Source organism: Mauremys reevesii, linkage group 8 (assembly GCF_016161935.1).
Source record: "Mauremys reevesii isolate NIE-2019 linkage group 8, ASM1616193v1, whole genome shotgun sequence".
Classification (NCBI taxonomy): Eukaryota; Metazoa; Chordata; order Testudines; family Geoemydidae; genus Mauremys; species Mauremys reevesii.
Genome location: NC_052630.1, coordinates 87,143,609 through 87,287,787, shown reverse-complemented (window position 1 = coordinate 87,287,787; position 144,179 = coordinate 87,143,609).

The window sequence follows — 144,179 nt, the reverse complement described above, 5'->3', positions numbered from 1 at the left end:
TGGGGGGAAAGCAGTGGATATGTTATTCCTTGACTTTAGCAAAGCTTTTGATATGGTCTCCCACAGTATTCTTGCCAGCAAGTTAAAGAAGTATGGGCTTGATGAATGGACTATTAGGTGGATAGAAAGCTGGCTAGATCATCGGGCTCAACAGGTAGTGATCAACGATTCCATGTCTAGTTGGCAGCCGGTATCAAACGGAGTGCCCCAAGGGTCGGTTCTGGGGCCGGTTTTGTTCAATATCTTCATTAATGATCTGGAGGATGGCGTGGACTGCTCTCTCAGCAAGTTTGCAGATGACACTAAACTGGGAGGAGTGGTTGATATGCTGGAAGGTAGGGATAGGATACAGAGGGACCTAGACAAATTAGAGGATTGGGCTAAAAGAAACCTGATGAGGTTCAACAAGGACAAGTGCAGAGTCTTGCACTTAGGACAGAAGAATCCCATTCACTGTTACAGACTAGGGACCGAATGGCTAGGAAGCAGTTCTGCAGAAAAGGACCTAGGGGTTACAGTGGACAAGAAGCTGGATATGAGTCAACAGTATGCCCTTGTTGCCAAGAAGATTAACGGCATTTGAGGCTGTATAAGTAGGGGCATTGCCAGCAGATCGAGGGACATGATCATTCCTCTCTATTGGTGAGGCCTCATCTGGAGTACTGTGTCCAGTTTTGGGTCCCACACTACAGAAAGGATGTGGAAAAATTGAAGAGAGTCCAGCGGAGTGCAACAAAAATTATTAGGGGGCTGGAGCACATGACTTATGAGGAAAGGCTGAGGGAACTGGGATTGTTTAGTCTGCAGAAGAGAAGAATGAGGAGGGATTTGATAGCTGCTTTCAACTACCTGAAAGGGGGTTCCAAAGAGGATGGATCTAGACTGTTCTCAGTGGTACCTGATGACAGAACAAAGAATAATGGTCTCAAGTTGAAGTGGGGGAGGTTTACGTTGGATATTAGGAAAAACTTTTCCACTAGGAGGGTAGTGAAGCACTGGAATAGGTTACCTAGGGAGGAGGTGGGAATCTCCTTCCCTAGAGGTTTTTAAGGTCAGGCTTGACAAAGCCCCAGCTTGGATGATTTAGTTGGGAATTGGTCCTGCTTTGAGCAGGGGATTGGACTAGATGACCTCCTGAGGTCCCTTCCAACCCTGAAATTCTATGATTCTATGATTTGGAGGTCACACCTGTACAGAAAACAGAGCAATAGTGTCCAGATCCTTTGTGATGATCTGAGAGGAGAATTTCCCCCTACATTTTGTAATATTTCTGGCACAGACAAAAGGGCAAGATGTTCCCTCCGGATGTGTAGCAAGAAAGAGCAGACTAGATTGAAAAGTTTAATAAATCTTTGATGGTCTTGGGTAGGTGGGGAAGTGGCTGGGTGGTGTTGGTGGCCTGTAATATAAAGAAGTCAGACTGGATGATCCGTTGGTCCCTTCTGGCCTTAAACGCTATGACTAAAATACTTGTGACAGAATAGATGACATGATGTGTGCATTCTCTGAACTGCAAAATGGAAACTGTACACAGATTTGCAATGTAAAATAGGCGTGGAAGACAATCAGGGTGGAGCCCTGAGGCTGGTCCATTGGACTAGGTTCTTTCATTTAAATGAATCAGAAAAAGGCCTGGAAAGCCTGATGGAATTAAGGAATTGAGGCTCATGTGGAACAAAATTATATAGATTGTATATGCAAATATCATTATAAATAGCACTGGACTGATATGACTCATGAACAAATATGAAAGTGGCTCTTGTCACATATTACATATATATGAAGTATGACTGCACTATGACAGAACATCAAATCCACTCAGAGGTATGGCCATGTTCTTGTAAGGAGCTGAAGCTCTCAATTTTCCCAGAGGTCAACTGGAGTTGAAGACAGTCAGTACCTGTAGTCTAATAAAAAGCAGAAAGAGATCCCCATCCTCCAGACATTATGTTTCAATTTTTTTATTTAAGTTTACAGTTTTATTTATTTCTCGAGTGCTGCTTCTAAGACAGGATCACAAATTCAAGTAGTTCAGCATCCAGGTATCCAGAACTAGCACACTACGTGGATTTTAGCACATCATTTGATTTTCTTGTATCGTGTTGGACTTAGCAACCTTTCCCGAAGTGATTTCTCCAAAGTGCTCAAATTGCTTCAAATAGGCACTAAAAGCATGCTACTTCTGCATAAAATGCCCTTTGGTTGAAGGAGAGAATTTAGAGATTACTCGCAGGCTTTCAGTGACAATACAGGTTACTTAACCTTTAAAAACTTAGTTTTGGCAGTTTGTTTATATGTGTAGAGCCTCAGATAGCAACGCAGAAGAAATTGCTCCGACAACGTATAGAAGACATGAATTATGATTCAGGAACAGATTCAGGATGCGATTGTAATCACAACACAAGCCTCGTGCCCTCTCTACATCTTGATATGCACGTACTTCAGAGGAAAACAAAAACCAGAACAAACAAACAAAAATCCCTGCTGCCCATGTATAGAGCACTGCAGCAGCAATGAACTGAGCTATCTAGTGCACAGGAATCATGACGAAACCATTTCAACACTTACTGTTGGAGGAAGGCTTTTGACACTGCTGTGAAATTTCTCAGCACTGCACCCACCCACAGTGACCAAGCAGTTTGGGCTAGAATAGTCAGCCATTGCTATTGATATCTGAAGCTAATCAGTGACAACCCGAGGGTGGGAATTTTAGTGTTCAAGGAAGACCTAACATCTGCATTTATTAAGAGATTAAACACCGTGCACCTGTACTACGATGCATAAGTAAAGGTTTGCAGGGAATTTTCTTATCAGAGTACAGACTTCTGAGACAGCCTTTGTTCTCCAGTCCTGATCGGGATATTGATGTTTAACTGTGGATTTCAAGGCAGCTTGAAGGGATGCATTAAAACAGTAGTGTTCAAACTAAGGCAGCTGCTTGTCTGCAGAGCCCCCCTATAGTTTAAGTGCATATCAAAGGCTGAACAGCTTGCTATGTTCGCGCAGCACAGAAATCTTCAGTTTACCAAGCATCATGACACTGATGCATAAAGCTCTGCTCACACGCTAGCAAAATAAAAATTTACTATTTAGGTTGTGCATTAAACAGCTCTCCGCTCCTCAGCGAAAGCCATTTTGAGTATGCTTCAGTTAAGGATGACACAAACCTTTGCCTTAAAGCTAAAAGAACTATAGTATTAACTAAAAGACAGAGCTTATAAAAAGGTATTGTTAGTATGAAGTCCATTACTATGTCCTTAGTAATAATAATATCCAGATAATGAATTGTGCTATTCTGCTAATGACTTGGGGGGGCTGGAATCATACTTTCCAAATGCTGTTCTTCAGAAGATCACACATCAGGCAATTAATATCCTCCCTTGAATAGTGAAGATGCTAACCCCACTGTGATTAAAGCAAATGAAAAATTTGCCATTTGATTATACTGAGAATAAAATGGGACATGCTGGGAATAGAATTCCTGCACTGTAAATTCTAATGACTAGCATCCAACTGGGAAAGTGAGGGAGAAACTCACATGCCCTAAAAAGGACCCAAGCTAAAGTCCATCGCAGTAAATGGAAAGTCTCCTGTCTGTTGCAATAGGCTTTGGATCAGATCCAAAATCAGTATTATTTAGTGTGTGTATTACAGTAATGGCTAAAGACCTCGGACAGTATCAGAGACGGATTGTGCTAGGCGCTGTACGAAGACAAGGTGAGAAAGTGTCCCTGTCCCAAAGAGCTTACACTGTAAGTAGACAAGACAGGCAAAGAGTGGGAGGGGAAACAGAGGCAAAGAGAGAACTGGCTTGCCTAAGGTCACACAATAGGTCAGAAACAGAGCTGGGAATAGAATACATCTCTGGAGTCCCAGTCCAGCACTCTACCCACTAGCCTACACTGCTTCTCAGGAGACCTTTGAAACCAGTTTAACTAATTTGGCACCAAATGAACATTTTCAAAGCAATCTGTGCTGATATTTAAAATAGTCAAAATGAATAACATAAGCCAACATTTTCAAACTTGGGCTCCTAAACTGGGTTCCTAACTCCATTTTGGGCACTTACATAGAATTGGCCTGATTTTCAGATGTGCTGAGTATGAGGCTGGTAAACCAAGTGCCAGCTCTGGCCAAGGCCATAAGTGTTAGCTAAGAACTGACAAACTCATACACCTCTACCCCTATATTACGCGGTCCTTGGGAGACAAAAAAATCTCACTGCGTTATAGGTGAGACCGCATTATACCAAACTTGCTTTGCCCCACCGTTCCTTGTTCCCTGACTGCCCCCTCCAGAGACCCCTGTCCCTAATCACCCCCAGAGCCTCACCCCCTACCCAACCCCCCTGTCCCCTGACTGCCCCGTCCCCTATCCACCCCTCCCTGCCCCCTGACAGACACTCACTGGCAGTGGCAGGAAGCAGAGCCATGCAACTCCAGCCCGCTCCACTTTGCCACCTCCCAGCCACGATGCTCCACTTCCCTCTGCAGGTGAGTGTGGGGTGGTTGGGGAAAGGACGCCCCCGTACTCACCTGCAGCGGAAAGCGGAGCGCTGCGGCTGGGAGCTGGTGGAGTGGAGCGGGCTGGGGCCGGGCTGCTCCGCTTCTGCCGCTGCTGGTGGGTGCAGGGGGATCCCTTCCCCCAAGCCCTGTCCCCCGAGCGACTCGGCCGGGACCAGGGTGAAGGAAGCAGAGTGGGCTGCTCCCGGCCCCCCACTAATCCCCTGGGCCACTCTGGGACTGCGCCGCCCCAAAAGTGCCCTCCCACAGCTCCTGCCTCCAGATCCTGGGGAGGGGGGAGCCCCCGGCCGTCCCTGAGACCCTCTGCCCCTTATCAAACCCCTCAGCCCCAGCCTGGCCTGGCACCCATAACATGCTGCTCAGAGCAGCGTGTCAGAGCTTTACCGCATTGTATGCGAACCCGCATTATATTGGGTCACGTTATATCGGGGTAGAGGTGTAGTTGGAAACCAAACCAGCTCACCTGTATGTTAGTTTTGTTCAGAAATAGGTATTAGTCTGATAAGAATATATTCACTGTTTAGACTATGAAATTCTTGTAAGCTGCTGCATGCATTCATCTCATTTGTGATGTCTGTATTCCATGCTACAAGTTAAAATATAGTTATATATATATATATATGTATATATATATATATATATATATATATATGTATATGTGTGTGTGTGTGTGTGTGTGTGTGTGTGAAGATGCCTGCTCTGAACTTGCGAACTCAGACTGGGAGAGTGGGTATCTTCCCTCCTGTCAATCCAGGAGGACTATCAAAAATTAAGTGGGTCATGGTAGGACAAAAGCTTTGTTAATTGCCCCATCAACCCATGAAGACGAATGTGCAGAAGGCCTTATCCCATTGGTCTGAATGCCAGAAGAGGGAAATAAAAATAGCTAACGAAGATTTTTCATCTCTTTGCTGTTTGGACTCTCACAAGAGCTGGAGCTAAGAAACAAAAAGCAGAGGCTCCTGGGCTTAAGCCCTAAAAAGCCATTCAGTGTTGACAGATTACTACCCCTCTCACCTTTTGAATCATACACTGAAACACATTTGTTTGTGTATCCTTGCTTCCCTTAACGTGTAACTAACTCTTATTTCTTTTGCCTAGTTAATAAATCTTTAGTTAGTTTGTTGCCACACTGGCTACAAGCATTGTCATTGGTGTGAGATCTAAGGTACAAATTGATCTGGGGTAAGTGACTGGTCTCTTGGGACTGGAAGCAACCTGAATATTTTGTGATTTTTGGTGTAAGTGACCATTTTTCACTAAGTTCATTGTACTTAGGTTCCATTCTCCTACTTGTGCTTTGAAAATCTCCCTTATTACTAAATACATAATCCATGCAGTAGGGTATCTTATCTTCAGCATGCTCTTGAGCCTCTTGGCTCACCTTCTCCCCAACCCCAATCACACACTCTGGGGTAGGCTGGTGGTTTCCTGAGGGCTGGAGGGGTGGGGTTCAAGCTGGCTGCATTCTGACAATCCCAGAACAATCCCTAGGGAAATGTGCCAGCTGGGGTAAAATGGAGGAGCCCTGAGGCTGCACTAATTTATGTTGGGGGTCTGTTCAGGCCCTGTCAGTCCCAGAATCAGGTAGGAAGAAGATGGTTTAGATTAAGACCATGATTTCTGATTTTTTTGGCAATGAGATTTTTTTTATAAAAACATTTTAGGTCATTACACTCACATTGCAATAGTTTGGTGTATGTTTACATTATCATAGTTTTCCTAAATTTTCTTTTTAAGTACCTTACAATATATGTGGCCTTTCCAATAAGTTAAGGCTATTTGAATTTTGGCCTGTGACATATTATATTTTCAGATGGGTTTGGCTGATAAAAGAATGGTATTAGTGTGTATGTTTAGGGGAGGTTTAAAGTCTTTAAAAAACACAGTATATGTGAAAAAATATGGCATTTATACTCCTATATAACATGCAAATACACAAATATTATAGAAAAGCTGTTAGTGGCCAAGATGATTGCAATGGTGGTGGGAGATGCCCAGTTTGAGGGAGGAAGTATTTCTCTGGTGTAATGATTGTTGTTGTTTTTTTTTAATGGCAGCTGTTTAAACCTGCTCAGAGATTTGGAATGTTGGAATAAATCCCAGGAGATTAATTAGTGGACAAGTGAGGCAGTCAAAGGTGCATGAGAAATAAATCGTATACAGATATCACCACCACATATGGATACTTTTGAGTAGGAGGGATTGTTTAGAAGTTCCTTGGATAGGATGGATATTTCTATACATATAGAAGTCTTCATACAGGGTCATTAGGAAGGTTAGTAAGAAGGCATGTAGTGTAGTGTTTTCAGTACACTAAGGACACCCAACTGTATGATTCTGTCTGATCTGACTTGGGTGATGCAGTTCAGCATTTAAGTCAGTATCTAGCCAAGATTGGAGCATGGATGAGAATGAGCTGTCTGAAACTCAGCCCAGACAACAAGGTGAGGGTGCTGATAGTGGGCTGGGTGAAGCAGCCAGAGGATATATTGGAGGTAACATCAGTCACTTTGACTGAAGGAGTACATCTGCCATTAGCGTTCATAACTTAGGGATGATTTTAGATTCCCAACTGCTGCATGATGATCACATTACAAGAGTAACCCAGTTGGCTGTACACCTTCTGCATCTGGCTAAGAGATTGTGACCTTTCCTTTCAGGTATTTATACTTTTGTCATCTCAAGAGTATACTACGGCAATGGGCTGTATGTGGGCTACACCTTAAAACCGTTTGGACACTGAAGCTAACGCATAACGCAGCAGTTCACTTACTGAGTGGGGCGTCTCACTGGGAGTATGTGAACCCCTTGTTCTGGGATCTGTCCTGGCTGCCTTACCATTGATTTCATTATATAATAGAGATTGGCAGGGCATTCTCCCCTTCCGTGATCCAAAATAGATCGGATCTGGTGACTTTTCAGACACACTGCAAAGGACATCTGCTTGATAGGGTCTGGGGATAGGCTGAAGGGAAGCTTCCCACAATGACAATGGAGATGGAAAAATGTTTCTGCGAGTGGCTGACTGGCTGAGTTCCAGTGGAAGTGATTACCTTAATGTTGCTCAGTTTTCATAGTATTAGTAATGATGTGTTAGAGTGCCTAGAGCCTTGGATAGGTGTCTTATTAATTACTGTAAATCTAAATAAATAAAAATAAATACATATCTCCATATTAGCTGTCATCACAGGAAGTTAGATTTCTGAAGGGAGTGGTTCCAGAATTAACATCACAGTATCACCCTGTAGTGAATGGCTGATATGGAGGTGCTATTTTTAGAACAGCTAGGAATACATTCTTTCAGATATAACAGCATGTTAGCTTCTACCAGATACAGAGGCCCTGCAAAAACAGGGATTATTTTGCTGGGGGATTACCCTTGAGCATCCAGGCAGATTGCATTGCTCCAGTTTGGAACACTTCTCACGTACATGCTAGGCACAGACAGTCTCAGCTTTGATTTTGGTTTCCCCAAGCCACCTTGTTCATGGTTTTTGCTGTACAAAGCCCAGAGCAGGGGTAGACCAGATGTGCGTTCCATTGTATCCAAACTACCAATGGGGTTAAATACAATTTTGATCTGTCACTGACACATACATACAACACCATTTAGCCTTCCTCTAAAATCTAATTCTTTGCTGTTTCTTTCAATGAAAAGAACAACATTATTTTCTTATCACAGTCAGTCTAATTTGAATAACTACTCTCAAAACCTTGTTTTCAGAATAACCAGCCTTATCCCAGAGTCTGGCTTCATGGGCTGGACTTCATTGCTCTCTTCATGTCTTGATGCTGTACAGCAATTGCTGTACTCTCTGGGGAATGGAGACAGAGTCAGACTCGCTATGCCTTCTTCTCCTTGCATTCCAGTTTTCAAGTAATGATTCTGGTAAACTGGAAACTAGTTTCCTACCACGCAATTCTGGCAGCTGAGATTAATTCTCCAAAGACGCCTCTTTGGAGGCAAGCAGATGGTACATATGCACGTATTTTATTTTTGATTGTACCAGTTCTGAATAATTTAAAGTTCCAAATCTCTATAATACTATTGTATTCCCATTTCCCAATACAATTTTTTCCTCTTTTGCTGCAGAAATTCCTTCCCTCTACTCTATTTTGACATTTGGCTGAAACTTCCTACATTTTGCACTAGCTTCATTGTCACATGCCTGCTGCTGTTCTTTGTTACAATTTTAGATAAGTGAGGCTTTAGAAAACTAAGATGCTTTTAGGAACTGTTCTGCCGGTGATTTCGCTCTTACCATTTGCAAAAGCATTTTGTGTACATAAACAGCACATTAGCCAAATGATGTTGTTATCACTGTTTGTGTGGGTCTGCACTTGGCACTTGCTTTAGAATTACCCAAATAGGTTTAAATTCCAGAGGTAGTGGGGTGTTGTTGTTGTTGTTGTTGTTTTTAGAGCTACACAAGGCACTTGATCACATGCATGAACTAAACTATGTTTTATGTCAGTTTGTTGGAGATTCAGTCCAAACTCTGGGCTTTATCTGCCATTCATTTTTGCTCAGGCCCTATTGACTACAATAGGAGTTGTGCATCAAGTGATGACAGGATATTGCCCTCTATTAAGAATGATTGCTAGCTATAATTGCCCAAGAAAGAACATAAGAAGCCAGGCTGAAAGTGGTCTCAAAGACATGCTGGATCTGTCATAGCTTAACAGTGGAATTTCATTAGGTCATAACAAAACACCAGGACTAGTACAGCTTGTTTAATTCATTTGTAGTGCTATTTCTCCCTTTAAGGAAGGATATCCCAGAGAGGAGTCTAGGTGGTTGATCCCTTCTGCCTCAGATAGGAAGAATCTCCACTTTCACATGCAGCAGAGTTATGCTAATCCTGGGATTTGCATTTTTAAAAATAGTACTTCCTTGTAATCATAGGCCATCAATTACAAACCTGGGTGCCTGAAGTTAGGCATTCTAAATCTATATTTATTATTCTCTGTCTTCTCTTTACAAGGCAAAATTTTTAAAAACATAGTTACCATGGTACATTTTTGTGACATTTCAAATGTATGAAGTGTACAATTCAGTTTATGTGAATTTTACAAGCCAATCTGTAAAGAAAATGTTGGTACCTTGATTTTTCATGCACAATGTAGTGTTGATGATTCAAACACAAAGCAAATTGAACTGATGAAAATGTGAGGGTGAATATAATGAATATGTAGTTATGATATTTTATGTAGTTATATGTAGTTTTGATCAGGTCTAGATAAACAGTAATGCAAAGGGGCTGTAGACTCAGTCTTCAACAGAGATAGGAGATGAAACACTTCTATGTTGCCAAGGCTGATTATATCACCAAATATCTGTCTAACCAACTATTACTAGGAATACATAGTACTGATGGTACAGCAGGATTTGGTCTAGAATGCATGGCAGCAGCTATAGGATTGGCAGCTGCAGTTCCCAGAAAAGTATCTGCTTTTTATTCATCATCCAAGCTGAGCATCTGGATGGATACAAAAGTGCAACTAAGGAAATGACATATTTATTGGCTCTTCATGCAGTGCTTTCAGGCATATGAAAATAATCTGGAAAATCCTAACTATTATTGTGTTACATTATAGTCTAATTCCATGCTCTGGACTCCCATTAAAATACATAGGAGTTTTGCGTAAACATTAGAATTGAGATAAAATGACATAAAGGGTTAAAAGCCTCCACCTATGGAGAAATCAATGATGAATGGTTACTGAGAGTAGCATTGGCTCTATGTCGGTGATGGTAGCAATAAGAAGATCCTGTGGTGCTTTGGTCTATGAAGGTTAGGTTGAGACAGAGCAGGGAAGAGCTGAGTCTGTACCGGGTGGATGGAGCCAGGGACCAGGCAGAAAAGCAATATTATGAGAAAGGTATTATAAGACTTCTTTCTCCTTAACCCAGAATCAGGAGTAGGTTCTTCTTAGGGTCATGTTCGTCCTGAGGCTCTGGACCATCAGGCTTGGTCCAGATTAACTCCCCTAAAACCAATATATCAAAATATTGGAGAAAGGAGTGTTGGATTTGGGAGCGGTGGTTCTGATATAATACAAAGGGACCTATAGGTCCAAATCCAGCAAAGCACTTAAGCACATGCCTGACCTTAAGCACATGTGGAGTCCCACTGAAGTTATCACAGGCATTTAATGGGCCTGAGAAGCTAGTTAAACTTTAATACTGAAGAATACCTGAAGACAATCAAAATATAGGTGAGTTAAAGTAGTGCAGCAGCAAACAAAGCCAATGCAATTTGGGGCTGCATATGCAAAGGCGTCACAGGTCTTTAAACCTCTCCTGCAATACTACATTTAATTCTGGACACATCAGTACTATACAGATATAGACAAATGAGAGCGAGCTCAGAGGAAAAACCAAAGAGACTGTAAAGCTGGAGTGACTGATTTATGGGGAGATAGTAAAAGAGCTAACCATGTATAGAATAGCTTCACCTACTGATAATGAAGGTGAAGGGGAGATGGAACAGTCATGATAACTGCATGGTTGTCCCTGCATGGTACTTTCCCCTCACATCAAGATTGACCTTGCCATCGGAGTCTGCAATTCATTTTTGGAGTCAGAGCATCAGAATAGACTTTTATAAATGGGCTGATTTGCCAATGTTTACTTCTTAAAATGTGTGCAAAGAAACCTGAAATGTCTGTATTGGCAAATAGTTCAGCAATAAAAAAGTTTTGCTTCATTCACTGAGGGTTATTTTAATTCAAAGTATTTACCCCCCTCACCCCAAAACTCCCAATAAATTGAAAATGTCATTATTTCTCCTCCCCCCAATTGTCACATAAGATTTTCTAGTTTATGCTCTTGTATTTAATTTCACTGGAGTCATTTTTGCTAGTGAAAATGGGTGGTAGACATTAGTTAAGACATAAAATGGTTTATGTCTAGGAAAAATGGTCTTCCAACATAGCAAAAGGTAAGGGGAAAGTAGTTCCGAATGACCATGGAATTAGCATGCTTTCCCACACTGTCGTAGGTCACTTGATAGTGTAATTTGTACAATTATTCTTCGATCCTGCAGAAATATCCCTGCCAACTGTGACACCACATTCTTAACATTGTAGAAAGAATTGATGCATTCTGCACCATGCCCCAGTCCCTTCCTGGAAATGGATTCATGTTGTGACATTTTCTGTTCTTGCTACAATCTTTGTCACCGAAATGAGGTATCCAGAATTGCATTGTCTCGTTTTCACATTGCTATGCTGTACTTTGTTGACCTTTTTAATATTCAGTATTTTGAACGGCTGACCATTCCACTCCTCCTCTTCCTAATAAAAAGAGAGAATAGCCTGTTGCAAAGGATGGGAATGACCAGCCAATTGAAATGAGGAATTCTGAAAAGGTCATAGCAGCACAGAAACTCTATCTATTGCACAAAATTTATTAGACATTAAAATTTGGATGCCTCCTTTTCGTTAGCAAGACTGTATCGACAGCAAAAAATAGAAATAGGCACAACATCAATCTAGTGTCATGCTAACAGCAGTGCTAGAAAAAATGTGGGATTGTATCATTTATCCCATTGTTATTTTGGTTTTTAGCTTGTGCTCCTCTTTGGATAGCATATTAGAGAAACAGAGGAAAGATTAATTTACATTTGATTCAGGAATCTATTTATGGCGCTACCTAGACTTCTTGAATGCTTGTGTTTATGAGAGTCTCCTTAGCTACACTAGCTCTCTAGACAAAAGAGGTAAAACTCATTCAGATAAGAGACATTACATTTTTCTCCTTCTTCAGCAATGTTGGAAACATTTTCATAAGGTAATCTCAACAAAGTGTCGGCATCAGCATTACCATTATCAATGGACATCTGGTATTCATTGTCACATACAGAAGCAGCACATTTAAAGTCCAGGTTAGCATATTCAGTGCAGCTAATGTGCTAGGAAGGAGAGGAAATGTAGATGGGAACTAATGTTCACTTTGAATCAAAACTTGATTTGAAGCTATTTTAGAGCCAAGTGCAGTTTAAATGCACAGGAAAGGCCTGAGCTAGCAAGACGTTCAGGTATAATAGTGTGAAATATGTAAATTACATAACTGAATGAAATAATCATGTCAAACGTGGCTATGCTCTCAATGCATATTAAATGGAACCTCATTTAAAGAGGCAGGTGCTGCTTAAGGCCCTATCCAGTAAAGTCCTTAGGCACATGTGTAACTTGAAGCTAGAGGCAGGTCACACTGAAGTCGTTTGGACTATGTACATGCTTAGCATTATAAAACTGAGATGTATACATTGAATAATCCTGTGTTTGAATTATTTATTCACCTTTAAATCTGTGTTTGTATACCATGTACCCCACTGTGGCTCCAACCATGACTTCTAGGCATTACTATAACACAGTGGTTTTCAATCTCTGGTCTGTGGACCCCTGGGGTTCTGCAAAATATTCTAAGATTTCCAAAAGAGTCTGTACCTACATTCGAAAGTTTGTAGGGGTCTGCAAATGAATAAAAGGTTGAAAATCACTTCTACAATAAAATTAACAAATAATAATACCAATATTTGTGTGTGTATGTATGGCTGTATATACACTGTCATTTTTATTATACATATAGTTTTTCATATATATCAGTTTCAGTTTGATCACCTGTCTTTCAATCTAGGTTGGCAGCTTGGCCAAAAATATTTTTTTTTATTTTGTGCAGAACCAATTTATAGGTGCCTTGGGCTTCGGAGACGATAGAGAGTTAAAAACTGAAGCCAAAATTGGCTTAATATCATCCATTCTTCAAAACTTTTAAACAGGAATAACAGATTTGGGTACTCTGCCATTCCAACTACCATTTAAGAAAGAGAAAGGGTTTTCCTACTTTCTGAAGTAAGCTTCCTTTTGTATTTGACCACATATGCCTTCTTGAGAAAATTAAATCTTAGACATAATGGGAAAATTGACACAAAGGAGTTTTACTAGGGTCTGGCCTAATGGGTGTAGGTTACATTACTGTAATCATTAAAGATGCCTCATTGTTCTATCATGATTTACCATCACAAGTATTAGTATGTGTTTTACTATACTTGCACTCATAGCTAGTTCCTCACAAGTATTTAATTTTCACCCATGCATCTGAAGAAGAGTTTTTTTTACCCACAAAAGCTTATGCCTAAATAAATCTGTTAGTCTTTAAGGTGCCACAGGACTACAAATATTTACAGAATTTATTCACTGTAATCAGTTTCAGCCCATTGAATCTATCGTTATTATTCACTATAATGATTATGAAACTGATTTTATTGGCTAAAGTCATATAAGGACTAAAAAAGGACACATTCCCCTCTGCAGCTTAAGTGTGTCTTGTAGCACTCTACCCATTCAAGGCCTTCTGTTGTCAAAAGCTACCAAATATAATCCATATCTAAGTTTTTACACTGCACTCTCCACCATGGCATCTGAGTGCCTTATAAGCTTTAGACTTTTTATATAGTTTCTTTTCCTCCCTCTCCAAATATTTTTTCTGGAAGAGAATGCGAGGTTTGTTAAGTGAACAAATAAAACTAGCACTAGTAAACCCACCTAATTCATTGGATTGATGTCCAAGCTATAGTCTAGTCCTGCTGTCCTGAGAGATGGTTTAGGTTTTCTTTTTTAAGTACAAACATTAAAACCTGTCTTAAATGATTACTCATAAAAATTAGTTCCTTCAAGAGAAGCGGCCTTAAATTAATGGAGATATCCTATCTCCTAGAACTGGAAGGGATCTTGACAGGTCATTGAGTCCAGTCCCCTGCCTTCACTAGCAGGATCAAGTACTGATTTTGCCCCAGATCTCTAGGTGGCCCCCTCAAGGATTGAACTCACAACCCTGGGTTTAGCAAGCCAATGATCAACCCACTAGCTATCCCTCCCCCCTTCTAATAAGGGTGGGATACAATTGTACACCCCACTTTTAAGGACATTTTGGGGTGGTTTCTTCTTCCAATATAGGCTAAGCTCTGTGTAAAACCTGTTCTGTAATAGATACTCTAGACATATCTGAGTATATCCCTTCTGCCTGTCTGAGTTGGCAGAAACAAGGGCCGGGGTCAGTATTTAGGGGTTCTGTTTCAATAACACAATGCAAAACCAGCTCGAGACCCCACCCAGTGACCTGGGACAATTACATACCACCCCCCGGGCACCTCTAAGAGGCAATACTTCCCCCTCTCGCAAGCACAGAGTCTGAGTGTAGCAAAATCCTTTTAATAAAAGTGGGAAACAATGTGGCATTATGTTGTCGAAACACCACAAACAGGATTCATAACACAAACCATGAGCAAAAGACCCACCCACCCCCACCCCACAAGTAAGTTTGGCAGTATCCTTTTCCCCTCAGGGTCTTAAGTCCAGCAACCCAAAAAAATCACCCGAAGTCCCAAAAGTCCAACACCCCAAAAGTCTCTTGAGTCCAGCAACTCAAAAATCACCCAAAAGTCTCTGTTCCTGGTCAGTGCAGCCCCAGAGTTCAAAAGTTTATCTGCAGAGTTTTACCTCCCAGCCAGGGGGAGGAGGGGCACAGCAGTGTTAAGGGGCACCTTACGTGGTCCGAGGCCGACTGCCTTGCCTCTCCATGGGGTTCTCCTATAGCCTTCACCATGAGCCACTCCACCAGCTGTCCCGCAAGCCACTCCAGTCGTCCCGCAAACTGCTCTACCAGCCACTCAACAACATAGCTTCAGGCCCCCCCACAGCACTCAGTGATTTCAGCTCTCAGTAAATTTAGCTTTTTAGTTATTTCAGCTTATAGTAGGGAAGCCTCAGTGCTGGTGCACCACTGGCCCAAAGTGAATTCATTTCAGCAGCCTGTAACTAGACTCCTAATGGAATTAAAATTAGCTCTGATATTCTACAATAGAGAGAGAAGGAACTGCAATTGGTATTTCAGGCCCTCAGTGGGGGACCCATACCATCAGGTACAAATACCTATCCCCAGCCTTTCTCAATTCACTGGGTTTTTGGAACCCATGCCCCTTGTCTAGCGAGTGCTACTTAGTTGATGGGGAGTCCCTCTGTCATAAAAGAGTTTCATTGTCCTTGATTCACATAATCAGGGTAACAACACTTTATTCTTCCTGCTCCAATAACAGAGAAACTGGGGATCCCACAGCAGCCAAAGTGACCATTTTGGACTGCTGTGGGCTCATGCTAGGTGGGGTGGATGTGCGTGCGTATGCAAACAAGACCAGCCCCTGAAATTCTTTTCCACAACTCGCCACAATTCACCACCAGATGTCAGGGTGGAGCTCATCCTGACTCTGCTTACATGAGAAAATGTAATATTACAAGTTTAAAAAATAAATTATGCTCAGTCCATCTCAACTGGTTCTTTGGGAATCAGAAATGGCTGGAACTCTGGTCTTTGCAAAGCAGTTCCTCTACTATCAACCAAGTGATCTAAGGCTTTTACATTTTTGCTCAGATGTATATGTTAAAAGTTTGTTTCAATTCCTTGTGTATTTTCATACTGAAAGTTATAGTCCAGTTACTCTGAGCACTAAGGTTTGAACGGACCTCAGTGAGGTCTATAAAACTGCTTAGTGCAATGTTTGTAGCCAAGTGATTTCACAATGAATAGCAGATGTTAGTCACATCTCTTAATGTACTTCTTAAAGAGATTTGTGTAAGACAATCAGGTACTTAATCCTCTCTATTAACATGTGCCCAAATACAGTTCTGCAAATGTATTTCTTCTGTGATTTTGAAATGCAAATATGAGTGTATAGATCTATGTTTTCAATTTAAGAGGCTGCTTTCTGAATGTTTTATTTAGCTTTCATTAACCAAAAATCAATAGGGGCGATGTTAGGGTTGTGCCAGTATGGAGGAAAAAATGGGGGGAAACCCTTGCAATCCTAAATATTACTCTGCAGAAACACACACACCAATAAAACCCACAGCAGGGTGAATTAAGGAATCACTGTCTGAACTGGTAATGGTACTTTGGGCCCCAGTCCTGCTAATCCTATTTGCATGAATTACTGAGAATAAGAATATTCAAGTGAGTAAAATGAGAAGGATTAGGCCCTTAATTTACAAAACACATAGATTCCAATGCTGTTATAAAACATTCTGTTCTATCCTGAAACATGAAGGATAGTTCAATCTTTGCAGACACAAAAGTCTCAAAACGTGCGTGGTATTTTCATACTTTCAAAACCTGCAGCACCCAGTTTCAAAATGCATATACAATACCTTGGAGAACACAGAGACAGGATATGGTATAGTTGTACTGTTCTTTAGAGAATTTATTGCTATATGATTTAGACTATTTTTGTAGATTCTGGAGTTGCCATTTATGTCAAATCATCTTGTGTGTGAAGGTTTTGGGGTCTCCTTATATCTGATACTAGGTAAATTTCTCTCTTTTAGTTTTATTAATATTTGTAAAATGAAAGAGGGAAAATAAAGCACTGAAAAAATTAGTGATAATTTTTGCAAAATGATCTCTGTGCTCACTGATGCTGTATGCGGTGGGTCCTTTTCTAGCTGGCAGGAAGAAAAGAGATTGTGGCCCCTTTAGGGCTCCTCCTGCAACTGGCAGCAGATGGGGAGGAAGGGGAAGTTTACCTGTATGAAGCAGGAGAAACAGGAAACAGCTGGACCAGATTGGGTGGGGCACTGTCCTTCTAGCGGACTAGAAGATGGGGGATATTTATACCCTGTGCTATCCCAGGGAAGCCATCTTTTGCCTGGATTGGGCTGGCAGCACTCATCCTCCCATCCTGCTGTGAGTATCATTCAAGGCTTCCCTTTTTCCCACGAGACTAGTAAGGAATTTTTCACTCCCTTAGATTGGCCAAGAGGGGATGGGTTTTTTTTGCCTTCCCCACAGTATATTTGGTGTGGCCCTCAGTGCTGTGCAGCATGGGAGTTAGGTTATTTTTGGAATTCCCTCCATACCTCTTTCCACTCAGCTTCCCAAGAACTACGTTTGACTCCAGATTTTATCCCTCGGGTTCCCTTATTTGGCATGTAACAAAACTACACAGAGTTGATCAGACTCAAGCGTAAGGTTTGGGTATAGGGAGTATTACACATCCAAAGTTACACAGAAAACCTCTTCCTTTATATACATTTACACATTGCATTGCATTTACTATACATTGCATCATGTTTTGGGACTGGCTTGGTTACTTTGTAGGAACCAATCCCTGTACAATACGCTCTGTCCATGCATAATCTGACCTTAACTTTATTTTACAACTAGGCTTGTTTACTAATACCAATCCAGATAATTACTGCTCTAAAATTTGGAAAGAACCAAGATGAACATCCAGGAACAGCAACACATATGTTATTTGGACTGCGTTGAAAGTGATGGTAGGCAATATAGGTGCCAAACATCCTATGCTTTTATTTAACCTGGGCCCATACTTAACACAACTACTGAAAAAGTGCTTCTTTGTATTTTAGATTAGAATAAAAATGAGTTTCAATAAGTGTGGATTAAGCCCTATTTGATTAACATACCATCTTTTCTAGTGTTGTCCACTATCTTCTTTTGTAATACTATCTATGAATAACTGCCTTTTCTTTCCCTGATAGAACTGGTCTGACCCAAAGAACAATTGGTTTAAAAATCAGTGGAGCATGTTAATCAAATTTAAATGCTTTTATGATGCAATAAGTGATGTGGAATGCATGCATGTGATTATTTATACAATTTTCCAAACCACATTTTTTCAGCTTTCTTTTTTTTGTTATTTAAATCACATCAGCCATTCCACTTAGACATCATTTACTATTTCTCCTTACTAAGGGAGAATAAATTGCCCTTTACATTTCCAAGTGATTAAACAAAGCGTTTCTTCCTTCAGTAGAGGTGATCTTAGAAGTTAGTTGTACCTGTACCTTTCAGTGCCTAATTTGAAGCTATGCCAGCTGGCGATAAACCCTGGCACAGTGACTGAAGGCTCTGTCTATTATGCATGATACATATTCTGTCCAGCATGTATAGCACAATGTCATTTAATGTGATGAGTTTTAAGACTACCTGAATCCTCAATAGCTGTACACTCATACCAAATGTCTATTTTTGCATGAATAATATGACATTTTACTACCCCAGTCATATTGACACATTGACAACCACTTTATCTATTTTCAGAATGCTCCTCTGGGAAAAGCTCTTCATTCAAAATCAGGAATAATATCCTTCCTATCAACAGGCAACTTGTGCCTACAGGCTCTCAAAAGTTTTATAAGTGCTCCTGGATTACATCACCTACTTACCAGACAATTTTCTAGACAACCACTGGTCCAGTGGTTAGGTTGATAACCTGGGACACAAGAGACTTGGCTTAAATTCATTATTCCACCATAGACTTCCTGCGGGACCTTGGGCTGGTCACTTAGTCTCTCAGTGCTTCAGGTCTGCATCTGTAAAATGTGACTCATAGCACTCCCCTACATCGCAGGGGTGTTGTGAGAATAATTACGTTCATAATCATAAGGTGCTCAGAAACTATGGGTCATAAAATGACTTAAAATAGACATTTGTGTGTGTTGGCAGTTATTTCTATGAGCAAAGGGACACTGGCGCAGCTAGAATGGTGCAAGTGGTGCAGTCATACTAGGGCCCGAGGTTATGAGGGCCCAATCAGACGGAGCAAGACTCCAGCACTTCACCTGGCTCATGAGGGTCTCAATGCCACTCACTCAAGTTTGTCCCAACTGCCTCTCTGTCATGATGGGGGCTTCAGCTGGACCAAATCTGAGTGGCACTATGACCCCCATGCACCAGGCCGCAATGCCACTCCTCACTCAAATCTGGTCTGCCTGCATCAGGGGTGAAAGTAAGCCGGTACCGGTAAAAAGTGGCCACTGGTACTCAGCTGACGGGGGCGGGGGTGCAAAAGGCGCAGCGACGTTAAAGCGCTGCCATGGCAAAGGACCCTGCTTAAAGTGCTGCCGTGGCAGCGTTTTAACATCATTTCCCCTTTTACGCCCCCCCCCCCCCGCCCTCCAGGCCAATGTGGGGGGGACAAAAGGAGCAGCTGCCCCGGGGCCAGCCATTTAAAAGGACCAGGGGCTCTGGCCACCACTACCACAGCAGCAGCCAGAGCCTCGGGACCTTTAAATCATCGCTGGAGCCCCAGCGTGGGGCTGACCCCCAGCCCCACCCGTTCCGCCTGAGACCCCTGTACTGGTAAGTGTTAAATGTTACTTTCACCCCCTGGCCTGCAGTGAGTGAGTGGGGGCAAGTGATGGGAACAAAGGGAGCCAGGGATGGGGGGAAGCCGTTATAGCCCAAGACAGGAAGATTGCTGAGCCAAGGGGTTGCTGGTGAGTGGCCAGGCAGGTCCTGGCTGATGGATAAGAGAGTTGGGGAGCCAGTTGTTGGTGGGATGTGGGGAGTGTTGGGGAGCTGCAGGATAAGGGGCTAGGGGTAAGATGTGGGAGCTGTGGGGCAAAATTTTAGATTTCAGGATCAGGAAGGGAGCCCCTAACCTATTCTTGCACCACGGCTCCCTAGGGCCCTGTTACACCACTTCAAAGATACAGTAGCTTGAAATGGTTAATTCACTTTATGTACTCATATCTCACATCATATAAGTCTGATTAGCATAAGAAAATGTAGCAGAAGTCACAATATGAAGAATAGTTTCTAAGAAACAGATTTTTGCTCCCCTTAGGAACTGAACAAAAACAACAACAAAATCAACCCCACATCTATTCTGCAATCACCAGCATATACATCTTATTGTGGGTAATAGCACTTGCAAGAACAGGTGATAAAATGTTATCTTTCATTTTCTCTGGCACAGCTAAATTCCTTTACAAGCTGTAAACTCAAGTCCCAACAACAGAGAGCATAGATTCCGCCCTCCCCTGCCCCCCGCCCTTTGAGACCATTTCCAATTATATGTTAAAATCTTCTTTGGACTCCTAATATTCTGTAATCCTGCCCATTTGCATTTGCCATGATGCTTTCCCTTTGGAAACAACAATCCCTTACCTATTCACCATTCTGTCAAATTTGTAGAAAAATTACCTTGCTGTCAATGGAATGTTCTGATAATCACCTTGAAAATGTCTATTTCCTAGCCATTTTTAAGTGTTCAATTGAGAGACGTCAGGAAGCTTTGTCAATAAAATGTCATAGCACAAAGAGATCTCAAAAAGGTCCTAATTATGTGCTATCGAGGCTTAAATTGTGCACACACTCTACCCCCTATTACAGGAAATTACCTCAAGTCTGATGTAAGCACTTCAGTAAATCAAGTGTAGTAATTCAAAGACCTGGAAATGACAGTGTTTGGCTGTGGCTTACAAAGCCCAGGCCAGTTAATAAAGATCTCTGCATTCTAATTGCCAATGACATAATACAGCTTCATAACCAAGTGCTCCAGATATATGACCTAACATAGCATATGCTAAAGTCACATTTTTATTTTATTGAGCTACTGTCGCAACTCAGCCATAGCAATTAATGGCTTGCAAAACAGCAATATTAATTTAGTACTGATAGTTATCACCAACCCATACTGTTTAAAGTTAAAATTAAATTAACACTGTAATAGATTGGAAAGAAAACTTAAAATGCTGTTGACAAGCCACACATTTTTTAATGCCAAACACAAATTATGGTCATGACCTCTTTCTCTTTTTATTAATTCAATACAATGCCTTAAATCAAATTAACCAATACTGATAAATGTTTCAGAAATTACTTCATGGCAAATAGTGATTGGGCTGAGGTGTAGATTACAGTCAGGAAGCCATGGGAGAGTTACATATCTCTGTCTTCATGTTTTTATGTCAATTTCATGTTCAGTTTTTTTAAATTCCCCTTAAAGCATTAATCATATATTTTGTTAATGCACCAGCCAAATTACCAGGGGAAAAAAGAGAAGAAAGTTAAACATTTACTACATTTCATAGAAATTACATCTGGAAAAGCCCCAATTGTTCATCTAATGTTGTGCTTTTCAACCTTTTGCACTCCAGGATCCCATGTTACAACAGGATAAAAGTTTCTGGACCTCCCTTTGCATCTAACCCTAAAGAAAGGAGTGCAGTTACATAGGTGCTGGAACTAGGGGTTCCAGTTACATAGGTGCTGCTGTGCTCCCTGGGTTGAAGTGGTTTCCATTATATTCAGGTTTACAGTTTGGTTCAATGGCTCTCAGCACCCGCACCATACAAATTGTTCCAGCACCCTTGTACAGTTCTGAGCCTCAGGTTGAGAACCCTGCTCTAATCTAGCTGAGGGAACAGAGAAAGGAACTAATGAAGGGACGGATGTTCCCTTCAGTATGTTCTTCAGTGCTTTATCTGCAACTTTATACCATGGGTGTGTTATCAGCAGTGAAGATTGAACCTGGAACCTCTGAATCTTAAAACATAATCTCTGCTACTGCTGAGCTACAAGACTCCATTCTGTTAGCCAAGAATGTAGGCAGTCTCTTAAACCGGGATCTGTGGCCCAGCCACCCGAGGTGGGGACAGAGTGCCACGCTATGTGGTTGTGGGTTTCATATGCTGTCTGCTTTTAAAATACCCAAGGAATAGGTCTTCCAGGATTTCAGTTGGAAAGCTATTCAGCTGCCAGTAATTTCATGTGGTCTAATTCTTTGAGGTGCATATTCAGAAAAAACATAGTCTTCCCTGTAGCCCAAAGAAATTTGTTAGTCTCTAAGGTGCCACAAGTACTCCTGTTCTTTTTATTGTCTTCCCTCTCATTGATTTCAGAGCTTGAGCACAACCTTGTACACTAGTGACAGCAGAAGGAAGCTAGCATCATAAATACTGGGCATATTGGGGTTTGATGTAATGAATTAACTTCATGTGTATTTTTATAAATCAACTTACCTTCTAGTCGCTGGCTAGCAAAAAGGATAAAGAACATATTAGTGCCAGCTAAGGGACATCTTTATCTCAAGTTATAGAGGCCTGTGTTTTGGGAGTTGAACTTTGCAAGTGTATATAATGTATCTAATCACTTTCAGTCATCTGCAGTACATGGATTTGTTACAAGGAGATTGGACGGATGAACACGATATTTCCAAATTATTTCCTCCCTTTTCCTCCTAGTTAGCTCTTCTCCATTGTGGTAAAGTGAAAATGGCTTCCACCAGCCTCAGTGAATTTTAGATCACTCACTTCCATGGGCCCCTCCATGCAAAGACTAACTCCAACGTTCTAATGACAGTATAGCTAAATTAGAGTTTTTCAAGGGGAAAATGAATAGAATCCTTGGTAAAGGGGTTCAAGAAAACTAAAGTCCCAGGTGCCAAATGCTCTCTAGAGTTCTTAGTAAACATGAAGTTTGTGTTTCAGAAATGAGTTTTCAGTCTGATACATAACAACCTTTACACGCAAAAGGCAAACACCCTGAAATAACTCATCCACTTCACATATAAAAATGTATCTACAGAAGTTAAAAGCAACTGGTTTGCATCTTGAGTAGCTGGAGTAAGTGCCCAAGGACTCTGTACCATGCAGCAATAAATAATTCACTGAAAAGAAGTATACATTTTGATTTGCAGTTGAGATTTATAGCATTTTCAGCAGCATTGTGAAAACATGCACCATCCATATCAATATATTTTTGCATACTACACAGATACTTGCTGCAGTGCCTCAAGAAGGGAACAAGGGAGGTAGAAATCCTTTTAATTGTTTAGAAGGTGGCTGAACAATGGGAAAGTTGCCTTTGCCTACAATCTCCCTTTCTAATTGCTTCCCACATCTAAGTAGACAGAACTGACATGTTTAAAAGCACATTCAGAAATAAGAGCTGCAATGATTGCTTTTGTAACATGGTGTTTCATGTTTCACATTTACTAAAGTATTATATAATAACACTACTTAATGTGCCACTGCTTGAACACTTTACATTTTAAGTGTTGTACAAATATTAACCAACTAATCCTGTGCATTCTAATTTCATTATGTACCATTCCAATGTGCATTAGTTATACAGGGTTAAGAACATTAGAAATCTTAGGAAACGAAATACTAACAATCTCATGAATGGCTGCCCTCCTTGGGCTGACTTGCCACAGACTGGAACATCTCAGGACCCAATGTCAGCAAAGTAGCAATAGCAGTTGTCAAGGCCTATCCAACTCCGCTATGATTTTGGTATGGGTTGGAGGGAGGATGGAAAGAGAACTGGTCTGACTGGTGAAGTGCAGCTTACCAAATAGTTTTCCAAATACTAGCAGGGAAAGGAGAGGGCTGAAGGCCAAAATAGAAAATATTGGAGCTTAGTGAGGGAGATTGCACACCAAAGCAGCGTGGGAGAGGGGAGAGGAAAGAGTCACTTTTCTGTAAATAATGTGGGTATAATTCCAAAAATTGGTCCTATATGGACCATGACAAGGCAAAGATAAAATGGTCTCCATCAGCTGTAATTACAATCACCATTTATTTCAACTGCTGCTCCTTTCCCCTGTTGCCACTCCTAACACAGGGGAGTTCTTCACTCCCAACTCTTCTCTAGCTGCTCACAGTTCTCAACTTACAGATGGCTTGCATGATAGCCAGTACTTATCAGGGGGAGGTTTTAAAGCTGTAGCTCCATGGCCCTTATATGACTTAGAAGTATTGTTTCAATTATTTTTAGGAAACAGATTATTAAGAAAAAATATTTTCCCTCAAACCATGCAAACTAAAGAGTGGTTATTTCTCTCACAAATTAAGACAAAACCACAGAATCTTTGCTTTTTCTGAGCAATAAAACAACAACGAGTCAATCCTTTCTCAGCTTTCCTGAGAGTTTTTCCAAGGCTACTGAGGTTAGTGAGTCAGAACCAGGTATCACTAAAATGTTTTGCTTCTCAAAACACTTACCCTTGAGAGAACACATGCAAATTGCCATCAACAAGCATTTTCATATTTTTACTTCTCCTTTACAATATAGTATCAAAGACTACTGAGGAAAAATAGCTTCTGGAGGCATATATGAGTAGTGAGCATTTCACCTGGGCCTCACATATTAGATATGTGGGTGAAGTAGCCCACCTTCATTCCAATCATAAACATGTATGTTTTCATCACCTCATAACTATCCTATCTGTAAAGTGTAGGAATATAGTGTGCTATCAAATTTCTCACATGCTATCACTGTTATTTGTATTGTTGTAGTGCCTAGTCAACAATCTGGGCTCCATTGTGCTGGACACTGTACACACATATCACAAAGAGAGAGACCCTCCCCAAAAGCTTACAATCTAAGTACAAACTGAGAGGAAATAGGTGGATACAACAGACAATATGGTAATAGTGTGACAATTACTATTACTGTAGTAAGCATCAGTCAGAAATGTAATACTACTCAGCAATTTAAAATGAACAACATTAATAACTGAATCAGAAACTGTAATTTTACTTGGGGGGCACATGGATTTTTTGAAGTCATCTTGGACTAATGTGGATTTTCCCCCCTACAGTGATCTATTATTTTTACAATTAGCTACTTTTCATTCTTGCATTTCAGGAAGCTGTTGTTTTCAGCAAACCGCCCCCCCTTCTTGCACTCCCCAAAGCAGGTAACTGGAAATTGAGATAATTAAAGGAGAAGGTTTTCAAACACGCACATTTTGTAACTGACACATGCTCAGCTCTTGATGTGTTCTATGCCTGTTCTCATTAAATTTTATACACAGCAAACCTGAACAAAAAGCTTGTGCAGTGTTAGGGAACAATGATTCCCTTTTGTCACTAAAGAGGAGATTTATGGAGAAAATCACTTGAATCTGACAGTCACTGACATCAGTTCTTAGTTCATGAAAACTGAGTGGGACCTGATGGATCCTTCTTCTTTCATCAGAAAGCTACCATTTTTCTTGTCTCTGCTAAGAGTGGGAAGAGAGGGTGAAGGTTTTTAAAAATCCTCTTTTACCTCAGTGATTTTTCTTTTGCATTTATAAAATGAATCATTTAAAAAAATCTGATTACATACTAAAAAGTATGTTCATTAAAATAATAGGCTTTTCTAAGCACCTTTCCTACTGGAAAGTCTGTCTTATGAGAGATGCAGATGTGATATATGAACATAAAGAGTCTGATTTTCAAAAGGTGACCTCCACTCGTGCCTTAGCATCTTTAGGCTTGCACAGTCCTGTGCACACGCTTTTTGTGCATTATCACCTGCACACAAAGGGGAGTAGCATCTATCACTTATGTATGCAGGTGCTAGTGTATTCACTGAGAAATCCATTCACTTAAATTTAATACCTGCCTGAAGCATGATCTTGACTCCTTCTATTCACAGCATGATCCTTTTCGAGCTGTCCATATAGGGAGTGCTTGTGGAATAGGGATCTGAGGAAATTCTTCCCTACCCCCAAGCCAGTGTAAAACATCACTCATTTTGCTAGCTGCATTATGGGTGTCTCTTCTCCTTCTGAAGCACTAGTTACAGGTCCCTGACAGAAGAAGGTAACCACCTTGCTAAAATTAAGGTGTGAGCCATATGGAAATGCCTTTCTTCAGGAACCTAGGTGCCAATAATGTTTTCAGCCAACTTTACTTTCTAATAATCCTTCCAATCCTGTCCTAATTAAATAAAGGTCAAATCCAGAGGTCAGGCTTGTACAGGTTGTGTGGAAAGACGGTTTAAAGCACTCTGTTTTAAGCATGATGATTCCTCCCCATTTATTTTTCCATCTGACTTCGAGATGGCTCAGTCAGAGTCGGGACAGAAAGATTTCTGTGTCAAAATTGAATTCTTACAACATCAGGTGGGTCTTCCTCTAAAACTGGGTTAATTTTTCTGACATTTATTTTTTTGTGGGTTTTAGTTTTTCCTCTCATGTTTGACAGGTTCTGCATGTGCCCATTCACATTTTTATTAAATAACATTATGCAGAAAAGACATGCCCCAAGGGAGTCAACATTGAGCTCAAGTGCCTTAATATTCAGAAGTCCCAACTCAAGATACCTCATATGGGCCTGATTTTCTTAGTGTGGGTTCTGAACACTACTTGAAAACTTTAAGATGTTTGAGCACCCAAAATCATTAACCACTTGGAACGGCAGGTTGTGAGTTTTAGCTTGAAAAGGTGTCCTACTCCAGAAATATGGACAAGAACGGGAGGAGGGAAAGATATACTGATTAGGCTTTGTGGTGCTCCCTGATTCTCCTTCCACATTTCCACAGACTCTTCTTCATACAATAAACCATTTTTCCTAACAAAGTTTCCAGCTGCCACGATTCATCAAAATCATGACAATCTCTGTCTGCACTTGTGTTGATATCAAATTCTTTAACTCTATAGGCTCATATTTTTGTAGGACAACCTTTTCAATCATAGCTGGTTTTTGAGGTTGAAGGTATGTTTGGGATATCATGGGGAAATCTCCTTGATCTCGACTTTGACAGCAACCCTTATGACTGACTAATTAAAGATTTTAGCCTATCGAGGGTATTAGTTTGTCCAGATCCACTGTCTTGATTGGCAGGCCCGTCAGGACAGTTGGCTTCAAACATTCAAAAGAATGCCAAAGGGAGTTGCAGAGATGAGGCAAGTTGGACACTTTTATATATTTCTATACAGTGTGCATTAGTGTATTTTGTAGCATGTACACACAAAATCATAAGGAAATAGGACTAAAAGAGAAGTGTGCTAACATTTACAGTTTTAGACTTTCATTGACTTAGTGTCACCCAAATTATTTAAATTTAATTTTATAGAGCTTATTTTTGACAGCAACTGTGCTTGAATTATAACATTCATTAAAAAGCCCCATCTGATCACATATTTGTGCTATCTTATGCTGTGGTACAGAAAGAAAATACATATATATGCCGCTCCATCTGAAAAGAGGATCTTATTTATTTATCTACCCATGTGTGAATGAATTTAACACTTGTGAAAGTGAAAGAGTGGTATCAACTGAATAAGCAAGAGTCAGACCTAGTTTGGGGAAAACCTAGTGAAGGCTTCCATGTATTGCAGGATTAATGCACCTGAACCCTGACCATATTATCCTACTGAAAGACCTCTGTTGAGGACAGACTGCCAATCATACAGAACTTCATGTTGGTTTTCAGTTGTATGCAGTGGAGTCTACGATAAGCCCTCATGCATTGTATTCTTTGGAAGATCATAAATATGAAAAATGCCTCAAATTCATCCCTACATCTCTGTTGCAGGCCCTATTTGCTCATAACTAATTAATAACAGCCTCTGTCCTATTTTCTTTCCACAAGGAGTTTTCAAAACCTGTTTTGCTTCATCTGTAGCCCTGAGAATGTGTGGTTAATTGGTATATTTCTTTAGTTTTACATGAGAAGCTTTTTCAATAATTTTGTAAAAATAGCTTAACTCAACGAGAAGAGAGAATGTATCATTTATTTTGTCACTTGATAGAATTAGTTGTTCTTAGCTTACTGTGGCAGTATAAAATGTGAGTGCAATATTTTCTAAAGTGTCCTTTTCCCCTGAGATTAGAAAATTTAATTTGAAATTCTGTATTCACAAGTGGTGCACTGGCTGAAGGCAAGCTGTAGAACAGATGACAAAGGTTATTACATTTTTGAAATTATATTTTAAGGACATTTAATAACTGTGAAGAAAAGACCTTTATGAAAATGGAAACTGGCAGATTAAACAGCGAGTTACACATAGTTATTTTAAAAACACACAGTTATGTTTTCTATCACCTCTTAAAGGGCAAGTTCCTGTTCCCACTGGGGTCAAGGACAATACTTCACTTAGGACCAGAGTTCAGCAAAAACTGCAGTTATACTCTGAAAAGTGACTCTAAAAGGGCTTCATGATGTTCCACACTTATTGTTTCTCAGTGGTTTCCAGATACATTTTTAAGTTCTAATTACCAGCCTTACAAAATCAGCTTGTGCTATGAAAGTCCAATGATGTTCTTCTGGCTCGTGCATCAACACCAACAAAAAGGTTTCTGTGTGCCAAAATCTGCCTTTGGTTGCACCTGTGTAACCCCATTGTCTTCAATGCATTGGTGTGAATGAGGGCAGAAATTGACTCTGCAGTGGGAGATGAGGACTTGATCCTGCACCATTCAAGCTAATGGGAGTTCTTCCATTGACTTGAATGGGAGCAGGTTCAAGAACTTAATTAACAATCTTGTGGATGTTACATGAGCCAAAACAGAATGCAGCTCACTCTCCTATAGATGCCTTGTATATATGGTGCTAAAACAAGTAAAAAGAAAGAAAAGCATATATTTGGTACACAAGTCAACAGGCATGACTGAATACACACCTTGAAAAGGTGACATTTTTACACTAACTTTTCTGAACCATCTCTTCCCACCATTTTAAGGTAAACAAACAAACACAGATTTTTAGTTTTTGCATATAGAAGTAATATAATCAAGAATAAATTGTTTGGTGTTTGCCATCTAGTTACTAATCTATAGTTCACATCACAAAACCCATCGTCAAAACTGACACTAATTGGCACCCTTGCCTGCTGTCTAAACAGTGAGACCAAGCTTTCAATTTAAAGATCGAGTACAATGAAGAAAGATGGTCTCCTTCTGGTCAGATCTGAGACCCATTAGCAGGGCATGATGGAAAAGCGTGCACTGCTGCTACCTATGGTTTACACTTGTTCTCTGGACAGAAAAAATTAATTGCTATTGTTGTCAATCTGTTACCATCATGGAGCACTAAATTCACTTTTAGGCAGGAAGAAAATATTATGGGTCCTATTTTGTAAGGGCCTGATCCAAAGTGCATTGCAGCCAAGGGGTATCTTTCCAATGCTTTGGTATTAAGAGGATCAGGCTCTAAATTCTTATTCATGTGCATAATCCTTGCCCAGTGAATTAGGGCTGCTCACTTTAGAAAGGGTTTCAGGACTAGGTCCCTTGTAACATTTCACTATTTGCTTAATATAAAGAGACATTATTAGAATTCCAGTGTGTTCCTCCTAACTTCTGCACTTAAACTCTCTTTTAATAAGACCTATCATGGTATCATCCCTGCATGAAAAGCTTCTATTGCTACAAAAATAAACTTGAAGGATAATATTATTTTTACATTTTGCATACTGCCATAATCAGACACTTGGGAAATTCAAAAAGGGATGCCAGAGGGTAGTTAATACTTTGCTCTTATGCATGATTAGTTAAAAGTCAGAAGCAAATACAGCATCTTTGCTTTCTTATATCTGTCGGTTGTTCATTGCTACAGTTATCACTTGCTGGCATCAAGAGAGTGATATTTTCCACTCCACTCTATTGATATTTTCAATGTATTGGGAGAAACTGTCAGGTTGGAGGCTGGAGGATCACAGCAAAATGAACAGAATTCCAATGAGGTAAAATGCATTCATATGTAGCTAGTTCGACAGAATCATGTCTAATATACAAAATTCAGTGATGATCATCTGGGTCAGATGTTGAATTTGATAAAGTAATATGGTGAAGGCATTTCAGGAACGTAAGCATTTGTTTACCAAATAAAATTTGGAAAACATAGCTCTTAGCAAATTTGACCAATTTGATGCCAATATCCAGAATATGGACTTGAACTGAAATATTGCTTGAGCCCTGGTTCACCAAGTTAGGCATGTGCTTAGCTTTAAGCGAGTAGGCCCATTGACTTCAGCACTTTCTTAAAGTTAGACTGCTATTTAAAATGCTAAGCTGAATCAAACCCCGAGTCTGAGCAGAAGAATCTGCCTGTCTGAAAGCTAAACACTGAGAAAATGGGGGGGGGGGGGGGGCGGGAGAAATAGCTCTGTAATTAAATGAAGTAAAACACCCAGGACAGGACACTAGACCTTTGACTTGTGCTATGTACTATTTCATTAATAGAGGTTTTCTGCTGCAAGGAAATGATTCTTTGGCTAATGTTTATGTCCTTTTAATAATATCCATGTTTTGTGTTATTTGATAAAAGTAGAAGAAATGAAATGCTGTCTTGATAAAATTTGTTTTTCCTCTCTTAAAATTTGAAATCCATCTCGGGAAACTTGCTTTCTCTGTAAAGAAAAGTCTGTGCTCATATTGGAAAGGGCAATGGAGAGCTTTTAAAATGGGGCATTAATTACAAACATCTACATATCCTGTATATTTTTCTTTGCTCTTAAATTAAAAATTCCCATCCTGAATTTGCATAAATTAAAGTTGTTCTTGGTCAGTTTTATGCTACATGTTAAGGTTAATTACAGATGCCACCTTTAACATTATCTAAGCCAAGGATGATTATCAGTAGATTCAGACAATTAATATTCCTCTTTCGTTTCATTATTTGTGGAAGTTAGAAGGAGAAACAAGGATATGGTGCCTTAAGTGGCACCATAAAACATTTTACATTCCTGTATATACTTTACTTACACAAAGGTCCAATAAAACCTTGTACAATAACTCCTGATAATGGAATAAGGTTCATACAGAAAGCTATTTTCTGTGATACTAGACACAAAGGCGCAGATGGTTGCACAAAGGAATTGGCCCACATTAGGGTATAAGGAGCCATGCTGCCCTCAGGTCAGAGAAGTACAGTGCTTCAGGAGATACTTCCTGGGTTCCCCAACACGGAGAGGAAGCGTCAACTGTTGCAGAGAGGCCAAAACCTCATCTATTTTCTCTCTCATTAGAGGTGATCTGCACCCTTAAGGGTACCCACTGAGAGCAGCCCATGTGCTGCCTGAAAGTGGTATTTATCCTTAGCTCCCCGTGTATCCCTCCCAACCCCTGCACACCAAAGGAAGAACAAGAGATTGAAGAGACAGGTGGTTCTGTTCCCAGTTCTATCAATAATAACCTGGTGTGTGACCTTGCACAAGTCACTTCTTCACCCCTCTCTCTCTCTCTTTTCTTTTCTACTCTTTGTCTGTAAGCTGTTCTGGGCAAGGCCGGTCTCCTATGATGTTTGTGCAATGCCTAGCACACTGGGGCCTCAGACTCAGTTCAGCCTCTTATGTAGTACAAGAATAAAGGGACGATTTGACCCCAAAGTAACCTTTAAAGGATTTGAAGACAGTTTCAAGGAAGCGATGTATGTCAGAATCCTAACCACAGGCTTGTACAGGGCAAAAACCTGAACAATTCAAAATTCTTCTAATTTCAAATGGTGTTTGTAGGGGAATTCCTTTACCATTCATAGGATCAGAAATGAACAAAGTTAGAATTACATTGCTAGCGATTTGCAGTATAGCTTCAGGGAGAGCTATTTTCCTGCACATATATATTTACAGACCTTAGCATTTTTTGGTAAACTAGTGGAAAGTATAGGTAGATGCTGCACCGGTTTCCTGAAGATCACATGAAAACACATTCACTGACTGTCCAAATACTCCACAAAATCAAAAACATTTGCTAGCAGTAGCTCAGGTAAGGCACAGTGAAATGATGAAGTGGCATCAGCAGCACTGAAGCAGCCACAATTGGGATGGCCCAGAATGATCACTCATGTGCTGAAACAGAAGCATATGTCAATAGAGACAGCTTGTCTGGTTATTCAGATGCTGATGCTGTAGTATGCTTCAATGGGACAGGCTTGTCAGACAGCCTATTTGTGAAGTTGTGGAGCCTGTCTTAATCATTTGTTAGGGGGAGGTGACGTGCTGCCAACAATTAGAAAAAAGTAAAAACTGATTACAACAAGCCAAATTTTCACTTTTCTGTTGAAAAAATCAACATGCCAACTCATATTCTTTTTGAAATGAAAAATCTTGCTGGAAAGCTACATTTTCCATTTTCAAAACAAATTGTGATAAAATGTGAGGCTCTAGGACCCTGCATGGATATGCAGAGCTACTCTGCATACTCACCATGAGAGCCAGATCAGGTTGATCTAAAGAGGAACAGTAAGAGAATAGACAATCCAATTAGATATGACCATACTAAGTGGTAAAGAGGCAGGGGAGCTGTAACAATTTTTATACTAGGGGTGCTGAGAGCCATTGAACCAAACAGTAAACCCTGTATATGATGGAAACTGCTTCAAGCCAGGGCATGCGGCAGCACCCCCAGCACACTAGTTCCAGCATCCATGGAAAGAGGTTTTCTTTGTGGAGGGACCTAACAGTTTTCCCCTCCACACAGGGAGAGAAGTTAGCCCAAGCTGTGAGAGCAGTGGATACTTTGGACAATAACCAGTGTTTATGCAGAATTCTGTGGTGTGGGACCCCACCAAGTTGCACAAACCACCCACCCCCTCACACACACATTTTCAATATGGTTGCCAAAAGTAGTCCTATTAAATTGAAAAATCCAGCCCCCACTGAAAAATTCTAGATCTGCTCTGCTAAGGGACAGGGCTTTATTAGGAATTGGTAGAAATCTAAAAACCCAGCTCAAGAGGCTCAGAAGCAACTTATTCTTTTTTTATAATTTTATTTTTCCCCAAGTAAATAGCACTTGTCCTCAGTTAGGACTATATCTACAGCTAGTTTCAACTGTAGCCCTGTTCAAAAAAATTGTGTTTATAATTTTTTTTACAGGAAAAGTGTATTTGGCTGAATGGAAACTTTCTAACAAAACAAAACAAAAATCACCATCAAGCAGAGATCAAGGATAGAAAATTTCCGCTCAAAAGGGACATGCTCTGAAAAATGAGGAGTGTGTGAAAACAACCTTCCCTAAAATAGGATTGACCCAGGCCCTCTATAATTATTTGTTTTTTGTCCCAATGGCTCTGAATCTAGCCCATGCCCATTTCCTCAGACATGAGAGACCTATTTCTACATTTAGAGTATTCAGTAACCTCCAGAGTTGCTCCCTACAGGGTTGCAGAATATCATGCTGAGTTTCACATGACCGGTATTACAACATCACTGCTTGCAACCCACTGCTTGTTTTCTTTACATTAGCAACTCAGGATTGTTCATGTCTGTTTTCCCCAGACAATAGTTGTTACTTGATTCCTTGACTGACTTTTTTTTTTTCTTTGCATCAGCCAAAAGATGGTTATTCCTGTGATGGGAAGTATTATCTTTCACTACAGGGTACTTTACGTTTTGGAGACTGTCCAAGTCTCAAAATGTAGATCCAATTATCATGTTGCTCATCTGGTTTTCTTGTACAAGAGTTTTTGGACCTGGGCCATTATAAAGATTGGGGCCATTTCCAAAATCCTTACCCAGGTCTGTATTCTGAATGACCCAAGTTCATGTGTATCCAATAATGGAACTTTGGCGTGGGTCCATCTCTAATTATTTTCTTTACAAACCAATAGTCTTTAAGGTTTAGCCAAGTTTATTGAATGTGATGGAGCTTCTTAATTTTTGTCAGATCTTACAACAAAACCAAGATGAACAACATGTACATTATGAGTGATATTTTGTTCAAGTGCTGGTTTTCAGTTAAATATATTGATGACATCATGAATTTACAGGAAGGAAGCAATACCTGACATGCCTTCCTGGCTATGATAGACTTAGAAATATCACAGAAATAGCCTCTTTCACAATATTTTCGTTTCCTGGCCCAGATGAAATGAGGAAATGCAGAGGCAGGAGACATGTTTAAGTACAGTTATCAAACATTTTAAAACATGAGAAAACCTAAAGTTTCTGGGTGACAGTTTGGGATGGTTTGTATTTTATCCCATTTGGTCCACTAAGCCCTGTATCCCATATTAGGCTAAATATAACTGAGTAGTATACAAGAAGTCTTGGACCTGTAGCTAAATTGTTCTCTGGTGTAACTCCATTGAAGTCAAGAGATACAAACTTGTCTCCTGATGTCCTCCCTGAACACCTGATTGACTCCCTTCATGATCACCTTATATCAAACTTATCTACTATTAAACAGCCAAATGGCATTAACATGGACAGTTGTATTGCAATTTCATTCAGATTCACCCTTTTCTGTAGTCTTAAAACAATGGATTATTGCTGTCCAAATGCCAATGATATTCAAACTTCAAAAGATGAGTTCAAACATCATATTTATATTTTCCACATTCTTGCACAGTCTTGCTTGATATAGAACTTGTCATACATATTTATATACATTTAACCAGTTACCCGCATATCCCTCCAGTTTTTAAAAGTTATTTATGGACCAAAGAGTCCACAATCTCAGGAAGCATCACACTTTTGATTTTAAATTCTCATTCAAGGCCTCACTCCAATTCCTCTTTCTAGTTTGTTATCTCCCTCAAATCCTAGCAAGAGACTTTACACTTAGGTTGCCTACCTTCTGTTTGACCCTCCATCTTATAGGACAACCATGGGTGCCCAAAGCTTTTCCTGTTGCTATACTATCTGGTCAGATAGTTGGGCAGAGCAGTTCCTGCCTGTATTTAAATTCCTACTGAAAACCATTTTTTTAAATGGATGGATGATGATTTAGGACTGGACTGTGATTCTAAGATGTAGCCCTGACAGTAGGAGGAAGAATAAAGCCATAGAACCCCAGATAAAATTCAGAGAAGTGTTGGAGTAAGTGAGCCACAAGGATGCAAAATTCTTCCCTGAGCTCCGTGCTGCACAGCAGCTTGAGCACAGCTTGCTCCCCTGCCCTCCGCATGCCAGTATGGGTGGTGCAGGGAGGGTGAGGCCATAGAACAGCTTTGGGTCAATGTGCCTCCTGGGGGGAAATGGAGGGAACTGGACACTGCTTCAGGACACACCTTTAAGATCATACATAAAGATGACTGCAATACAACCTCTACTCCCATGGAGAAGCCACCTCCACCAAACCCCACACAAGTTATGATGGCAGAAATCTGGATCCCTACTAACTAGCATAAGGCAACCAACCCGTTTTACACAGGCCAATGAACGGCCATGTTATATAACAATTGATTTATAGTCAAATCCAGCTTGGTTTCAAATCAGTGATCTCAAGGCATCTGTATCCTATCACTAGTCCTGCAGTGTCCTAGATTCCTCACTTACAATTAACTCTTTAATTACCTATGCTTCTTCCTGCATGTGCAACACTTTAAAACTCTTCTTTATAGAATCAACCCAGTTTCCTTGCCCATCTTCCTACTTAATATGCTATACCTGTGTGTTACACACCATATGCTTTGTTCATGTCACCAGCTATTAATTATCAATTACAAATTGGTTTCAGAACTCCAAGAAAGTCTTGCGTGCAAGAGAGTTGCAACACTCCAGTTGCTTGCTGGATTTGATATTTCTAAAACTATTTGCTGGCTCTTGTTGACAAATCTTAAAGAATGGGTCACCTTGTGTTGGTAATTAAATATCAGTGATTTCCATAAGTAAAGCATATCACCACTCCAGTATCCATGCTTAAATATTGAAATACATTTTGGAAATTAGTTTTGTTCATCCAAAGACTTTTTCCCTGAGAGTAAAAACTACAGTCTATTTTAAATCTGTACCAACTGTGGTGTATACAGGGAAAACTTGATTTATTCTCCACAGAGTCTGAAGAAACAGAAGACTGCATCATGCTGCTCTTATGAAGCCCCACTGGAAATCAGTGGGGACAGCTTGGGTTATAAGAGACACAGGAAGAGGCCCTTTATGAAAATTAAGGGCTAGACTCTTTCACCTTTACTCGTAATGAACATTACAAGACTCTTTGAACAGTCCCATTGATTTCACTGGGACTACTCATGGAGCAAGGCAGTGTCTGGCCCATAGAGTTTTGTGTGGCAATTTCTTGGAGACATGAAAGCTACAAACCCTGGAAGTTATGACTCTTTGAAATACTGAAAACAGCCACTGCAAGGAAGAATGTGCGGCAAATGTACAGTGTGAGACATTCTACTTTATAAGCATGTAAGACCCTCTTTTGTACTAGTTTAGGAACCATCTCTTTAAAAACCAATACAATTAATTTTGCATGATTCCTACTCAGCTATAAAATGTCTCTAAGATGAATCCATCTCCCCGGTGACAGTTAAAAGCCGCTGACTTAAAATGCAGGATAACAGAATCTGAAAATCTACTAGACATTTACAACACCAAATGACTTAATTGAAAAGAGCAATTAAAAAGTTTTTAAGTTGTGGCAGTCAAAAAGGGCAGTGCAGTTTTGCACTGCAATATGCTGAGGCATCATAGTGCAGAGGAATAACAGTCCCTCTTTATGTGTCTCATGTGCATACACACAAAGTTCTGAGATGAGCTACTGAACAGTCAGAGATGGAGCCCTTGGCTTACAGGGAAAAGTTAAGACAAATACCTATATGTGAAAAACTGTGATGGCTTAGTGTTTGGTGTAATGCACCTTTCCATTTCTAAGGATTCTGCCTGGCCTGTGAGCTGCCATTTTGTTCTTAGGGTTCCTGCAGCCTGTTATGCAGGAGACACACAGACTAAGTAAATGGGCTACCTGCAGGATGTGCCACAGGGGAGGAGAGGATCAACAAACTCCCCCACCCCCAACTGTGATAGCAAAGCTAGTCTGAGACTGTTGTGCCCCCAAGTACAGTGCTTAAGGTAGGTCAACAGATCTGTAGAAGTAAGGAAGCATGGCTCACACCCCCATTGCTGAAACCATCCCTCCCGGCACCCCATGCTACTACATACAAAGCAATAAAAAGCATAGTTTTGCAGCTCATTAGGGATATTGCTCCCTTTCCAGATTTCCCAAATCCTGCACCATTCTCACTTCACATTAGAACCACACCCAATTCACTCCCTATTGGGCCTCCCAGAGCTGTAGAAAGAGGAATTGGAGCAGGATTTCCCCCTTAAACTCTTGGACACATTTTGCATCAGTGCTAACCGCTGTTGCTGCTTGAAATATAGTATGTAGTAAGTCTATATTGTTTACATAATAGTGAAAGTTATGACATGCACAAGCAGAAAAGGATGCTACAAACCTCCTGCAGGGAGAATTTAAACATCTTTGTGATGCTTTATTGCATCTTTAAGGGCCTAGCACACACAAAAAGGACCTCTCTTAGTCAAAATTTACACTAAAGCTTTAAGGCATAGATTGCTAGAAGTAGGGTACAGCAAATATGAACCAGAGGCTCACTGCAGCCTAGTCCCAGAGAAGGAAAGAACAAAAACACACTTAGTTGCTTCTTAAAACAGCCCTCACCCCCCTTCTGACATCTACAACGACCCTCCTGCCAATTACATCTCTCTTATACTGTGCTGGAGGAAACTAGCTAATTACCCACAGCTGGCTTAGCTCTGCTATTCTGCAAATCCCTGCACTCAGGACAGGCACCTGTGGTCCTTGCTCTAGCAGAGAGAGGGTTAGCTGGTCCCTCGCCAAACTCTGGATGGGGTGTGTCCATTCAGTAACAGATGTGTATGACTAAAAGCTACAAACTATACTCCAACACATATACATTTCACTTGCAGTTTTCCAAACTGTATACATCCTTTTTTTGGCATCCTGTGTAACTATCAAGATATCATATGAGACATATTCATATTTATTTATTTATTTATTTTTGTATGGGGCTGACCTGTGAGCTTCAGGTATAAAAGCTACAATCCAATTGACCTGTTTAATGTGCTTATTGTATAAAACTAAACTGTACTTTAATACTGAAAACAGAAGTAATAGTAATTGAGCTATGATAAACCTATGAGAGCTATAAAGCTATGAGAATTCAGTGCATCACTTATTCAAACATGTAGTTACCCTGAGTATTATTCTGAGATTTTAGTTATTAATATTGTGTGAGCATTCTCCTCAGCTAGTCATGGATTTTGATATCTCTTTACCACATTAACTATAGTCTTGTGTGACCCTAGGCAACTGCACCTCTTTGAAGGGGTGTTTCAGTGGTAAAGTTCTGGGTTATTGCAATCTTATTGACATTTCCCTCCTGTTGTAGTACTCAGAAAGGTTCAGATATTATATTATTTCAGGAGAATGTATTGAACAGTAGAGCACTACATTAACATTGCAAATAAATGCATGTATTTGACTTCCACACCGAGTTTCAGATACTTTGTATTACTATATGCACTAGCTTTCATTTGTATGTTATTTCTTTCCCACTTTCTGTCTGAATTATTTCTATATCGGAGATATAATTTACATTCAGCACTACTCAGAACAATAAAGTGCACTATTGTGTTATACAAGGCTAATCTTTCCTTACACAAACCTAATTCCTACAAAGGACTTATGTAACACTATATTTGCTGATCTAATATGGTCTAGGAATGCAGACTGTTATATTTGCAGAAGTTCTTGAAAGGGATTAGCTATGGATGACAACGCCTAAAATACTGCAACTGGAAAGTGGTCCTAATGACACTATTATGATATGGATGCTATAGCTGAAGTGAGATAACACGACACATTTCTTTACTAGATGTTATTTTTCTCTTTCATTTTGAGGCTTTTTAAAATAAAACAATAATAATACATAGATGATCCTCCTCCTCCACTCATGTGGCTGCTTCAGGTATAATATGATAGAAAACATTTAAATAAAATAAAAACAGTTTAATTAAAACCAACTTCTTAACATTAAAATGCATAAGAGAGATCAAATCAATAGGAAAAAGAGAGGTAAATTAAATAAAATTGGAGGTGAGGGAGTTAATAAATATAAGACCAATAGCAGTCACAGTGAAAAACACCTTTGAGATGGACTGAGTTGGATGGCAGAAGTGAGTGAGAAGAGTGAGGAGAAGACTTATGGAGAAGGTAATTAATGAAGTCGGACCCTACACAAAGAAATTAAATGTGAAAAGGTATGGAACATTTGAGCCCCGCTTGTGGTCCGACCTGGGTTCTAAGGGTGCCAAACCTCTGTCAGATTCTCCTAACAGTATTCTCCAAAACATGCCATTGGGGGGTCAGGGTTTCCCCACTGTGGAACAGAGTTCTGCACCCAAATACTTTAGACCCCTTGGGATCACAGGAGACTCTGCACCTCTGGCAGCCTGCCCCCCTCACTATTCCCAGACAGCACAGCTCCAACAGAGATGTAGTGCCATGGCTTCTGCAGCAAGAAGCTGTCCTGTGGACACCCAGTGAGAGGGAAGCAGGTGTTTCTTTCCAAGGGTTAGTAACAGTGTCTCTCTCTTCTGGCTTTGCCACCTGCCCACCTACTCCCATTATGTGTATGCCCAGAGCTGTGGTGCGCCCTTTGGAAGTCCTGGTGAAGTGCAAGATGTAGCTGTGGAGGTGGCTAATCTTCCTTTCCATGCAGGGGCCACAATCACTCCAAGTGTTATAATTTACATAGCTCCATGGCTGCAAGTAGAAAGGCAAGATCCTTGCTTTTATAAGTTTAAAATCAAGGCTTAATCTTATTGACATAATTAGGCATGAGCCTAAACCAAAACACAAATCTGAATGTCCTTAAAGTGTGAGAAACTTCAGATCAGGATCTGGACTTTGAAACTCAGGCCCACCTCTAAATACACTGTAACAGAAATGAATTGCTCTTTCAGACTTGCTGTAGCAAGAATTTGTAAATATGTTGGATTCTGGACAAGTATATGTTTAAAACATGTTGTCTTTAAAATTAGTTGCACATACTCCATGCACCATTTTGTGCTACTGCATATATATTTTGAGATCATGTAACAAAGGCCCTTATTATAATGCATATGCAAGGCGAAAGTGTTAGGACTGCGGTTGGAATCTTAACTCTGAATTTTGTGACTTTTGTGTAATTAAAATCTCACCCTGAATCTTGAATTAATATAGCTTTTCCTACATATTTATAATATATTCTGAAACTGTGGTATCAGAATAACAAAGTGGTACAATCTTAAAGTCAAGCCATGGCTAGCCTACCCTTCAACATTAAAATGAATGAAACGGAAGTCAATTTTTCAGCTTTCAAAGAGTCCGTGGTAGGAAACAAATTAGGCTCCACTGTAACTTGACTCTTATCTGCTTTTCTCATTCTCGGCATGGCTGGAGGATTTAGTATGTTTCTTGCTATCACTGAATCCTCCACAGGAAAGAATCCTGTGTTGCGCTGCATACAGCCTGCATGGTACAGCACACGTTGGGAAGAATGAGCAGCTTTTAACCACAAAAAGGTCTTTCTCGCAAGCCAGGATAGCTCTGTCACTCCTTTCTTCTTGATGAGGATATGAGAAAGACGCAATGCTCTCCTTCTCTCATGCTAGTTAAAATATCTCAATGACTGCAGCATGTTCAGTGGTTGCCATTGAGAATTCAGTGTTTCCCAGTGCTTACAACATAGTGGCATTGTTGTTGACTGTATTATTTATTATTCTTTTTACAGAAGTGGCTAGAGGTTCCAGCTGAGATCGAGCATCACAAAACAGGTGAAAGAGTCCTTTTCCTGAAGAGTTTACAATGTAAATAGACTGAACAAAAGGGGGTGGGGAATGTGAAAGAAAGACAGTATTATTATACCTGCTGTATCGACAAGAAACAGTTGACTTGTCCAAGGTAACACAAGAAGTCTGTGATAGTACCTGGAACTGAACCTAAATCTCCAGCCAGGCCTTTAACAGCAAGGCCAACCTTCCTCAATCTTTGAGATAACATAATTATTTTCTATCTGAGGAAACAGCACTATGTGGGCTCCTCCTCCTCCTTCTTTTGTATGGTGATAGTGGAACAGTGAAAGTACCAGCGTGACTACAATTGGATCTTAAGGTCTCTTATCCAGTCCAAAGTAGAGGGGGTAGCCATGTGAGTGGCTGCAATAGCTCCATGATGAGCACAGATTGGGCACTCGTCTGTGATGTATCTGACAGTTTGCACCATGCCACAGTTGCAGTTCAGCGATTCCCTCACTTTTCATCTATGGCGTAAGTAGGAGCATCTTCCATGTCATGTGCGGATATGTTTTAGAGCTGTCCATATGCACCGTGGGGAAGAGAAGCCCAGTACTTTTACAATTAGACTTTTGTTTGGTATGTTGGCAGCCTCCCAGGCTTCAGACCATCTTCTGTGAACGTCCTTATCTTCCACAAGGAAGGCTGTGGCACAAGACCGACCAGCACAAGAAGGGTTTTATTGATTTTATTCGGTGGTGTGGAGGGTGTTCTAGGTCATAGGCCTGGTCCACACTAAAAAGGGGGTTCGAATTAGGGTACGCAAATTCAGCTACGGGAATAGTGTAGCTGAATTCGAAGTACCCTAATTCGAACTACTCACCTGTCCAGACGTGGCGGGGTCGAACTCCGCGGCTCCCCCGTCGACTCCACCACCGCCGTTTGCAGTGGTGGAGTACCGGAGTCGACCGCGGCGCTTCCGGAGTTCGAACTATCGCGTCTAGATCAGACGCGATAGTTCGAACTCCGTGAAGTCGAACTCACCGCGTCGACCCGCGCAGTGAATATGGACCTGCTCATAGTGTAGGAATAGTTTAGTATTTGCCACGAGCTGACTGTATGGTAATGTTGCTTTATGCTAATTTTTAATGCTGAAATATGGAACTGTAAAATTTTAATAAGCAAACTGAGACCTCAGTTTAAAAATCCAGTTTTCTTGTTTTATGTATTATTTGCTTTACACAGCAAGTACTATTCTTTTTCCCTTTCCTAGCAGTCTCTGCACCTTCTGCCTCACTTCCATACCTCTCCTGGGCACAAGGTAGTCTTAAATTATTAAAAATATATTATTTCCATTACTGACATAGTTAGAACAACACAACAGCAAGAAGAGGTTCCTGAAATTCCCCAATAGCCCCTAACCTAAAAGTAATCTGGAGAAACAAGATGCATTATTGTAAATTCCTTCCTTCTAGAAGTACCTACTAATCAGCAAGTAACTACTCTTGATTTTACTAAGGCCTAATATACATGCATTCAGTTTATTTAAACATCCTTCAGAAGCAATAAAAAGCTTTGAACGAATTTCAACAATAGATACATAGTAGGTAGCTCCCTGGGTGAACTCAGAAACTGATTTACACAATATGAAAACAAACACAATAGAAAACCTTTCAAATCGATGCCTTTGTGTTAACCCTAGATATAACGTTCACATGTGCTCTCCTTCAGAAATAGAAACAGATGGAAAAGTTATTGTTGAGGCCATCACCAGCAGTGCGTTTTAGTGATATGGAGAGAGAGAGCGAAATCGCCAAACATCTGAACTTCATTATATAACTGAGGAATAGGTAGTAAAGGAATAAAACAAATCTGAGAAATAAATTAGAGATGGGATGAGATAAATATAGAGGGACAACAGTATAGCTGCTATAGCAGCAGTGAATGTTTCTCTCCTGGCTTGGTATTGAGGGTGACCTTTGTGGTGACCCCGTACATCTCTCTTCTGCAGATGGAGGTGAATGTGCTCTGATAGAGGTTTGAAACAATTACAATGGGCTGGGGAAATATTGCAAAAGAGATGGAGGAAGAAGATCATGCCTGAAGGTACTTTTTGCAATATGGAAGAAGAAGGGAAATATATTTTAAAGTATGAAAAAGAAATCAATAGTGCAATCACATAACCAAATGTGGCTCATGCTTTGTAGTGGCCTTTTTAAACTTAGTCCAAATGACGCTGTTATTACTATTATTGGTATATGTTATTAACATCCATTTTCTGTTTAAGGAGACTGACAAATAAGGCGATTAATTTAGGTGTAAATGCACTGCCATTTTAGCTGGGATGCATATAGACAGATGTATGAGAGGGTAGTTGAGAAGGAAGAATCCTCCCCTACCATAGGCCTTAGAGCAACAGCACCTCATGGGAACTTTTTCAGCCCTATATGGAAAACTCGTATGGAATTTAATACACAACATTACCTATTCTAGATATGTTCTGACTCTCCTGTACAATTTAATAGAATAGATCCTGGCTATAAAATTCTGCAGGTTTGTTCACAAAGCCTACACATTTTCTGTGCAAATCTATAGGCCTCTACAGCAATTCTTTAGAACCTCATTCCATTTCTGTAATGCCATCCCTATTCTATTCTAAAGGTATTCATAAGGTAGGCCCCTCATAGGGCATGAAGGTCTATCCATTGGGGGGAGCATAAGAGGATTCACACAACAAAAGAGGATCCTTCCGCAACTCTCCCTTTGCCTGTTGATATCCAGCCCCACCCTCCCTCTATGCACTGCAGCACAGGATCACAGCAGAGCCCAAGGAGCGCCCACACCTGCAGAGGCAGGGGCAGGAACAATTTTCTTATCTTGTTATATTCTATCCAACATCACTGTTCTGGCTGAGGAGCCTATGGCCACAGAAGCTGCAGCAACGCCCATTTCTCAGTACAGATTCTTAAGCTGTGGCCATTGCTGGAATCTGGTCACCCATCTCTGAATTGTGGCCAAAAGTCCTGAGATTTTGAAGAAAGTCCAGAGAGCCTGAGCTACTACTTAAAAATATGCAACTCAGCCAGGAAGCTAGGTGTGGGTAAGGAGAAATAGAATCCTAGTTTGGAGGAGAGAGGGTTGTGCTGAAGCAAAATGCAAGGGAGACAAGCAATAAAGGGGAATGAAACTTAAGGAGGGAAAGAAGAGATAATATGGAAGTACAAAGAGGCAGAACCCTCCAGCGTTAGGGGAAAGAACTCTAAAATAACCAAAGTGAGAGATATAGAGATATATCTCTATATATATCACTTTGGTTATTTTAGATATATATATATATCACTTTGGTTATATATATATATATATAGTGTTTGTGTGTGTGAAGAGGAAGGTGAGCAGTTGTGACAGAAAATCAATTTGGCCAGATACAGATCCTCTCATCAGTCAGAGACAGGAAGTTCTACTTCTAAAATAGCCAACTTGGGCGGCAGAAGACGATACAGAAGCTTAACTCATCTGACCAAAAATAAGAAAACTTTAAAAACTGAAAATAAAAAAGGCCATAGGAAAAGGTGAGGGAAAACTGATTACAGATTAAAGAATCTGGACACTGAACTACCTAATATGCAGGTGCTGATGATGTTCTGTCATTAGTGCCCATGGTAGACTATGCATACTAAACTCTAGGAGTAAAATTAAAGGTCAGGTTAAAGATTCTTCAAAATCTGAGAAGTTGGATAAAGAAAATGTGAATAGTAGTTGTGCGCTCATTTAATAGTCTCTCTACTGCCTTAAAATGGCATCTGCCTAATGTATAGGGTGACCAGATGTCCCATTTTTAAAGGGACGGTCCTGTTTTTTGGGACTTTTTTCTTATATAGGTACCTATTACCCCTCACCCCCTGTCCCGTTTTTTCACAGTTGCTATCTGGTCACCCTACTAATGTAGAACCTAAGAACAACCTTTAATGCCCACACATAATATGGACATTGAACATGGATTTTATTTCATTTCATCATCACAAGCTACCACCTCAATCTTGTCAGTGCACTCTTTTTTCTTTCCTCTGTGTGTGTGTGCAGGTGTAGTTCAGTGAAATGGAAAATTTGGGACAAATTTAATCTCTAGTTAAAAATGAATGGGAGACTCTGGAGTCCACAAATGTCCATTAATTTCTTCATAAATGCTAATTACTTAACATTTTATTTGTCACATCAACAATGAGGATCCACTGATGGTGTGGAATTAACTCACAATAACAGTGTCATTAATGCATGTCAGCATTGTATTATAATCCGAGGCAATGTTTTCATTGTCTCTCTTTCCATTGTAATGGGGCGAGACCACTTTGTTTGTTTGTTTCTCACTGCTGTGGTGATATTTCTGCTCATTTGGGTTTATAAAGTCATTATATGATACTATTGTTCATAAAGCAATAACTGCTCCAGTGCCAGACAATCATTTTTGAGGGCTTACTTTTATTGCAACACTAGCATACTAGGTTTTTAGAGTAACAAGTGTGTGAAAGTTTAAGAGTTTAAGGGATGAGGGCTGTTGAAGTTTTAATTAATCAGTTATGTAGCACTATATGTGTGCTGGAAGGAAAAGTCCCTGTAGTGAACAGTTTACAATCCCAAGAGCCAGGTATCCTTCCTATAGAAGTTGATATCAAAAATCCAAATTCAGCAAAGAATCCTGTGGCACCTTATAGACTAACAGAGGTTTTGCAGCATGAGCTTTCATGGGTGAATGCCCACTTCGTCGGATGCAAGACTGGAAATTTCCAGGGGCAGGTAAATATAAGCAAGCAAGAAGCAAGCTAGAGATAACGAGGTTAGATCAATCAGGGAGGATGAGGCCCTGTTCTAGCAGTTGAGGTGTGAAAACCAAGGGAGGAGAAACTGGTTCTGTAGTTGGCAAGCCATTCACAGTCTTTGTTTAATCCTAAACTGATGGTGTCAAATTTGCAAATGAACTGAAGCTCAGCAGTTTCTCTTAGAAGTCTGGTCCTAAAGTTTTTTTTGCTGGAGGATGGCCACCTTAAGATCTGCTATTGTGTGGCCAGGGAGGTTGAAGTGTTCTCCTACAGGTTTTTGTATATTGCCATTCCTAATATCTGAATTGTGTCCATTTATCCTTTTCCTTAGAGACTGTCCAGTTTGGCCGATGTACATAGCAGAAGGGCATTGCTGGCATATGATGGCATATATTACATTGGTGGATGTGCAGGTGATGGTGTGGCTGATCTGGTTAGGTCCTGTGATGGTGTTGCTGGTGTAGAACATTTCCCATCCATGCAACAAACCTCGATGCCAACTCTGCCCACATATCTACACCAACAACACCATCACAGGACCTAACCAGATCAGCCACACCATCACCGGCACATCCACCAATGTAATATATGCCATCATATGCCAGCAATGCCCTTCTGCTATGTACATCGGCCAAACTGGACAGTCTCTAAGGAAAAGGATAAATGGACACAAATCAGATATTAGGAATGGCAATATACAAAAACCTGTAGGAGAACACTTCAACCTCCCTGGCCTCTCTGATACAAAAATCCAAATGACTTCTATGGGGCTTTGGATTTATGCTGATGTGTATGTGGGGCAGGGGGTTGTGTGCTTTTGATTGTTTGCTTGTTTTTTTTTGTTTTTTTGTTTTTATGAAATACCCAAAACATTTTGGATTTCAAAGGCTGAAAAAACAAAAACAAACTTTTGGGGGTAAAAGTAACATTTTGTCAGTTTTTGGTTTTTTCAGAGAAAAATTGATCCAATCAAACATTTCCCATGCATTTTTTGTTGCTGTTGTTGTTCTGGTCAAACCCTTTTGTTCATTAAAGACCAGCTTGATAGAAATATTTTGCCCAGGTCTACAAAACTCCAAAAGGTGCCAATGCAAGATCAGTCCCAGGAGCAGAACTGAGAGCAAATAGCTCCAGAGTGTTAATAAGCAATGAACTCTAATCAAAGAGCTGACTTTTCAGAAGCACATTTGAATGAGGAAAGATAAGTTAGGAGATTTTTAAAAAAAATGTATTTTTGGAAAAGAGGGGCAGGCCTATTACAAGCTGGTGCTGGATCAGAGTTCCTGCCCACTTCCAGCCTGGAATTCATCTATCGTAACAGTGTTTATGTTTTGATTATTTTTTATTAAACAAAGCACCCCAAAGAGTCTTCTGCGTGTCATTTTAGCAATAACACAGCACAAGGGTCCATTCTTCTCTCCTTCTTTTTCAGCTACTTTGTCCCACTCAGGTGGTGTGCAGTGCCGGAATTTGTTCCTAACTGGCCAGCCCCTCGCCCTCCCACCCACAGCAGCACAGGGGCGCTCTGAGCTGGTGTAAAGGGGCATAGCCAGATTCTACAGCAGCTGCATCCAGACCTGGCCTAAGGGGCAGGAGGGAGCATGTTGCAGGCAAGACATAGTGTGCCCGTGCTACACCAGTTCATGAGTGATGTACGTCTGGGCCATTATATCCAGGACTGGTGGGGGTAAGGGGAAGGAAGGAAAGCAACGCTGCTACCAACAAAGATAGAATTGGACGTCTCTAAGTTATGTGTCTCACTTTTTCCTGTCCATGCAGTGTTGTACTTCACCCACCTCATCTCTGTTTCCTGTTATACTCATTTTTAATAGAGCAGAAATAAAATAGAGGGTGAGGATTTCCATGCATCCCTATCCTTAAAGGAAATCAGTAGATCAAAATAATTCATGGGACCCATGATAAACCTACTAAATATGATCTCTATGAACTTTTTTTAAAAGATCAAAATTATATATGAAAATTAAATATAAAATGATCAATAATCACTGTACTAATAAATCATCTGTCCATAGCTGTCACTGATCTTTAACCAGCATGCGAGAGCAGAAGGAAATGTAATATAAAGTACTTTAAAATCAGAACAAGCTACCATAGATATTATTTATGTTCATGATCCTTTCATATTGTACTTCCAATTAACCTTTATTTACTGAGAAATTATGACATTCTAATTTGATTGGCAGCACTGGTACTGGCGCCAGTATCTGGAGTTCAGAAACTCTGCTGGAAAATCATGGTTTATTAATACATCATTAAGCACTTTAAATGGATTCCATTGGTGTATGTCTAAGGAAGGAGATAATTCAGCATTTGTTAGTTACTAACAGAATACAGAATTGGAATTTATAGTGCAAGCCTTAATGTTAAAAAATCCTAATGTGCCAGCAATTGAATTACAGTATCATTTTGTAGCCTGTATGTCATCTGCTTCTTTACCAGGAAGAACTATAAATGTTAATGATGATACTCTTTTATCCAAGCATAAGAATACTGTAATACAGTAATACAATCTAGACAAACCTGAATGCAGATAAAGCAGCAATTCGATTTATTTGTGATGTGTTTATGATGAGTGTTTAGTCCATTAAACCCCTTTAGCTGAATGACATCATTTACAATAGAAGCACGTAATTTGCATTATAGTCCTTTTAATGAGTGTACCGTCATTCCAAGGGTATGACAGTACACTCATTATGTTTTTTGAAATATAACAAACATTTCAAAAGTTTTATCTATATATCTATATCCACCCATAATTTAAGTAGCACAAGAATGGATCTATTCCACATGACATAAAATATGCTGATCGATTATCAATGCTCTAGAAAATGCAGAACAGCTTCCTGATCAGAGTCACTCTAAATCTTCCAAAACTTTGGGTAAAACCTGCGGAAAATTCTCCCCCACATCCATTGTCCCCTTTAATCTCTGGAATTCTGCACAAATAAAATTAGCATTTCATGCTTCATATGAAATAGGGTTCTGGCATTGGATATTGATTTGTGAAATGCTTGCTATAGGGAAATGTATAGAAGAAAATATATTTTTGCTGGACACATTTGAGACAGCTGAAATGAGTTTCATTGCTGGCAGTGTTATTCCATGTTGACAGCATTCTATAAAGAATGTGGTGGAGAATAGGAGCAGTACACCGAACAATGCTCCATCTGGGAATCTTACAGCCTACAAGCTCAACACAGTACAAATACAGAGTGGAGCAAGAGCCCAAAATGTCACTAACAAGTGTTTTTTAGTCTGAAAGAGGAAAAGCTGGACAGGGCGGTTGGGGATAGTGAAGAGGCAGAGAACTGAGGGGTTGAAATATGCAAAAGAAATGGTGAGTAGCAGGAGAGAGGGGGCATGGATGGAGGGGATGGAGATAGTGAACAGGGTCCAGCTGAAGCCTCTGAGTAGAAAAAGTGAATGACAGAAAGGGAAGGAAGTAATTTACAGAATGCTTGTAGGACACTCTTTTGGACAGCACCATCTTATTTTCTTTTTTTTAATATACATTATGCTTTTGCTACTGACTCTAAGGGAAGGGGTCTGCCTTTCAGAGGGTGTGTATGGTGGTTTTACTGAAAAGCAGGCCCCTCTAAAGCAGTGGTTCTCAAACGTATTTGATTAGGCCCCCTTCTTTGTGTCTGGAGTCATTTACACCCCCTACAACAAGTACATATGCTGCCCCCCAGCTCTGAAGGCGGCACCGTGCCAGCAGCAGCACAGAAGTAAGGGTGGCAATGTGAAAAGTGATATTTGACTTAGTGCCCCATTGCCACCTTTACTTTTGCATTAATGCTGCCACCCCACGCCCTACCACTTCCAGGTGAGGGACGTGGCGGGGGTGGAGAGCCAGGCTACCTCTTGGTGAGGGATGTGGGGGGAGCAGAGCCTTAGTCCAGGTAGTGGGGCTCTAGCTGTCCCCTTTATCCCCGCCTCCCCGGTGTGCATGGCCCTTCTGCACGAACCCCAGCCACCTGGGGCTGAGAGCCAGAGCTCTTCAAAAAAAAAAAAAAAAAGCACACAGCTCTTGTCACCCATGACACATTCCCACGCCTCCTGTGGGAGGCCCACCCCATAGTTTGAGAACCGCTGTTCTAAAGTGTCTCAGATTGGGCACACAAATATAGGTGGCATCCTGGATCACCACTCACTTTGAAATCTTGACCAAAGTATACTGTGTGAGAAGATGGCTTCCTCACTGTGTTGTGGTAGAAGCATAAAGTCTGACCAAGATCATACATAAAGAGAATACATGTGCAGTTTTTAATGAGGACTGGTGTCCTCATATGTCCACATGATTTTATTTTACTAAATGTTTACACTGAAATAAGTCTACCCCTTACTCAAGACCCTTTAGGAATCACATTTATTATACTGCATATCTTTGTGAAACATGACCTAATCATTATTCTCCTTCTTCTGGGAGCAAGAACAGGACCTTAACCAGCTTTATTATCCTGTTGTTTTAACAACCCTTCCCCCACCCCATCAAAGTTTACAGAAAATCAAAAGATCCTTTATTTTTCTTCTTGCAGAACAGACCTCACTGGTTGATCAGGAAAGTAGGTAAAATAAATTGAGGTGGGGGAGAAGTAGATGAATGTTAAATGGTGGGAAGGGCATCAGATATATGACAGAAGACAATAAACAAGTGATAAAGGAGGAAACACCCATTTAGGTTAACGTAATCCTTTCCTGACTTCAAAAATAGGGCCATGTGTATTTGTTTGCAAAGGCAAATTCCCAGAAATATTGTTGCTGTTATTCTTATCCTAAAACTGAGATAATAGGATGAGATATTTTACCTTAAGAGAGAAGGCGTGCCTGAAGACCTGCATAATACTATTAACAGATGTATTCAAGGGTGTTGGATGTAGGTGTAGAATACCGAGGAATAGAAGAGGCCAACAAGAAACTTGAAGGACAAAGTTTTTCAACTAAGAACAAATAATGGGAGAAATGGTAGGAAGGGGGAGAGAAGGAATATCTGTTTTGAAAGAAAATTAATCAGGTAGAGAAACAGTATATCTGCTATTCCTGTACAAATGAAGAGAGATAAATATTTGAAAGCCTATGAAGCAGGATTTTGATATAACTAAGAAACAGCTAAATGAAGGAAATGACTAAAATGTTATAAAATCAGGATACTGAAAGGCTAGACTTAACAGGACAGGAGGAGGCTAGGAGGATATACAGTGATGTCTGAAGGAAGAAATTATTTATGCAGCCTGAATACCACTGAAGAGATCGTTTGGATTAAGGAAAAAAATAGAATTGGTAAGGAAATAAATGATAAGAAACTGTAGTGAACCTCAGGGCAGGAAGAAAAGACAGATTCAGAAATATATTTACAGATAAGAGAAGCTTGTGAAAGTGCTGGAACATTAATCATGGAAAATTTTAATTGCCCTGAAGCTTCTTGGGGTAACAATAGTGGAATCACAGTGCAAGGTGGCATGCTCCTACAAGAATGAATCCTTGCATAATGTGTAGATCAAAGAACAATGGATTTAGGTCTTAGAAAGGAATTGGTAGTAGAATGATCTACTGGTTTTGTGATCAACTCATTATGGATGAATGTACAAGACTAGCAAAGATCACTTAGGGTGAAATCTCTTCAACCAAAGACAAGAACATAGCAGCTCTGTAGCTGTTCCACTGCGGTAGGGCTGGGAGGCCAGGTCATCATAATGGCAAGCAAACCTGGAGCCAGGCTCCACGTGGTTCTCTCCACACTAGTTTGGGTGACTCAGAGATTTGAAAAGTGTGTGAACAGCAAGTCTATGACCTGCCAGGAGCCAGGCTGTGATTTTCAAAGGAGTCTAATGCACTAAGGCCCCTTTGAAAATCCTAGTCCCACTAAGGAGTCACTAGCCAGTAGCTGCCATGTGTCATGACTGCTACTACAAGCACAGTCTGTCTGTGCAGGTATACACATGTTCCAGCTGTTCCAGCTGCTGGTTCTCTGCATAAAACCTATTTAGTTGGCATATCAGAAGGCTTCGTTCACAGATCAGTATTGCTTTATATGATTTACTCCCTACATTTTCTTCATCCATGTCTAATTATATTTATAATTGTTTTAATAATAAAAACATTTTCTAAGTTAATTAAAAAGCAATTTGGAGGCATTTTTTATTACGCAAATATATGTCTGTCTGTCTGCAGTGTGTGTATCTGTCTGTCCGTCATTTCCTAGCTCCTGTTTTCAGTGTCTCATTCAGCTTCCTGCTGTATCAGACAGTTCACAGAAGTAACAATGATTGCAACAATGTCCAGAATTCCAGAGAGTACAACACTGTCTTTCCCAGGTTCCCTGAGGTTGTCCCATTGATCCCCAAACAGCAGATAACTGTGCTTGGAGCATCATTACCAACAGAGCTAGTGGCTAGCTCCTGTCCTGAAAAACATAATTGCTGGTCTTTAGTTTCTGAAATAGTGGATTTTTTTTTATTTTTATTTTTTTTTACTGTCTCCTTCCACTATCTGCAGTGTGGCTGGCTGGGGATTATGCTGGCTCCCTGCCTCATTCTGCTGAACAGCACTAATTTTTATGGAATAGGATCTGCCTGAGTGCCTCATCTCTTGCTCATGTTCCAGCTCATTACAATAGGCGAGCCACATCCCCTCAAGCAAGGCCTCACCAACTAACTTTTGGATTTTCCAAAAATTGCCTCATTTAAGCTCAAATAGTATCACTCCATTGCCCTGTCATTATTGCCTGTGAAAGCTGGCTCTGGATGGTCTCTGGGTGATATTTCAGACCTGACTTGGCTCAGTCCGATGCAGAGATAATATGCTGCTGCAGATCCATCAAGTGAACCGAAAATCTAAAGGGGGTTTCTCTGGGTTCCTGAATTGTTCCGGTCAAATGCTGATATAAATCAGTAGGCATCCTCTTCTGCATAACACACCTCAAAATCTGCTGCAGGAGGCTGATGTTGAGCATATGTTTTGCCTCTAAGCAGCTACAGAGTTTCAGTTTTTTTACAGTTTCCACTATCTTAATCTCTGTCTCACTCTTTTGTAACCCAGGCATGATTTTGTGTTCAAGCCTATTGTAGCTCAGCCAGTCCTTTGATCTGATTCTCCAATTTTTCCAACAATTTTGAACTCTTTCGGGAATGCTGGGCACAGTCATGGCCGGGGTTGCAGAGCTCTAGCCATGAATGACTCTGACTTCATGTGTTAAAACCACTTTAATAGTATGCTGGGAGTGACATATAAAATCTATTGTATATGATAGGCTGAATTCTTTACTCAGTCCTTTTTACCAAAACAGCATCTCAGGCAGGAGATTCCATGGAACTCCATTTAGTTATGCTCTGATCCAGGAACGAATAGTCCAATGGGACAACTCGCATGTTTCAAATCTAGGCATTTACTTAAGTGTTTTCCTGGATTGGGGCTTAAACAAGGCCAGCCTTTGGGAAAATGTCACCCTGGGCAAACTTGCATTTTGGTGCCATAGCCCCTGCTGCCTCCTCAGGCTTCCCTATCCATCACCCCCGGCCTCTGCTGCTTCCCCCAACCTCCAACCATCTCCTCATTGCCCCTACCCCCTGCTGCCTCCCTGGCCCCCGCTGTCTCTCTATCCATCTCGCCAATCTCCTCTGGCCCCTGCTGTCTTCCTGGGCACCTCACCCATGTCCCCTGGCCGCCACTGACTCCCCATCCATCCCCTCGGTCCCCACTACCTCCCTGGGCTCCCCACCACCTCAGCCCCTGCTGCCTCTCCAGGCTCCCCATCCATCCTCCCATTCTCTCCAGGCCCTGTTGTTCCCCCCCTCCCCACCCCGCAACATTGCCCCGAGCTCCCTTCCATGGCTTCACAGCACAGGCCTGCCCCACTCCTTGTCTCTTGACCATGGTGCTCTGGGTGGTCATCCACATCACACACCCTTAAGGCCAGCCCTAGGTACTTATGCTCCTAAAGATGCGGAAAGGTACCTAGAGGTATTTTCCAAAATGTTTAAGCAGGTTAGACCCTTAACTCCCATTACATTTGGAGTTCCAATTATTTGGGTGAGAGTAACGTGCCTAACCTGCCTTTTTGACAAAACCCAGTAAGTTTCTATCTGCATCTTCAGGCACCTAAATATCTTTAAAAATCTGGCACTTGCGTAATATTTTCAAAAGCTCCTTAGAACAAAAAAAAGTTGCAAAAAGACAGAAGTGTATGTCAGGAGGTACAAATGACCTGTTGTCTTCTCTTCCACTTACTGGCATATCAAAGTCACATTATTCACAATCCTCTATTTGCCCATTTCAAATAATAACTTGAAATAGCTACTGATGAGCTACATGCACTTCTTAAACAACTGAGGACTGAATTTGAAAGCCAAGGAGACAGTAGTGCAGTAACCCCGGCAAAAGATATGGCTTTTAAGCTGGCATAGACTCCGGAGTCAGTGAATCGTTTGACAAGGGATGATATACATTGGCAAAGAGCACAGAATGGAAACTACAATATCAGAGAATGCAGACATAGATCAGAGTCATTCCTCTTATTCTATTGTACTTCTCTCCGTTCTCTACTGATTCAGTGTGTACAAGTGTACCAGATTAATGGGCTGGGATCTACATATATTCACAGTGCTGGGGGGAACCTCAGAGTACATAAAGAACTGAAGCAATAGAAACAATCACAGTGGCTTCTGCAGCAACAGCATGAAAAGAGAAGCATGTATGATTATATGATATAATAGACATATGGCAATCAGGAAAAGAAATGTGAAGAGCAGAGAGAGGCTTTAGATTTTTGAAATGGGCTGGTGTGCATATGACATGGGGATGGCATGTACCACCCCTTTTCTGAACATTTGTGGGAGAATGGGGGAGGAAAACAAGCTGTGTGCATTTGAGGCTAGCTGTAGTTGCTGTTTACGGTCACTAATATGTGACTGTGGTGCCGTGTTAGTTTGTGGATTAAAGGAAATGATACATGTATCATTATCCATGTTCTGGTTTAATTTTAATCTCCAGGAAATGTTGGTAACATAATTCTATATAGAAAGTGGTTATGAGTAATAATCCTCACCCCATGGGATTTTTCTCATCTCCTCAAGCAAATAAATAAATGGAAAAGCTTACAAAAACAATTTTAAAAGCTCCAAGACTAGTTAGAAAGAAACAATTCTGCCTTTGGGCAGAATCAGCAACTCAATCTTCCTGGTGGTGATAATAAGGGAGATTTGGAAGAGAGTGCAAGATTTCCTGCCCTGTGTGTAAGTGCAAGGGGAAGCGAGTGTGTGAAGAGCCTCTCAGGAAACATGCACCAATAATGGGCACAAGCAGTACAGTTCTTGCACACTCTTAAGAAGACCAGATCCTTTCCTCTTCTGGTGTAGCTACACTGGCGCTTGAGCATACACTGTCAAGAGTTATGCTGATTTATACTAGCTGAAGAGCTGTGTGATCATCTTGACATTACTACGGTAACCCACATACTTTATACTACATCATTTGATCTCCTTCCCCCTCCTCAAAGGAAAGGGGGAGCAGTGGGGAGAGGATATGGATATTAGTTGGACTACTCTGTGTTTCTGGTAGATTTACTGCCTAACATATTTTGTTTAAAAGTTATTCATAGTATTCCAACTACTTTTGCAATGTTTTATATTATTTACAGTAATTTTCTGTGTGTATTTAATGTTTGTTTACTAAATCTGTATGGTAGTCTCTCGTTGAAGTTGACTGGGAACAATGGAACCACTTATCAGGGTTTATATACAATAGCCCTGAAATTAACTCAGAAAAGGCCTGAAAAGACAGATCTCTGGCCTGTGCTTCAGCAGTGACATAAGCTGAGGTTCAGGAAGAAGGGAAATGTAACAGAGCTACTCATAATATTGCCTCAGCTTCCTCCTACCCCATTACACAATTGATGCCTGAATAGACAGGGATTTGGGAATTATGCAGAGTTCAAACTGTGGTTTCTCTTTCTGGGAGAATTCTTAGTCAGTCAAAGAGAGCAGAATTATATTATAGTCTCTATTTTTTTGTATATTGTGTTGATATTATTGTCCAGAATCATGGATACCTGCAGGCATTTGGGGCTGGATCCTACAGAACTATTCTTTTCAGTGATGTGTCTCATATTGATAGAACAGCTGAAGAAAGGCAGGATAAGTATGGCCAGGTGACTAACATACAGACGGTTGATGGAGGACAGATGGATATAGTCCATGAATTTGCAGATTATGTCTCTGTAACACACGTAGGCAGAGACTGTATACAGCAGAGATCAGTGCAAAAATGGCTTGTGATACCTATAAACAATGGGATTATACCACTTATAGCCACTTGTACTGTACACAGAGATTCCCAGCACAGAGAACATGAAGATCCTGAATGTTTTGATAAAAGGTCTGATAGTGACAGACAGGATGTGATTGACAGATAGTGGATTCATGCCTTTTATAGGTAACCATCTACTAAAAACATCTACTTCTGTTGTGACAATTCTCTTAAGATACAACACTGGTTGTTAGAGCAGGTGTTGAAATCTGCTAGTGAGACAAAGCCTGTTACATGTAAAATTTAAACTGAAATGTTTCTTGGTCAGTTTACCAAGACCCAGTGGATAGGTTGACTATCCTCTTGGCGAGCTCAAGACAGAGAACTTCTGGAAGACAGTGAAGTCTCTCACAAGGTCAAGAGAAGGAAATTTTGAGTTTGTTTACCCCAGCACTGAGGGTAGCTTGAGGATCTGATACCATGGAAGTGCTGTAGAATGTTTTAGGATTGCTAAAATGTTTTCTAAAGCACAGCCTGAGTCAAATGAGTGGAACACCTGGAATAAAGAGACCTATCGAGCTATCATGCCAATACAGGGTGTACAAATTAGCTCTCAGGAGGATAGTCCTGGAGAAGAATCAGCAACTCAACTATAGGATTTGTTGAGATTCTGCTTTGTGATGAGGACAGCATACCACAAGAGTTTTACTCTCCAAGCTCATGGCCTGGAAGACCACCAAATGCCCAGGTTCAATTCCCATCAACTGGAAATTTTTAAAGTAGCACGATAAGTATATATAACATTGTGATTCATTTTCTGGAGACCAAGTTAGGATAAGGAGGAGAAGAATTAATGATATCTGGCTATACTAGAGGGAATAGCCAAATCCTTTCCTATCAGATAGGAGTTTATACAGGAAGTTTCAGAGGAGAAAAGATTCAGGACAGCTAGTGATTCCAGTGTAAGTAAGTTAAGGACTCTTGAAGAACACAAGATCACCGGGAGGAAATATGTCTCACCACTAGTTCATGCTTATAACTGTACTAAGAATAATACAGCTTGAGAACTGCCATATTTTTAATGTTTAAAAGGCAACCTCTGCTACCAGTAGATCAGTGTTTTGGAATTCATCAGCAAGGGCGACATGTGGTATCACACCAGTGATCTCTGAAGGGCCTTAGACACAGACTACACTGTTCATATAATTTAACTGCTAAAGAAAGTGAGAAAAATCAATTGGCAAACAAGTGGTAATGGGATGACAAAGGATTTGTGTCTACTATAGAATCAGGAGGTAGAGTTTGGACATGTAATCTTAGCCCTAGAGGAAAGCATACGTTTGCAGATAGATGGAAGTCACTGTATATGTTGTTTTACCTATTTACAAGTTACAGGCTGAACTGGGAAAAGGTCCCATTCGGTGTCTTCACAGAGACATGCTATGCCCTGTGGATGAATTCCTGCTCCAGATTCATAGTGCCTTAGCATCCCACTACCCCATTACACCAGTACTAGTATTTCCAAGTTGGTGGAGGGAGGCAAATGATGCAGCAGAGATCATCCTCCTGCTTTCAGAGACCCCTCTCAGAGATACTTCCCTGCTAGAGTGGTGTGCTCTTAATAACAGAGGGCTGTATCTTTAAGGAACAGTGGAACTGTATTATGGGAGGGTCTTGTGGAGACAAAAAAATAATGTGCTACTGAAGTGCACTCGGAACACAAAGCAGTCCTGCTGGTGGCATTATGACAAGCTGAGCTTCCAGGCAAGGTGAAGCATTTCGCTTTTCTTAAAATGAAGCTAGAAAACGTTCCAATTACACACCTGCCCTTTTAAGAGAAGGATCAGAAAACAGAGGCATTGAAGATTTCCAAAGAGTGCACAGTTGCAGCAGTGTGCTGTCAGGAGTAACTATGTAATCTGTGGGGATCCCTGATTTATAAATCAGCTGCTGACACAGAAACAGCACACACAATTAAACACCTTTGAGCCTCACAGAAAGTGTGCTGATCAACACCATGTGCACTGTTTCTTTGGAAAGGGAAAGTTTAAGGCAATGTGCCTCCTACAAATGAAAAATAGCTATGATACAAAGGCAGCTCCTTCCTTTTAGCTATCTTCTCCTAACCTCCTTTCTCTGCAGAGAAGACTGAAAATATTATTAGCTTTAACACTGACAAATATGTTTCACTTTTACAATAAAAAAAGTTTTTTCTAACAATGCACCTTTTCTTCCTTTTGGCACGGAGAGTTCTGCATAGTCTTTCTTTGCTGGGTAATGAATTAAGGTATAAAATCTGGTTCCCTGGCTCCAAGCAATAACCAAGAAACTTCCCTCATATCTTTTTCCTCTTTGACTCCGACTCTTTTTAAAAAGCCACATCTCATATTAAGCACACATTTTGCTATAATACAGACTCCTCAAATGCACTGAGATTTTTCCTTTGTCTTTCAATTCTTCATCATTCATTAGTGATACACACAGATTTGTCTTTTGACTCTGGTACTCTTCTTTTATTCTTCATATGTAATGAGGCAAAAAGAATTTTGCAATAAAAGCTCATCAAAGCTGTCATTTATCTATGTTGGACTGTCTTTGTTATATATTAGTAATAAATGTCCTAAGTCTTCCTGTATCTGGATGCATTCCTCCTCATTATTTAGAATTGTTTTCTCCTGACATCCATTCCCATACTCTTTCCTTTCCTCCCTCTGCTGTTCTTTGTCTTTCAGAGCCAACTTTGAAGCTATTGAGTGACTGTAGTATGTTAGCCATGATATGGAATTTAGAATTTTGTCTAACTTTTCATTTGGAGTTTATCACAGTAGGTAAATTGCAATTTCCTTATCAAACATTATTCATGCAAATCAGCATGTTAGGATGAAGGGTGGAATAATTTATTTCATTCTAACTAGCCTTGTTTACAGAGTGGCTTATATTATAAATTCAGATCCTTGAATCAGAATCTAACCTCAGTTTTTGTAGGCAATATGCAGGTTATGAAGAATCTTCCAGAAGATAAATATTTTGCAGTACCCAAGAGTAGAAGGGCTCAGTGATTGATGCTGCAGAAATATAAATAGGTCGGTAGTGCAGTACTGGCTACCGGCATCTTTCTGTCTATCTGCCCCTGGTTTTCCTGCATGAATCTAGGAAAAAAGTCAAAGCAACTTATGTAAAACTGAACATTCTAGCAAGACTTTTCCTTAAGAGTGCAAGAGAACAGCAGATTTGCAAAGAAAATATTTTTTAATTTTTAAGTACTGGGCACTGAGGGTCCTTGATGAAAGAAGAACTGGAGAGTTGTATAGTTAAATCAAAGAACCAAACTTAACTGTCAAGATGTGACAGCTTGTGACATTATGAGTGTAATATAATATCTCACTGAAAGGTGACACAGGGCCAGAAAGAGTCAATTAACTCGCAAACTGATATGACCCATAGCTGAACATTAAAGACTTGTTAGGAAATGAATAGAGCTTTGAAATGCAAGCCTGCATTGTTAGAGATAGAAGGGTAGCTGTTTGCTCAGGTCTTGTGAGGTAAGCAAACAAGTCTTGTCTATTACTATGGCTTTGATCTTTGATTCAAAGATCAAAAAAGGAGTAGTAATATTTAAGAAGACACTTGAGCGAAATAGTATTATTGTCTATATGTCTCTTTGAAGGTTGTGGTAACCTGTATCTGAACTGTTTAATGGTTAAAACAACAGATCTCCGGGACAGGCAGATGGCCCCAAAGGACCTCTCTGGTGGAGTTAATGGTTAAATTACCCTATGCTAATTGCCAAGATGTTTGGGAGATGGAAAGTTAAGCCTATTGTTTTCTCAGAGCAAGAGGCTGCTGGAAATGTATAAAAACCCTGGGACACGATCCTTCTTGACCTCAGATCTGCTTTGGGTTTCAAGAAGGGGAAACGGTAAGCCATAAGAATTGAGATCCCCAGTCACTGACTGGAGTCACCCTGAATATGGACATTGGACTACAACCTATGGACTATTTCTAAAAGAACTTTTGGCAACTACAAACTTACCATCTCCACTATGTATCTGGACCTCAAGAAATTGAACTCAAGTCTGTATGTATGTTGATCTTTCAACCAGCTCTCTTTTCTTTTTAAATAAATTTTAGTTTAGTTAATAAGAATTGGCTATAAGTGTGTATATTGGGTAAGATCTAAGTTATCATTTGATCTGGGTCTGGGACTTGGTCCTTTGGCATCAGGAGAACCTTTTTTCTTTTACTGGGGTATTGGTTTTCACAACCATTCGTCCCCATAACGAGTGGCACTGGTGGTGATACTGGGAAACTGGAGTGTCTAAAAGAATTGCTTCAAGTATCAGAGGGGTAGCCGTGTTAGTCTGGTTCTGTAGAAGCAGCAAAGAATCCTGTGGCACCTTATAGACTAACAGACGTTTTGCAGCTTGTGTGAATTGCTTGTGTGACTTATGGTTAGCCAGTGGGGTGAAACAGAAATCCTCTCTGGCTGGTTGGCATTCCTTAATAACAAAAGGACACCCAGCTTTGGGCTGTGACTGCCCTGTTCTAAGCCCTGTTCTAAGCAATTTGTCCTGAATTGATACTCTCAGTTGTGTCCTACCAAAGGCAGCATCGTTACACAGCAAGTTAGTCTGTACAAAGCAGGGATATCTCGGAAGCCCTCCAACAATGAAATACTCATCACGTTTTGTGTTTGGCATCTGATACTAGAGAGAATAACATACGGGTACAGGCTTGATTCTCTTCTCAGTAACACCAGTTTTACATCTTTGTTCTCAATGAAGTTACTCCTGATTCACCTCAATGTAAATTGACTTGAAGAATCAGTCCGCAGCATGTGGGTGGGTGTGACTGAGAAGAGAGTGACACAAAGAGTCTTACTAACCTCCAGCTAGGTTCTTCCATTAATTTCATACCTCCCCAAGTTCTCACGGCTTTTCCTGCATTAATTATAATTATGACAAATTGTTATATTTACTTTACAATTAAAATAAATACTCAGCATTTATTTTTAGCACAGTAAAACGAGGAGCTGAACATTTTCATACAGTAATTGAAATAATAATATACAAAATCCATGGGCCAGATTCTCACGTGCACTGGGGCTGCTCTACATTGCACTGCCAGTGTAAAGCTAGGTTATATCTGAATAGCTGAGCAATAGAATATGGGGCCTTTGGAGATGCAGAGCCATCATAGTGACTCCTACACCAGCCCCTCTCCCTCTTAATGATGTCGAGGTAATAGCCAAGGAAAGGGGAAATAGGTAGGTCTTTCCTTGTGATCCCCAGCTGCAGTTAGAGCTGACATAATTTGGTGTACCTTTCAGGCTGCTTTAATCCACACCAAGGCATGGGCTCAATGCACACGCAGTACAGGATTTGAGGAACTCAGCTGTGGCTAAGAGCTAGTCTCCCCGTCTGCCAAGTTCTACTGTGCACTCCTAGGACACAGCTAAGGAATAGGGCCCACGCATCTAATGGTGGTGATGGGAAAATATAGAAAAAATAATCCCATTAGTGAGAACAAAGACACAAGGCTAGCTCTAAACCTGGTAATAGTTCCCGTTGAAACTAAAGGCCACATCTTGGCCCCCCCTCAAGGGCCATGGGATTGCCAAAATGCAGCAATAATGTGCTGTGGGGACTCAGGAGAGAATGGGAAGCAGAGGCCATGCAGAAACACTCAGTGGCTCTTGAGTTGTGGAGACAAGCCTTGAGGCAGCCTCTCTCTCTTTTTTTTTGTTTGTTTGTTTGTGAGCACATGTGAGGTACAAGTGAGCTACAGAAGTGAAGGACACAGCGCATAGGAACACGGACTGCCTAGCTCCACAGATCTGCTGCCATATTCATTGGGCTGAAGTAGTGGTCAGAGCCAGGTTGCACAGGGGTTACACATCCTGCCTTTGATTTGGAGGGAGGATTCTGAATCCCTCTATGACCACTCAGTTATCTCTCACAAATCCATTGTACTTGAGCTTTGCAAAGGGAGATAAGATTTAGCCCAAAATGCACAGCTAGCCAAATAAAGACAGACTGTGTATCCTTTGGAGAATGTAGCTATGTGGTTTTCTTCAATGCCCTGTGGGACTATTTCACTATAAAATAAATCTGACACTCAGGAATAATTTCCAGAAACTAAATCTAAAATTTTCCTTTCTTAACATAATCCCATTGCTTCTCGTTATTGCCTTTGATCCATTCTCAATAATTTCTCTCCATCTTTGGTGTTCACATTTCCAATATATGTTAGATACTTTATCAAACTATATATCTTTAGTTCTTGTAATGTAGCCTCAGAAATTAATCTCTCATCCTCCCTAATTATTTGTTGTGTTATTCTGTGAAATCCTTCAATTTATCAATATATTCTTATTTTCAGGTGACTAGATCTGTACACACTATTCTAAGCACATTCTAACCAGAGTTGTGTATTTTTTTCTTCAGATATCAGACAGCATCTGAATCTAATGGCAATTGGATATTTTTTGCCAATATTTCTAAACCAAGACCTTCTGAAATTTTTGTGATAAAACAGAAGAAAGAGACACTCCAGAATAGTCAATAGTTAGGGCACTCACTGGGGTGCAGGAGATCCAGATTCAAATTCCTGCACTACCTGGTTTGGAGAAGGGACTTGACCCCGGGTCTCCTACATCTCAGATGAATGCCCTAACCCCCAGACTATTGAGTTATTCTCACTTGCTGGCCCAATGACTATTTAATTTTTTATATAAAGGGGATCATTCTGACAGAACAACTTATACCAACAGAGCCCCATGGTGAGCACACTCACCTGGGATGCTGGAGTCCAAGGGTCAAGTCCCTACTTTGTCTGATTTGGAGGTGAGTGTTCTAACCACTGAGATACTGACTCTTCTGGGAGTTCTCTCTCACACACACCTGAGAAACCCTTCTGAGGAAAGGAGGCCTTGTTGAAATTTTCCTGACTTTTGTGACTGAATTCCAAAAGTCAGCTTTGCGTGTGGAAGTCCACGTTTTCTTTTTCAAACACATTCAGAGAGATTTTTGCAAGCAAACATCCATTTTTTAACACATCTGACTGCATGTTACAGAAAAGCTGTGATGCGGAATGATAAGGGTGATGAGGTGTGACCTCTACAGGGCAAGAAAGGTGAAGATACTAAGAATGCAAGTAGAATTGCAACATTTAAGAAAAAAATCATGAAGTCTTGTTTTCTTAGTATTAAGTTTAAATACTAATTATTTCCCACATTTCTTCAGAAGTATTTTTAATTCATTCTAGGTAAGTTAGGGCTAAGTGATGGGTAAACCCTAAATGAACCTCTTTGTTCTGGAAATCAGGTTAGATGTGCCTTTAGATCAGACTATTTCACTTCCAGACCAGTCAGGAACCATCAGAACCATAAAAAGAGCATTGTATAATGAATTATATTTTGGTACTTGTGCTTGTTTTTCTGGAGGAAACCGGGAAGTGCAGAGACAAATCACATTTTTTAAAAAATATTTTCAATTATTGTGACAATCTGTCTGCACAAGTTATGAAATCACTATGAGACTATGAACTCTATGTCCGTGCAACCGCCATTTGGAATGTGCTGGTTTTGTTGCCTTCTTTATTGTGTTTGCCTCCATGTTGGGCTGAAGTCCGAACGCATAGAGATACAGGGCGAGCAACAGAGGGTAGCTGACTTTAAGCCAACCCAGGTTTTGGAAATCTGTCCACTCTAGACTAAAGACTAGCTCCTACCTAGAAGAACTGGTTTAGCTGGAGTGAGCTTACCTTGGCAATGAGGTCTCCTGACAGGGGTTTTCACTGATATGGGGAAGCTGTCAAGGCTGTCACCTGAAATGGGGCGCTGAAGGTTTTAAAAGGGCAGAAGATGTTCTGCTGATGAGATGTGTTCTTCCAGTACATGAGGGAGAAGAAAACCAGCATGTGGCAGCCTAGAAGCCATGCACCGAAGCAGAAAGACTCTGGACAACCCAAGGGACTCTGACCCAAGCCCAAAGAATGCCCTGGAGTACTGAGGAACATAAACCAGAAGTTTCACGCCTTTGAGGTAGAGTTCTGGGACAAGGGTGTGTTTAAGTATGGGGGAGTCTGAAGGGTCACTGCCGTACCCAAAGGGGATAGGCAGCTGGACAGTGAGTTCCAGCTCTCAGGATGGGGTGTTAGACCTCAAATCTTGACCCTGAAAGTGTGCCTAGGGACCCCCAAGACTGGGGCAGTGGCTGGACTCCATTAAAACACCTGGAGATCCAGAGACACAGAGACTTGGATCCCTATCACAGCATTCCTAGTATGTGGCCATTAGGAGGCATTCATTAGAACCTGTAAAACCTATCCTTTTCAAAAACGCCTCAGAAAAGATTTTATTTTGATTTTGGGCTGATTCTGGACACATTGTGTCTCTGCCTGAAACTTTTCATCCTATTCCTACTGCAAAGTGCTGCCAGTTAGTAATGTTTTTCATCATTCAGTTTTCCACTATAATGGGTTTATACAAATGAATGAAATGGTTAATACATTTGAACCCCTTATGCATGTTATGCTGATTTAGCTGTTGGTTCATAGACTCAGACGTTCTTGATAAGACAAATATCTGTACTTGTTATGGGCATTTCTATATCTTCTACTACTAATGTCCATGAAAAAGCTTGTTCAATCAGTGCAAATGTACATTATTTACTATGAAGAGTTACAGAGTAAAGAGGAATTCTGCACACCCCCAAGATACAGGCAAGCCATCAACAATTAAATACAAATAAAGGAGCTTTTAGTGACTGGAATTTGGCCTTCAGTGGATCTCTGTACAGGAATAATGGTCTATGTGTGTGGTTCAGTTTGTAGGACTGGGACTAGGCTCCTGATTTTACAAGATGATACATGCAGGTGGACTCTTGCATCTGCATGAAGCCCTATTGGTGTCAGCGCCTCGGTGACACACTAGTATCTACAGAAGTATTGTTTCTCAAGTGTGCATTTTGTGTGGCTCGCATCTCTTAGGAATGGACCCAAAAAGATTAGGGCAAACAATAATCTTAAAACAAATAATAATAGAGATCTAAGCAATATGAGTTATAGGATGGATATTACATTCAACAGATTATTTCCAGTCATTTTTTAGATTTATATTTAATAAAAGGACAATGAAAATTATCATGCTATTGGAACCGATCCAGCAAAGCACTTGAGCATGCGGTTAACTTTAATTGGGTGACATTGACTTCAAAGTGATAACTCACATGCTTAATGTAAAAAGTACATGCTAAGTCCTTTGCTGAACTGGGTTGTTATGAGTAGTTGTAGGAAACACCAAATGTCTCAAGTTGGGCACCCTGAAACAGAGACGCCTGAAGAGTTTGGCCTTAAATTTATTACAGCAACATAAGTTGGCAGGAAACATAAACAGAGCAAATAATTAGCTGATTATAAGACAGTATGTTCTGCTTTAGCAGAACATTTTTAATTATTAAAATAATTAGTGAGATTAAATTAAAAACAAAACGTCTGCAAACTCAACCTAAACTTGTCCTTGAAGCTTTCAGATGTCTCAGTTGAGCACCTTTACTGTTGATGTTTGCATTAGCAGAATAGAATTTTAAAAAAATTCTTAACCCTTGTTCGGTTTATTTCTCAATTTACTGGGTTTTTTACTAAATTTCTTAATCTCCACCAGAAACATATCAAAATATCTCTTGAACATAAAAATCACATCAATCACCTTTCTTGATAACTTACTCCATTTGTTCATTATACTTTGCATAAAATTAGTTTTGCCTGAGCACCCTATTTCTCATTAGTTTCCTAATTTTTGGATGACTGTACTGCTGCAATAGTTTTTGAACCTTTTATCAATATGAGCAATTTATCTAGATCAACTTTAAAAATTCATATTCTCTATTGACTTGTTTGGAAGAATCTGTTTGACCTTAAAAATCATGTGGCCTCTATATAAATCCATGATATGCCCACATCTTGAATACTGTGTGCAGATATGGTCTCCCCATCTCAAAAAAGATATATTGAAATTGGAAAAGGTTCAGAAAAAGGTAACAAAATGACTAGAGGTATGGAATGGCTTCTGTATGAGGAGAGATTGATAAGACTAGGACATTTCAGCTTGGAAAAGAGACGGCTAAGGGGAGATATGATTGAGTTCTATAAAATCATGATTGGCGTAGAGAAAGTAGATAAGGAAGTGTTGTTTACTACTTCTCATAACACAAGAACTAGGGATCATCAAATGAAATTAATAGGCAGCAGATTTAAAACAAATAAAAGGAAGTATTTCTTCACACAAGGCACAGTCAATCTGTGGAATTCCTTGCCAGAGGATGTTGTGAAGTCCAAGACCATAACAGGGTTCAAAAAAGAACTAGATAAATTCCTGGAGGATAGGTCCATCAATGGCTATTAGCCAGGATGGTCAGAAATGGTGTCCCTAGCCTCTGCTTGCCAGAAGCTGGGAATGAGTGACAGGGGATGGATAACTTGATGATTACCTGTTCTGTTCATTCCCTCTGGGGCATCTGGCACTGGCCACTGTCAGGAGACAGGATACTGGGCTAGATGGACTTTTGATCTGACCCTGTAGGGCCATTCTTATGTGCTTATGTAAAAATGGGACATTGTATAAATAGTATTGTGCTCTGATTTCCAATTTTTTTTCTTATTGCTTTTGCAGGAGTCTACTATTATACCATACCAACAAACATCAGGTAAAGTTGTTTAGCTCTATTTAGTAAGCTGTTTGTCAAATGTGAGCAGATTGGCTTGTTGCAGTTTATCACGCATCAGACATAGGCCCTGATCCTGCAAAGTAATGAATGTTGGAATAGAGTTTCTCCCACACGCACCATATTGAAGGATCATAGCCTGAAGGCACAGAATTTCTCATTATCTAATCTCCTTTCCCATCTTTCATCGGTAGTTTCCTGTGCTAAAGAGAGATTCTTGCCTGCTTCCCTTGCTCCACCTTCTTTTTTCCATCCTCCCATCCCTTTACTGCCTCTTCTGTCTTTCTCAGCTTCTAACAGTACAGATTCTTGAACATATGCTAGTAAAAATAACCCAACTGAGATGGCAGAAATGTCCACTGAAAATAATGAGAATGATTTGTTTATGAAAAAATGCAAATCTCAGGCAATTTTTGAGTCAGAAAAATGGTAAGGCTTGCAGGTAAATGGAGAATGCTAACATACATATTAATTCAGTCTCTCTCTCTCTGACACACACACACACATTCCATCTCCACTGCACCTTCTTCTCTTGCCAGTTTTTGGCTGTGCTTATCCATGACTGACACTGAGAAGCTTGTCCGTTCCTTAATCGCCTCCAGACTAGATTAATGTAATGCCCTGTTTGCATGTTTGCCAAGCAGGCTGATAAGAAAGCTGCAAGTTTCTCAACACTCTGTTACTAGCATAGTGTATCATGCAAAAATAAATAAAACAAAAAAAATCTGATTGTATCTCACTAATTCTGAGACCCATCTTTGACAGACTGTAAAACAAAGAGCTGATATATTTGATATTAACCAATCAGTCATTTTGTTGACAAAATCTCTAATACATCTGTGATTTATTAAAAAATATTTCTCACCCAGATTTTAGGGGAGATCAGAACCCCCAAAGTACTAATGCATATAAAGGGGAAGGGCTTATTTGCAGAGTGCTCCTCTTTTTAGGGTCTGAAGTCCATTAAGTCATTAAAAAGACTCCAACCGATTCCAATAAGGTTTAGATCAAGCCCATGTTGAATAAATTACCTTCTTTATCTCTTGGTTTTTAGCCCTATTTGTTTACAACAACCTTTTTCTAAGTCACGCACCTTAGTTTTGTTTGCTCTTTATTGGATTTTGCAGGTTTGCTATGAATGGTTTTGAAATGGTTTATGAAAATATAGTTGATGAGTCAAATTCTCCCCTCACTGACATTGCATCAGTACTTAGCAATTCCATTGAAGTCAATGGGGGTTACTCTGGATTGTTGTCACTGTCAATACCAGATAGTCAGGACTGTTGCCACTTAGGGTACGTCTACACTACGGGACTATTCCGAATTTGCATAAACCGGTTCTGTAAAACAGATTGTATAAAATCGAGTGCGCGCGGCCACACTAAACACATTAAAACGGTGGTGTGCATCCACGGTCCAAGGCTAGCATCGATTTCTGGAGCGTTGCACTGTGGGTAGCTATTCCATAGCTATCCCATAGTTGCCGCAGCCTCCCCCGCCCCTTAGAATTTCCGGGTGGAGATCCCAGTGCCTGATGGGGCAAAAATCATTGTCGCGGGTGGTTCTGGGTAAATGTCGTCAGTCACTCCTTCCTCTGGGAAAGCAACGGCAGACAAGCATTTCGTGCCTTTTTCCCCTGGATTGCCCTGGCAGATGCCATAGCATGGCAATCATGGAGCCTGTTTTGCCTTTTGTGACTGTCACCGTATGTGTACTAGATGCCGCTGACAGAGGCGATTCAGCAGCGCTACACAGCAGCATGCTTTTGCTTTTGCATGACAGCAGAGATGGTTACCAGCCATACTGCACCATCTACCAATCCATAAATTGGTAAAAAGATGATCATGGCTACCAGTCGTTTTGCACCATTTGCTGCTGTCATAAGTGCCCCTGGCTGCTCTTAGCCAGGGGCAAAGTTAAAATTGGGAATGACTCCCAGAGTCAATCCCTCCTTTTTGGTATCTAAAAATAGAATCAGTCCTGCCTAGAATATGGGCAAGTGTACTAGAGAACCACTGTATCAGAGAGCACAGCTGCTCTGTGTCAGATCCTGCAGAAATTATGAGCTGTATGCTATTCACAGGGGGTGCTCCTGCAACAACCCCACCTGTTGATTCCGTTCTTCCCCCAGCCTTCCTGGGCTACTGTAGCATTGTCCCCCCACTTGTGTGATGAAGTAATAAAGAATGCAGGAATAAGTCACACTGACTTGTTAGTGAGAAATGAGTGGAAGGCAGCCTCCAGCTGCTATGATAGTCCAGACAGGACAGTAAGGAGTGTGGAGGAGAGGAGCCCAGCATCCCTCTGCTAGTCCAGGGGCAATTGAATCTTTTTTTTACACATGAAGGGTGGGGGCTGACAGAGCTCAGCCCCCTGTTGCTATGACGACGATGGTTATCAGCCATACTGCACCATCTACCAGGAAAAATTAGGAGCAGGCACCCTTGATCGACCTCACTGATGCTAGTCGGCATGGTTACCAGTCCTTTTGCACTGCCCCATGTGCCAATAGGCTGATGATGAGGACGGATACCAGTCGTTTTGCACCATCAGCCACCCATGGCAGGGGGGAGCAAGGATGTTGGTGTTGAGTGCTGCAGCATCAGGTCTATCTGCAGCATTCAGTAAAGATAGGGTGACATGTTAAAGAGTCAAGAGAGGATTGTTTTCCCTTTCACTTCTGGGGGTGGGTGGGGGGGTGCGTAAATTGCCGAGCTATGCCCTGACCTACCGCGGACACTGTGTTTGACCCTAGAAGCATTTGGAGCTCAGCCAAGAATGCAAATACTTTTCGGAGACTGCAGGAACTGTGGGATAGCTTGAGTCCTCCAGTCCATGAGCATCCATTTGATTCTTTGGCTTTCCGTTACGTTTGTCACGCAGCAGTGCGCTGAGCCCCTGCTATGCCGTCTGTCTGGAGATTTTTTTAAAATGATTTTGAATTTCATCTTCTGTAACGGAGCGCTGATAGAACAGATTTGCCTGCCCTTACAGCGATCACATCCGCATGGTCCATGCGGGAGCTCTTCCTTTATTTTGATTTTTAACTGCATTGTCACACGTGCTGATCTGAGCTCCACGCTAGGCAAACAGGAAATATTCAAAAGTTCACGGGGGTTTTCCTGTCTACCTGGCCACTGCATCCGAGTTCAGATTGCTGTCCAGAGCGGTCAGTGGTGCACTGTGGGATACCGCCTGGAGGCCAATACCGTCGATCTGCGGCCACACTAACCCTAATCCGATATGGTAATTCCGATACTAGCGCTACTCCTCTCGTTAGGGAGGAGTACAGAAACCGGTTTAAAGAGCCCTTTATACTGATATAAAGGGCCTCTCAGTGTGGACGGGTGTGGCGTTAAATCGGTTTTACGCTCCTAAAACCGGTTTAAACGCCTAGTGTAGACCAGGCCTTACTCTGGATAGCAGAAGAGTTTGGCTAAATGTCTTTCTTCACTATATCAAAACAATGACTTGCTAAAGTGAACTTACAGTAACCGCATAGACTCTGCTTTATTTTTCTGAGCTGCTATTTTCAAGGCAAATAGCAAATACAGCATAAACAATAGAGCAATTCATGTAAAGTTCCCAAAATCTGCATTCCCTAGTGTTTGCGTTGAGATGTAAATGAGAATTCTGTGGATTCATGTAAATGTTCAGAGTAGCCACACACACAGGCCTGGGTTCATGCAATCCTAGTGACTAATACATTGGGGGGAAATAGGAACACTTATGAAACAAAAAATAAATATGAATGGAATGCTGTGTCTTCCAGATCTTCACCCATCTGTTCTTCCTACTATTCTTCCTCCTCACTGTCATGGTGTCCTGTCATTCAATCCCTCCACCCCCTGCCTCTCTCTATTTTTTCTTGCTTTTTTATTCACTGTAGAAAAGGCTTATATTAAATCAATTCTCCTGTATTCTTTCCTGAAATGGCAGCCACTCAGCAAATAGCAAACAACATAGCGCATAGCTTGGCATATGTTCTCACAGTCAATGGAAAATAAATGCCATCTCATTTATTTGACGAGGTTTTCCTTCCTGTTTAAAGTTGCTCTGGTAGGTACTCAAGGAGGCTGCCTCTTTCTTAAATGTTTTGCTTTGAATTTAGTGCCTCTTTTATAGGCATAGCAAACTGAGAGAGGAACGCCCTGCTTTATCTTCATAAGAAGGAGAAGCTCAAAGTGTCTCTTCTACTGCTTTTTCTGCTGCATTTTTTTAGGCTCATTCATTAGCATACAGTTATGATTGAGGAATGTCATACAGACTTGGGGAAGCTATTAAGAACTGAAAAGGAGTCTAATTTTTTGGTTTTTAAATGTACTGCATTGGCTAGGAGATGTGGTTTATTTTAGCACTGTGTCAAAAGAAAATATTTTGATATCCTCAGTAGTTATTAAATTTGTGCTTGGATGACAAGTGAAAATACATTTAGGTCAAAACTTGACAAGTGGACACTTATATGGAGTGCCTCCCTGGGATGCCCAACTTGAGACCCACAAACCCTGATTTTCAGAGGTGCTCATTGCCAGGGCTCTCAGTGACTTCAGCTGGACTCAAAGACTAGGAGTAGATGGCCAAGGGAACGTTCCTGTAGTTATATCTTGCTATAATGAGCCAAGTTCCATCCTTGTTTACAATTCCTTCATTACCAAGCGCAGGCTGTAAGCCAGGGCTGAATTTGGCCAACTAATTACATAATGGGCCTGATTTTGTTCCCAGTGAAGTTGATCACAGGTCTGAGACCAACATGGTCTTTCCCCATTTTAAGTGACATTCGTACTTTGGTTCATTTCAAAGTGTCTCTGCACTTCAAATGACTCTTGAACAAAGAGTGAGTCATTTGTGCTGGTTTTGCTGGCTATACAAAAGCAGGCACACATTCTTCATTAACCAGTTTGGGAAGCTCCTTACGCAAAGATCTCTATGCCGGCTGGTTAAACTTAATCTTTATCATCCTCCCTCAAAGCATTTCACCTTAGCATGCAAGCATGGCTTCCTACTGCTAGGAAAGAAAGTTACAACATAAAAAGTGCACCTACTAATATGGAAAGATCAATAATTGAAAGATTTACGATCCCATTACAGAAACTATAAATCATACTCAAACATACACTTAATTGTCACACTCACCATAAACAATTCCCTGGTGCATTGCCTCATCAGGAGGTGACAAATGTATAAGTGATTCTGTTACACCTGATCAGTTCTCATGGACCTTGAGTGGTAGTGTTTCTGTTTAAGGGCCAGATCAAGGAGGATGCTGGGTACTCACTGAAATCAGGGAGGAGTCAAACATTTGTCATGATCAGACACTTGTTTTGTATTTGTATAAAAATATGTCTATAAAGTAAACGATTGTCTCCTCTCTTAAATTAATAATATAGGTGTGTGGAAACAAAATGATCCCAATAAGTATGTGATAGCTTGCAACCAGCAGTTAACAACTTGTATGAGTAGCCATTAATTAACGCATTGTTATTAATAAGAGTAAATATGTAGATAGCAGCACAATTTTGCATGGTGCTTTATAGTGATTTTAAAAAAATGGGGTCCCTGGCCCAAAAATCTTACAATCTATAACAAAAAAACACAACAAAATGAAGACAGATGAAAGAAAGGAATATGCAAAGGAGGGAGAAGAGTAAAAAGAAATGTAGATAAAGTGAATTTGATTAGATCGCAAGCTAATCTTGCCATGCTGACTTTTTTTTTTAATTGATAATGAGCTGTGATGTAGGAAGAGGAGCTGATAGCACACAGCTAGAGGTCAGTGACTCTGGGTATCATTGGATGTCTTTGGGTCTCTTGAATTATCTTTTATAGTGAGCAGATTTATCCCTTCATTTTCCTGATGTTTTTCTGACTTGTACTGACTCTGCATTGACCTGAGATGACAGCTTTTCCCTGGTCAGGACGCTGCAAAACTTCAAACATTAGGAACAGGTGACCTGGGGATACTGCAAAGGCTCTGGGCCTCTGTCTGAGGCCTGGAAGCTCCATGCGTTCCCTGAAATGTATGGTATTTCCCTGTGGAATCCTTGGGATTTATGTAGGTTAGGAGGGCCTGGCTGTTTGCCCACTCTTCGGATAGCCAGCCTTGCCCCCTGACTAGAACACAAACTGCACAGCCTCCTGCGGGGGTTTCTGCTAGGCAGCATGATCTGGGCCATCATTTTACTCCCTTGATAGATACTCTTGTCAGGTAATGACATACTGTAACTGTCTGCAGGGCAAATGGATCAACAAAATTGGAGCCAGTGGACTGGAATCCCATACTTTTTGGTATAGTGTCTTCCTGAACTTTCTGCAGATCTGAAACCAATGAATCACAATTCATTTTAGCTCTGTTTATTGAACAAGAACATAGCGCTTTTTGATGTATGCAATTAAACCTTTAATTTAATGACCACTACGTGGATTAAATATTACCAAAAGTGTAGTGCCACTTACTCCAGAGCATTATACAATAGCATAATCTGTGTGAATTCCTCACTGAAAATATATGCTCCTCAAAGTTATTATCTGTATTTGGCACTAAAAGAGCTAGTTATATTTAAATTGCAGAAGGTGGATGTCTGTAGTAAACTAATATTAAACATCTCTGGGCTGAGGCCCTACATACAGACTGGACTGACATTGTCTGAAATGAGACTTGTCTGCTGGTTAAAAGCATCAGCATAAATCTGGATACAGATTCCTGTTTTGTTGGTTTTTTTCCACTGTTTTGCATAGAGTGCACCTTCCCCCATGCTGATTGCCAGTTTTTCAAAGATAAACTTCTCCTACCTGTCAGAGATGCAAAGTCCATGACGGCACCTTAATAGATATGTTATGGTCTTTCCCATCACTAGCTAATTTCTAAAGAGATATGGTTGAAAGCATTTTTTTAAAAGGCCATATCTGCTAGCTGCAAACTTTTACATGTGTTTGAAAAAAAATACTATATATAAATTCAGTTCATAATAATGTTACATCAGGGCCAATCCAGCTCCCATCACTGCAACTTGTGGAGGTGCCTTGTCTGTAAGACTTGCCCCTTCTGCTGTGCCAGATAGAGAGATGATTTGGGTGATCATACAGTCTGAACAGCATGAAACTTCATGCTAGGGGGGCTCCCAGACCATCAGTGCACAAGAGATGAACGTTGTGTGAGATGGACAAGGAACAAGAGGTAAGGCCAGAGAATTGTAAAAGTCCTCCAGACTTTCTGCCTGGCAGAAAGGGTTGTATGTTGGGACCTTGGAAAGCTGTTTTAGCCACTTAACTGGGCACTTTCATGGTGGCTCTGCAGCCATACAATGGCTTATGGGAAAGAGTCTTTCCTCTGCCTTTACCTTTGTAAATCTAGCCCTGAGTACCGTCATTTGGCCCACTGTGTGTGTGTGTTTATATATGTACATATCTATACATTGTTATAGTGAGAGAGGGAGAGAGAGAGAGAGGGCCAGCCCTAGGCCAAATGGTGCCCCAGGCAAGGAGAATCTTTGGCGCCCCCCATTTGTTAATCTTTTGAATACCTTATTTTTATTGCATTTGTAGCCCATTTCACAATTTTGATGCACGATTTCGATGCATGATTCATCCCTGTCATATAAGACAAAACATTTACATGCTAGGATCTGTACAACAAAAACAGCACCCCGAGCCCAGCACCCCCCAAGACTGGAACCCCAGGTGATTGCTTGGGTAGCCTGCCACTAAATCCAGCCCTGTCAAAATCCTACATGGGTATTATACAGTGCATATTATTACCCTGTCATTCCTGTTATTGGCAAAGAGATATATTACTAATTATGGAAATCTGAAAACCCTTTATTCTGTTAAAAGGCTTAAACAACATGACAGCTATCTTTCCCTTAGAAAAGACCATGTATTCATTGAGGAGGCCAAAACAAGACCCATTTTTTTAAGATTTGTTTTATTACTTATATAAAAAGAATAGACAAAACTGTGGACAGTCCACTTAAAGTACTTAAAAAGCCTGGACATTATGTTTAAATGGCTATCTATATTGTCTGTATTCTTGTGTTATGGAGAAATGTGGTAATTGGGATGATGTAAAATATCTCTAAATACCTCTTGTCAGAAAAAAGCCACACTCTACACATCAGACAGCAAAGAGCAGATTTAACTATGTACCTCAACAAAATGAAGATTGCCTGTTTGACCTTTAATGGTTAATTATGAACCATTTATCCAATGCAAGTAAAGAAAAACTTATAAAAATTGATTATAATCATAAAGTGTGGACAGCATGGTTGGACTACATTTCAGGCGGGGACTAACCCTGTACCTTCATAAGCAGAACTGTCTCTCCAAGTATTACTTTCTAATTATTAAAGAAACAGACTTTTTTGAAAGGATATAATTTTCTTACATATTTAAGCTTATTCCTAAGAGCTATGTGCATCACAGGGAATATAGAATGAAGAGGCGGTTGCCAGTGGCGAAGTAAAAGAGCAAATTAAAAAAAAGAAGAGAAACAAATATTACCTTTAGGTCTAAAGCTGCCCGAAATTGCTGTTGGCGGGCCTGAAGACAAAGGTGCAACCTAACACTTAAATTCTCATCCATCCTTCCTCTTGAAGGAAAAGGCCCAGGTAGGGACCATCAAATTGTAGAGGTATATGCGTGGTTATGCAGGTGGTATCAGAGAGAGGGCTTTGGATTCTTCGACCATGGATGCTGTTCCAGGAAGAAGGATTGCTAAGAAGAGATGGGATCCACCTAGCAAGGAGAGGGAGGAGCATCTTTGCAGGCAGACTGGCTAACCTAGTGAGGAGGGCTTTAAACTAGGTTTGCCAGGGGATGGAGACCTAAGCCCTGAGGTAAGTGAGGAAGTGGTATATGAAGAGGAAACACAAGGAGGAGGGTGCAACAGGGGAGGTCTCCTGATTCATACTGAGAAAGTAGGGCAATTGGCTAGTTATCTTAGGTGCCTGTACACGAATGCAAGATGCCAGGGAAATAAGCAGGAAGAATTGGAAGTCCTGGCACAGTCAAGGAACTCTGATGTGATTGGAATAACAGAGATTTAATGGGATAACTCACATGACTAGAGCACTGTCATGAATGGGTATAAACTGTTCAGGAAGAACAGACGGGGGAGAAAAGGTGGAGGAGTTCCACTGTATGTAAGAGAGCAGTATGATTGCTCAGAGCTCCAGTATGAAACTGGAGAAAAGCCTATTGAGAGTTGGGTTAAGTTTAGAGGCGAAAGCAACAAGGGTGATGTCGTGGTGGGCATCTGCTACAAACCATCATATCACGAGGATTAGGTAGACGAGGCTTTTTTCGGACAGAATTTTTCCAGATCACAGGTCCTGGTTCTCACAGGGGACTTCAATCACCCTGACATCTGCTGGGAGAGCAATACAGCAGTGCACAGACAATCCAGGAAGTTTTTGGAGAGTGCTGGGGACAACTTCCTGGTGCAAGTGCTGGAGGAACCAACTAGGGGCCGTACTCCTCTTGACCTGCTGCTCACAAATAGGGAAGAATTGGTAGGGAAGGTAGAAGTGGGTGGCAACCTGAGCAGCAGTGACCATGAGATGGTTGAGTTCAGGATCCTGACAAAAGGAAGAAAGAAAAGCAGCAGAATACAGACCCTGGACTTCAGAAAAGCAGACTTTGACTCCCTCCCGGAACTGATGGGCAGGATCCCCTGGGAGACTAATATGAGGTGGAAAGGAGTCAAGGAGAGCTGGCTGTATTTTAAAGAAGCCTTATTGAGGGTGCAGGAACAAACCATACCAATGTGCAGAAAGAATCACAAATATGGCAGGCAATCAGCTTGGCTGAACAGAGAAATCTTTGGTGAGCTTAAACACAAAAAGGTAGCTTACAAGAAGTGGAAATTTTGACAGATGACTAGGGAGGAGTATAAAAATATTGCTCAAGCATGCAGGGGTGTAATCAGGAAGGCCAAAGCAGAATTGGAGTTGCAGCTAGCAAGGGATGTGAAGAGTAACAAGAAGGGTTTCTATGGGTATGTTAGCAACAAGAAGGTCAGGGAAAGTGTGGGACCCTCACTGAATGGGGGAGGCAACCTAGTGACGGATGATGTGGAAAAAGATGAAGTACTCAATGCTTTTTTTGCCTCGGTCTTCACAGACAAAGTCAGCTCCCAGACTGCTGCACTGGGCAGCACATTATGGGAAGGAGGTGAGCAGCCCTCAGTGGTGAAAGAACAGGTTAAGGACTATTTAGAAAAGCTAGACATGCACAAGTCCATGGGGCCAGATACAATGCATCTGAGGGTGTTGAGGGAGTTGGCTGATGTGATTGCAGAAGCATTGGCCATTATCTTTGAAAACTCGTGGTGATCAGGGGAGGTTACCCCGGGGTTGTTTCAACCGAAAGTTCTTGGAAAATTTTACTCTGTGCGAGGTGGTGTCAGGAAATAAATCAGGGGGGAGACAGTCACCCGACCGATAGATGGCTGGCACAAACAGGACAACACAAGAGTTCTTTCACTTAAAGCTAAACTTTACTTAGTCTCAAGCACTTACACGCATCCGCAACAGGTTAATAAAATACTCCCAACCCTTGATAATTACCAAAGCTGAGTGTGGCTCTCAAGTGACACTGCAGCAGACTTCTGGTGGCCAAATCTTCTGTCTGCTGGTGGGGACTGCAAGATGTATCCAGAGGGAGAGTCCAAAAAGAGTCCACAAATGAGTCCAACTATCTCAAGCTTTTTTCCCTTATTTATACATTAGTAATAGAATTACATGTCCCTTAAAGTAAACTTGTTAAGTAAGCAGGTTCAGTGGTCAAGCAAGAGGTTCCTTCTGATTATTGATTAACCAGGTGTGGGTTTTTCCATCGTTTGCAGCCTTGAGACCCCAATAGACATTCCTGGGGCACATCCTGCTGTTTTAAAATGCATTTATCAGCAACTTCAACACAATTCTTATCAGGAAGGATGTGGGGTCAAGCTGCCCTTTCTGAGGCACCCCAAAACTACCCCTGCCTCTCCTGCCTTAGTCAAGCTGAGACTGCTTAAGGGCCAATTTACAGCTTGCTGACTAGGCTGGTTTTAAAAATAAGCCATAGTGGTTTCAGGCACTTTACTGGTTTGCCAAAGTCTCCTCGTACATCGGACAATTGGAAAAAAGCAAATATAGTGCCCATATTTGAAAAAGGGAAGAAGAAGAATCCAAGGAACTACAGACCAGTCAGCCTTACCTCAGTCCCTGGAAAAATCATAGAGCGGGTCCTTAAGGAATACATTTTGAAGCACTTGGAGGAGAGGAAGTTGATCAGGAACAGTCCAGATGGACTCATGAAGGGCAAGCCATGCCTGACCAACCTGATTGCCTTCTTTCACGAGATAACTGGCTCTGTGGATATGGGGAAAGTGGTGGAGATGATATACCTTGACTTTAGCAAACCTTTGATATGGTCTCCCACAGTATTCTTGCGAGCAAGTTAAAGAAGTATGGACTGGATGAATGGACTAGAAGGTGGTTAGAAAGCAGGCTAGAACATTGGACTCAACGGGTAGTGATCAACAGCTTGATGTCTAGTTGGCACCCAGTATCAAGTGGAGTACCCCAGGGGTCGGTCCTGAAGCCAGTTTTGTTCAACAGTTTCATTAATGATCTGGATTATGGGATGGATTGCACCCTTAGCAAGTTCACGGATGACACTAAGCTGGGGAGAGAGGTAGATACGATAGAAGGTATGAATAGGGTCCAGAGTGACCTAGACAAATTGGAGGATTGGGCCAAAAGAAATCTGAAAAGGTTCAACAAGGACAAGTGCAGAATTCTGCACTTAAGATGGAAGAATCCCATGCACTGCTACAGGCTGAGGACCAACTGGCTAAGTGGCAGTTCTGCAGAAAAGGACCTGGAGATTACAGTGGATGAGAAGCTGGAGGAGAGTCAACAGTGTGCTCTTGTTGCCAAGAAGCCTAATGGCATATTGGGCTGCATTAGTAGGAACATTGCAAGCAGATTGAGGGAAGTGATTATTCCCCTCTTTTCGGCACTGGTGAGGCCACATCTGGAGTATTGTGTCCAGTTTTGGAGCCCCCACTACAGAAAGGATGTGGACAAATTGGAGAGAGTCCAGTGGAGGGCAACAAAATGATTAGGTGGCTGGGGCACATGATTTATGAGGAAAGCCTGAGGGAACTGGGCTTATTTAGTCTGCAAGAAGAGAAGAGCGATGGGGAATTTGATAGCAGCCTTCAATTACCTGAAAGGGGGTTCCAAAGAGGATGGAGCTCGGCTATTCTCAGTGGTGGCAGATGACAGAACAAGAAGCAGTGGTCTCAAGTTTCAGCGGGGGAGGTCTAAGTTGGATATTAGGAAAAACTTTTTCAATAGGAGGGTGGTGAAGCACTGGAATGGGTTACCTAGGGAAGTGGTGTAATCTCCATTCTTAGAGGTTTTTAAGGCCCAGCTTGACAAAGCCCTGGCTGGGATGATTTAGTTGGGGTTGGTCCTGCTTTGAGCAGGGGGTTGGATGACCTCCTGAGGTCTCTTCCAACTAGGGTGACCAGATCACCCAGGTCAAATATCGGGACGCGGGGGCGCGGGGCGGGGGCAGAGGGGGAAAAAATGGCGGCAGAGCAAAAAAAAAAAATCCCCCACCCCCGATTCCTCCTCCCTCCGCAAGTGCTGGAGGGAGGCCCGGGAGACTCAGGGGAGTGCGGGGCTGGGGTGAGTGTGAGTCCAGCCTGGCCCCGAGCAGGCAGGACTCAGGCGCGGTATCTGGAGGGAGAGTACGGGGTGGCCTGCGGGGCCAGGCAGCGGCTGTTCTCCCCACCTGGGCAGCAGGACTCGGGAGCAGCCGCTGCTGCAGCTCCCACTGCCGCGGGGGGAGGAAGCGGCCACTGGCCAAGCTCGGCAGCTGCGGCTCTGGCGCCCACGAACCCCCCGAGCCCGGGCCTGCTGCGGGGACCCAGAGCGCACGCTGCGCATACCCAGCCCCTGGCCACTCGCGTCTGGGCTGGCTGCCCAGCTGGTGCAATCCTGCGGGCGGCCTCGGAGTGGGGGCAGCAGGCCCCAGCCCCCCGCATCCCGCTCGGGTCCTGCAGGGGAACGAACGGGACTGGGCTGCCGATGCCTCCGCCACGGGATTGCACCAGCTGGGCAGCCAGCCCAGACGCGACTGGCCAGGGGCTGAGCGCAGTGTGCGCGCTGCCCCGCAGCAGGCCCAGGCTCGGGGGGTTCTGGCCCGGGCACCAAAGCCGCAGCCGCCGAGCGCCACGTGCTTGGCCACTTCCTCCCCCCGCAGCAGTGGGAGCTGCAGCAGCGGATGCTCCCGAGTCCTGCTGCCCAGGTGGGGAGAACAGCCGCCACCTAGCCCCACAGGCCGCCCCCCTGCTCTCCCTCTAGGTACCGCGCCCGAGTCCTGCCTGCTCGGGGCCAGGCCAGACTCACACTCACCCCGGCCCCGCACTCCCCTGAGTCTCCTGGGCATGGCATGCTTGGAAAGAGGCGGGGATTTGGGGAGGGAGCCAATGGGGCAGTGAGGGGGCGGGGACGGGGGCGAGGATTTGGGGAAGGATCCAATGGGGGAAGGAGGGGGCGGAGTCGGGGCAGGGGAGGGCGCGAGCCCTTCGGGCTCCGGAGCCTTTGCTTGTTTGTCCAGTGTCCCGACCTAACATTGGTCGGAACGCGGGACAAACAAGCAAATATCGGGACAGTCCCGATAAAATCGGGACGTCTGGTCACCCTACTTCCAACCCTAATCTTCTATGATTCTTCTATAATTTTGGTTTTTGCCAATCCTCATGCACATGAATCTGAAATTTACTTCTCATTAATCTTTTTTTTTGTCAGCACAACTCAACTGATCTAGTGTTTAGCAGTAAAAATGGAATGTGAACATAGCCAAAGCAAATTCTTTTTAGAAAAAAGAAATGACTAGTGATGAGATTTGTATTTTATTTTATTTGTTTGCATTCTGGGATGCCACTCAATGAAACATTCCCCCATCATTATGAATGGGTGCCATTACTTACATGCTTGCTTCTTGCAAATCTTAGGCATAAATCAACTTTCTATGTGTATATCTGGTTGTACCATATTCTCCTATTTTCATCTGTGGCATGACATAATAAATCTAAGGAGATAGATTTAATTCAACCTCTTTGTTTCTTCCAAGTTTTGCTTTTCTATAAATCTGTTAATACATATCTCTACTGGGAATAATGGTCTGCAGAGTCCAGAGTAGTGTGTGCCTCTGCCTACAAGTACTACCTTTTCTATATAGGAACATAAAAATCCTGTTTCAGTAGCTTAAATTCATGCTTTAGCTCCTCAGAAGATTTAAAATCCTTTTCTGCAACTAGAAGATGAACCAACACTGAATAAGAAAACTCTTTCAACCTGATTCTTTGTTACCAAGAACAACAAGGGATAAGCACATGCTTGTCCATTATCTCAGGCATGGTACAGTTGAGTGCCTCCAAATTCAGTGTGTTAACCTCCTCCGCATCGTTAGGCTACATGACACCCAAGGACTGTTATTCAGACATTCCTGGCAAAACTCAAGATTTTAACAGGTGAAGCATTTATGGAGAATGGCGCACCAAGCTTATTTTGATATGGATCAGAACTACTCCATATGTCCTCTTGACTGCACCAACTGACAGTAATGTAGGGTAATAATGAAGCTATAAATCTGGAAGTGCTAAGCCACATTCATTTGTTTTAATATTAATAGTTTTGAATTTAATCAGCATTCAGGGTTTTCTCCACAAGCAATGGCTGGGGAATCTATCAATTAAAAAACAAATGTTTTCTTAAAGACACTATAACTGGGAGATACTGGAATAAAACCAGAAAACTGGGCAGGATGAATGTTTATTTTGTTAAAATCTTTTTGTATAAGCCCATGAAAGGGTTAGGAAATAATTTTGCCAACTCTTTGGATTTCTGTTAAGCATCCTTTATACCATTCATAGAAGTGGAGTGGACTTTCTATCCATTAGCATTGAGAATACTGTTTTCTCAAGCCATATATTTGTAACCTTTGTATCTTAAAGGGTTGCAGATTAAGTGTGACCAGCATATGCTGGCGCAAGCTGTAGCTACTTCCTTGATTGCTCAGAGGGCACTGGGGGATTCACTCTGAAGTCCCTTTTCGTGTGGAAATCACTGCTAGGAAGGAGGCTGTGGGGAATCAGCTTCCTGCAGACTATTTATGATACTGTCTTATATCATTCCTTATATCAGGGGTTTCCAACCTGTGCTCTGCAGGCCCCTGGGGGTCCACAGACTATGTCTAAGATTTCCAAAGGGGTCCGCACCTCCATCTGAAATTTTTTTAGGGATCTGCAAATGAAAAAAGGTTGAAAACCACTGCCTTATATTAATTATTAGTATCATATTTCTGGCAACACTCAGCTCTGGTGTGCTAGGGACTTATTTCCAGTAGTAAGTACTCTTGGTGTGATGGGCACTTTCCAAACAGATAAGAAGGTCCTGAATCTGCCACAAGTAACTCAAACTCGCAATTACTAGTTTGTATCACAACTGCATGCAGAAGTCCCAGCTGAGATCAGGGCCCCATTGTGCTAGGCATTATATAAGCATATAGTAAAAGACAATACCCACCCTGAAAAGCATTTAGTGTAAATAGATATAATAGACAAATGGTATGAGAAACAGGTCCAGACGGATGATATGATTTGCTTAATATCATGCAGCGGCAAAGGTGGGAATGGAACCCAGAGTGCCTGAGTGCCATGCTAGTACTCTGTTCATTGGGCCACACTGCCCTCTTGAGTGTAGTGCTTGATAACATGACTAATAGAGAACACATCATTTACTCTAACATGAATTCCTGTGATTTTAAGTTGCTTCCATACACATGTTATATAGCCTATGAAATAATGAGATTTTACAATTTGAAATCAATATACCCATAGAGTCCTATAAAATATATTTCTGGTGTGTGTACCCTTTCCCCTCCCAGATAATCTAAGAGGTTGTATTGTAGGTATTCTGGTACTATCTTTTGTGATTAGCAATATCAGTGGATTGCTGAGAAGGGCTAAAATTATCTGAAATATACGTTCTTCATTTATAATTCATTTACTGTCAACCCTTAACATGTATCTGTATCCATATGTTTTTATTTCCTTTTTTAAAAATATCTTCATCCCAATGATCAGCCAGTCCATAATGAAAGCAATATTATCAATATTACAGTGGTCAACATGTAGCCATTTACCATGCAGAGGTTTCTTTCTGATACACCTTAGGCCCAGCCCTGCAATTGCCTGTATGCAGCCCACCCTCACACCCCAGTCCCCCAACTCCATAGGCTATAGTTATTCAGTATAGCAAACGCTGCAGTAACTCACATACTACTGTTATGCAATTGTGACTACATATTGACTGTTTAATGGCAACCACTGTAGGGCCTAGGTAAAATTCTCTATGCATATCTTCCATTTTTTCCACATTACAAAGGTGTTTTTAACATTAGATTCATGGGAAGCAGTTAGCCACAAACCATTAAGATTGCAATTAATGTCTTCCATGACAAAACAAAGATCATTCTTGAATGCTTCAAACTCTTTCCTTATTAAAGGTTTTGAATGTAGTCCTCCATCAGCTCTCATGTTGTGTTTTCTTTTTGTACTGTATATATCTGTCTATCTAGGAAATGTCTAATATTATGCTGTGACAGAGCGATTCTGGCGGGACCCAACTGAGAGTGCCAAATCAGGACCAACTGCTTAAACAGGGCAGTCACAGCCCTAGGCTGGGGTTTTTCCACCTCTAAGGCAAACCAAACCAGCCAGACAAAAAGGACTTTGGTCTCACCCCACTGGCTAACCACAAGTCACACAAGCAATTTCCTTAGACACTCCAGTCTCCCAGTATCACCACCAGTGCACTCGTCCTGGGGATAAATGGTTATGAAAACCAACACCCCAATAAAAGAAAAAGGTTCCCTCGATCCCAAAGGACCAAGCCCCAGACCCAGGTCAATATACACATCAGATCTTACCCACAAATCACGCTGTTGCCAATCCTTTAGAATATAAAATCTAAAGGTTTATTTACAAAGGGAAAAAGGTAGAGAAGAGAGGTAGAATTGGTTAAATGGAATCAATTACATACAGTAATGGCAAAGTTCTTAGTTCAGGCTTGCAGCAGTGATGGCATAAACTGCAGGTTCAAATTGAGTCTCTGGAAAACATCCCCCACTGGGATGGGTCCTTCAGTCCTTTGTGCAGAGCTTCAGTTTGTAGCAAAGTCCTCCAGAGGTCAGAAGCAGGATTGAAGACAAGATGGAGATGAGGCCTTAGCCTTATATAGACTTTTCCAGGTGTAAGAATCCCTTTGTCTTCACTGTGGAAATTTACAGCAAAAATATGGAGTCTGGAGTCACATGGGCCAGTCCCTGCATACTTTGCTGAGTCACAAGGCGTGTCTGCCTTCTCTCCACGGGTCAATTGTGTAGCTGATGGCTCTTTAATGGGCCATCAACCCAGCTATGCAGGGCTGACATCAGCTTGTCTGGGACACTTCCCAGAGGCAGAGCATAAAACAAAGTATAGACATTACAGAGCCAATACTTATAACTTCAACTACAAAATTATACACAGACATACAGACAGCATAATCATAACCAGCAACCCAGAACCTGGTCTTAGACACCTTATATGACCCCCTTTACTTAGGATTTGGTGCCACTACAGGACCTTGGTTGCAACCCATGTTCTATATGGTCCCCATTTATATCAATAACGTCACACCCCCAACGCAAAATTGATGCAGGAAGGGATGACAAAACATCGCTGACTGCATCCCAAGAGCCCCCTTTCCTTGGGTCTGTCTCACTACAGCTAGTGTTGGGCTAGAGGCCGTACCAGCGTATAACAGAAATGGTTTATCAAAGTCATGTTCAATAACATGAATGGATCTCTTTACAAACTTAAGGTATAACTTGGTTAGCTTTTGCAGCATGGTTCCTGTATGTTTCATGTGATCTTGCCAAGAGCTAAAGAAAATAGCTACTTTATCCATACCAGTTCTGGCCAATATTTTGAACCCAAATAACATTAAACCAATGTAGATATAGAGGTTGTTCATAGTACAGGAATCTTGGCATTTAGCCATGAAAGCAATATGGTAGTGTGCCTCAGTTTCCCCTTTCATACAGCACATCAGGTTTGGAATGTATTTTCCCCTGTGAAAAGTTCCAACACTGTTTACATGCATTAACTGTGAAACATCAGTATAGCAAGGCCCTTTAACATAAAGTGTGTTTTCATGTATTCCTTTCAACATGTTTAAGGGATTTTCCAAAAGATTAGGCACATTGTACATTGTTACAGTTCTTGGCCATAGCAACACATTAGTTACAAAAATTAGCATTAGCAATAACAACAAATTCATTGCAAGTGTCCATTTACAATCATGTTTGTCATGCCACACCCTTGGCTCAATACCATTGGAATTTGGGCATTTTAGGGTTAACCTGTGGGTTCACTTTGCAAAATTCAGTCTTCTCTTTCCTTCTTGTTCTTCCGGACTAAACCCTTAGTTCTCTTGCTTAACAGAGATCACGGGCTGATGGGTTGGGCCCTCTGTGCTAACAGCTATTAGCAAGTCTTTCTTCTCCTGCCAGCCAAGTAATTCGCATCAACACATACACTCGCTTTTAACTTCTTAGCTGCTATGGATTCCACGGCTGGACTTTGTCTTACAGAGATACCACACAAATCCAAAGAGTCTGAGGGTGAGAGCTGGCTTGCTCTCCCTGCCTCCTCAAGCATTTAGCCATACAACTGTTCTGCCCTGAAACACCAGTAACTGAATCTGTCCTCAGATCCTGAAGCACAGACTGCTCACTTACAGATTCAGCATGGAGACATTCCTGTCCCAACAGCATTGTCTCCCCACCAACAAGCTGGCCACACACAGCCAGGTGGTTATAGGGCTGCTCAACTTCCTTAACAGCTTCTACTCCACCTGAGACCTTTTCAAAGCTGCCCACACTGGATCTCTCAAAAGGAAAGTCAGTGGATCCATTCACAACAGAAAATTTCTGGCTGTTAGGAACTGAAACTTTCTTGATTAAATCACTTTTACACCCTTCAGTTGCAGTAAACTGCTTGCACAGGCTACCATGAGGATTCCTTTCCCTAGGAGCTTCTCTAAGCAGCAATTCACCCCTCTCAGAAATTCTGCCCTTCCTCTTCACCTAGGGCTTGCTCTAAAGGAACACTTCCCTGAGCAACCACAGATGCTACAGACTTTCTAGATAACAGGTCAGAAGTAGTCTCCTTCCCTTGGCCATGAACAAGTTCAGGAATCTTTTCCTTCTTGCTACAAGTTGTCAAACTGTCAGTCGGTAACATAATTAAATCACCTTTATGCTCTCCTTGTGCCCTGGCTGGGGTATCACCCTGATCAGACAGAGTTGCTGCACCCTTTTCCAACCACACATTAGCAACTGGCAAACTACAAGCACCAGAATTGTCTGTTCTCTGGGATTTTGCTATGACACTAACTGGATGCAACCTAGTCACAGTGCCATTCCCCCCAGCAGACACAAACTCAGGACCATTCCCTTCCTGGGCTTTAGCTGTATTTACAACCAACTTCGAGACAACTGAATCACCCTCAACCATTACAGGCTGACAGGCACCTTCTGTCTGCTCCACAGACACAGAAGAGCCGGAGACACATTCTCCTTTACCAGACACACAGCTTGGGATTTTACTTCCCTTGTCCCAGCACACAGGGCTGTTCACAGACAACTGCTTGGAGACTGGAGTAGCTTCCTTTATAGGCAAGTCAATACTCCTGACAGACACAGGCACATTCCCTCCACTGTCACATTTCTCCACACAGGAAACAGGTAAGGGATATGGACACTCATCTTCCACTATCCCTCCCTTCCCAAATTGCTGATTAGACAAAGCCATCAGCTCACAAGGCTGCCTAGTCTCCTGCAAACTTTCCCTACCAGGCACATTGCCTCTCCCAACAGATAAGCTGCTGCTCTTTCACTACACTGAGCTACTTTTAGCAAATCACAGTTACCCATTTCAGGTTTACTTCTACAAGCTGCACTAGCCACCAATCCATTACCCATTACAAATTTACCCTCTCCTTCCTCAGTTAGGGATTTAACCTGACCATCTACTTTAATCTGCTCCTGAGAAACATTTTCCTCACCAATGAGATCTTTCTGCTCTTGATCTAACTCCAGATTAACTTCTGAGACATCAGACAGACATTCAGAAACTTCATTCCCAGACAAACTGCTTTCTTGCACAGACAAACAGATATTTCTCCCCAGGTTAGAACTCCCATCTCCCCAGCCATAGCAAAACTGGTTAAACATAGAAAACTGCCCAGAGTAACCCCATATATCAACACAGTTATAAACTGGATTTTCAAGAGGATACAGTTTCTGCCGTTCTTCCCTTGCTTTTTTGACTTGGAGCTGGAGTCTAGCAGTTTCTTGTTGTATTTTGTGAGTCTCCTGCTGCACCTTGCGAGTCTCCTCCTCAGCAGCCAGCACCTCCAGACGTCCCTTACGAGCTTTTTCTTCTCTCTTAGCAGCCTCTCTCTTTCTCTCATCCGCCTCTCTCTTTCTCTCAGCAGCCTCTCTCTTTCTCTCAGCCGCCTCTTTCTCCAGCTGGGCCAAGACTTGCTTCTCTTCCATTCGAATTTTTGCCAGTTCTTGCTCATAATCAAACTGCAGGCTGTCTCTCAAGGCTTGCAGTTTCCTTGCTTTTTGTCTCATGGTCACTGATCTTTAACCAACCAAACTCTCAATCCCACATTTAAATTTTGGATAGCGTGGGGTTCTGACCCAAAGCTTAATTGACCTGGTTCTGTGGATCCTGCCGACTACGCCACTGTGACAGAGCGATTCTGGCGGGACCCAACTGAGAGTGCCAAATCAGGACCAACTGCTTAAACAGGGCAGTCACAGCCCTAGGCTGGGGTTTTTCCACCTCTAAGGCAAACCAAACCAGCCAGACAAAAAGGACTTTGGTCTCACCCCACTGGCTAACCACAAGTCACACAAGCAATTTCCTTAGACACTCCAGTCTCCCAGTATCACCACCAGTGCACTCGTCCTGGGGATAAATGGTTATGAAAACCAACACCCCAATAAAAGAAAAAGGTTCCCTCGATCCCAAAGGACCAAGCCCCAGACCCAGGTCAATATACACATCAGATCTTACCCACAAATCACGCTGTTGCCAATCCTTTAGAATATAAAATCTAAAGGTTTATTTACAAAGGGAAAAAGGTAGAGAAGAGAGGTAGAATTGGTTAAATGGAATCAATTACATACAGTAATGGCAAAGTTCTTAGTTCAGGCTTGCAGCAGTGATGGCATAAACTGCAGGTTCAAATTGAGTCTCTGGAAAACATCCCCCACTGGGATGGGTCCTTCAGTCCTTTGTGCAGAGCTTCAGTTTGTAGCAAAGTCCCTCCAGAGGTCAGAAGCAGGATTGAAGACAAGATGGAGATGAGGCCTTAGCCTTATATAGACTTTTCCAGGTGTAAGAATCCCTTTGTCTTCACTGTGGAAATTTACAGCAAAAATATGGAGTCTGGAGTCACATGGGCCAGTCCCTGCATACTTTGCTGAGTCACAAGGCGTGTCTGCCTTCTCTCCACGGGTCAATTGTGTAGCTGATGGCTCTTTAATGGGCCATCAACCCAGCTATGCAGGGCTGACATCAGCTTGTCTGGGACACTTCCCAGAGGCAGAGCATAAAACAAAGTATAGACATTACAGAGCCAATACTTATAACTTCAACTACAAAATTATACACAGACATACAGACAGCATAATCATAACCAGCAACCCAGAACCTGGTCTTAGACACCTTATATGACCCCCTTTACTTAGGATTTGGTGCCACTACAGGACCTTGGTTGCAACCCATGTTCTATATGGTCCCCATTTATATCAATAACGTCACATATGCCAACAGTTTTAATACAAAAGAGGTATTTAAAATTTGAATAGCTATAGTAAAAATGATATTAAACACAGTTAATCGTTATCAAACATGAACAAAAATTTCTCCTGGTATGAATAATTTTTTTTGCTGGTATGTCAGCTGAATGAATTAAAGTTTTGGTTGGTTAAACTCTCTGTTTAAGAAAACAGCAGCTCAAGTTTAATTATTTTTTTTCCCATGGATATGGGATCAAGCCATGAAGTTTCTGGATTTTGACTGTGTTTATACTTGCTCAGGAGGAGGCAGAAGAACTAGTCATAACATAAGCCATTATCTAAAAAAGAAGAAACATCTGTTGGAGTGTGGCGCGGTTCATTTATTTTTAAAAGGACTTTGCAGGCTCAGAAGCCATTTGTGAATTGACTGCAGAAGAACACAGACTCACCAGGCTAAAGAGGAGAGGAGATGTAAATGAAGAGCTACAATAATATGTAACCAGAATCCAGCTAAAGGACAAAATAGACTTTCTTACAGACAAGAAGGTTAGAGATGAATCATTCAATGTCTTCTTAATTAGCCCCTCAGCTCTGACCAAGCTACCTCTTCAGCAATGTTAAACTTTAAATATAAGAACAACAGAGAAATGACACAAACATACAGGAGTTTTTAAATCACATGGTCACACGGACAGTACATCGGATTCCTATGTTTATAATCAACTAAGCCAACTGTCTTTCTTTTCTTTACAACACATAGCTGTGGTTCACTGAGCCCGGGTGTTGAAATTAAAATCCATTTATTTGTCCAAAACAACAAAACAATATCATACAGTTTTGCAAATTTAACATGAAATTGATTAAACAGTGTAAGTAACGTAGTACTTGAGAATATTAGAAAAAATGTTAGAAAGAAAATTAAAGCATTACAGGATTATGATTTATCTGTTTGATTTAAAGTTTGCCATAATTCAATTAAAATTAACACTTTCACACTGATTAGTGATACTCTTATTCATCTTTTCATGCTTTTGTTTTTCTGTGGGGAACGGTGTAGTGTTTGTAATGGAGGTTAGGCTTTTTGATAGGAACCCTGACAAAGGTTTCATATTTGTGTGTGTTAGAAATGTAATTCCAATTTAAAAGGTTCCCTACATATGATATGTTTTAATGAGTGACTTTTCCTATCAAGCATTTGTCTTTGTGGCCTTGTAATGGGACAGTGAATGCTATTAGTATTCTCTCCCCTAGTTTATTTTATTTTTTTTCTGATATGAAGAATAGGAGTAATTTACTTCATTTTATAGATGATGAAGTGTTCTCCATTATTTTTTTATTATTGTTATGTATTGGTAGTTTGTTTTGTGTAAAATGCAATACAGGGCATTAACATTTTATGAGAGATACCAAAATATGGAATTACAACCTTGAGTGTTAGGGAGACTGAAACGTAGGGTTTGTTTGTTTTAAAGAACAAATTTGTTTATATCTGCATTTGTGTGTGCATATTTATGCATGTGTGCAAGTGATACTTGTGTAAATATTGTGCTCACACATATATTTCAGTCAATATGACTCAGGATCCAAAGAAGCAACGCTGATTTGCCCCTGCAGAGGCTCTGGCCACTCACGGACTTCCTCAGAGTTCTTTTCTCAAACTTCTGTTCTGTCCTTTATAGTTTCTTCCTCTTGGTCATCCTGCTGCTACATTTAAGTTACCGTACCACTTTAATGCCAAAGACAATAGATATCTTTCAACAATGTTTAAATGGCACATTTTCAGTTACAAATGATCTTCTCTATCTCTTTTCCAGCCTGAGACTTCCAGTTCCCTCCACTGTCCATAACGTTCTATTCCCACCTCTCATGTATCTTCACATCAACTTATCATCACTTCTAACATTGCCAGTGTATGGATGGCACTAGACCCAGCTGCGTTACCCAGGAAATACACTGATTCAACATACCTTCCAGACAACTTCTTCTAACAGGGCTTCTTCAAAGCCTCAGCCAAATTTTAGCATGGCCCTCTTCTAGAACAGGGCACAAACATTACCACCAACAACCCTACCCTAGAAAATGAATCTGTGGTTGGACATAATGGGGTGCCAATTACTTCCTTCCCCTCCACCTCGATCCATGGGAGTGAATCAAGCCCTAAGAATCTGCTATTGATTAAAGAATCCAGGGAATTTGGAGGTTCCACTGAACCTTTAAAAAAAGGGAGATAGGACCTAGGTTTGGCTTTCTTTCATTTTAAGAAAGATTTATAACTTCTAAACTTTCTTTGGTTATTAGGAATTTACCATGAAAATAAATAAAAGTGTGTAAGATGAACACACTTTTGGGAGCACCCAACTTGCACAGGTGGAATTTTGGATTTGTGCACACAATTCAGATGTTTCGTGCACAACCACTTCTGAAGGTTTGGGACATGTGCATGTGTTTGCCTAACACAGGCAATGTAGCTCAGTGGTGAAAGCACTGGCTTGGGTCTCAGCAACCTTGGGTTTTATTCCTGATCATAACCTTGGGTGAGTCATGTTACCTCTTTGTGCCACACCGTCCCCACCTGTAACTGGGAGACAATACTGAGAAAGTCCTTTACAAAGGTGTGAGCACTATGAATGAAAAGTGCTATAAGGGAGCTGGATATTATGAAATAAAAAGCTTGTCTTGTAAAATCAATAGAAACTATGGAAGCTGCCGTTGTGTTTTGACATATCAGTGATTATGTCTAGGTATCTTTTGTTCTTCTGTCCTGCGAGCTGGTAAATCAAAACCAAGCTGTCTTAGAAACATGCTACTCTAGCTATTACCCAGCAGTAAGCATTAATGTACCACTGGGAATTTATAGGAAAAATAGATTTAACAAGCGTTCAGGGCCAGCTGAGTCAGCCTGCTACCTGATATAAGTGCATATTAGCAGTGGAGGTTTTAGCGTTTATGACACTGTTGATACAATATAGTTCTTCAAAAAGGATACATTATTTCAGTCATCCCCAGATTCGTCTGAAGCTACACTTTTATACACATCTTTGTAGTAGGTACAGGTATAAGTACATTTGCATAGGTTAATCTTTAAAAATGACAGATGATCTGCATTTTCTGGTAGTAAACAATTTGCAACTTGTGTTTACTATATATAATGTCTTTTGCGGTGACATTTTTTCTGGTAATGCTAAACTGATGAGATCACTATTTAGATAGATTGCCGGTGGGATATCCAGACATGAGCAGCTCACCATTTCAGCTTATTTTCTCTTTATTTTCATGGATCTGTGCAGATGTAAAACATGAAACATTTCTCCGGTAGGTCCTATTTTCTCCAAGTGTGAGCTCTGGAGTGACAGAAATTCTGCTACTGTTGCAGGAAAGTGTAAGATTTAGGAATAACCTATAGCTGACAATTCTGCTGCAGCAGTTACTCTACAACAATATACACCCACTACAGAGGCTATCCTACAGTGCATAAAAAAATAAGCCAAATTCAGAGGTATTTCGTAAAATATATATCCCTTTACACTACCAAACCCCTTTCTTTAACTTGCACCTTCTTATCACTTCTGGTTATTCATCATATGAGGTTACACCAACTTGGGCTCTCACTGATCAGCAGAGTGTTGGAAGTAGCTCTAGCGAAGGCTAACAGAGTATAAGTGGATCTGTTTTAGGCAACACTTGTGAATTTGGCCCTATGAGTCTAAAGACATCACTAACCGAGTCCAAGGGAGCCTAAAAATATTTCTGTCTAACTGAGCTGGTATAACATAGGTGTAAAAGCAGTGATGAGCTGCCAAAATATTAACAACCGGTTCCCTCCTCCCCCCCGGGGGGGTCGTGCCCCATCCAACCCCTCATGTTCCTTGACACCCCTCCCGGGACCCCTGACCCATCCCCCCTTCCCTGTCCCCTGACTGCCCCTTGTCGCCCCACCCAACCCCTCCTCTCATTCTCGATGGCCCCCCAGGACCCCTACCCCATCCAACCACCCCTTCTCTCTGTCCCTGAGTGCCCCCACCACCTCATCCAACCCTGCTCTTTCCTGACTGCTCCCCGGGACCCTTACCCCCATTCATTCACCCTGTTCCCTGCCCTCTGACCGCCCTGACCCCTATCCACCCCCCCACAACCCACTCTCTCCCTGCCCCCTTACCACACTGCCTGGGGCCGGGACCGGGTCTACTCTGCCAGGACCACAACCGGCGCCGCGGGGCCCAACTCCCCAAGCTCGGCTGGACCAGAGCAGGCACCACTCAGCCGGAACCGCGGGGCCCGACTCTCCGGGCCGACACCGGGGCCGAGCCGCTCGGCCGGAGCCGCGGGGCCCGACTCCCCGGGCCGGCACCGGGGCCGAGCCACTCGGCCGGAGCTGCGGGGCCCGACTCCCCGGGCCGGCACCAGGGCCAAGCCACTCGGCCGGAGCCGCGGGGCCCGACTCCCCGGGCCGGCACCGGGGCCGAGCCACTCGGCCGGAGCCACAGGGCCCGACTGCCCGGGCTGGCACCGGAGCCGGTGCCGCGGGTCCCAAGCTGGGCCGGGTTGGAGCCTGTGGTGAGTTGACTGCTGCCGCTTCACTGTCGACTCCGCCTGCGCCTCTTGTGGCGGTGGAGTACAGGAGTCAACGGGAGAGCGCTCGGGGATTGATTTGTCGTGTCTAGACTAGACACAATAAATCGACCTCCGCTGGATTGATTGCTGCCTGCTGATCCGGCAGGTAGTGTACACATATACCCTTAGACTTCCTTATACTCATGCTCTTCTCTGAATGTGGCTCATAGTCTCCAGAATGTCCTTGTTATAGACACAGACACTAAATAAATGATGTTGTAGGATGTTGATATCTGGAACTGACCATCCCAGTGAACTTTCTGTCTCTGGACAGATTAAGTATCCTTGAACGGGAACAGGCCAAATACTAAATTCAAATCACTTACACTTAAAAATCAGTGGCTAGATAACATTTTGTGGGTTAGCATCTCTTTTTAATAATAGAAAAGCTAGTTTAACAGATATAAGTGGTGAATGTCTGACTGACTATCTAATCTACACATTTATACCATCCTGTTCAACACTGGTTCTGAGTGTCTAAGATGTGATGGACTATACCTTTATCATAATTGCCTGTACTCAATATACCCAAGCTAAATTATTTTGTTGGTGCCAAATGAATTAATTTTACTCAAACAATAATTTTCCAGCCACTACAAAAATCTCTTAATATTACATAGAAAAGAGTTTACTTCTGGTTAGCTTTTCATCGGAGGTGGTTCATAAGGCACCTCGTTGGAGCAGAGGTAGGGGAGGTAGGATTATGCTTTGACACAAATGACAGTGATTCTGTCTGTCACAACATTATTTCAACAGTTGACAGCACTTGTGATAAAATCATACCTCAGGAGTGAATGTCACCCTGCTTATAGTCCTTATTTATACTTAGCAATGGGCCTGAGCTAGGCTGTTCAGCTCCAAATTTCAACCCAAATACATACAAAGTTCATGGGAGTGAGGGTTGAACCAAGGGTCTAGTTCAGACCCATCCCTATTTACAATGCATGGAATCAGGCATGCAGTCTAGCTAACGTGTAGTGCACGTTATAGCTATATACAAGATAGGAAGAAACAGTTGCTATGGCGTTTCAAATTCCTAATCTGAAACTGCCATTCATAATCTATGGTGTATGTCCAATTGTAATAATGCATATAGACTCCCTGGGCCAAACCTGGAGTTCCTGACTCGGATCCTGAGGTCTTATGTTAATAAGCCAAATTCTGAGGCTTCTACTGACTCTAACAGGAGTTGCAGGTGCTTACAGTCTGCAGGAGCTGATCCAGATATCAACAGGACTTTGGCTGAGGAAATCTGAGCAAGGGTTTTAGGATTTGGTTCGCTATGGCAAGATACAGCATTTCAGTCATTGCTTCCTGTAGACTGTAACCAATATAGTTCATGCCTATTGGACTTGCTGTGATTCATTGAAAATACCCTCTGGATGCTAAGTTTATATGGTTTTAGCTTACAATTAACATGGAAAAAAAACAGACAAAGAAATGCACAGTAACCGTTCTGAACTCCCAGAGAGACCAATGTAGCAGTATGAGAACCTGTTGGAGCTCCACCACTTCGGGGGTATGTCCTCGTCTCCCAAAACTTTTTATGTGGGAAGGCCAGGAAATGGCAATTTATGGTTGTTCAAACAGACTCAATAAAAACAGATAAGGCTGTCAAGTGATTAAAAAAATTAATCGCAATTAATCGCGTAATTTAAAATATTTATCGTGATTAATTGTGCTGTTAAACAATAATAGAATATCATTTATTTAAAACTTTTTGATGTTTTCTACATTTTCAAATATATTGATTTCAATTACAATACAGAATACAAAAACAGTACAGTGCTCACTTTATATTACTTTTATTACAAATATTTGCACTGTAAAAAAAAAGAAATAGTAGTTTTCAATTCACCTAATACAAATAATGTTGTGCAATCTCTTTATCAGGAAAGTTGAACTTACAAATGTAGAATTATGTACAAAAAATAACTGCACTCAAAAATAAAACAGTGTAAAACTTTAGAACCTAGAAGTCCAGTCAGCCTACTTCAGCCAATCACTCAGACAAACAAGTTTGGTTACAATTTGCAGGAGATAATGCTGCCTGCTTCTTGTTTGCAATGTCACCTGAAAGTGAGAACAGGTGTTCCCATGGCACTGTTGTAGCCGGCATCGCAAGATATTTACGTGCCAAATGCGCTAAAGATTCACATGTCCCTTCATGCTTCAACCATCATTCCAGAGGATATGCGTCCATGCTGATGACGGGTTCTGCTTGATAACAATCCAAAGCAGTGTGGACCTACGCATGTTCATTTTCATCATCTGAGTCAGATGCCACCAGCAGAAGGTTCAGGTTCTGTAGTTTCCTCATTGGAGTGTTGCTCTTTTAAGACTTCTGTAAGCATGCTCCACACCTTGTCCCTCTCAGATTTTGGATGGCACTTCAGATTCTTAAACCTTGGGTCGAGTGCTGTACTTATTTTTTGAAATCTCACATTGGTACCCACTTCACATTTTGTCAAATCTGCTGTGAAAGTGTTCTTAAAACAAACATGTACTGGGTCATCATACGAGACTGCTATAACATGAAATATATGGCATAGTGCAGGTGAAACAGAACAGTTCTCCCCCAAAGAGTTCAGTCACAAATTTAATTAATTCATTTTGTTTAACAGGCATCATCAGCATGGAAGCATGTCCTCTGGAATGGTGGCCGAAGCATAAAGGGGCATACAAATGTTTAGCATATCTGGCACGTAACTACCTTGCAACGCCAGCTACAAAAGTGCCATACGAACACCTATTCTCACTTTCAGGGGATACTGTAAATAAGAAGCAGGCGGCAGTATCTCCCATAAATGTAAATGAACTTGTTTGTCTTAGTGATTGGCTGAACAAGAAGTAGGACTGGGTGAACATGTAGGCTTTAAAGTTTCATTTCGTTTTGTTTTTGAGTGCAGTTATGTAACAAAAAAATCTACATTTATAAGTTACACTTTCACAATAAAGATATTTCACTGCAGTACTTGTATGAGGTGAATTGAAAAATACTATTTCTTTTGTTTATCATATTTGCAGTACAAATATTTGTAATAAAAATAATAATATAAAGTGAGCACTGTACATGTTGTATTCTGTGTTATAATAGAAATAAATATATTTGAAAATGTAGAAAAAAATCCAAAATATTTAATAACTTTGAATTGGTAATCTATTGTTTAACAGTGCGATAAATCGTGATTAATTTTTTTAATCGCTATTAATTTTTTTGAGTTAATCGCATGAGTTAACTGCCATTAATCAACAGCCCTAAACACAGATAAACCAAACAAATAAATAACAAAGTATGTATCATATTATCTAAAGGGTTTGCCTCTGGCAATATATGTTTTTATAGATGGCTCCTTGTGGAGCTGAAATAGCTCTGGAATTATTGCAACAAGGAAGTCATAAACCATGACCTGAACAGGGAAACATAATAGCCTCTAACTTAAATGGAGGTTTATCTTCCACCCAGTGGAATTTAGGAGTCAGTGCATTACAGACTCAAATTCCAATCTTAGTGCACAGTCCTTCTGGCTATCCACAGAACACTGATGGAAAAACCGTTTCATACTTTTACATTTTAGGGTCTTTTAAAAGCAATTTTTAACTAATCTATCTTTATAAATTGAGGGAAGGAAAACCTTACTCAAAGCTATTGATTGATGCTCAAACCCTCTGCACAACAGGCACACTTTTCTTGCGTCACTTCCTGTTTCCTGCTGATATCCCATGAAGCTGCAGGTATACTTCAGACTTATCTGGGGCTCCTGCAAACCTACCTAACTGGTTCCTCCTCTTCTAGGCTCAGTGTGGGGCTTTGTTCCCCTACTTTCACTTTCCCAAATGTATAGGCCAGGTGCGTGGATAAATCCCATAGGAAAGAAGTTGTGAATCCCAAGATAGTATCTGTAGGGAGTAAAGAGAAATATGGGTGAAAGTTATAAAGAGGAAGGTTATCAATTGTTCTCCATATCCACCAAGGGCAGCGCAAGAAGTAATTGGCTTAATCTGTGGCAAGGCAGGCTTAGGTTCGATATTAGCAAAAGAACTTTCTAATTACAGGATTGTTAATTACCGAACCTAGTTATCTAGGGAGGTTGTAGAATCCCTATCACAAGAGGTTTGTAAGAACAGGATAGTCAAATACATGTCAGGGATGGAGTAAGTATATTTAGTCCTGCCTCAGGACAGGGGGTGGACTAGATGATCTCTTCAGGTCCATTCCAGCCCTAAATTTCTATGATTCTAAGTTTCTTATTAAACAAGAAGAGGAAGGAACTTGTGATGTATTCCAGTGAGAGATGCAATAAAGGGGGAGACTGTCCGATAATCCAGATGGCCCAAATTGTTACTACCTAGCTCTCAGTCAGCATGAAACTGCTCACACTCCACATACTGTGGCACTGGAGCATAAGAAGTAAACATCACGCTAGCATTGTCCTTGATGGGATGAGGCCCTCATAACTTAGAAGCCCCCTGCAGCCACAGGTTCAGCAACATTACCTCTACAAACCTAAGCTGTCAGCATTGCTCAGTTTAGATTTCCACCCAGGACTGGAAGTTGGGCTGTGGAGATTGCACTTTACCCAATTACTTCATTTTTGTTCCAGGGAATACTTGGAAATTCCAGCACTCAGGCAGAATGCTGAGCCTACTTATCTGACTGACTGGCAAATTAAACGGCAAAAACTAAAAGCCCTAAATAGGTTTTAAAATTTAACTTAAAACAAACTCTAATACAAAAGCTGTTTACAACTTCAATGCCCTTATTCTGAGCTTCCTTTTCCCTACAGAAATATTTTCTTTTGATATTTTAATTTCCTTTGGGCTGACTTTGAGGAAAAAAGTTAGGTTGAAACAGATGGTTGTCAGCAAACCAATGCCTGCAAAGCACAATTGAGAATTAGCGTACAAAAACTAAAACTTGGCACCATCTAGCTTCTCTTGATATAATTGTCAAAAGAAATCTGGCTAGCAATTTTTTTGGAATAATATTTTCAATATTTAAATCACTGAAACTTTAAACAAACAAAATAAAATTTGTTCAAGTTTACGGGATATGTACTGCAAACCTCTAAAGATAATGTTCTAAAGGGCATGGATGTGACCCACAAAAATGTTATTTCAACTCTCTTATTAGTAAGATCTGTGGAATAGTTAGGTCGGCTGCCTAAATAGCAGGATGGATCATCCTAATAACTAGAAACAACACAAGAATATTAAGTAAGTAACCTGTGTCTTCCAATTTTTAATGAAGTTTCTCCACCCACACACCACTCACTACTTTTGGTTTTATTCCAGCAACAGTGTAGTAGAACTGATCAAGCACGAAGATCACATATGCTATGTCTTCATTGCAAAAAAAGTTGTTCGTTTTTTTTTTTTATATCAAGATAGCTATCTTGAGTTAGCTAGCTCAGTGTAAGACCCTGTTGGACAGAAGGCACAGGTAATGTTTACCTCAATGCAGCTAGTGGAGGTCAGCCCTCCACCCCACACTTGAGGTTTATCTTAACTAACTACATTGAGGTAGAATCTACAGAGCCTTCTCTCCACCAGGGTCTTATACTGAGCTATCTAAAAACTCACCTTTGCAGTGAAGACATAACCCCAGTCCCAAATCCTTCAACCCTCCAATCTCTAGCAACCATGTATCTGTACCATCCCTAAATGCAACTGAACTGGAGTAGTCCACTAGGCAGCATGTAGAGTACACACAATGGCTCACAACCCCCAGTTTCCTACAGATATTGCTCCATATGTTCTACCACAGAGATGAGTTGAGGAGGACGAGGAGGAGGACAGCTTCTGGGTGGATATGAGGGTGTGACAGGGGATTCACTAGCCAGCAACCTGAAAGGGAGATGTGGCATTTATGAGCTATTGCAGATTTCGAGTGACTCCATTGCTAGTGCATTTCCTGGGAGAAAGTTTCTGTCCTCATCTCTAGAAACTATTTACCTGGTCTGTTCACAGGCGCCAGGATAAATATGTCAGATAGGAATGTGAAAAAAATCACATCCTTGACTAACAGCTATACTGGCAAAAGGTCTAGAGTAGATGCAGTTATAGCTGCAAAATTGTTTTTGCGGGTGGAGGCAGTATACCTTTTTTCATTTGGGGCTTTGGTATACAAGTTATGAATGAACTCGTAAGCTATATATTCACTATATCTTAGCTACACCAACAAATTCTTTGTAGGGTAGAGTAGAATTATCAAATAGTGAAAAGTTCAGGAAACTGAAGATGGTTAAATCATTTAGCTGTGGGTAGTAATGTATGATGGTAAAGATGAAGATAATGGAACCATAGCATGCAAATGAAAAAAAAAACATACAGCAAAACCTATATAGATGTGCTGGAATTCAGGAAGAAACACCACAACGAATGGTTGTCTGAGGATACATGTCACAAAATAGAAGAAAGGCGTAAAATTAAACTGAAACTAAATCAAGAAAGACCAAGAACACAGAAACAGCAACCTCAGGAGGAACATGCCATAAAGAACAAAGAGGTCAAAAAAAGAGAGCCAGAGAAGACAAACAAGATTCTGTAGACAAAACAGCAACAGATGCACAGATTTTGTAGCAAAAATGACATGAATACACTGTACATCATCACTAGACAGTTGTAAGGAAGAAGAATAAACACCAACTGATCGGTCCAAGATGATGAGGGAAATTTAACAACCAAGACATCAGAAAAATTAAATATATGGAGGCAATATCTTAGGGTATGTCTACACTACGGGATTATTCTGATTTTACAGAAACCGTTTTTTTAAAACAGATTGTATAAAGTCGAGTGCACGCGGCCACCCTAAGCACTTTAATTCGGCGGTGTGCATCCATGTACCGAGGCTAGGGTCGATTTCCAGAGCGTTGCACTCTGGGTAGCTATCCCATAGCTATCCCATAGTTCCCGCAGTCTCCCTCGCCCATTGGAATTCTGGGTTGAGATCCCAATGCATGATGGGGCAAAAACAGTGTCACAGGTGACTCTGGGTAAATGTCGTCACTCAATCATTCCTCCGTGAAAGCAATGGCAGACAATCATTTAGCGCCCCTTTTCCCTGGATTGCCCTGGCAGACGCCATAGCATGGCAACCATGGAGCCCATTTAGCCTTTTGTCACTGTCACCGTATGTGTACTGGATGCTGCTGACAGACGCGGTACTGCAGTGCTCCACAGCAGCATTCATTTGCCTTTGCAAGGTAGCAGAGACAGTTACCATCCCTATTGCACCATCTGCTGCTTTGGAAATTGGCGATGACGGTTACCAGTCCTTTTGTACCGTCTGCTGCTTTGGAAATTGGCGATGACGGTTACCAGTCCTTTTGTACCGTCTGCTGCTGTCATGGGTGCTCCTGGCTGGCCTCGCTGAGGTCGGCCGGGGGCGCATGGACAAAAATGGGAATGACTCCCCGGGTCATTCCCTTCTTTATGTTTTGTCTAAAAATAGAGTCAGTCCTACCTAGAATATGGGGCAAGTCTACAGAGAGCACAGCCGCTCCGGGTCAGAGCCCCAGATATCCCGCAGAAATGATGAGCTGCATGCCATTCTAGGGGGTGCCCCTGCAACAACCCCACCCGTTGCTTCCCTCCTCCCCCAACCCTCCTGGGCTACCATGGCAGTGTCCCCCCATTTGTGTGATGAAGTAATAAAGAATGCAGGAATAAGAAACACTGGCTTTTTAGTGAGATAAAATGAGGGGGAGGCAGCCTCCAGCTGCTATGATAGTCCAGGCAGTACAGAATCTTCATTAGATATGAAAGGGGTGAGGGGAGAGGCGCTCAGCCTCCAGCTGCTATGATGAGGACGGTTACCAAGCCTTTTGCACCGTCTGCCTCTCCAGGAGACAAAGCTTAAAGAAGGGAATGAGTGGAAGTCATTCCCATTTTTGCCCAGGCGCTCCTGGCCGACCTCACCGAGGCCAGCCAGGAGCACTCACGGGATGATGATGACAGTTTTCAAGCCTTTTGTACCATCTGCTATCAGGAAAGGAAGGGGAGGGGATGCTGCTGTTCAGCGCTGCAGTACCGCGTCTACCAGCAGCATGCAGTAGACATATGGTGACATTGAAAAAAGGCGAGAAACGATTTTTTTCCCTTTTCTTTCATGGGGGGGAGGGGGGTAAATTGACGACATATACCCTGAACCACCCGGGACAATGTTTTGACCCTTCAGGCATTGGGAGCTCAGCCAAGAATGCAAATGCTTTTTGGAGACTGTGGGATAGCTGGAGTCCTCAGTCCCTCCTCCCTCCCTCCATGAGTGTCCATTTGATTCTTTGGCTTTCCGTTACGCTTGTCACGCAGCACTGTGTTGAGTCCCTGCTATGGCCTCTGTCTATCATAGCCTGGAGATTTTTTCAAATGCTTGGCATTTCATCTTCTGGAACTGAGCTCTGATAGAACAGATTTGTCTCCCCATAAAGCGATCAGATCCAGTATCTCCCGTACAGTCCATGCTGATCAACGCTCCACGCTGGGCAAACAGGAAATGAAATTCAAAAGTTCGCGAGGCTTTTCCTGTCTACCTGGCCAGTGCATCCAAGTTCAGCTTGCTGTCCAGAGCGGTCACAATGGTGCACTGTGGGATAGTGCCCAGAGGCCAATACTGTCGAATTGCAGCCACACTAACCCTAATCCGACATGGCAATACCGATTTCAGCGCTACTCCTCTCATCGGGGAGGAGTACAGATATCGGTATTAGCAGCCCTTTATATCGAAATAAAGGGCTTCATTGTGTGGACGGGTGCAGGGTTAATTCAGTTTAACGCTGCTAAATTCGGTATAAATGCATAGTGTAGACCAGGTCTTAGTCAACTACTGAATGGCAAGCCAATGATTAACCTCCCAAACACAGAGGAAGAAGAAGATCTAGATGTTAAATTAGGACCTATTACTAGAGCAGAAGTAGAGAGGGCAGTAAATCAGTTAAAAAGTGTAAAAGCACCAGATCCAGACAACATCCCAGTGGAGGTCCTTACAGCAAACTTGAAGAACACGGTAGACATTTTGGTAGGCCTCTTACAAAAGATATGAGAAGAAGAAAAAACACCAAACTAAAGGGAAAATGCCAAAAAAGGGGACCTCATTTGGTGAAAAAACTGGATGGCCATTCAATTGCTGTCTATCCTAAGTGAAATACTGACATGCATTATCCTTGACAGACTAAAGAAGGCAGTAGTTTCGAGGCTCTGACAGGAACAGGCAGGGTTCAGACAGGAAAATTTATGCATAGAGCATATAGTAATCCTGTGCTTCATCGTTGAACTGTTGATTGAACTGCAGTCACCACTCTAAATAAATTTCATAGATTTCCAAAAAGCCTTTAATATAGTGGATAAAACAGTCATATGAAAGATGCTACACCACTATGGAACCCCCTGGAAATTTGTGACTATTATTCAGAGCTTCTATGAAAATACGATATGCCAAATAATACATAACTGTGAATTGACACAGCTATTTAAGGTAACTACCAGCATCAGACAAGGATGTCTTATGTCACCTATGACCTTCTTACTGATAATGGATTGGATAATGAGAGACCACAGAACAAGCAAGGAGTATACAATAGACTTCCACACTGAAGCTTGACTTTACAGATGACATCAACTTTCTGTCTCATACCCACTGAGATAGAACAAATGATCACACCAATGCACAGTTAGTAGGGCTGAAAATGAACACTGAGAAAACAAAAACCATGAGAATCAACATGCCATAAGAAATACCAATAACACTTCCCAGGATTGGTTTCAGAGTGGTAGCCGTGTTAGTCTGTGTCAGCAAAAACAATGAGAGTCTCTAAGGTGCCACGAGGACTTAACAAATTTATTTGGGCATAAGCTTTTGTGGGTTTTAGCTCACGAAAGCTTATGCCCAAATAAATTTGTTAGTCTCTTAAGGTGCCACAAGGACTCCTCATTGTTTTTACTTCCCAGGATTGGCATAGAAGAAATCTGACATTTCACATATCTTGGCACCATTGTTAAAACAAAACAAGTGTAACAGACGAAGACATTAAAACCAGAATAGCAAAAGCCAGACATGCCTGTAAAGCCAGTCTGGAGAAACAGAAACCTTGCCTCCAAACAAAGCTTTGATTATTTAACACCATTTTTAAAGTCAGTCTATTATGTGGCACTGAATTTTGAGACTTATCAAGACCTTATTATCTAAATTCCAAGTTTTTACAAAAAAGCTGCCTTAAATAAAACCTCAACATCAGATGGTCAGAAACAATCACAAATGAAGAGCTTTGGTGGAGGATGAAACAGAAACTCACAGCACAAGAAATTATGGAACAAAAATGAAGATGGCTAGGACACACATGGAGGAAAGAACTGAATAACATAAGACTAACACTGAACTGAAATCCTCAGGGCAAGAGGCAAGAAGGTAGACTAAGGACAACTTGGAAATGCACAACAGAAGTAGAATTAAAAACTATTAAAATGACTGAGGAAGAAGCTAAGACTGCAGCAAGAGACCTCCAAAGATGGAAGGCAGAGGTAAAGGCATTACGTTCCACATGGAATACAGAGGCTTAAGTCAAGTAATGTATGTTAGTCAATACCACATTTCTATGTTCCTGCATTCCCTTTCTGTGGGAGTGCAGTAATTTTCATTGAATAGCACTATAGTCAGGTCCCATTAATTTCCTTTTATATACATACACAAAAACATAAAATCAAAAGAAAATTAATATATATAGGATGTATTCTAAAGGGTTTTTTTGTCTTTTTTAACCTTTTAAAATATTAAATACTACTAGATATTTAGACACACTAATTTGTATTGATTCAGCCTATTCCTGCGCTACATTCCATTAAATACATTGATATAGTTAGTGTATCATGAAAGCAAATGTGAAATCAATTCTAATCCTAACTTTTTTATTTCCTGTACCTATGATGGTATGAGGTACAGAATGAAGATGCCATTCTTACAAACTCTTCTGGTCTGTGTCTGATAACATTTTATTTTTTCACAGGGTTGTTAAGTTAGGAACTGATACCATTCCCAGAGAAGTAGACGACAGACCATCTCAGGTCAGCAACAAATTCTTTATAGGGCTGTACAGTGATTAAAGAAATATTTGTGATTAATCATACTATTTATTTAAATATTTTGGATGTTTTCTACATTTTCAAATATACTGATTTCAATTACAACACAGAATACAAAGTGTACAGTGCTCACTTTATATTTATTTTTATTACAAATATTTCACTGTAAAAACAAAAGACATAGTATATTTCAATTAATCTAATACAAGTACTGTAGTGCAATCTCTTTATAATGAAAGTTGAATTTACAAATGTAGAATTATGTACAAAAAAAATGCCTTCAAAAATAAAATAATGTAAAACTTTAGAACCTACAAGTCCACTCAGTCCTACTTTAGGCAATCTATCAGACAAACAAGTTTGGTTACAATTTGCAGGAGATAATGCTGCCTACTTCTTGTTTACAATGTCACCTGAAAGTGAGAACAGGCATTCACATGGCAATGTTACAGCCAGCATTGCAAGATATTTATGTGCCAGATGTGCTAAAGATTTATATATCCTTTCATGCTTCGACCACCATTCCAGAAGACATTCATCCATCCTGATTATGGGTTCTTCTTGATAACGATCCAAAGCACAGTAGACCAACACATGCTAATTTTCATCATTTGAGTCAGATGCCAACAGCAGAAGGTTGATTTTCTTTTTTGATGGTTCAGGTTCTGTAGTTTCTGCATCAGAGTGTTGCTCTTTTAAGACATCTGAAAGCATTCTCCACACATCATCCCTATCCGATTTTGGGTAGCACTTCAGATTCTTAAACCTTGGGTCGAGTGCTGTATCTATCCTTAGAAATCTCACATTGGTACCTTCTTTGTTTTTTGTCAAATATGCTGTGAAAGTGTTCTTAAAATGAACAACATGAACTGAGTCATCATACGAGACTTCTATAACATGAAATATATGCCAGAATGCAGGTAAAACGGAACAGGAGACATACAATTCTCCCCCCAGGAGTTCAGTCACAAATTTAATTAATGCATTATTTTTAATGAGCATCAGCAGCATGGACACATGTCCTCTGGAACAGTGGCTGAAGCATGAAGGAGCATATGAATGTTTATCATATCTGGCACATAAATACATTGCAACGCCAGCTGCAAAAGTGGCATGCAAAAGCCTGTGGTCACTTTCAAGTGACATTGTAAATAAGAAGCAGGCAGCAGTATCTCCTGTAAATGTAAACAAACTTGTTTGTCTTAGCAATTGGCTGAACAAGAAGTAGCACTGAATGGACTTGTAGGTTCTAAAGTTTTACATTGTTTTGTTTTTAAGTGCAGTTACGTAACAAAAGAAAATCTCCATTTGTAAGTTACACTTTCATGATAATGAAATTGCACTGCATACTGTACTTATATGAGGTTAATTGAAAGATACTATTTCTTTTATCATTTTTACAGTGCAAATATTCATAATAAAAAATAATAATATAAAGTGAGCACTGTACACTTTGTATTCTGTGTTGTAATAGAAATCAATATATTTGAAAATGTAGGAAAACATCTAAAATATTTAATACATTTCAATTGGTATTCTATTGTTAACAGTGCGAATAATCACGATTAATTTTTTAATCACACTTAATTTTTTGGCATTAATCGCATGTGTTAACTGTGATTAATCGACAGCCCTAATTCTTTATTAAATAGTTCTTCAGCAGCTCAAACAATATTTAAAATGGCTGCTGAAATCCCATCATTTTTAACGTGAACTGTTCATTCTATGTAAATGAATCATCCATACTGAGTGAGTCCTTTGTAAGGAATAACTTAATTGATTAATTTAGCCTTTTTTATTCCTTAAGGAGTATGAGCATACTGTAAGTTCCTCAGATTTGTTAGAATGATGTGTCAAATGTTTTTTGTGAATTTTTGTAACCATCTCTATTGATTGTGAACTGTTCTGCTAATTTATTATATTTGATCCAAAAGCTATCTTCATTAACTGTGGTTGGTAAGGCAAGCCACGTGGTTTTGTTTCTGCTCTCACACTGTGTGGCTGCAGAGTACTTCTGGAATGTATGCTGACGCATGCAAATGTCATGTTTAGTTTTTGCAAATACTTCCATACATACCATTGACATTCACTTTCAGGGAGCAATAAAATTAAAGTCAGACCAGTGAAATTTGATGAGTGGAATATTTGCTGAAAATAAAGACAAATAATTGAGCAGGGCTATTCAGATCCAAATTTGAACAAATCTTCACAAAAATAGTTTCCACTATTTGACCAGCTCTAGCACTATGTCTATGTCATTTCTAATGCCTAATCACTTCTACTATATGAACCATGTCTATGCAAAGTCAGAGAGAATAACCTAACAGAGGTGAGTTTTCCCAGAGGCCTCATTTTCATTTACCCACTGGAGACAGAATTTTCATAACATAACTCACAGGTTATGGGAAGCAACTCTGGAGGCTAACTTTTCTTGACATTGTCAATAGCACACTAGTGCACTGTCACAGGTTCTCAAGCTTGACTACTTCTCGTTGAAAGGAACAGAATTAGTCCAATAACCCCAGTACTGGGACTTTGTAGGAAATAAAATAATAATAATCCTGAACCTCTGCATTGTATTACAGTGCTCTTTGACAGCAACAAAACTGAATTGGGCCAGAATAAATATCACCAAGCACTTCAGCTCTGTTTATTCTTAATAAGTGCCTGTCAATAAACAAGAAGCTTTTTGGCTGTACAAGTAGTCAGCATGTAAACATGTTTATGGTCACTCAGTAAGCACAGCAGACATGATCGTCTTGTCTGTATACTTCAAAGCATTCTGAAAATGAATGGTGAGTGTGCTGCACTCCACCAGCTTCCAATCCACAGTGCAGGAAGCTATGGTGGAGCCTTGAAGGAACAAAGGGAGATTAAGCAATATACACATAAGAACATAAGAACGGCCGTACTGGGTCAGACCAAAGGTCCATCTAGCCCAGTATCTGTCTACCGACAGTGGCCAATGCCAGGTGCCCCAGAGGGAGTGAACCTAACAGGCAATGATCAAGTGATCTCTCTCCTGCCATCCATCTCCATCCTATGACAAACAGAGGCTAAGGACACCATTCCTTACCCATCCTGGCTAATAGCCATTTATGGACTTAACCACCATGAATTTATCCAGTTCTCTTTTAAACGCTGTTATAGTCCTAGCCTTCACAACCTCCTCAGGTAAGGAGTTCCACAAGTTGACTGTGCGCTGCGTGAAGAACTTCCTTTTATTTGTTTTAAATCTGCTGCCTATTAATTTCATTCGGTGACCCCTAGTTCTTGTATTATGGGAATAAGTAAATAAGTTTTCCTTATCCACTTTCTCCACATCACTCATGATTTTATATACCACTCATGATTTTATACACCATCTTGTTTTGTGGACATATTTCTGCTGTACACAAAAAATTAGCTGGCGCACATCTGTTATGCAGGAAAAGAATGTGGGGAAAAGGGCTGACACACGAGCACAAAGGAAAGTAAGTAGCATATTAAGCAGTATGCCCCCTTCAGAACATGTTAAGCTAATGCATCAATTCCCACTTCACATCCTGCAATTCCCTCCTCTGAGGGGAGGACTAACACAGCATCTGGTCAGCCCCTGCATGAATGCAGCCCTGCTGTATTCACATGGCTGGCATGGCGCAAGAAGGCTGTGCAGGGGAATAACTGTACGAGTGAGCAGAATCCATGAGATGAGGGTTACAGATATCAGCACACTTCATCCTCTGCTTCATTCACTAACCTGGCCCCAGTTGCTCAGTTGAGGAAAACTGGATTCCATCGCTCTATGCGAGCCACTGAGTTTGTGAATCACCCTGCTCCCTTCCGCATACCTTGGTTAATGAAATGTATAACAAGCTGTCTCCTACATAATATTAAAGAAATGGGTGTGGCACATTATGCTGGCTTGCTGACATTTGAGTTTTTTCATGTAGTGAATTTTACCAGATGTCATTCCATTTAGGGTTCCTTGGGAATGATTATTCACATTCATTATTCAGTGAACATTATTCACATTCTGTTATAAGCTAGTATGGTATAAAGGCTGAGATTTTAGCTTTAGAATGGAAAGAACAAGGTTTGAAACAGAATAAGGGCTAATTTAGCACATTTCACACTCAAGGTAACCTAAGTACAAGGAACTACATATAAAGCAGTGAGCAAGATACAGTACAGGCAGAGTCACACCCCATATATACTCAACACACAGTAGCTTCTATATAGCCTGTGAGTCTGTTTAGTGAAGGAAGGGATGCCTGCCTTTGTGCTTTTTGAAAAAATACATCAGAGATTTGGATTACATCAGAGATTTGGATTAAAAATAAAATCTTATGCAATCTCTAACAGTTCAGTATACCTCAGGTTTGCACTGCATCGCACTGACAGTGCAGGGCATGAGAACAAACCCTATGCCCAAATTCTGTTGTCAGTTACACCAGCGGGTTTGCACCAAGGTGTCAGAGATCAGAATATGCCCCTTTGTGTGGACCTTGAATGCACAACTTGTGGTTCCCAAAGTAATAGTGCTACCAGTCAAGCAATACTAATACAGACTCAGGCAGCATTCCTTATATTAAATCTTTGATGTAAACTATGAAGTATTTAATTATATTGCTATGATACTTTTATAAATCATTTTATGCCTTAGAGGGAATTTTTTACAGATCATTTCCCTGGATTTGCGAAGAAGGGGATACGTTTTAGATCAGCAAGCTACACTGTGCTGTAATGATTTTTATAAATTATTATTTATTAAGGTGTTTTTATTTAAAATATAGAAATAAAATGTGTAGGTGATACAAATGCATGTAAAAGGACAGACAGTATCTATCAAATATTATTTTCCCCCAAGTAAGTGGCAAATTCAAATGTCAATATAACATTCAGGGCCTGATTCTCCTCTCACTCATATTACAGCAACTCTACCATAGTCAATGGTGTAGAATTGATGTGAGAGGATATTTGGGCCTTGTGCGTGTGTTTGGAGAAGGAAGAGGAGAATATCTCACAGCATGAAAAAGTAACGTAATCTTTCCTATTTGCTGATACAGGAATTCACGTCTGTCATCTTCTCAGCACAATTGGATCTTTCAGAGAAGCAATACTCTATACCAATAAAATATTCCCATTCTGTAAGTCTGTATACTGTGTCAGCCTTTCTATTTTGCTACTGAGGGTGTGCTTGACATATTCATGCATTCTATTATTTCAATAGGTTGTTTACTGGTTGATAATAAATTAAGCTCGCCAGAAGAAATTCAGATAGCCCCTTGAAAAATTCATGGAATTTGTCTTTGATACCTCCATTATCATTGGGTAAATAACTAGAAATACAGTACCTAATTGTTATCTATGTCAGTCTGTTTGACAGCTTTTCTAATTTGATACTCATGAGAAAACTAATACCTCATATTGTCCTGATTAATAGACAAAGAGCCATTCATCATCTTTTGACTGGTGGTTTATGATGAGGTCAAAGTAATCCATCAATATTCTTACTTTTCAATAGCAGCTACAACAGACATTCTGCATTCTTCAGTGAGATGATAAAACTTGCCAAGTAGTTTGAGTTGTGCTCTACATTGTGTCGGAAGGTGTTAAGTTTTCTGAGATTTTAATTGCTTTTTTGTGTGTGGTGACATTAAAGATATACTTAGATTTACAATCATATCCTGGACATGGGTCAGGGCTGTTTCTCTATTTCCAGTCATTCGTCAAATATACTGTAATATTTGAGATCATCAGAGATATTTTTTCCTAATATCTTTTAGTGCATTTCAATGTCAGCAGATGCCTCACTATGACTGACTAGCCCCATGCTGCAAAAGCTTAGCAAGACAGGTCTGACAGTCCCTGCAGAGTTCTAAGACCTGTGATATCTTCTACCATCACCATCTGTCGATCATTTACATTTTTGAAACTATGTAGCTAACTATGGGTTATAGTTTAGCTTTTGCTCTCAAATCTTACAGAAAGCATGCTCTTGTTTTAAATATGTTTTTCTCAAATTGCATTATAAATGTGCCACACTTAATTAAACATAACATAACTTTTAGGATAAACATTATCATTTCCATTAATAAATATGAAAAAAACAAGTTTTTTCAAGCAGAGAAAAAACATTTGTATTGCATTAGACAACAACATGTGAATAATATTAGGACTAATATTACAATCAAACTAGTAATGTATAATTTAATGACAGTAATGAAAACTCTTACACATACAGGCCAGAGCCTCATTTAGTGTAAATCAATGTATTATTATTATTACAGTAGCAGTTTTAGGCTCCAGCTGAGATTTGGGTCTCACTGGGCTAGGCACTGTATGAAAGTATAGTAAGAACACTCTCTTCTCTAAAGAGTTTACAATGTTTGTGTGTGTATAACTGATCAGACTATATTATATTACATTAGGTTATGATCACTTGCACCTAGGCAACCACCAAATTTTATTTCACCTGTATCTGTCAGAATGAAGCTGTGAGTTGATTGCAATACTTTCTGTGTTAGACAGTTATCATATATCATTTTTAGACACTCCAAGGAATGTTTTAGTAGTGGTGGCATGAGACCTCCAGCATATGTCCCCCAGAGTCAGAGCCCCCATAACTCAATTTCTCTTTCTATACAGTACAGATAGATGTTTAAGGAACTGCTCATCCTGTTCTCTTGTTTGATTTTGTCATCTATAACACTCTGACTATACCCCATCTTGTGATTTATTACTTAGTACATTGACCCTATGATGCTGGCGGACCGGCTGCCTACTCACGCAACTGAACAATGCATAGCTGGAAAACAGTCTGGTTCACCTGTGTGTTAGCATTGTTAAAACATATTAAGATGATAAGAATGTGTTTAAACCTGATGAAAGGCTTGTAGGATACTGCATGTATTGATCTCACCTATAACATCTATAGCCCACGGTATAAAGTTCAGCGAGTTTACATTGTAAACCTCTGTAATTGTGTAACTGACCAAACAGGAAAGAAGCATTAATTAGTGTGAAGTGTTGGTCCTGCACACAACAAAGCCCTTTGAAATCAAATGGGTCACTGTGAAAAACGAAAGGAGAAAGACTTTGTAATTGTTAATTGTTTCCATCCACACGCAGGAAGAAGGGACCTGCACATGAACTCATCCCAACAGCTTGAACTCTAGGGTAAGAGAACAGAAATGCCTGAAAAGAAGGAACTGTATCACTAGGCTGCTTAGAATGCAGAGAGGGCAATATTTCTACACATAAGCAAGGGATGCCCGAGCTGCTTAGGTTTGGTTAGCCCTAGGCTATGTAGAGCTTGCATATATAGACACTAGTACCACCTTTTTGGAACTGAAGATTGTAACTATTTGTGTGTGTATGTTTACCTGCTTCAACTTTGTAAATGACTCTCATTTATTTTTCTTAGTTAATTAATCTTTAGTTTGTTTATTATAGGATTACATAAGAATGGCCATACTGGGTCAAACCAATGGTCCATCTAGCCCAGTATCCTGTCTTCCAACAGTGGCCAGTGCCAGGTGCTTCAGCGGGAATGAATAGACCAGGTAATTATTAAGTGATCCATCCTCTGTTGGCCATTCCCAGCTTCTGGCAAACAGAGGCTACAGAAACTTCAGAGCATGGTTTTGCATCCCTGCTCCTCCAGGCTAATAGTCATTGATGGACCTTTCCTCCATGAACTTATCAAGTTCTTTTTTGAACTCTGTTATAGTCTTGGCTTTCACAACATCCTCTGGCAAAGAGTCCGTCAGGTTGACTGTGCGCTGTGTGAAGAAATATTTCCTTGTGTTTGTTTTCAACCTCCTGCCTATAAATTTCATTTGGTGCCCCCTAGTTCTTGTGTTATGAGAAGGAGTAAATAACACTTCCTTATTTACTTTCTCTACACCAGTCATGGTTTTATAGACCTCTATCATATCCCCCCTTAGTCATCTCTTTTCCAAGCTGAGAAGGCCCAGTCTTATCAGTCTCTCCTCATATGGAAGCTTTTCCATGCACCTAATCATTTTTGTTGCCCTTTTCTGAACCTTATCCAATTCCAGTATATCTTTTTTTGAGATGGGGCAACCAGATCTGCACCTGGTATTTAAGATGTGGGCATACCATGGATTTAAATAGAGGCAATATGATATTTTATGGCCTATTATCTATCCTTTTCTAATGATTCCCAACATTCTGTTAGCATTTTTGTCTGCTGCTGCACGAGTGGATGTTTTCAGAGAACTATCCTGAATTACTTCAAGATGTCTTTCTTGAGTGTAACAGCTAATTTAGACCCCATCATTTTATATGTATAGTTGGGATTATGTTTTCCATTGTGTGTTACTTTGCATTTATGAACACTGAATTTCATCTGCCATTTTGTTGCCCAGACACCCAGTTTTGTGAAATCCTTTGTAACTCTTTACAGTCTGCTTTGGACTTAACTTTCTTGACTAGTTTCGTATCATCTGCAAATTTTGCCACCTCAGTGTTTACCACCCTTTTTCCAGATCACTTATGAATATGCTGAATATGACCCCTGGGGGACACCACTATTTGCCTCTCTCCATTCTGAAAAATGACCATTCATTCCTACTCTTTGTTTCCTATTTTTTAACCAGTTACTGATCCATGAGAGGACCTTCCCTCTTAACGCATGGCAGCTTATTTTGATTAAGAGCTGGTGAGCGACTTTCTGAAAATCTAAGTACACTATGTCTACTGGATCACCCTTGTTCACATGCTTGTTGACTCCCTCAAAGAATTCCAGCAGATTGGTGAGGCATTATTTCCCTTTACAAAAATTATGTTGACTCATCCCCAACAAATCATGTTAATCTAAATCAGTCTAAGGGCATGGCTACACTTGCGAGTTAGAGCACATTAAAGCATCCCCATGCGCTCTAACTCATGACGCATCCACACTGGCAAGGCATGTAGAGTGCTCTGACTCCACGGCTAGAGTGCTTCTGGTAATCCACCTCGGCGAGTGGAATAACATTTGCTGCGCTCCTGCTGGAGCGCCAGAGCACCAGTGTGGACACCCTGGTCTGTTAATGCGCTCTGATTGGCCTCCAGAAGTGTCCCACAATGCCTGTTCTTGCCACTCTGGTCATCACTTTGAACTCTACGGCCCTCAAGTGACCAACTGTCAGACCCGCCCTTTAAATTCTCTGGGAATTTTGAAAATACCGTTCCTGTTTGCTCAGCCAGGTGTGGCGTGCACTCAGCGAATCTTTCCAGGTGACTATGCCTCTACACGCCAGGCAATCCCCAGTATAAAGCAATGGCGAGGTGCTGGTACTCATCAGTGTTTGAGGGGAGGAAGCTGTCCAGTCCCAGCTGCACCCCAGCTGTAGGAATTACGATACCTTTGGGCAGATATGAAGGGACATGATGGAAAGGGGCCATGACCGGGACGCACTGAAGTGCAGGGTTAAAGTGAAGAAGCTGCGGAATGCCTACCACAAAGCCTGTGAGGCAAACCGCCACTGTGGTTCTGCCCCCCCCCAACCTGCTGTTTCTATAAAGAGCTGGACATGATACTTGGGGGCGACCCCACCTCTATTCCGAGTACCACCATGGACACTTCAGAGCCCAGTGCAACGAGGAGGAGGAGGAAAGCGGGACTGAGGGTGCTGAGGAGGAAGACACTCCGGCATCCCTAGTATGCAGCCAGGAGCTGTTCTCAAGCCAGGAGGAAGGTAACCAGTTGCGGCGGTTGGTGCTTGGAGAAAGACAAACACCAGAGGAGGTGCCCCATAAGTGGCTTTTATTTTGGGAATGAAGTTATTCGGTGTGGGCTCTTGGGGCAAGGAGGGTTAGGGCTGCATGCATGCCTAGATGTGGAATAGGGCGTTGATGTGCTCTCTCACATCATGGTAATTGGCCTCAGTGATCTCTTCAAATGTCTCATCCAGAACTTGGGCAATGCGCTTGCACAGGTTTCTTAGGAGAGCCACTGTGGTCCTTGTCCCAGTCAGGCTAACATGTCCACATCACTGTTCTGTGAGGGGTGGGGGGACCTTTGCTGCACACAGAAAAGCTGCATATGGGCCAGGGTGGAAGCCGCATTCTAGTAGAAGACCCTCCCTTGCTTCCCAGGTCACCCTCAGCAGCGAGATATCTTCCAGGACAAACTCCTGTGAAAATGTGGGGACAGTGTTCAGTATAGGGGCCCCCTGCAGCTGTTGGCTCTCCCCAAGGCACAGAAACCCAAAGGACAGTACAGCCATGAAACAATCAGTCCCCCATGACTCTGTGCTTACTCACCATTTTTGGACTCCTGGCGGTTATGTGCGCTTGCTTTGAGATGGGCAAATTATGTTATTGTGTAGACTGTGCTTGCCCTTAAGTACAGGGGAATCATTGCTCTGTCTGATGTGAACAATGCTGCCTCTGTTAAATGTTGCATTTTGCCTTTACAGATGCAACCTTGAGATCTCAGCCGTTCATGTTATCACTGGCTGAAAGACTGCAAAGAGTTAGGAAGAGGCCACATAGAAGTAATGCAGCACTCACTTAACTAGAATCTAAAAGCACAGGAGTAGAAGGAGTGAAAGGAGGATCTGCCAGGAGAAGGAGGCGTGCTGGCACAAAAACACGGTGCTCCAGCAGCAAAGCACAGAGCGGCTGATAAGCATCATGGAGCGCCAAGTGGACTCTCTCCAGGCGCTCGTAGCCATGCAGGCGGAGCACTACCGCAACCTACCCCCATAGCCCTTGTCCCAAAACTCTGTCCCTTGTGCCCCCATGTCACCTCCAACACACTTTCCCCAACATGCGGGTTCTTATCGCCACCAGCTGCCTCCAACACGTGTAGCTTCACCACTCAGCCCTGAAAACTATGACCCTTACCCCCTGCACTCAACCCCTATCACCATGCAGTATAGCCATCCTGAAATGCAGCACTCATGTACTGTGTTTGCCCCTTAGCATCCTTCCCCCTTTATTTTCCCTAAAAAAGGAAGTCTGAAGAACAGCCCAACACATATCTTCCTCTCTCAGCATGGTTTTTTTCCATATTAAGGCACCAAATAGCTCTATACATTATAACTCAAAAAAAAAACCAATTAACTCACAGAAACCAAAATGCACACTTTCTATTTTCTTTTTTTAGAGAATAGGGAAAGGTTCACACTAACAGCTGTGTTCAGTATTCCAGCAAACAATTCAAAGGTTTATCTATGCTTGATGGTGTCCAGTTGTTGATTCTATTCTAGTCTCCCACCTCTGACATCTTTGATTGAAGATTTTCCTTATTTTGGTAGCAATTATTCTGCAGCAATATTTTAAAGAAAATGGAACTTTCCCCTCTCTGCCAAATTCTCAGTGTAATGGGACTGAACAGCAGGCAAGGGTATGGAAGCCTCCTCATTCCCTCATCACTTGAAAAGGCTTTTTGAACAGGAACCATTTATTTTTCCCTGCTCAGCATGAAGGCAATGTAGTTTGCATTTTGGGAAGCTGTTTTTAATTCTCCAGGATTCAGCCCCTCTCTCAGGCTCTGTTAATATTCCATTGGAACTGCTTTCCTCATCGGAATCCTACATACTCTTTTAGTAGATATGCATTGCCTTAAATTTTAATGTTTAAAATCTAGACCGCAATTTGTCCACGAAGGATCAAACTCTGATTCAATTTATTGGCTAGAAAGATCATGCACATTGGATCAGTGCCCAGTGGACCACCATCAAGATCAACCCCCATCTCCTAACACACTCTGGGGGCACAAAGGCGAGACCTGGTATCTTCACAGCTAAGCCATCTATTGCTTGAGCAATACATGTTCCATGTAACTTTCCATGGTTGTTAACTTATTGAAAATAGTTTATAGTTTAATTTCCAGTGGTGTCACAGAACCTTAGACTAACCCCAAGAAGCAAACTGGAAAAAGTGGGTAGGAAGAGGAAAAGCCAGCAATTGCCTCCTCCTATCCCAGCATGCCAGCCAGCATAGTTTCTAGGCCAGTAGAAAATTACTCCTCCCTTTACAGAACAAATAGGAAGCAGGGAGGTAAATTACTCCTGGAACTATTCCTCTGGAGCTTCATCTTTTGCACCATCTCTTGGTCAGGTCTGTGCTTAACACCACAATAGAGCCCTAAATGGCAAACATTCCTAACATCAATGAAGTCTAATACTATGGTGGAGACTCTACATACTCCAAAGTCAGAAAATTCAAAGCTATAGTTCCACTATCACTTTTAACTTGATCTTCTCTAGCCTATGCAGTAGTTTCTGTTGGTCTGTTTGGTGATACATTTACTGCCTTAGTATATGCATGTACTGTGGCCAAATTATGCGTATAGTAGTATGAAATATTAGCAACAATATCATACAAACTTCTCCTGCTTTCATGTTTTATTACAAATTAAAAACTTATTAAAAAAATCACTGAAGTTCACCAACCTTCCAAGCAAACCTAAGCCCAGTTATGGGTGAATGTGGCTGACATGTGGTTTTGTGTGCAAACTAAGTGAAATGAGAAATTTCATAGGTTTTGACGTGATCAGAAGTTAAACTTTCTTGTCCTGATTAATTTTTGCTTTGAGATTTTGTGTGTGTTCAATTCTGACTTTCAAAGCAACAGTCGGGGGTGCAAGCTGAGATGCATCAAAACCAAAACAAATCTTGTCACAAACTCCTGTGAAGTGAAACCAATGAGCTTTACAAGCTCTAGGGCTTTTATGTGTGTAAAATCTCAACCATAACGTGGCATTGATGTCTTTTTCTTTTTTTTTTTGCATTTACTTTTTTTGGTTTCTTGAAAGAGTGATTGTATATTGAAATAAATAAATGTTCTATATGCACGAAAAGTGTACAGACAATGGTAAAACTGAAGATAAAATGCCATAATGTTACCCATAATTTTCATGCATCCAAACAGTAGTCCAATGCATCCCCTCACATGGTAAATTCCACAACAGCGGTCCTGGGAGAAGAAAGCACTGCAAGGTACTTACCCACTTGTGTTGATCCCTCACCATAAGAGGGCTTTTCTGTGCATCCTCCCCATCAACTGGGTACATCCTTAGGAATCTGTGGGCAGTTAGGGCCTCCCACTAGGAGCCCTGTGTATCCCTATACCTCTGCATTGACTGTACTCTCCTTAACATAGCTCCATTGGAACATGGTATTAGGCTGCCCTCAGGAAGGAAGGCTCCCCAGAAAATGATACACACCTTGGGACTGTATCATCTTTTCTTCATCATTGTCACAGGTCTAAAGGGAGTGGGGGGCAATGTGCATCTCCCAAAGGCTCTCCTTGGACCTCTCCATGCCATAGCTTGCCCAATCTCTACCCTTTCCCCCAGTGCAGATATCTGGACTTTTGGAGGGTCCCCTTCAGATTATCCAAAGCAGTGGTTTTCAACCTATGGTCCGTGGATCCCTGGGTGTTTGCAGACTATGTCTAAGGGGCCCGCAAAAGAGAGTTTTTACCATAGAACAGCAGTTTTCAACCTGTGATCCATGGACCCCTGAGGGGCTGCAGACTATATCTAAGATTTCCAAAGGGGTCCACACCTCATTAGAAATTTTTTAGGGGTCTTCAAATGATAAAAGGTTGATAACGACTGGTCTAAAGCAGTGGTTCTCAAACTAGGGTCACCGCTTGTTCAGGGAAAGCCCCTGGTTTGTTTACCTGCCGCGTCCACAGGTTCGGCCAATCGCAGCTCCCACTGGCCGCGGTTCACCGTTCCAGGCCAATAGGGCTACAGGAAGCAGCGGCCAGTATGTCCCTCGGCCTACGCCGCTTCCAGCAGCTCCCATTGGCCTGAAGCGGCGAACCACAGCCACTGGGAGCTGCGATTGGCTGAACCTGCAGACGCGGCAGGTAAACAAACCGGCCTAGCCCACCAGGGGCTTTCCCTGAACAAGCGGCAGCCCTAGTTTGAGAACCACTGGTCTAAAGGATAAGTTAAGTCGTCAGAATTTGGTCAAACTTTCCCACTTCTAAAATAAAATTCTTTGTATGGATAGCAAATAAGGTTAATTTCAGGCCCATGGTAATTTTCATGGTAAGTTCACAATACCTGAGTATAGGAGCTTTGAATGAAGGATTCTCCTCCACACTAACTTCCATGTCACAAATGCAAAGCTATAAATAATCCTCTGCTTTAAGAGACAAACCACAGATCCTGCCACTTTATACAGTGGCTAGTTTAAAGGGTCAGACCCTTAGCGGGTGTAAGTCAGCTTTCAGTATTTGCCAACAATTATTGCACTTTGGTTTAAGATGCAGTAGACACCCTTCAAAAATGTACTTCTAATATTTTACCATTAAGTATGGTGAAATGCCTGAAAATAACAGTGATACCTAACTCACAAGGAAAATATAAAAAGGACTGTTTTTTTAAAGAGTGTTCAACCCTTCCACAGTATTTCCCTGTATTTAAAACAAGAAATGATTGTGCCATTTCATATGCCTTTGTGTGGTAGTCATTGGTAACTGTTCGCTTTTTAATGGCAACTAGTGGATCTAAGTATGTGAAGCAAGATGTTAAAAATATAAACGTGTGGCTGACATGCTGAAATCCTATTATCTCTCCCAACAGCTTTTATGGTTTTGTGCAGTCTGATAATCTCTTTTTTTATCTACCATATACATTTTAGCTGTGGTTGATGAAAAGGCAGCTGAAGTGGTATTTTAATTGAAAAGTTCTTGATTAACCACTGCAGTGGTAATGAAGGAAAATTTCACTGCTGTCTGAAAATTACATCTGACTGGTGGACTGTGTGTTTCTGTATTATATAAATCAACAGCAAATGAAGTGCTGATTTGTTAAAAGTTATCATTTCATTGTTAATTTAATCTAAAGTCAATCCCCTACTTTCCAAAAGATAGTTTTTACAAATGTAAAATGTATGTTACATATAAGACCCTGTTCTTTTCTTATACTGAACTGAAACGAAGATTGACTGAGCTACAATTAACAAATGACACATCGGTATAATGTTTAACCCTTATAAGAGGACAGAATAAGAGATACAAAAATACAAAGCTTGATTCTGCAATCCTTACTCTCACTGAGTAGCATTTATTCATGTGAGTAGTCCCATTATCTTGGCTGAAGTCACCGTCGCAAATCTCCCCTCCCTGCCCCAGAATTAGAAAGAGATTGCAAAGTCTCGTTATATATACGCTCAGTATAAATGTAATTTGTTGACGGGACAACTCCAAATCTTGGGTAGTTTTAAGTGACACATGCCATCTGACTGGCGTGTTTATGTGACTGCAGGTGTGAATGCAAAGGGTTCAGTGAGACTGGGGAGCAGTAAAAGCTAGACCTAAGTAAATTATGCCAAAATTGCTTGTGGGTATTTGTTCAAATGTGTAAATAATTTAACTCTGGCCATACTTGCATTCCTTTTGTTTTTGCTTCCCATGATCCAGTGGTCAAGTCTTGCTGTGAAAATATTCACACAAAGCATATTTCAAAGTTGCATGCCTAGGTAGTCACAGAAACTGGATTTTAAATTTTCATGCACGAGAATTTATGCTGGAAGTGTTTATAAGCCCATGCAGTAAGTGGTCAGAAACAATACCACGTGACTTTTCTAACTAACCACAAGTAAGCTGCATAGCTTGAATTTCAAATAGTGATGATCAATCTAATGAGTAAACTATTAAGATAAAATTTGATCAATACTTTCATAAATTCATAAATTATAAGGCCAGAGGGATCATTATGATTATCTAGTCTGGCCTCCTGCATAACACAAGCCAGAGAACCTCACCCAGAAATTCCTGTATAGGCCCTAGTCTGGCAACCTAACCCAAACAGGCAGATTCTTTGGGGCCCTCATGGTCTTCAGTCGGGCAAAATGATGCACCCACAGGATCAAGTTGCAGAATCCAGGACATAGTGAATAATTGGAGCAAACTGCAATCTGCTCACGGACATTCTGAGCAGCAAAAGGGGCTAATTTCACTGAATAAATCATTATGAATTATTCAGACAGCTGTAATAAAAATACAGAGCAAGACTCTGGATGCAGAGTCTTGGGAGAAACAGCTGTCTCAGGAACAAAATGTGTCTGGGATCCTGAGCACAAACTTTCTGCCAGAGTTATGAAAGTGGTGCTTTATGTGAGTTATAACCATGGTGCAATTCACGTTTGCCATCAAATATACCTGTCTCAAGTGAGCACGGTTGTCAATAAATTCTAGGAATAAATTCCAAATTCTAGAAATACAGGATACTGTGTCTCTTCCATGTTATTAATCTCCATCAAGGAAATAAATCCCACACTCCTGGAGTCTAGTTTAGAATTGTGACTGTTCAGATGCTAAGCCAGTAGACACATATTTCACACATATTAATAGTCAAAACAATTACAAAATAGGGGATTGTAAATGGATTCTAATGACATTATCCCTCCATGAACATCTGTGAAATAAAACACCACTGCAGACATATTTTCTTATAAACATATGCAAAATTTAGGAAAAAACGGAAAACTGAATTCTCATTAAGTTAAGATATGAAAATCCTCATTTTGGTGATATGGATTAGGGACACAAGGATGCCAATGTTTTTGCCCTATTAGGGAGTAAGTACAAAACCTTAAGAGATACTGGAAATAGCAGTGCACTGCTGCTTGCAAATTCAGCCCCTTTTTGGCATTTTTTCTTCATTCACACTTTATTTTGTGACCTGGCTTCCTCGCAGGAGAGACTACCACTCCCACCATCCTTTTAAGTAGTGGCTCTCAGCCTTTCAAAACTACTGTACCCTTTTCAGGAGTCTGATTTGTCTTTTGTACCCCCCAAGTTTCACCTCATGTAAAAACTACTTGCTTACAAAAATCAGACATAAAAATACAAAAGTGTCACAGTGCACTGTTACTGGAAAAATTACTTACTTTCTCATTTTTGCCATATAATTATAAAATAAATCAATTGGAATGTAAATATTGTACTTACATTTCAGTGTATAGTATATAGAGTAGTATAAACAAGTCATTGTCTGTATGAAATTTTAGTTTGTACTGACTTTGCTAGAGGTTTTTAGGTAGTCTGTTGTAAAACTAGACAAATATTGAGATGCGTTGATGTACCCCCTTGGAGACCTCTGCGTGCCCCCAGGGGTACACATACCCTTGGTTGAAAGCCACTGCTTTAAACCTTTGCCTTTCTTAGGGTACGTCTACACTACGGGATTTTTTTTATTTACATAAATTTAGTAAAAAAACAGATTGTAAAAAAAACGATTGCCACACCACACACACAAAACATGTGTGGTGTGGCGCACAGTCCGAGGCTAGCGTCGATTCGAAAGGGGCAGACTGTGTGGGTAGCTATCCATCCTATCCATAGTTCCGCCCCCGCCCCCCCCCCCCCTTGGCATTTGATCCCAGGATGATGTGGCCAAAAATCAAAAAAATTGGTGGTGGTGGTGGTTCTCCCCTCAGCCCCTCCCTCCTCTCCAACGGCAGAGCTTTTTTTTTTTGCTTTTTTGCTTGAGCAGACTGCAAGCATGCATAGCACCAGCAAGCATGACCCCTGCTCAGCTCAATACCGCATGTGTTAAACACCTCACAACACTCTTGTGCAGGCTATGCTGAACCCTTCCCAGGAAGAGGCGGGAGAGAGGCGGAGGATGCGCGATGGCGATGACAGTGAGTGAGACACAGAATTGACAAACCTCTCACTCAACCGCGCTGCCCCGGAGAGATGGAGATCCTGATGGGGGGGCAGATTCTTTTTGAATGCCGATTTTTTTGGGGACTGGAAACACTGACTGTGTGGGGGGGTGCATTGTGTGACAGTGTGGGACGATTCATGCGGCTGCGAAACTTTCTTTAAACTGCATGCAACTTTGTCTTTTTGCCCCCTTGCCCCCCCCCTGCCCTGCTGAAGAGAAGAGCAGCCTCAGAGTAGAGAAGAGAGTAGTAGAGCGAGGCGCTAGCCCCCTGCGGCAGACAGCTAGCCAGCAGTCAGTCAGGAATCAAATCAATTTGAAATGGAAAATGGGGGCTGCTGTGATGGCTGGCTGCTGCAAGCAAGCTGCTGCTAAGACTGCTGCGTGCTGGGCTGTGTGCACTGGGGAAACGCTGCAGGCCCCAGGATGGGGGGATGCTGGATTGGGGGACCTGTGGGCGATAGGATGGAACCCATATCCTATCTTGGCACCACAGCACCACACCACCAGGTAACCCAATGGGGGTATTTTCAATTGGGTTCAAGCAAGCTGGTGGATCACAAATGATCGTTCACAAACATCCACGTGGATGGCCAGGGAGGGTCATGAGATGGCAGCAGTGTATTCAGCAGCTCTAGAATTACTTGAGCAGGCAAAATTAGAAAGGGATGCAGAAATGCCTGTCCCAGGGTCCTGGGAAACAGCCTATGCCTGCTGGGGGGCTGGATGCCTTACCCTTGATGCCTGATGGAGCATGAAGCCAGCTGATGCACAGGCAGCCTCAGGATCTGTTGGTCAATGTGCTGAATGGTTGCAGAATGGTGCAGAATGGTGGGGGTGGCTTGGGCGGCGCTTCAGCCAATTAATGTCCACCTGTGCTACCTGCCAAACAACCTTGCCTATGTGTCCACTGCTTGCTTAATTCTCCAAAATCTCTGGAGAGAGAGTGGGGGAGACCTTTATGGCGGGGAGGGGAGGGAGGCACAAAGAGCTGCTGCCAGAAAGGACAGCAGACACACCAGAGGCCAGAGAAGAAACACCAGAGGAAGGCAGGAGAGAGACAGAGTAAGGAGCTTCATTCCATGTTGAACCATGTTGGAAAGTGACTGTTTGTTGATGAACACTGATGCCTTTGATGAACTCTCCCCTCCAAGCAACTCCCTCTCCTCTCCCAACAGCTTACTTATGCAAATAAAGTCACTCAAAGCAAAAAAAAAATCATTATTTATTCATTATTCATTATAAAAGAGGAGAATTATGTGGTGGTTGGGGAGGAGATAAAGTAGGGCCAGTTTGGGAGGAAAATGGAAGACACCTCCAGGGGCCTTCTGCGTGGGCGGTGGGTGGAGTGGGGGGGTGCTGGGGCACAGTGCCTCCCCTACACGTCTGGTGGAGGAGGATATGGAACATGGTGAGGGTTGAGGCTGGTTACAGCAGGGCATCCCGCGTTGGACTCTGATGCCGCCCCAGCCTCATCCACCACACGCTGATCTCCAGCAGCCCATCATCAGCAGCCCCAGCAGATCCCCCTCACTTCGCCCACCCCCTGCTGATTCACCTGCTCACTTCCTCTTCTTCCTGTCCTCTCCTCCCTCCATCCACCTCTCCCTCCTCTTCACACTCTTCTTTCCCCTCCTGTAATTCCACTCCACTTCTCATCCATCTGTAATTTTTCTTCTCATTCAGATAATCTCCATAAATATCGAGAACATCTCATCTCTTCTCTTTTTTTCTTTTTGCTCCGCCTTATCTGTTTTTGGATGGATGAGGGATGAGGGATAAATATGAAAAGGAGATGCATGAGATAAATATTTAAGATACATTTTACAGAGTGATTTAGGTACTACTTTACAGAACAATATTCACAAGGTACACGCATTTTCATCTGATTCCCCTACACATTTTTTTTCATTCAATAGTGAGTGCACAGCTTGCAGCATCAGACATCAGCTTCTCACAGACAGCAGTGTGAAGCCACATTCAGCTTGCATCTGGCCATGGTTACCCACTGCTTCCACTGCAGTGACTAATACCCCCCCCAACCACCTGTTCCGCCCCCACTTACTCCTCCTGCACCTCATAAGCCCCCTCCCCCCCCCACCAACACACACGGTCATTTCAAGATGCCTGGACCAAACAAACAAAAAGATCCTTTTATTTTTTTCCTCCCCCCTCAAAGATTATTCGCAGGAAAGTTTTTTTTTTAAGCGCACCCCCAAAAACCATTAAAAAAATTTCCACCCTTACTTAAATTTTTGATTTTTAACCAGGTTATGTGATAACGATCACATTTGCTTAACACACACACACAAGAATATAATGGTTATGCTGACCAAATGCCAACCAATAAGAACACCATACCTGCTTGTGCGCCACATGATACCCCCTGATTACTTGCTATTGCATGCATGCATTGCTACCTACCATGGCGGGGACAAAGGCTGCACCTTGCCCAGTCCAGAACCTGGGAGGCTTCTCTCAACCTCTTGGTCCATCATCATGTGTTCAACAGGAGCTAACCCTCAACAATGCCTACTCATCAAACCTTTCAATTTAACTATAAACACTGGTTTATCAGTCCATCCTCAGCAAAATCAGGGCAAATAAGCTATTGCTTAAAAAAAAAAATTAAAAAAACGCATACAAAAATACACTCACTGGGATCCCTGGGTATGGCGCTGTTGTCTGGTTGCTCTTGTACTTGGGCTTGAGGGAGGCCTGGGCTGGCCAGCCTCAGGGGTCTGGTCTGCTGGCTGTCACTCCGGGCTGCTGCTGTGTGTCTACTCTCCTCTGCTTGCTCTCTTCTCTTTCTTCTTCTTCCCCACTCAGCCCCTCCTCTTCTGTTTTCTGGATTACAACCCACTGCAAATCAGCAGCTATGGGGGAGATGTGCATCCCACCTCGGAATGCAGCATACCTTCTCATATTTTTCTTTGTTTTTTTACGTCCTTTTTTTTTTTCTCTTCTTGTCTTTTGGTTTCTTCTTTTCTTTGCTTTACTCTTTTTTCTCTGCTTAGTTTATCCTGCAGTGGCTTTTGTGCAGTTCTCAGAATTCTTTTTTAAATATTTTTTTTTTTTACTTTTTTTTTTCAGTTCTGTTGAGCAAATACTCTTTGATTTCGTTTCAGCTCTCCAGATAGTCCTCTGTTAGACTGCCCTGTGATGCTGATTTTCCTTCTGTGGTCATGAGCTGTGCATTTCTGCTGTGCTGGGATGAGTGCGTGTGATCATGTGTGATTGACTGCAGGCAGGATGAATGAAGAAAGCCATCAGCAAGTTCGCGGGTCTTTCCTGTCTACCTGGCCAGTGCATCGAAAAGTTCAAAGCCGGCTCCAGTCCAGAGCCGGTGGTGCACTCCGCCATACCTGCTCCATTTGCGGGCCGCGTGCTTATACACTCTATTAAAATTAATAAATGATAAGCCGCCTTTGCCTCGGAGTGGTAGGAGTGAAAGTTTAAAAGAGTGATTAAAATAAATAAAGCCCTGCTCCAGTGTGGGAACCGTGTGGTCTTAGTCCCACAAGAACAAGCAATATATTGCATAATGTCTGGCAAATCAGACCACCTCAAATAAGCCTAACTGATTTTATAGCTTGTTTCTGTCCAGGTCAATTTGCACCTTCAAAAGATGACTGGAAAAGAAAAAACAAATAAACCCTGATTGGTTGGAGGCATGTTTAGACTCCAGAGTTTTGATAGATCAGAATTAAGGTAACATTTTTCAAAAGCTCCTAAGCGACTTGGGAGCCTAAGCACCATTTTCAAAAAAAACCTGAGGAAATTCAGAGGCAAAGTCTCACTGGAAGACAATGAAACTTAATTCCCCATGTGTGAAAATGAGATTTAGGTGTTTTTGAAAATGTTACCCTTACTGACTAGATGGAAAGCATTACAGAACAGATACGAACAATTTTATCTCCAGACTTTTTTGTATATTAATGGTATTTTTTCACACATACAAAGGAATCTAATATCCAACATGAACCCAATACTGTAGTGTTTCTAGCTCAGGAATGTCTGGATACAGACACACAAAAACAGAGAGATGCTTGTTTCCAACGTGACTAATTGGATTTCCAGAGCTGAGGTCAGACTAATACTGCACCTGCTCCATACTCAAACTGAAAACAATTAGAGTTAAACACTCAGAGCAGTTGCAGGATCAAATCTAATATACTGGATCCTGCCATACAGTAAATCAAAGTCAATTTATTGCACAAATAAGCAAAGATAATTGCATCTATAAGGATGCTGGCTATATACAAATAGATGTATACATTTTTTCATATTCATAACACTAACATTTTCTTTGTGAAGACATTGAGATTATACTAAAGTTTCAAAACAATAAAGGAGAAAAATGAAACAGATTCAATATTTATTATACCCTTTTCTTCATTTCTAATCACTTTGACGGCAATCTAAAGCACTGGGTTGTGCATACACTTTCCTGCATTTTGTAATGTGGATGCATATGTAATTCACTGAATACATGAAAATCTCCATGTAGCTATGCAATTATGAGCCTGTGCAAATGGCTGTCTAATTCTATCTTTTGCAAAGCTGCTATAAAGTGTCAAACCAGGGGCTTGACACTTGGTAGAGGGAGAAAAGGCAGGCAGCTGGAAGAGGCTTTTGAAAAAAGGCACTTGCCCTCTGGAGACTTGCAGAACAGACTCCTTGCTCTAGCAGAGTTAGGAGGCCTGAAGGACAGATTTCTTCTCCAGCTATGAAGCTACTGGGGTTTTCAGGAAAGCAGCTTTCTCCTGAGCCCAATAGGAACGCCACTAGAGTGGAACCAGGGCAGGCTGGATGGGCACAGGATTTCAGTGCACCTCAGGAGCTCCACCTGAATTAAGGACCTATATGTCTGCCCTATGAAGATCCTAAACTCCACTAGAATTAAGGACCTCCTTTTGAAAACTCCCTCCTTTCCCTATACTTTAAATGTAAGGATTCCTTGACAGCAGCTCCCTACTCTGGCTTCTAGGCCTGTGATAATCTCAGAAGATTCTCCCTATTTACTCCACCTTCAGACATTACCACCAGAGAAGAAGGCGCCTTAGAGCCCAAGTGTGTCGGCAGCTTGAGGGAGGAGAAGTCCCGAGCTGTTTGGAGTCCATCTCTGAAACGAAAAGGAGGCTTGTAGTAGAAGCATGCTGTGGAGGATTCTCTGCTGTGCTGTGCTTGACTGCATTATCCCATGTGTCTTGCTGCCTAATTGAGGTCCATTACACCACATGCTGGAAGGGCCTTTGAGTAGAGTCTATGTGAACGTATTGAATTTCACAACTCTTTGACTGCCCTATCCAGATACACAAATTTATACTTTTCCCAACTGCATCAAGGATTAAATTTTAAGGATGTTTTCTGGTTTGCTCTTTATAATGGGTGTAATGGGCACACTGAAGCTTGTAAGCCTACCAGGCAAATAACAGAAGACTCTCTAGTTTTGGAAGGCATGTTTGCTGTAATTTGATATTGGAGCAAACAGTGTTCTGAAATTCTAGTATTTAGATGCATTTATTGAAACTGAAAATAATCTGTTTACCTGGGAATACTCTGAGTCTGACCTGGAGTTTCAAGGTTTTACATTAAACTGCAATTTCTTCAGGACATCTCAGACCCTTTAGGATGCTGAAGGGTGTAACTATAATTCTCCATGCAAGGAGGTTTTTACACACACACACACACACACACACACAAATTCAGAAGCCAAGCTTTTGAAAAGGAGGTTTCCTTGTCCTGTGTCTTTCATGCTCCCATTTAGCTGAAGGGACTAATGCTAATTTGCTTCATTCTCACTCAGATTTTTTTTTAAGAGTAGTGCATTGGAACTCCTGGGTTTCAGTTCAGAGTTAAAACAGCGGTAAGATCATTTGAGCTCTAAAATTCCCACCCAGCTGGCTGACTAGCTGTCAGGCAGGGACATAGCCAAGCATCATTAATATATCCAGGTTTATCTTCAGGTATCATTTACTGGAGTCTTTTCCTTACCATAGTCTCTCCCCCTTCTCTTTGGGAATGGGAAAGTCCTAGACTGCTGCATTTGGCTGAAACTCCCAGGGAGAAGTATCCTTCAGAAAATGGCACAGCTTTCACAGCTGTATAGCCCATGGAACCCTGGGAGACTGAGGGAAAATTTTTAAGACAGCAGCTGTGGGCCAACTTCGGTCTGGTAAAGGGCACAGAGATTATTATTTTATTCTCCATCGACTCTTTTCCACAGATAAAAAGCCACCCCTCAATACTTTAAATTTACTTATACAATGAAACACAAACCACAGACACTCAATTAACTAATTCTCCAATTACCACATGATCTCCTATGTAAGTTCAATGACTTCCCCTGTAGTCCATCACTGGAGATAAAATCTAGGACCACCAGCATGAAGAACAGAAGTTATCACTTGAGTTAAAGAAGTGGCAGCTCTAGTAGACGCATCGTATGAGGACCAGCCACCGCAGGGAGACCTATAAAACACAATGCTATCGCTAGATAACATACAGTGAGTTCTCATCAACAGCTGTGTGGTTTTGCTACTTTGTTCACAGATTACTGGCAAAACATGGCAAGGTTCCAGCCAAACTCTGCAGCATGATGGACAGTAGTAGGTCTAAAAAAAGTTTTATACTGTAGTACCCTGAAAATAACTCATAAATATGTACATCTGATTATAAATCACTTCTAATGGTCATAATTCTTAAACATGAAATTGTAAATACTTTTATTAAGGATGAAGGGAACTGAGTCAAATAGGGATAAAAGATTGGGGGTGGATCATGGGAATAAATGCAGAATCATCCACTGATAAGACTTAAGAAAATTAATGTAAAAATATCGGACCCACGAAGGAATAAAACACTAATACAGTAAGTGAAACTATGTTGTGCAGGATTTTCCATGTGTCTACGCATTTCATTCCAAATCCTTTAATGAATACTCTGTGATAGTTCATATCCACTATAAAGCACAAATAATTAATGAAACCTATAAAAAAATCCTCAAGATGTTTATTTTAACTAATGAATAAATCATGAAAGAAAGTTTTGCATTACTTAGCCCTTAGGCTTTTCATCTCCTGAAAATTTATTTCACACAATTCATTGTCCACTATGTAGTAGTGCATTTATTTTATGAAGACTATATATTGTCCCAAAATTCAAAAAGATGAAAGTAGCCACACACAGAATTAAGCACTAAGCTATTTTGTCTTCAAAAGGTTACATCAAGTAATGTATTTTTTAAGAACCTCCTCCCCTCTTCTCTTTGCAAGTGGTGGTGGATTTCTTTTCCCCTTTTTTTTTTTTTTTTTTTTTTAAAAGAAAGCATTAACCTCACCAGAGGAACTCACAACTGATTTATCTTTATTGGAATATGAAGAATTACTACCAGCAAGAAGGAGAAAGTATTTGTCTCTTCCATCAAATTAAAGGAGACTGGATTTAACTCTTTAAATTGATTGTATGCTTTAGTGATTTTTATTCCAGTAAAAGTATTGATCAGTAGATTTGAGCACTCTTTCTTCATTTTATAGGACATTTATGCTGCCAACTGTTATTTTAATGTAGATTAAGTTACATGAGGGGAAAAGGTTAAAGTTGACATTTCAGCCTTCACATTTTTTTCAAGCTAGTGAAAAAAATGCAATACACTTTAAATGGAGTATTAATTAGGGATGTTTAAGCTATGCTTTATTTTTTCTGTAACCAAAAGGTCTCTTGGCTTTGATTTAATATTGTCCTGTTATCTGTTTGTTGTTCGCCTTCATACTGAAAAGTAGGAAAATAGTGAGGTAGCTTCAGTCTGATTTTTAGATTTTTCTTAATATATCTTATAGGAATCAGAATAAAAATGCTACTTTATTACCAGAGCAGCATTTTATGGGCCTCTTAAATCACAATCCACTTTTTGGGGGAGGTTTATTATGTGGCACTGAAAAATTGCTCCAGAGTCAATATTTATACATTTTTCATGCTAGTAGTCTAAAACTTACCTCATCTTGGTAATGATTTATTCCAGGTTTTTAGTATATAAAATTTGCTTGGCCCTTTTGATATTTAAAAAAACCCTAAACCAGCAGAATCATGTCTGGAAACTCTGATTGTGTGTACACAGGACTTTGAAAGATGTGTATTTCAGTGGGGCGCCACTTAAGGTCAGAGCAGAAGACACATGGGCTGTATGGCATGATGCAGAATGGGCCAGGTTCATCCATCGCAAATCCACAAGGGGCAGATTTGGCCCACTAGTCCATATAGTTTTTATCTTTGTCTTATTCTGGCACATAAAAAATATAAAATATTTTACACTGATTCTATAACGGAACTTAAAACAAGCCAGACTTAGCCTCATATGATGCTTCCTATTCTTGGCAGATTAACCATATATGTGTCTATCATGTAACTGGATATACCCAAGTGTAGAGAGCCTGATCCTGCCAACCTTCACACGCTCACAAGAGTATTCCTTACATAAACTAATAGTCTCCTTGATATCTCACCGTGGAACTGCCTCAATAGTTGCCTGTAAATGGTAAGATAGAAAAACATGCAAACTGGGAGCTGGAAAATAAGATGACACCATGTAAATGTTAATGGACTACTGACATGAATAAGGGACAGCTGAACTGGGGATTATAGTTAAGCATAAATTCTAGATTATGATGATAATGCATTAGTCATAAGGAAAACAGGAATCTCCATGACCGGCTATGAAATTTCTGATTGCGTGTCATCCCCTTGTATGTATTGTAATAACTGAGAATAGGGCAGATACCTGGTCCTTTAGACATTGCTTAAAGTAGAGGTGCACTTTGTGTGTGCTTGAGCCTTGTCTAGGTAGGATGCAAGTGTTTGCGCAACACTGTGAGGCCCTGACGTAGGAAGCCCCACAGAACTTCAGGCCTCAACCACATTGTGTCAGAAACAAAACAGTATTGGATTAGGGAAGAATTACTAGAGTCAAAAGTATCAGTGCAAGATAAAACTGTTAATTGGTAGGAATGCAGCACATAGAACAGATAAAAGGATAGTGTTTGAAATAACTTCTTCTTATGTTTTCCTCACAGGGTTGTGAGGTGGGGAGGAAAGAGAAACACTGTCTGAACAGAAAGCAGAGTAGCCATCAAAATCCCTCTCGGTGCACCTGGCTATTTATTACTTATGTACAAATGGCAAAGATTTATGTAGATGGCACCTGTTGAACTCCATGAGCCTGTAAGAACGAAAAATGAGAAAAGAGTCTTATGTGACTACTGTACTTAAAGATATGTCAAGAATTCCCTTAGTGGAGCCACATCTCTTCATGTGTATTCAAGTGTTCTCATTATTTGAGTCTAGGTTTGTCCTACATGGAGAGATAAAATAGATTTCCTCAGTCAGGATTCTGTTTAAGAAAAATTCAGCACTCTGGCTCCTAGCCTGTGGCAGATTTACAGGTTTCCTTTGCATTCACAGCTGGGGGGACCTTCCCCACCTGTTGAGCCACATAAAAGAGCCCTGGGACACAAGGGGACACATGCAGGTGTGGGTATCAAAGATCAGAATAGAGCCAAATATATCTAAATCAAGAATTCCCTTGCTGATATCAGGCATTCTCCTGGCTTATTATTTACATATAATTTGGTCCTCGTGCAAAACTAAAATGATTCAGCTCTCTGCTGCAGGCTCACAAAAGCACTGCACGCTTCTCTTGCTCAGTGATTGCACACCCTGCTCTGGACTTGAGATGCCAAAAGATAAAATGTAGGCATTCACATAGCAGGATGCCAAGTGAGGCTTTCCACTCCCTCTCTGCCAACAAAGAAATCAAGGATTCCACCAAACATCCCCTTTCCAGAGATCATCCAGGAAAAGCATATTCACTGCTGGTGCAGAAATGAAATCCAAATAGACACTTATTCAGTGTGAACATCAAGCTAAGTAACTAGGAACTAGAATTTCTCCATGATGAACAACTGTCTGTTTCAAATCAGACATCTGCCGCCTGGGATCAGACATACACAGAGGGAGGGTATTTATCCGTTTCTCCCTAAGTTGAAGCATCTCCGTGTTGCAAGTACTATTCTGGGTATCTGTTCTGGGATGCTGCTCATCATCTGAGCATGCTTCCCATACTAAAATGGCAGGCAATGAATGGTATTACAGTGTAGGCCGAGCTGCTCTAATAAGGAAATAAGTGTGACTTCCTCTAGCGGAGCTCAGGCAGGAAGTCAGTCAGCCTGCCAGTGTAACTGGCATGAAAGGACCAAAACCATGCAAATCCCCTCATGGCTAGAGGTCAAGTAGAAGGAGATTCAACAATTTGCTTCTGAAGCCCATATAAAATGTTTGTAGTCATAGTGCTTTTTTAGTAAAACTTGACATGGTAGATGGGATGGATACATTTAACTCTGGAACCGGGGCACAGAGTCATACTTTAACACATGGGCTTCTGATGTTAACAGTCCTACAGAATTTAATAGGTATGAAATTAATAAGATTTCATAGGAATGTAATAGTCCTTTATAGAAATCAGTCTAAAAACCTGTGTCATTTAATAGAGAGTGAGCTTGCATCTATATTTTCATTTCAATCAGCCCACAAAATTCAACATCAGGGATAATTCTCTATTGAACTCTATAGAATGGATCAAAACATACCAAAAGAGTATCCTTCTTAGTATTAAATTCCATAGGATTTCTCAGTAAATGATTCAGAAGCGATGGGTACTGTGCTTTGTAGGGTCTTAGGCCAGTTTGCTTTTCCTTCCAAAACTACCCAGTCACTCTAGTTTGTGGTACAGATACTGCAGTTGCCTTGGAATATGTTTTAAAGAAGATCCCATTATAGCAAAATGCCTGTTATACTCCACAGACTTATTTGGCTTGAAAGGAATGTCCAGTGTCTTAAATAATATCCTTACTACATTGGCACCTATTTGGGAGGTGGTTGTGGCCTAGTGGATAGAGCGCTGGATTGGAAATCAAAATATTTGGGTTCTCTGTTACTGGTTCTGTTGTAGAGCCCTGTGTGGGACTAGTGTAGAGTCCTGCAGTAGGACTGGGATCCCGTGGATCCTGCAGGACCTGCTGTCAATAGCGGGAGTGGGTGGTATTAAAAAATAGTCCCATGCAGGGCTCTATTCCGTTGTTGTGCTTCAGTGTCCACCTCTGTAGAATGCAGCTAACGTTTACCCACATTTGTAAAGAGCTTGTTGTGATTTACACAAGTGAAAGGTATTATATGGCTGCAATTTACTGGTTAAAAAGGAATTTCAAAAGTAGAATAACAAAGCATTTTATATAAGAGAATTTTTATAATTAAATGATGTGAGATGTAGTTATGTAGCTGTTTGTTTATAGTAAGGGCCCAAATTAATTTTCAAGGGCTAAACCAACTTCATGATGAATAATATAGATCCAAAAAAGAATGAGCCTGTGAAAATGGGCCAGATTCTCTGTTGCCAGGTGCAGCAGAGGATGGGTAGGCATCAGAAAGTTGTTTATGACTTCCTGGTGACAGCTCCCCAGCCCAGGCACAGTGTAGCGCAGCCTAGGGGCTGCTCTAATGTGTGACAGCTGGCTATGTTCCCTAAGAGAACCTCTGCTAGCTGAAAAAAGAGCCAGGGCTGCAAGGAGGCAAGTGTAGGAGCTGTCAGGAATCCCCAACTAGGGGTTTGCAGGCAGAGAAAAGTGGGTAGAGTAGAACAGAAAATCCGATCCAATAGTTTTAGGAATCACAACTTCATGTGAGCAAATGGGATTAAATAAATGGTCTCTCTGCTGTCCCCACTGCCATTTCCCTCCAAATCATTGCGTTAAAGATAACATTCTAGTAGTGCTTTTAGCAATTTTGTAATGTTGTTATCAATCTCTCAATGTCAGGGACAAGATGTGGTCTGCTTACGAGTCAGAAACACAGCAGAGTTTCCTCAGATTCACAGTCAGAAACACATCACAATTAAGGTGGCTCCAGGCAAAACTAGTTATGGAGAGGAGATCATATGGTGTTTGCAGTGGCTGCTGAACCAATGGAAAGATTTTATAGGACTCTTCCTATGCTAAAAATTCCTCAACTTTCAATTTAGATATTTAGTTTAAATTATTCATTGAGGCACACAGATAGTGCACTGGTGGAAACACTAGTTCTGGACAGATTAGCTGTGTAAACAGAGCTTGTTGTGTATACAGATCTAACTGGTTATCCAAGCAGGTGACAAATATCCCTAAAGGACAAAGGCAAACTGAAGTACCATCCTTGCTGTCAGAGAGAGAGAGAGAGAGAGAGAGAGAGAGAGAAGGGGAGGGCAGTTGCTACAGCTTTATGTGTTGGTAAACTGGTAACAAGTAAAAATGCAGCTAAAGCTACAGGGTTACATTGGACTATCTCCCAGTAGGTTCCATAGCAAGTATTAAATATCTGTTTATTTCCAGTTTTCTCAAAGGTAACCTCCATAGAAGGTATCACTTTTGTTTAACCTTAACTGAACTGGTTATTCTTGTTATATACAGGGGAGAATATTGGTAGGCTTGAAGAACATACGTCTGTATCCTCTTGAGAGACATTAGCGAAGTTGAACATAGTATGCATGCAGAGGGAGATGGGCTTTCCACTGGAGATGTCCCAAAGAAGGTTATATGGATAGGACATGGGACCACAAAGGAGCACAGTGATCTGAAGGTACAAAGCATTGTCATACAAATAATAAATCTCAATGATCATCATCAACAATAATGCTGTGCATTGTCAATAGACCACTTCATCCAAGGATCTCAAAGCCCTTACACCACCAAAATGACTTGCAAGGAAAATCAGAGATATACGTGTATGTATTCAAATGCTTATATGTCACTTCCCCTGCCACTCTGGCAAGCACAAAATCATATACAGGAATGAGAATTCCACAGCCCCTTGCTCAGTATTAATAGTATTCCGTACCTGGATGGGGCAGTGCTGTAGACAAATATTACCCTGCTTAACACATTCCCTCACTCAAACGGAAATCTGGAGAATCTCTTGAGTACTGATCTGCCCCTCAGAGAAGACATGAGGCAGGTTCCTAGACACTGAGAGCCAGATCTAAAGCCCGTCAACTTAAGACTCTCACTGACTCGATTGGGCTTGGATCCGGAACTAAGGTTAAGTGTGGGACTGGCCCCATCAAGGGAAGGACACAAAGAGCTCGCCCCCTCCCCTTATGACCCAGCATATACAAAGGCTAGTCATAGTCTTAGCCTGTATGCATCCTGGTGCAGGGACTGCTCAGATCTCCTTATAATACTAGCCCCCACAAAGGGAGTTGGGAGGAACCAAGGGCCATGGTCCAAGCCCTTGCGCTACACAATGGAAGTGGCCAGCCACGGCGATGGGAATGTACTGCATCTCTGACAGAGCTCCAACCATGGTGCCATAAGGAACAGAAACAATATCATGTGGCTCAGGTGACTAGTTTCACTCTCCATTATTTGTGGTGTGTAAGATCTCATCAAAACAAGTAATTTGCAAACCCAGAGGCTGAAACTGGTCCACAGAAAGGGCTCATCAAACAGGTGCAGATAGCAGATTAATTTATAAAATCCAAAGTCCCTTTGCAGAAGATTTACAAACAGAAAAGCACTAAATTTGTGAAATAATCAATTATTTGCTTTGAATAGTTTGCTCAGCTCTGTGAATGTTAATTTACTTTATTGTTTACTTTTCAGAGCGCTCTTGGCTCCGGCAGTAAGGAAATGTTTGAATTTCCTAATCATTTGATGATGTGATTGTAACTTTTTGTTGTTGCTGTCGTTGGCTTTTTTTAGGTTAACTTGCCTATTCAGAACGCACAATGAAGTTCAAACTTGTTAGTCGATTTGAGAGCTTTTAGGGGATTATTAACGTTGGTGAACCGTTCACTGCATTTCTTAGGCAAAGTTACAATAGAATATACAGGCCCAAATACATGGCACTTTTCCCCCCCTGGTTCATCTGCAATAGCTTTCACAAAGGTAACAATAACCTAGTGTCACTTTTGTCAGTTCATTTTAAGTAATTGATTATTCCAACAATTGAATACAAAGAATCCATTTTCTTAAACCTTGTGCATTTTAAGAATGCCATTTACTGTTGTAAACATGTATCCCCTGCTGTCTGTGAGCACATGTAATTACAGACATATTTCTTAACTGCCACAGCATGCAGCATATAAAACTCCACCTTAATTTGTAGAAAGCCTTATCATAATTATTCCTGTATAGTTTTGTTTTAATTAGAAATTGTCCTATGGACAGATTAAAAAGATAAGCCATGTCACATATATTTTATTATGACCTTTTTATCATAAATTGGGAGTTGTATTAAGCATATTATGATTTTTTTTATCATGTAACTACGGTTGGACAAGACCTATTGTGTAGCAAAGCTACAGCAAACTAACAAAACACCCATAACACTTTTGGTGTGAAAAACTACATTAATGCAATGCTATAGCTGCCTTTCTTGGACCATTTCCACACCATTGGTTCCAGCCTTGGTCAGAACTTGGAAATATAAACAAAGGTGAGCATACAGAAAACAATCGAAAACCAAAAAAAATCCCAACATTTCAGTGCCTTTGAAGAGATAGGGTAGGAGATCAGTTCTAGAACTAGGCAAAGATTATTTTTTCCAAAGCGGTTCACTCATCCATAAATATTCATATTTATGCAACGAGTCACTAAAACTCAGATGCCATTCTAGTGTTGCTTTCCCATTTCACGGAGCTTAGCTCTTTACAGGAACTCAAATCTCAGATGAGTTTTGTTCTGTCAAAAAAACCATAACATTTTCATGAACATATTCTCCTGCACGTATCAACTATGACCATGGATGGTTCATTTTCTGTGCAGCCTTTGGAGGTTTATACTGTCCGGTGGTCCCAAAGTGTGGCTATCATTTATGGTTATAAAAAATTCCTATTGATTTCCAGAATGGAGATATCCTGAATAGCTAATTCATCTATGAAAAGACCCAGAGTACCATGTTACCTTTTTTTTATTTCTGTAGAGAACATAAGTGTCTAGAATGTTCCAGTAGAATGCCCTTCCAGTTACTAAATATGACTGCAATTCAGTTTTTATTTATTCTCAGATGCATCCAGTGTAATAAGATCCATACAGCAAGCCCTCTTACTTTGCTGGATGTGTCTGGTATGGTCAAGGACATACTAAAACATTCTTGGAATTCTTCTGTCTTGTAATTCAAACACATCAAGGATCTCTCAGAGAACAAGTGAGTTCTCATTCATTCAGACGACCAGGTGGTTGAAGAGAGACAATAAATATGCAATCAGCAAAATCAAAAGCAATAAGGAAGCTGCTTCAAGGTTTTATAATGTATTGCATGATACACATAATATCTATTTTGTGAGTAAATTTTATGTGCCTGGAAGCTGAATGACTTTGCCGATACTGCATTTCATTTTTTGTTGCAGACATTCTTTTTCTTGGCTCACTCTGCAGGGAGACCTCCAACATCTGTATGAAGACTCTGTGGACCTTTGGTACTTGGAACTACTGACATTGTTGCACTATCCTGTTTACCCAGATACTTGAGGGCATGTAAAAATAGCCTCTTATAGGGTGACCAGACAGCAAGTGTGAAAAATCAGGACAGGGGATGGTGAGGTAATAGGAACCTATATAAGAAAAAGACCCCAAAATCGAGACTGTGCCTATAAAATCAGGACATCTTGTCACCCTAGCCTCCTATATGTGTATACATTCAAACAGCAGTTTAGCCAGTGCAGAAAGTTGAGTTAGTACTAACTGGAAAATAGTTTTTTTCAAGTCAGTATATATCAGACAAGTTTTCAAATGTATTAGACAGTTTTCTATCACACTAACTTTCTAATTAAGAAATGGCAGAAACTTTTGCTTGGAACTTTAAGACTTTAACATGATTTAAATTTGCTGATTGATTATAATTGATCTATCTATACATGGGTTACATAACTTGAGATATGAAGTGCCTTCCTTCTGGGCTGCCTTTATTTAACTATTTTGGTGGCAATGTGGAAAACAACTGGTGCGAAAATGATTATAGATCCTGACGTAAAAAGACACCGTCATCTTGAGGCTACTGAGGCAAATAATAAATTTGTGTTTGTCTCCACTGCTCTGAGGCAATTGAACAGCTGTGGTCTGAGGAACAACTAGGAGGTTAACTCAATCTGGATGGTCCAGATTTAACTGAGGTTTCACACACTGGCAAGTCATTTATTTCTACCCACATCAGTGTGAGATCAGCAGCAACACTGCTTCATGATAATGCCTTCAACGATTGGCACTTGCATTTACTATTTCCTTCTTAGGACTTGTACCCAGCACATCAGCTCTACTGCCAGTTTTGCAACAAGGGCATGAGATGCAAAGTGGGATTTGATGAGTCTAATGTGATAATAATATGGGAGAAGTGAGGATAGCCGGCATCGGTTTAGAAGGACACTCCATTCAGTGGTAATCTGTTTCTTTAAGGATTTAGACACATGCAAACTCAGAGAAGGGGGAAAACTTATGATCTTAGACTAACTTCTAGAGAGTATCAAAAGGGATTTGTTTGCATAGTGCTTTGTGATAGTCAGGATAAAGGAAATAAAAAGGCTAGTAATTGGCCACTTGGGATATATGGTAATGGTAAATACTCTAATAAAAAAACGATTGTACAAGGAGCAAATCACTTGTCTTACCGTTTCTTCAGTACAAGGGCATACATCTTCAAACATTTCTCCACTTTCATGCTTAATTTATATAATTACAACATCTGAACAAATCAGATATCTAAGAGGAGACCTTTCATTGGCCTGAGTTTGAAAATGAATCTACCTGGGAGGATAATTGTGACCTATGGCACTCAGTATCAGTGTCATTCTTTTGCCACATCTAATGAGAACCAGGGGGCCTAGGAACAGAGGATTTTGAAATCCTGGGTTTTCTATGCTCTCAAAACGTATTTCTTCTCCTGTGCATGTAGTGCTGATTCTCCATAAATAGCAGACCTGCACAAAATTCACTACAGACCTGCACAAAATTACATGAACTCTTCAGAGAAATAACAGAAAATAAGATACAGATTTTTATAATACATCTCTACCCCTATATAACATGACCTAATATAACACAAATTCGGATATAACGCGGTAAAGCAGTGCTCTGGGGCGGGGCTGCACACTCTGGCGGATCAAGCCAAGTTCGATATAACGCAGTTTCACCTATAACACAGTAAGTTTTTTGGCTACGAGGACAGCGTTATATTGAGGTAAAGGTGTAGTAACTAACCAAGGGAACAGATCACTGTAACCGTGCCTCAATGGGTCACAGCTGAGGATGCCAACTTCAGGACAAACTGCTGAGAAATAGGGCAAAACCAACCCAAAACCGGTGGTTATCCTTCCATAAGATATACCAAACCAGCAACAAAAGTAAACTTCTGTTTCCTTCCACTGGCTAACAAGAAGTCATAAAAACAGTTTCTCTGGGCATTCCAGTTCTTATGTCACCACCAAAAACACTGGATTTAAAGGTGAGTGGTTCTTTACAACCAGTCTCATTAAATAAAAGGTTCTTCTGATCCCAAAGGACCAGCCACACACCCAGGTCAATATATAGCTTAGATCTTACCCAAAAATCACGCTGATGCCAATCCTTTAGTATCTAAAATTAAAGAAAGAAAGAAAGAAAGAAAGAAAGAAAGAAAGATAGATTAAAATTAGTTAAAGGAATCAAATACATACAGTAATTTCAAAGTTCTTGGTGCAGGCTTGTAGCAGTGATGGAATAAACTGCTGGCTTAAGTCAAGTCTCTGGCTACTTCCAAGTCATCGGAAGATCCTTGTCCATTGGTTAGAATGCTCCCATTAGTGTAGTCCAGAGGCTTGAAAGAGGCTGGAGCAGGATAGACACTAAATGGAGGTGTTTCCATGGCCATTTATATCCTCTGCTATGTGGAAGGAAACCCATTGTTTCAAAGAAAAACCTCAGCACAGCTAATGGAGAATCACGGGTGACCAGATAGTGTTTGGAGTTTCATGGGCACGTCACATGTTCATGCCCAATTTCGCTCAGGCATTGCAGGAAGCCATTACCTATATTCCAGATAGCATGTTTATAGAACAGTCCACTCAGTGTAGATGGGCATCTCCCACGATCCATTGTGAGTTAAGTGTCCTTTTGATGGGCCACTCAATTTGAATAGTCCATCCAAGATGTTCTGGCTAACTACTTTGTGGGCATTACCCCGGGAGCAAGCAGTTGAAATCCAGGTACAGAGCCAATATTTATAACTTCAAATACAAAAGTGATACATGCATACAGATAGCATAATCACAATCAGCAAATCATAACCTTTTAATAGACATCTTGCATGCCACATTTTATACAAGATTTGTTGCAAATATATAATAGTGTTTGCAATAATGATCTGCATGGTCATATTTTAATCAGATAATGAATATGCTAAATTTTCCAACCCAAGGAGTCTTTACATCAAGATTACAAAATATGTGCCATAATTCAGTGAAAGGTTGGGGGGTTTCATGCAGGAATCATTGGGTAAAATCTTATAGGCTGTGTAATGCAGGAGGTCAGACTAGATGGTCATCATAGTCTCATCTAGCCTTAAAATGTATGAAATCTATTAATTTTCACTTCACTTTAGTTAAAGATAATTTAGTACATGAAATGTGTAAATAATTCATAGTGAATCATATAGTCAATGCCTTTCACCCCTTTTTTCAGTTGATATTTGTCCAGGGACATTTTCTTGAATGTACGCCTTCATTTCTCAATATTTTCTGCAAATATTTTGGTCTGTAGCTCATTAGTGTGCAGTTTATCAGGAGTGTTAAATATTCAAAAACAGAAATCTGGGCTGTTTATATTTGGATATATAGGTGACATGGCATGCTCTTCCCTGATTGGATGAGACTGGCTCTTAGAACTAGGTTTCTGGGGCAAATACTTCTGATAATCTTGACATTTGCTGCTTGAGTAAGTCTATTGCTATCATTTTTGTTTTCTATCCAGCACTTTTCAGCTTAAAGGATCCCACTTCACATATTTAGTAATACACTAAACTCTGGATGCTATATTTTTCTCATCCATGTAAGTCAGGGATAACTCCAATGAAGCCAATAGAGTTTCAACAGGTGTAAATCCAATGTAGTGAGTGTCATGTGTGTGTGGCAAATTTGACAGCAGAGATGGAAAATGATGTCAGTTTATAATCCTGCTTTCACTGCAAATCTCAACATAACCTGACCCAAAACCTCCATAATAGTATTTTTCTCTGCCATTATGACACCCTCTGAGTCTTGTGGTTGGTGTAGCAGGAATGTCAGGATACTCAATTGCCTGCAGGTATTTTCTGGATAGGTTGGGGAAGATTTTTCTTGTTCTACCAGTGATCTGAATATTGTATGTGCACTATTTTCAAAGACATCATCCCTTACGTGCCACAGAAGATAAAACTACAGTAGATGATCTTGATTATTAGTGAGTAACTATCTACAATATAAGCCAGTGAATAGTTTTCTACTTAAACAACCAAGCTCTTTTGTAACAGGAGCTGCCTCTCCATCATTTTTATTCCATAGAAGATCGATCAGTGAAAATACCCCTGATGCTGCTGCACTCCACTGAAAAAGCTGTCTCACAATGCATTTGTCTCTGTACATTATGGTTGGTAGTGTATCAGCAACTCGGAAATTTCCAAAAGGTATTCTCTGTATGCTGCAGCTGCTATGTTAAAATGGTTCCTAAAAATACACCGTACACTCACTCAATCTTCAAATCATATTTCCACAAGCTTCTTGAACCATATGCTTTTAAGTCTGATTTCCTCATGTCAGCACTCTCTGCTTATAGTTATTGACATTTATTTTCCTATTTTTATCTGAATAAATGAAATGTATGGGGAACAGCTACACTATCAAATCAATAAGACATATGGTGCTAGTCTCAATACAAACGAAGTTGTGGCTCTAACACTTCCTTTGAGATTTCAAGGCTTCTGAGGAAGGTGTTAAGAAGGCATAACAAGGACACTGTAGCTGAGAAACATTGGTTAAAGTTTTAGAACAAAAAACTATTGCCCAATGGGTTACAAAAATAACCAACAATTGGGATGTAACACCCAAAACAAAAACTGACACATTATTGCCCACTAGGTAGTTTTCTTATACCAAACCCAAAGGGTGATAATTCTTTATTAACATCCACTCTGATGTACAGGGAAAAGCCAGCATCACTTCAAATAAGTTAATGGGGTAGAGCCTCAGTTGGTGCAAATCAGCATAGCTCCAGGGGAAGTTCACTTGTTTATGCTAGCTGAGGAACTGGTCCAAATACGTGACACTGACATAATCAGTGTAATAGAATCAAGAAACAAACGTTAATTTAAGGAACATCACCATGTAGCTTAGAGTCACATTTTCTCTGTAATATATAAAAAAAATGTAACAATGTAATGTTAATGTAATGTTTTCATAAATATTTTAATGGAATTTAAAATTCAATGAAAACATTTTGTGTTTGGATTCAAATTTTCCCTTGCAATGTTGCAGCCCCAAAGTGCAGCTTTTAACTGGGAAATGAAAACCAGAAAGCAAAGAAAATCTATTTTCATTATCCAACAGGAGTGAAAAGCAAGTAAGAAAGACAGACCAAGGATGGAGAAAAGTAAATTAGATATTTAAAATCCTTTCAATTTTAACAGAGCTAGACAATAACTAGAAAGTGTGATTTGTGGGAATTAGGGCAAATCTCAAAGCATTTTTCATTTCATTGTTTTCCCCGCCAAGCTGATTTTTCATTCTCCACAATTTTTTAAAGAAAAATTTCATTTTCATAATGGGAATTCTCAAGTAATCAATCTCTCGTACTCTAAGACTATGTGTACTCTAGCACTTACTGCGGGATACCTCATGTCACTCAGGGGTGTGAAAAAGCCACCCTCCCCCCCAAGTGAAGTAAGTTACACTAACCTAAGCACTGGTGTAGACAGCACTATGTCAGCGGGAGAGTTTCTCCCACTGACATAGCTACCGCTGCTCATGGCAAGAGCTCTCCTGTTGGCTTAGCAGCTACATTAGAGAGCTTACAGTGGCGCAGCTCCATCACTGCAGCTCCACCGCTGGAAACTCTCTAGTGTAACCTAAAGCACACTCCATGAAGCCTGGGTTTGGTCAAAACTCACCCCTCCACTCACTTTAGCTCTACAAACAAACAAATCAGAAATATGGTTCTAGCCTTTATCAGGCTTTGTTGTTCCTATGATGCCTAGTTCAGGGTTGCTGAGACCACTTCCTAAATGATCCCTGCCTAAGGCCAAAGATATCTGTGTCAAGACAGCTCACATCTGAACTCAGGTTCCTCACTTATTATTTCCTGCAGTCAGTGGATCCTCCCTATCAGGCTTGATAATCTTGGCAGGTGTTGCTGAGCCAGGTTAAGTTAAGCACCTGTCTCTAGAACAGACCATTAACCCCTTCTTGCCCTGATATTTGTCCATTTCTTGAAAATCATGATAGTTTGGGTGTAGGAAATCTTGCTTTGCCTCTGCTGTGCCCATTATGTGGATAAACAGAAGACTGCAGGGCTGTCAAGCTTAGATTTTAATTTAGGACCAGGCTGTGACACCTTCATTTGCACTGAGTAGTACCTTATTTCCCCAAGTAATCTAATTGAAATTAGTGAGGCTACTTGAGGAGTAAATTATTACTCAAGATGTGTAAGGATATTACAGGAGAGCCCTTTGATTGTTACCCCTTGGCAGGGACTTGGCATCTCCAGAATTTCCAATCTTCTGTACTGTAGAGAATGGTCGGTGGATTTATTTACAGGCAGATCCACCAGCCCTACTACCATTCGCACTTTGGCCTCGTCTCAGTCCCCTTGCATTGGGATTCAGGAAGAACAGAGCTCCTCAGCACACAAGGAGTCATGGCTCTTCTGCTTGAAGTCCCCATATCTTAACATCCTCCAATACCACAGTTGCATTATTCCTGCTGCATCTGGGGCTATCCAGAACTATCAAAGACATGACAGGATTTACCCTAGTTTTGTTTAACACAGTGGAAAAAATTTACTTCTTGTGCTTTGACCTGTGGTCTGGTTTTCCAGGCAACAGTGCAGAATTATAACTATTTTATAACTGTTTTAGCCAAACAGAAGTGAAGAATATAGGTAGAAATAACATGCATTTAAGAATTTTTAAAACAATTAAATAAGCCACTTTCTCTAATTGAGGCATAAAAAATTAACATGGTATAAAGAGGACAAGTAATAAGGTACAAATATTCACGTATTGCACCCTGAATACAGTATCATATGTTTTCTGTCATCAGAGTGAAATTTGTTTATGAATTCCATTTTTAAAAAGTAGGGCTTAATTTGACAAATTGTTGAATAATTGGAGGCAGAGACAGCATCGTGTGGTCTGACACGTAACATGCAGTACACTTCATTAAAGAATGCAATTGTCAACTCAGAGGGAAAAAAGCTTATTCTTGCCAAGTCAAAATAAAACTCACAAATACCACTGAA